Source organism: Nicotiana tabacum, chromosome 4, assembly GCF_000715075.1.
Source record: "Nicotiana tabacum cultivar K326 chromosome 4, ASM71507v2, whole genome shotgun sequence".
Taxonomy (NCBI): domain Eukaryota; kingdom Viridiplantae; phylum Streptophyta; class Magnoliopsida; order Solanales; family Solanaceae; genus Nicotiana; species Nicotiana tabacum.
The window spans coordinates 92,948,129-93,092,307 of NC_134083.1; positions in this window are offsets into that span (position 1 = coordinate 92,948,129).

A 144,179-nucleotide genomic window follows, 5' to 3' on the forward strand; every position below is an offset into this window, starting at 1 on the left:
TTTTGTTATTTGCCTCTTGTGAACGCTTAAGACGTTTCCTTTTGATGAATAAAAGAATCTTTTCCTAAATATCGCAATTTTATTTTACTCCTTTATTTATACCTAGCTTTTCTTTTCAGTAATCAAACCGATAAAAAACTGCATTTCGCGATTATGACATGTAACGAAACTACTGAGCGCAACGATCCAATTACGATAAATATGACAAGAGTATGATGCCAGACAATCTCTCGCAGGAGATCGAAAAGCTGGAGAGTCAGAAGAAGCCTAACCTTGAAGAAACAGAAGTAGTCAATCTTGGAAGTAAAGAAGACAAGAAAGAAACCAGAATCATCATTCACCTAGAAGCCAAGCAGAAGGAAAAAATGATTAAGCTCGTATGACAATACGTCGACGTGTTCGCATGGTCCGATGATGACATACCAGGATTAAGAACCGACATTGTCTCACATCGACTACCCACTGACCTTGCCAGACTGCTGGTCAAGTAGAAGTCGAGGAAGTTCAAACCTGATTTAAGTCTAAGGATAAAGGAATATGTGACCAAACAAATAGAGGCAAATGTAGTAAGGGTCACCAACTATCCAAGATGGTTGGCAAACATCGTTCCAGTTCCCCAAAAGTATTGAAAGATCAGAATAAGTGTGGATTACCGGGATCTCAACAAAGCTAGTCTAAATGACAATTTCCCTTTGCCAAATATGCACATTCTCATTGACATCTGTGCGAAGCATGAACTGCAGTCATTTTTGGAATGTTTTGCTAGATACCATCAAATCTTAATGCAGGAGGAAAACGCAGAGAAGACATCTTTCACCACTCCTTGGGAGTATACTATTATAGGGTTATACCGTTCGGTCTCAAGAATGCCAACGCCACCTACATAAGGGCCATGACGACCATATTTCATGACATGATTCATAAAAAAGATCGAAGTGTATGTGGATAATGTCATCATAAAATGTCGAAAGAGTTCGAAGCAATTGGATGACTTGAGGAAATTGTTTGAACGCCTACGAAGGTACAGTTTGAAGTTGAATCTGGCAAAGTGCGTGTTCAGAGTCCTAGCTGGAAAACTATTGGGTTTCATTATAAGCGGGAAGGGGATAGAGTTGGACCTATCAAAAATCAAGGACATCCAGGAATTGCCACCACCAAAGAGCAAGAAAGATGTCATGAGTTTCTTGTGATGATTGAATTACATCAGTCGCTTCATAGCCCAGTCCATGGCAATCTGTGAACCCATTTTTAAGCTGCTAAAGAAGGATGCTTACATGAAATGGACGGAGGAGTGCCAAAAAGCCTTCGATAGAATCATAGAGTATCTTTCAAACCCGCCAGTGCTGGTTCCTCCTGAACTAGGAAAACCATTATTGATCTATTTGTTAGTCTTGGACAATGCCTTCGGCTACGTATTGGGGCAACACGACGAAACTTGGAGAAATGAGCAGGCCATCTACTACTTAAGCAATAAGTTCACATCATGCGAGGCCAAGTATACTTTGATAGAATGCACTTGCTGTTCTCTGACTTGGATTGTTCAGAAGCTAAGGCATTACATGTTGGCATACACAACGTATCTGATATCTCGGCTCGACTCGCTCAAATACATTTTTTAGAAGCCAATGCCTACCAAAAAGCTTGCTAAATGGCAAATTCTCCTCAGTGAATTTGACATTGTGTACATAACTTAGAAGGCTATCAAGGGACAAGATTTAGCCGACCACCTCTCTGAGAATCCAGTGGATGGGGATTACGAACCGCTTACCACATATTTCCTCGATGAAGAAGTACTATTTGCCAAGGAAGATGTTGCAGAATTATACCCTGGATGGATAATGTTTTTCGATGGAGCAACAAATTTCAAAGGAGTCAGGATTGGGGCAGTCCTGATTTCGGAATCTGGACAACACTATCCAGCATTGACAAAGATATGATTTTCTTGTACCAATAATATGGCTGAATACGAGGCATGCAGCCTTGGAATCAGAATGGTAATCGACATGAATATCAAAGAACTTTTGGTCATAGGAGATTTCGATTTGCTGATACACCAAGTCCAAGGAGAATGGTCCACTAAGAATGTCAAGATATTGTCGTACCTGCACTGCATGAAGGGGCTATGCAAGAAGTTCACAAAGATTGAGTTCAAGCACGTCCCAAAAATTCAGAACGAGTTTGCTGACACCCTTGAGACCTTATCATCTATGATTCAACATCCGGACAAGAACTACATCGACCCCACAGAGATAGAAATCAAGGATCAACATGCCTAATGCTTGCATGTGAATGAAGAACCAGATGGTAAACCTTAGTATCACGACATCAAGAAGTTCCTTGCTACCCAAGAGTACCTAGAAAATGCTACTAACAGTCAAAAGTGAGTACTCAAGAGGTTGGCAAACAACTTATTCATCAACGGGGAAGTCTTGTATAGGAGGACCCTAGACTTAGGTTTGCTGAGATATGTAGATGCCGCTGAAGCAACCAGATTGTTAGAAGAAATACATGTAGGGACGTGCAGACCCTACATGAACGGATTCACGTTAGCCAAGAAGATTTTGAGAGCTAGATACTTTTGGATGACTAGTGAAAGAGACAACATTCGCTATGTGCAAAAGTGTCACCAGTGCCAGATTCATGGAGATTTCATTCGGGTTCCACCAAATGAGTTAAATGTAATGGGTTCACCCTGGTGTTTTGCCACTTGGGGCAGGGATGTGATAGGACCCATAGAGCTTGCAGCATCAAATGAACATCATTTCATTTTGGTAGCCATCAACTATTTCACCAAATGGGTCGAGGAATCTACTTACAAGGCCGTCAAAAAGAAGGTAGTGGAAGATTTTTTCCGGAACAACATCATTTGCAAATTTGGGATGCCGGAGTCCATCATCATTGACAATGTGGCTAACGTCAATATCCACCTCATGAGAGAAATCTGCGAGAAGTTCAGAATCATCTACCGCAATTGCACATCTTACATATCACAAATGAATGGGACGGTCGTGGAAGCCAACAAAAATATCAAGAGGATTTTGCGAAACATAGTGGACAATGACAGAAAATGGCTCAAGAAGTTACCTTTCACTTTAATAGGTTATCGGTCTATCATGAGAACATCTACTGGGGAAACACCATACAAGCTGGTATATGGCACTGAAGCAGTGATACCCACAAAAGTCGCAATACTGTCCTTAAGAGTCATTCAAGAAGCAAAATTGGACGATGTAGAGTGGATACAAGTCAGTCAAGAACAACTCATGCTCATTGACGAGAAAAGAATGGACGTTGTGTGTCAGGGATAGCTATACCAGAATAGGATGGCTAGTGCATTTCACTAAAGAGTGAAGCCTCACCAATTCACACCGGGACAGTTGGTTCTAAAGAAAATCTTTCCTCATCAAGAAGAAGCTAAAGGGAAGTTTGCACCAAACTGGCAAGGTCCTTACGTGGTCCATAAAGCACTGTCTGGTGGAGCTCTAATCTTAGCAGAAATGGATGGAAGAGTTAGCATGAAGCCAATCAACTCAGATGCAATCAAGAGATATTATGACTGAAGACATATAGGGTTAGCATTTTTGATGTAACAGAACTACGTTCAACCTGACTTCCCACGGAGGGATACGTAGGCAACCTAAGAAGGGTTCAGTTCCTCTCCCTCTTTCTCTTTATATATATATATATATATATAATAAATAGTTCCATCTACCGAACTTTGTGGTGCAATCATGTCAAAGGATGGGGCAAAATCAATATCACGGTCGACACAAACCAACCCCCCCCTCCCACTAAGAAGTTTTCTTTGTGTGCAGGGTCAACAGGGAGTGAAGAATCGTTGGGACCACACTAGGACAAATGACAGAACCGCCACTTACCTAAAGTTATCTCTCCCCCTTTTTTTAACTAAAATTTTCAAGCACAGTTAAAGCTAACTCTTGAATTCTCTGCAGATGCCTTGAAATCTGACAGTTGATACAGAAATTTGTAAATAGCAAACCGCTTGCTCTATATATATATATATATATAACGTAATCTGTTCCATCTACCGAACTTTGTGGTGCAATCATGTCAAAGGCTGGGGCAAAATCAATATCACGGTCGACACAAACAAACCCCCCTCCCCCCCACTAAGAAGTTTTCTTTGTGTGCAGGGTCAACAGGGAGTGAAGAATCGTTGGGACCACACTAGGACAAATGACGGAACCGCTACTTACCTAAGATTATCTCTCGCCCTTTTCTTAATTAAAATTTTCAAGCACAGTTAAAGCTAACTCTTGAATTCTCCGCAGATGCCTTGAAATCAGACAGCTGATACAGAAATTTGTAGATAGCAAACCGCTTGCTCACTCAATCGGAGCACCCCATACAAATCGAATGTTGGCTTCGCCAATCAAAGTCCTTTATATAGCAAACCGCCTGCTAAATCAATCAGAGCACCCTGTACAAATCGAACGTTGGCTTTGCCAATCGAAGTCCTGTATGTAGCAAACCGCCATCTCAATCAATTGGAGCTCCTTGTACAAATCAAATGTCAGCTTCGCAAACTGGAGACTTGTACATAGAAAACTGCAAACTTCGCCAACAAAAAGCAATCCGCAGCACCGCTCCATCAACCACGGACGCCGGAATAGGTAATCACAAACCTCGTCAACAACATTCTGCCAATTGATGGTTGCAACCTAGCTTCGCAGTCAAGAGTATCTCTTTTGCATGCTTATATTTCATTTCTCTATTACTTTGAATGTTTTAATATTTTGTTTGTGCAACGTTAGGCATGATTACAATTTTAATCAATCACCCCCGAGCGGAGAATACTTTACATTTCAGTTCAAAACTCTCCCAACAAGTGGAGACGCACTTTACAAATCAAGCTCTCCCAACAAGTGGAGACATTTCTCAGTGCAAAGCTCTCCCAACAAGCGGATACACACTTTAACAATCAAGCTCTCCCAACTAACAGAGACAATTTTAAAATGCTCCGACATCTGCGAAACGGTACACAATTCGACTAACAAATTGAGTCAGGATCAAGTATCCCATAATCCCAATCCCATATAACGGCTCGCTAGCAGCTAGGAATTATCATTCATGAATCATTTGCATCGCATCTTAATATATTCTACATTACAATATATTGGTATGCGTATATTTCATTTGTTTTGTAGGAACAAACACTGTAGTGTGGAACCTTTTTTTAGCAGCATATCAAACTACAACATTGTGAGTACAACTAACCCAGTAACGGGCCGAAAATCCCAGCTCAAGATGACCAGCGAGCTCAAAATTTTGAATCATTCAAATCAGGCCTCAAAATTCAAGCTATCATGAGTGAACAATCTTCCGTCTCACTGTATAGGCTTGATCCTCATTAAGCCCGAGGTATGTAAGTAATTCAAAGCCAGAATTTGGCCCAAATCTAACACCGAATCGATATTCAAAACTCAAAAATTCACTTTAGGGAAGTTTAGACAACCCCCCCCCCCAATTTGTTTCTATTGAAATCATCAATCAAATTCCAAAAGGAAAGATGTAGTCACGAAATATATTCAAAATCGAGTAGAAAAAACTTACCCCAATCCATATGGTGAAAATCATATCCGAAATTACCCTAATCTGAGCTCCATACCTAAAAATATGATAAAATGACCAAAACCTTCGAAATAGAGTACTTTATAATCACTGAACAACAATACCCAACGCGATCGCGAGACATCCTTTGCTATCGTGAAGAACAGATGCTACTGCCACCAAAATACTCTATGCATTCACCATACTAGCCAAGTGAACATGATGACCATAGATGCTGAAGCTCCACGAACACGATAAAGAATTCTCCAGCTCCCAGCTCCTGCTATTCCCTATGCGTCCACGGTGCCCCATGCGCGAACGCGAATTATAACCAATCCAAACCTCCGTGATCGCGTATCATCTATCGCATTCGTGGTGAACAAACCACCAGAGGATCAAATCACACTTTGCGATCACAAAGAACACCAAAGACATCAGCTAACAGCAGAAACCAACAATGCAACCAACTCCGAAAAGGTTTGAAACCACCCTGAAACTCACCCGAGCCCCTCGGGACCCCGTCCGAATACACCAACAAGTTTCAAAATACAACACGAACCTACTCGAGGCCTCAAATCACACATAACAACATCAAAATAATGAATCACATCTCAAATCAAACTTAATGAATTTTTGACATTTCAACTTCCAAAACGCATGCCGAAACATATCAAATCAACTCGGAATGACCTAAAATTTTGCATACAAATTTCAAATGACATAACAAACCCATTGCAATTATCGAAACCACAATCTGAACCCGATATCATCAAAATAGTACCGAAACCTCCTAGAAACATCCAAATACAAATCTGGGTATATACATAAGTCCAAGAATCACTATCTAGACCTAACAGAACCATCAGAATTCTGATCCGAGGTTAAATACACAAAAGTCAAACTTCATCAACTCTTCCAACTTAAAGTTTCTTAGTTTAGAATCATTCTTCCAAATCAATCTCGAATAACCTGAAAAATAAAACTGACGATTCACACAAGTCATAATACATCATATGAAGTTACTTTAGACTTCAAACAGCTGAACGGAATGCAAATGCTCAAAACGACTGGTTGGGTAGTTATAAAATAACAGGAATAATGGGTTATGATTTTACCTAATAGATGGTTCTGTGTAATTGGACTCAAACCGCCAGAGCAAAGATGAGAGTTTCGAACGGTGCCAAACGACCCTCAAACATGCCTTTTCTAGTTGGAAGACATCTGAGCCATGGATTCCTATGAATTGGACGTCAAATCCAATATCATACTAACTAGAATAGAATGTTTTGAGGTCGTCTCTAGGTAGTACAGGGATCTAGTGAGTTTTTGTGGTGGTTAACAGTGGCAAGAATGGTGAAACAACGGCCAAAGTTGGTTGAGATAAGTGTTCTTGGGGTGAAATTAGAGGGTGAGTATAGATCTCCTAGAGATCTACCCATTTATGTGAGATTCGTAGGGTGGGGACAGTTGGGACTTGTCGATTTTCATGAGCGAGATCTAGGGTTTTGTTTGGTTAGGTTTAGATCTAGAAACACTAGCGATGATTTAAGGGATTCTGGTTAGGAAATCGGAAAGTAGAGACTGAGAAGAGAATGTGGTGAATTTTTGGGTTGATTGGGGGTGGTTTGGTGGTGGCTGGCTGATAGTGGCGATTTCCAGTTGGCGGAGGACGATGGTAGTGGGTAGAGAGAAGAGAGATGAAACAAATAGAGAAGAGAGGGAGAAAAGAGAGCAGAATAAGGAGAAATAGGGGCAAAAATCAGAGATTTGGGGCTTTAAATATTTGGGGTGGGGATTATAGAGGGCGTTAGATTAAGAAATATATGATGGTTGGGATTGATTCTTAGTTTCATTAATCACAATGACGTAGTTTCAGCATGAATCTATGTCGTTTAGGACTTCTCCTTGTAGCCACTCAATTAAACAAGGTATTTATACTCTAAGCCACCTAATCATTTCAATTTTAGCCTATTTTTGCCAAATTAAAAGAGAAATAGACTAAAATCTCTCAAACCTCTAATAACCTCATCTAAAATGCACACAACTAAGGTTTTGTTATTTATAATGCAAAATTTAGGCATTTACAATAATTATCGAGCCTAGCTCGATGAGGTAGTGATGAGGCTATGACAAGACACTTACCATGAAAACCTGTACAATTAATAAGCAACAAAAATGGAAATAGATATAACAATGATAATAGCAGAAATTAAGGAAAAAATAGCAAAAGAACCTAATATCGCAAGTAATAACTAAATCTCTTGAAATACTCAACCAAAACCTTTTTCAGCAGCTCAACAACAAGGAAGAGCAATATCCGTGTATCACATAACTACAACTCTCATAGAGGACTAAATTACAACAAAACCAGAATATATATCATATACGTTGTGGCGCAAAACCCGATCCAATACACATAATATTGTTGTGGAGGTAACCCAATCCCATGGACGTACAATTATTGCAGCGACAACCCGATCCAACATATCGATTCACACAGAATTATCCAACAACACATCCAAATATAGCAAAATCCATATTAACTATCAAGGAGAATGAAATAGCATAATTCACTAAGGAAAGGTTGGACACGAACAAGAAGAAATGGAAAATTCCAAGTTTTAAAGCTAATCTTGCCCATGTAATGCAATAAGGATCCAAATAAGGTTATTAATGCGCAAACAATCAAATATCCACACAATATAATACCGCATAGAAGGATGAAGTATTGAATGAGTAAAAGCATCTGACAAGTAAGGTAACACATAAAGTCATGTAGCATGTAAAGGCATATAGCAGGTAAAAGTGTGTAGCAAGTAAAAGCATGTAGCAGGTAGAAGCATAAATCAAGTAAAAATATTTAACGAGCAAAAGCATGAAATAAGCAAAGGCATTTAGCAAATAATATGATGAAATAAGTAAAGATATGAAAAAACTAGTCCTCCCGCATACTTTTAGCCCATGACAACACATATGCACTCGTCACCTGGCATATACACGGTCTTGAACACTTAGAATAAATAGTAATTAGACCAATCACACATAGTTCTCTCAAATGAAGGTTAACCACTATACTTACCTCTTTTCTAAATCATATCAACACTCCAATACAGCTTTGCCTTTAGCACAAGCCTCCAAATAACTCAAATCTAGTCAAATAATGTTCAAATAAGTAAAAATAAGATTTAGAAACTATCCTAATGTAAAAAAGGTTTGAAGTTTATCACATTTAAAAAGGTCAACTAAAAGTCAACCCGGACCCACATGGTCAAAATTTGAAATTAAGACTAATTCCCATTTATCCATTCTCCCTCGAGCCCAAATATGTTATTTGCATCAAGATTGGACCACTAATCATGGTCCAAATCCCCAAAATTAGCCCTCATAATTTTTTTCCCAAAAGCACAATTTCTAATCTTTAAAATAATTAGCTTTAGGGATATAAATCTATGGATATTCATGGAAATAAATTAAAACTGGGTAAAAATAACTAACCAATAAAGTTGGAATGAAAATTATCTCAAAGACCTTCCCAATCTATGATTCTGGTCTCACAAAGGGTGAAAAATGGCTAAGTTTCGAGTTTCAGCCCTTTAAATACCTCGGCATCAGGTGCTATTCGCGTTCGCGAAGCACCTGTCACGTTAGCAAAGAACATTGTCCAACTGGCCATCACGTTCGTGAAGGCCTCCACATATTGAAGGCATTGGCACCTAATCCTATGCGTTCGCGATCCACCGGTCTCATTCGCGATGAAGAATCATTCCCCAGCCTCCGAGATCTCATGCCTATGCATTCGCGTGAGGGCTTCCATGTTCTCGGAGTCCAATTCCCCAGACCCTCATGTTATTGAATTTTCCCTCATGTTTGCATAGTGTAAATCACCCCCGTCCCAATTTTACCTTTTACTTTGACTCTCAACTCAATGCATCACAGACTGACGAGTCTAAGATAAGTTAGAAGAACTAATATAACTTGGCTTACTTTTTACTGAATGTCATACTTAACTGAGAGTTCTCCCGGTCCCACGAACACGAGAAGAGCTACTTGTTCGCGATGCACAATGCACCAACATCACATTAGCTGCTTCAATTTGTGCAAAAGTGTCTAGAAACTACCCCGAAACTCAGTTGAGCCTCCCCCGAGCCCCACTCAAAACATTCACACAAGTATATAAACTTTATACGAACTCATTCGTAAGTTTAAATCACCAAAATAACATCAAGAATCACACATCAAAACTCAAAGATTTTAAAGTTCATAACTTTAATTTTCAATCTTTTCACAACAAGCACCGAAATAGTTTTGGGTCACCAAGGCCCCAACCAAACATGCGTGCAACTTCAAAATTATCATATGAACTTACAGAAATTGTCAAAGTGCCTATATGAGGTTATGTAAGGCCCTGTATAAGTCCACCAAGGATTTATGGTTTTATAGCACCAAAGTTGAGCCAATATGTTCGGAAGGTTAAAGGATAAGCTCGTCGCGGTATAGATTTGTGGACTGCACAATGCATCGCAACATGTGTAAGGAGAATTGGAATGAGAGGGCAATTCTACGATTAGCTATGTGGAGCACAAATCAACTCCGTGAAGAACCATTACAGATTGGGTCAGTAGCAAACCAATATTTGAGGTTCATTTTGGGGTGAGTTATACGGACCGTATAACTATTTTGCGGATCGCATATCCATCATGAAATTGGTCAAGCCATCTGGGGAGTTTTTGAAGGAGATTTCGCGGTCCAATGTGTATGTTGCAGATCCACCGCAAACCTATCTAATTCTATTCAAACTTGGAGGACCATTTCACGGGTCTATTTCGCGAACCACAGAAGCATTCAAGGTCTATTCCATGATCACAGATCTGCATCGCAGGTATATTTTTGGGAAATTTCTAATCCAATTCTATATTAAAAAAATGCCTAAGGGGTCATTTTAGAAGGGAAGAATTTGATCTTTTGAGAGAGGAGATCATTCTAGAGAGAGAGGGAGAAGCTCCAACCTTTTCTACTCTTCAATTTCTTGCTATTATTGGAGTTCCAAAGAAGAAATCTTATAAGAGCTTCTATGTAATGTTTAATAATTAAATTATTGGTATAATTTTAGTATAAGACGTTATGGGATAGTGATTGGAAGCCATAAGGTCTCAATCTTAAAATTTGATGTATGTGAAGAATAAGAAAAATATTATTGATGGGTTGGGAGTAAATTGTTGGGCATACATGTACTAATGGAGGTTATCGGTTGCCTAAGGGTGATTTTGGGATGGATTATTGGTATGGATGTTGGTTGTTGGGTGAAAAAATTCCTTGCAAGAGGTTGTAATTGGAATGTGTATATTAAATGTTTGATAAAATGCGAAAAGACCTAAAGTATGAACACTCTTGCTAATGTTGGTTTAATTGAGCTTTTGTAATGTAGATTGAAGTAATTCAAGTTGTGCAACATAGTTGGGATCCTACAAAAATTTAAAATTAAGGTATATTTGGTTAAACGCTTTTGATAGAATTCGATTCCATGAAGTCCTCGTACTTTCCTAATATGGTTTGTTCTAATTCCTACTACTTTGCTTTGAATTGCCTCAAAGGAATGACTTATCAAATTCTTATGAGCTCAATTCATGATCTGAAGTGCAATCACTATGCTCTCCATTTGGAAATATTTTTAAGTATTTCAGGTTGTTATGTACTCGTGTATTTGTAAATATGATTTTCTAATGTTAGAAATACCTTTGATGTTTTATGATAAGCCATAGAAAGTGAATAATGTGAAAGTATGAAAAATGAAATGAGGCCATTTTACCAAAATATGAATGATGATGTATGTACCAAGGGATAAATGAAAAGAAAATATTTTAATAAAAGCTTAAACAAAATATTTTTGGTACGATTGTTATGTCACCAAGAAGACATAGGTCATAAGGGCCTATACCCGAAACTAGACATGTTGGTGGAGGAGTCGATTGGGGACAAGTCCTCTTTCACACCATGATTAGATTATGCCCCTTTATTGGGATGATTTTATTGTATTGCTAGCACAGACACATCAATCCACACAGCAGTGTGGTGAGATATTTTAGACGATCGGGTCAAGATCGGACGCCATGCTATGCACATGGTGGTTATATGTTCCTATGTCGGTAACTAATGATATCCCAACCAAAAATATTAATGTTTATTTGAAGATTTTACTTATGTTTTAACTTAGCATGTTTTAGAATGATATTTATTTTCTCACTACTCTCATGTTTATATCTCTTTATCTTGACATTCCATTTCATGTGAGGATACTTAGCTTTGCATACTAGTTCTATTTTATATGTACTAACGTCCCTTTTACTGGGGATGCTGCATCTTTAAGTGATGCAAGTGGCCCCCCTTCAGCAGATTTTGGTGAGCCCTACTCTATAGAGGCTCTTATGTTGTATTGGTCTTCGTATATTATTTTTGACGTATAGCTGGGGCCTTGTCATTGGCCCTTCCTTATATTTCTCATGTCAGCTCCTTAAGGCCCCGTAAAAATTCACCAAGGATTTAAAAGTTTTATAGTGCCAAATTTACGGTTATTTATGCGAACCACGTATCGATTTCGCTAAACGCAAGATCATCGCGGATTGGGGCAGGAACAACTTGGAATTGAGTGTCATTTTGTGGTGAGATACGCGGACCGCATAGCTTTTTTGTGGACCGCAGATCCACCACGGAATTGGTCGGTCCACCTGGGGTACTTGTGGAAGAGACATTGCGGTCCATTGTACAGATCACAGAACCTTTTCGTGGACCGCTAATCCACCGCACGCCTGTCTAGATCCATCTCAAATTTGGACGACCATTTTGCTGTCTATTTCGTGGACCGCAGAGGCATTCCTCGGTCCATTCCATGATCACAAATCGGCTTCATAGGGGTACTTTTTGGAACGTTTTACCGGACTCTATTTTTAATAAAAGGCCTTAGGATCAATTCTGGAGGATAGTTTTGGCTATTTTGATAGAGAGAACACCCTAGAGTGAGAGAGAGAGTGAGAGAGAGAGAGAGAGAAAGGGACTCTAACACTCATTCACTATAACTTCTTGCTAAAATCATGGGGATTCAAGAGGAAAGTCTCACAAGGTCTTCAACGAACGAGGTAAGATTCCGTCCCTAAGCTCTCATGCAAAGTTTTATAAAGAGTTTATAAGTAGAATTTTTATTTTGGGTATTATGGTATGGTGATTGAAAGCCATAAGCCCTCAATCTTAGAATTGGGTGTATTTGAGGTGTAAGAAATGAGAATGTCGGGTTGGGGGTAAATTGTTGGGCTTGCATGTACCAATGGAGGTTGTTGGCTGCCTTAGGATGGTGGTACATGAATTGTTGGAATGAGAGTTGGTTTAGGGATGAATAAATCCCATTGTATGAAGTTGTGGACAAATATGCACGCCAAGTGTTTGATAAAATACATAAATTATGAGAATTCTTCTAATGGTTTAATTGAACCATACTAATGTAGATTGAAGTATTAAGAGTAGTAGATCCTCGTAGGGGTCCTAAGGAAAGCTCGATTGAGGTATGTTTGGCTAAACTCCCTTCGTAGAATCAGATTCCATAAACTCCTTATGAACTCCAAGTATGGTTGTCTAACTTCCAATTCCTATTGTGTTAAATTGCATCAAATGGATGATTTATCAAATTCCTATATACTCAAGTCTTTTTTTGAATTACTATCCATATGCTCTTCCTTGAATACCATTTCAGATGTGATTGATGTATCAAATGCTTATGATTTTCATTCATGTTTCAACTGCAAATCTCTTTGCTCCGCTATATGTTTAAAGCTCTTATGCACTCATGCGTTTGTAGCTATGATTCCCAATGTCTTAAATACCTTTATTATTTTATGATGACTCATGGCAAGTAAAGAAAGAAAAATCATGGAGATGAATGTGGTCATTTGCCAAAATGAGAATGATGATGTATTGTATGTCCCAAGGGACCATGAAAGAAAATGTCTTCATGAAGTACTTTATGTGAAATGTTTTTGGGAGTATCGTTTTGTCATCGAGAAAGGGTGGATTGTAAAGGCCGAAGCCCGAAACTACACGTGCCGGTATAAGAGATGATTAGGTAAGCCTATCACATAACGAGATCAAACATAATATAACAACTTTAAAATTATATAAAAGCTGCAAAATGCCATAACATAACCGTTTAGTGAATATTACAGTCATAAATTCCAAAATCTGGTAATACCGAGTCATAAGCTCTATAAGGAATACATGATAAATCTCAAATTAGCCTCTTATTTCCTGCAGGAAGTGGCGTATACTTGGTATGGATTATGGGAAGAGTCCTGCGAAGAAGGTGGCCCTCCGACAAAGTGGAATGAGTTAGAATATACTTTTATTGATTATTTCTTGCCTGTCGAGATTAGGGAAGCACTTGTTGTTGAATTCGAGAATTTGAAGTAAGATAATATGAGTGTGTGGGAATTCTACCTGATGTTTCTGAACCTTTTAAGGTATGCTCTCTACATGTTGCCCATTGTGGAGGCTAGAGTGTGCCGATTTCTGTAAGGCCCTAGTCCTTAGGTTATTAGTGAGGTCGCTACTACTGCCCTGAATTCTGATATGACTTATGGAAGATGGTGTCATTTTCTCAAGCCACGAAAACTTGAAAGTGGAAAAGCACGATGGAGCAAAAAAACAACAAGAAGGCCTGATCTGCAGGTAATTTTAGTGTCTCCTACAGTGGTGGTGGTGGACAGGAATATTTCAAGAAAGGGTCATCTTGATCGTCACAGTCATTTGTTTAGTCTTTAGCTAGTGCACCACCATTCGGGCCGAGCCAGTAGTAATGGGGCCGTGTCAGGACGAACAAGGGCAACAACGGATCTTATCAACATGTTCAGTCAGGCAGGAACTTTCAGCCACAATAGAGGCCTATATGTTCTAAGTGTGGGAGGAAGCATCCGAAAATTTGCCACTTGGGCTCAGGTGTATTCTACAGATGCGGTCTTAGGGGCCATATTAAGACAGACTGCCCTTCATCCCATCCGAATGCTACAGATGGTATGATACAACTGGCCAGTTCAGCGACTGCTACTTTTGCAGCACCTCCTCTAGGTCGGGGAACTACGACACATGCAGGGTGTGGTGTAGCTATAGGTCGTGAAAAAAGTTTAGGATGATCTGGTAGATTCTAAGTTATGATGGGTTGCCTGAGTTCAGAGGCTTCTCCAGATGTTGTTAGTGGTATATTTACTGTTCAATCTCATGATGTATATGCTTTTATAGATCCCGTTTCTATATTATCATAAGTCACTCCTTATGTTACAATGAAATTCGAGATAGAGACGGAATAGCTTTGTGAGCCATTCTCCATATCTACTAAAGTTGGTGAATCTATTGTGGCCGCACGAGTTAATCGAAATTGTATTGTCTCATTGCAAGGTCGAGACACCATAGCTGACCTCATCGAATTGGTGATGGTGGATTTTGACATGATAATGGGGATGTAATGGCTTTAATCATATTTTTTCAAGCTTGATTGCTGAACCAAAACTGTTAGATTCGAGTTTTCCATTGAGCCAGCCATTTAGTGGAAGGGGGATAATGTTGTGCCAAAGGGTAGGTTTATTTCTTACCTTAAGGAAACAAAGATGATCAACAAGTGATATGTCTACCACTTTGTCCGAGTCACGGACATTGATGCCGAGACACCGTCACTTTAGTTTGTGCCGATTGTGAATGAAATTTTGAAGATCTTTCCTAATGAGCTTCCTGTAGTTCCACCAGATAGAGATATTGACTTCGGGATCAATGTTTTGCTGGGTACACAGCCTATATCAATTCCACCCTATAGAATGGCTCCGACAGAATTGATGAAATCGAAAGAGCAATTGAATGACTTTCTAGAGAAAGGTTTCATCTGACTGAGTGTGTCACCTTGGGCACACCGGTTCTCTTTGTAAGGAATAAAGATGGGTCATTGAGGATGTGCCTTGACTATCGGCAGCCCAGCAAGGTCACAAGCAAGAATATTTATCCGTTGCTAAGGATAGATGACCTATTTGATTAGTTATATGGTGCTAAGTACTTCTCCAAGATTGACCTAGGGTCGGGTTTTTATCAATTGAAGATAAGGGATAAGGATATTTCTAAAACACCTTTTAGGACCTGGTATGGGCACTTTGATTTCTTGGTAATGTCTTTCGGGCAGACAAATGCTCCAACAATTTTATGGATCTTATGAATCGAGTCATCAAGATGTTCATTGACTTGTTTGTAATAGTGTTCATTGACGATATCCTTGTGTATTTATAAAGTCAAGAGGACCATGCCGATCATCTCAGGGTAGTTTTGCAAACTCTAGATCAACATAAGATGTATGTCAAGTTTTCAAAATGTGAATTTTGGCTGAGTCTATCACATTCTTGGGTCATGTGATCTCTAGCGAGGGAATCAAGGTTGACCCTCAGAAGGTAGCAACTATAAAGGATTGGCGTAGACCTATGGCTCCGATAGATATTCACTGTTTCCTGGGATTGGTTAGATATTACAGGAGATTCGTGGAGGGGTTCTCTTCTCTTCCTCTCCGTTGACCAAAATAACACAAAAGGAAGCTTAATTCTAATGGTTAGATGCTTGTCAAAGAAGCTTTCAAGATTTGAAGTCACCACTACACCGATGTTGAACTTAATGGAAGGTACAAATAGGTTAGCCATATATTGTGATACTTCGAGGGTTGGACTTAGGTGTGTATTAATGCAACATAACAAGGTGGTTGCGTATTGTTCAAGGCAGCTCAAGAACCATGTGAAGAATTATCCAACAGATGACTAGAGCTTGCTGCAGTGGTGTTCGCATTGAAAAATTGGCGATATTTGTATGGGGTCCATGTGGACATATTCGCGGATCATTAGAGTCTTCAATACATCTTCCAACACAAGGGGTTGAAGCAAAGGAGATAGATTGAGTTACTTAAAGACTAAGACATTGACATTCTTTATAATCCGTGGAAGGCGAATATTGTGGTGGATGCTCTTAGCCGAAAATCTATGGGTAGTTTGGCTCACATGGAGGAACACCAAAGGCCGATGGCCAAGGAATTTCACTGGTTTTCTAATTTTGGAGTTTAGCTCACAGACTCATGTGAGGGTATGGTAATTGTGCAAAATAGGGCTGACTCGTCGCTGGTAGTGAAAGTTAAGGCAAACTAGTATAACTATATGTTCTTTTTCTATTGGTATGTGTGATGGTATGCTAAGGCACCAAGGGCGATTGTGTGTCCCAAATATAGATAGTCTTCAAGTGTTCCGTACACTCGGGATCTACGAAAATGTACGATGATCTAAAGAAAATCTAATGGTAGAATGACATGAAAAGGGATATAGCTGACATTGTGTCTAAATGCCTTAATTGCCAGCAATTGAAGGCCGAGCACCAGAGACCGAGTGGCTTGGCACAAAATATAGAGATTCCAATATGAAAGCGGGAGATGATCAACGTGGTCTTTGTGGTAGGTCTACCTCATACACCTCGTAAGTTTGACAATTTGGGTGATTGTGGATCGACTCATGAAGTCGGCACACTTCTTGTTTGTTAAGGACACGGACACAGCAGAACACTACGCTTAATTTTATATCAAGGAGATAGTTCGATTGCATAGTGCTCCAGTTTCAATCATCTCAGACCGGGGGGCGCAATTCGCCACTAACTTTTGGCAAAGATTTCAACAAGGTTTCGGTACTCAGGTGAATCTTAGTATAGCTTTTTATCCATAGATTGACGGTCAAGCCGAGCGAACTATACATATACTTGATAATATGTTGCATGCATGTGTTCTTGAATTCAAGGGTTATTGGGATGGTCATTTGCCGCTCGTAGAATTACCTATAATAATAGTTGTCATGCCAGCATCCAAATTGCGCCATTCGAAGCTCTATATGGTAGGAGATATAGATCTCCCATTTGTTGGTTTGAAGTTGGAGAAGTAGAATTGATAGGGTGAGCGTGCATCAAGCTATGGAGAAGGTCAAGATCATTAAGGGGCAGCTGAGAACCGCTAAGAGTCGCTAGAAGTCCTAAGTGGATATGCAACATGGAGATTTAGAGTTCAAAGAGGATGATTGGGTATTCTTGAATGTTTTCCCCATGAAAGGTATAATGTGATTTGGGAGGAAAGGAAATCTATGCCTAAGGTACATCGGACCTTACAAAATTTTGTGGAAGGTAGTCCAAGTGGTATATAGGCTCGAGTTACCTCAAGAGTTGTCCTTAGCGCACCCGACATTTCACGTGTTTATTGAAGAAAGTGATTGGGGGATCTATCGCTCATTGTCCCTGTGGAGACTATTGAAGTTAATGAGGGCTTCGCCAATGAAGAGGTTCCAGTTGCCATCTTTGATATGCAAGTTCGTAAGTTGAGGAATTAGGAGATGCCTCCATCAATGTGCTTCAATGAAACTAACAAGTTAAAGAAGCCATCTGGGAAACAGAGGAAGAAATATCCCCATTAATTTGTAGAACCACTTGTCATGGTTAAAATAATGTTAGAAGTTCACTTTCCTAAGAACTATGTTCTAGACCTGTATAGCGTATGTTAAGATACCCTTTTTGGCAATGCAATGCACATAATGTTATGATTGGTGTTGCTTCCATATTTGTGATACCTCGTTGAGTTATGAATGTGTTGTTAGGATTAGTTTCTATGGCTCTCTAATAGATGGATAGGTATAAATACAGAGGAAACTCTTCTGAAATTTCTAGAAATTTGGGGAGTTAGCCAAATTCCGAACCATTGGTCTGCGAATGAGGAGCTATGTCATGTCCGTTGTACATGGTGGGCTCTTACTTTCATTCAAGGATGAATGATCCTAATCGAGGGATAATGTAAGATCCCATAAAAGTCCACCAAGGATTTAAGGTTTTATAGTGCCAAAGTCGAGCCAATATGTTCGAAAGATTGAAGGATAACCTCGCCACTGTACAGATTTGTGGAGTGCACAATGCGTCGCAGAGTGGAAGGAGAATTGCATGAGTGAGTAATTCTATGATCAGTTATTCTGACCGCAAATAAGCTTCACGGATATCAGAACAATGGGGATTGGGTCAGTAGCAAACAAATTTTTGAGGGTCATTTTGTGGTGGGTTATGAGGACCACATAACTGTATCACGGACCGTATATCCATCACGGAATTGGTCAGGCCATCTGGGGAATTTTTGTAGGAGATTTTATGGTCCAATGTACGGACTACATAACTATTATGAGGAGTGCAGATCTGCCGCAAACCTACCCAGTTCAAATTCAAACTTTGGGGACCATTTCACGGACCGTAGAAACATTCCACGGTCTATTCCGCGATCGCAGATCTGCCTCAGAAGGGTATTTTTAGGAAATTCCTAATCCGATTCTATCTATATCTATATTATTATAAAAACACGAATGTTTCACATTAAATGTTGAACGACAAAAATATCCTCAAAATATTGATAGACTATTACGCCCTTACAAGACTAAATCCATTTGAAGAAATAATCCATATTGGATAGAATTGTAACTTTAACTTCACCAAATATTTCGACCACTGTATCCGACTAAACTTCTGCCTACTTGAATTTTTGTCAATCCACCATGAATTTGAAATCGTTCCCAATTCAAGTTGGCACCTGTTTCCAACTCTAATTTCTTCGCTTCTCCTTTTTTGTCTATTAATGTTTATACAAACTATTAACTTTTATTTTATTTAATATAATATCAAGACACGCGATTTTCTTTTCATTTGTTTTGAATTAATGGTAGGTAATAGTGTAAATACATTATTTGATTCTTATAAAAATTCCTTCCTATTTATTTATATATGTACAGTAATTGTGTGGTAACATTTTGTATACTTTATTCTGTTCTACATAATTGGGTTAAAATTGTAGCATTTTAATGTATTTACTTATCTATATTATTATAAAAGTACGGAGAAATAATACTTGATCGTTATCCTTAAAATTTGATTGACTTTGATATATTCAAAAGATAAATTATCTTTTCACAAAATAGTTTCATGTTGGATAAAATTATAATAGTTAAAATTTTACCTAACACGAATTTAATTACATGGACTTCTAATCTTAGTCGAATTCCAAGAATTTAGCTATTTGGGATATCATGTCCTACCTATAATTTCCAATTCAAAAATCATACCAACTCTACAAAGACGAAAGTAGATTTAACAGCTCTTACCTCTATTCGTATGAGTAGAAGTCTTATTTAGTGTCATAGTTAAACAAAATCAAAGTACTCCTATTATTTATGGGGTTAGCACGGAAAAGGTTGGCTGCTACATGATTCATAGGTCTAGACGAGCAGAATGATAAATAAAAAATCACGTTCCTGGATAAATTATTGTGCTCGAGTCTCTTCAAGCAAGATAATCTAAGCTAGACATAGACATGAATACAAACGGATTTGTTGGGTACTTAAAAGCAAAGAAGAATTTCAAAAAAAAAATAAAAAAATAAAAGAGGACCTAGATTTGAGGAAGAAACCAAAATAGGTGCCATGCCAAGGACAAGGAGTTATTTAAATAAATACCTTTGATAATATTTTTACTTTCAAGTACTTCTTTCTCTATTGGATGAATATTGGGTTATTTTTTTTAAAATTTAAATTACTCATTTTATTTTTTCGATTGACTGTATCTAACTTCAAAGTTACATGACTATTTGACTTATATATATATATATATATATATATATATATATATATGTATATGCAGACATAAACATGCCTGACTACAGATTGTATGTTGCTTTGTGTAAGTTTTACATGCAGAGTTCTAAAAGAGATAATTATTTTGTTAAAAGACAACATATAGTCATATTAAAATGACAAAAGTATTGCTTTTTAATTTGTCTATGAAGTGTAAGTTCTGTGTTTAATTTTTTTTCTTTTGAATCAATGCAAAAATACTGATTGGTCTTTATACATGGAGTATTGTTTATTTTTTACTTTTCGCTGCTAATGTCTTTGAGTTTTGTTGATAATGTGATGTTATCTATTACGATTGAGTTTATCTTAATTTTATTGTATTTAAATTGGGAAAACTCTAGAGGTTATAATACGTATATGTAATAACCCAATTCTTATTGTTATTGTATATATATATATATATATATATATATATATATATATATATATATATATATATATATGTATATGCAGACATAAACATGCCTGACTACAGATTGTATGTTGCTTTGTGTAAGTTTTACATGCAGAGTTCTAAAAGAGATAATTATTTTGTTAAAAGACAACATATAGTCATATTAAAATGACAAAAGTATTGCTTTTTAATTTGTCTATGAAGTGTAAGTTCTGTGTTTAATTTTTTTTCTTTTGAATCAATGCAAAAATACTGATTGGTCTTTATACATGGAGTATTGTTTATTTTTTACTTTTCGCTGCTAATGTCTTTGAGTTTTGTTGATAATGTGATGTTATCTATTACGATTGAGTTTATCTTAATTTTATTGTATTTAAATTGGGAAAACTCTAGAGGTTATAATACGTATATGTAATAACCCAATTTTTATTGTAAAAATTGAGGTGGATTGTTTAAATGAATTAAGACCATATCTTCAAAAGTTGCTTCTTTTGGTTCAAAAGAATTGTTTAAAATTGAAAAAAATAGATAGAAAATAATTTTTTTTAAAAAAATAAAGAATGGATTGAAGATTATTCAAACTTATTAAAAAAGACACTATCTTAAAATAAACTTATTTCTTGTATATATTTTTTCTTAAGTTTAATTTTTTGCTCTTCTATGTAAATAATTGATTAAACATTTACGTGCGAAACACGTACATAGAGACTAGTTTTAATAAAAAGGCTTAAGAGGTCATTTTAGAAGGGAATCTTATCTTTTAAGAGAAGGGATCATTCTAGAGAAAGATGAAGAAGCTCCAACCTTTGCTACTCTTCAACTTCTAGCTATTCTTGGAGATTCAAGGAAGGAAGTATACAATATCTTCTACTAACCAGGTAAGTTTTTATCCCCAAGCACTCATGCAATATTTACTAACGTGGTTATTGGTAGAATTTTAGTATTAGATCTTATGGGATAGTGATTGGAAACTATAAGCTCTCAATCTTGAAATTTGATGTTTGTAAAGAAGAAGAGAAGTGTGACTAATGGGCTGGGAGTAAATTATTAGGAATGCATGTACTAATGGAGGTTATTGGCTGCCTAAGGGTGACTGTGGGAAGGATTATTAGTATGGAAGTTTGTTGTGGATGAAGAAGTTCCTTGTAGGAGGTTGTAGGTAAATGTGGGTATTAAACGTTTGACAAAATGCCTAAAAGAGCTAAAGTTTTAAGGCTCTTGCTAATGTTGGTTCAATTGAATTTTTGTAATGTAGATTGAAGTAATTCAAGTAGTGGAACATAGGAATCCTAAGGAAAGCTCGAATTAAGTATGTTTTGCTAAACCCCTTCCATAGAATTAGATTCCATGAACTCCTCATATATTCCTAATATGGTTTGTTCTAGTTCATTCTCCTTTGCTTTGAATTACCTAAAACGAATGACTTATCAAATGCTTATGAGTTCAATTCATATTTTCAATTGCAATCACTATGCTCTTCGCTTGAAAATATTTTAAGTGTTTCAAGATGTTACGTACTCATGTATTTGTAACCATGATTTTCAATGTTAGAAAAACCTTTGATGTTTTATTATAAGCCATGACAAGTGAATGAAGTGAAAGTATGAATAATGAAATGTGGCCAGTTTAGCAAAATATCAATGATAATGTATGTCCCAAGGAACAAATGGAAAGAAAATGTGTTTATGAAAATCTCTAAATAAAATATTTTTGGGAGTATTGTTATGTCACCGAGAAGGTGTAGGTTGTAAAAGTATATACCCGAAACTACACATGTCCGTATAGGAGTTGATTGGAAACAAGTCCCCTTTCGCACCATGATGAGATTATGCCCCTTTATTGAGGTGATTGTATTGTATTTCTAGCACAGACACATTGATCCACATAGCATTGTGGTGAGATGGCTTAGCCGAGTCGAGATCGGACGCTATGTCGCGCACATGGTGGTTATATGTTCCTATGTTGGTAATGAATGATCTCCCAACCAAAAATATTAATGTTTATTTGAAGATTTTACTTATGTTTTAACTTGTCATTTTTTAAAATACTTTTTATTTTATCACTACTTTCGTGTTTATCTCTTTTTATTAATATTTTCTACTTAAATTATTCATGGGCAAGGCTAGATAGTAGGGACCAAGTAGGCTTGCTTGAGTGGGTTAGCTCAGTTGGGCGCCGGTCCCGCTCTCCAAGATCAGGGCGTGACAGGTCATTTACCAACAATGTTGACCATAGTCAACTTTAACAATTTTCAAGTTTAATAATCAAGCTTTCTTTGAAAAATCATATTTAAACATTTCGAAAAAATGGACCACGCAAACAAGTCATAAATCATCGAATAACGCTATGTAAAGTCTCAAATCATGAAATGGGAAGCTAGAACTCAAAATAACCTATTGGGATGTTACATTCTCCACCTCCAAAAGAAACATTAGTCCTTAAACGGACATAGAAATGTACATGGACTGGTAAAAATAATGCTTGAGCACTTGCTTCATTAAATACATGAAGGATGTTGGAGCATTAGGCAACCTAAGTAACATCACCAAGAACTCATAATGACCATATCAATTCCTAAAAGTTGTGTTAAGGACATCTGATGCCCTAATCTTAACCTGATGGTAGCTAGATCTCAAATCAATCTTGGAGAATATCTTAGCACCCTGAAGCTGATCAAACCAATTATATATCCTAGGGAATGGATACTTGTTTTGATAGTAACCTTGTGAACCTACCGATAGTCAATGCACATCCTTATCGATCCATCCTCCTTCTTTACAAACAACACCGGTGCACCCCAAGGAGAACCACTCAGTCTAATGGATCCTTTATCAAGCAAGTCCTACAATTACTCTTTCAATTCCTTCAACTCAGCTGGAGCCATATGGTATGGTGGAATAGAAAAAGGCTGGGTGCCCGGAACCAAATCAATGCAAAAGTCAATATCCCTTTCGGGTGGCATGCCTGGTACATTTTCACGAAACACCTCTTGTATCTCTTTCACAACCGACACTGAATCCATAAAAGGAACCTCCATACAAGAATCTCAAATGTAAGCCAGGTATGCTAAGCATCCCTTCTCAACCATATGCCGAGCCTTCAAAAATTAAATCACCCTACTCGTGGAGTGGCCAAGGGTCCCTCTCGACTCCAGTCTAGGCAACCCCGGTATAGCTAAGGTCATAGTCTTGGCGTGATAATCCAATATAGCATGATACGGTAATAACTAATCCATACCAAATATAACCTCAGAATCCACCGTATCCAATAATAAAAGGTCAACTACAGTATCAAAACTATTAATTGTAATAACACTAGATTAGTATACTCGATCTACTACTATAGAGTCTTTAACGGGAGTGGACACATAAACAGGAACATTAAGAGAATTATGAGCATACTCAAATGTGATGCAAAATATGAAGACACATAAGAATATGTAGAACTAGGATCAAACAATACCGAAGTAAATGTATGATAGACTGAGATAATACCTATAATAATTGCATCAGATGAATTCGACTTAAGCTTACTTGAAAATGCCTAACAATAGAGCTAAGCCCACCCGCCAGTCCTCCACCTCTAGGACAACCTCTCACTGACTGGCCTCTACCTCTAACTAATTGACCCCCACCCCTAGCTGGCTAAGCAGGTGGTGTAGAAATTGGCACTGGAATAATGGCCTTGCTATGATGTTGTGCTCCTCCCTACAACCTTGTACAATGCCTCATGTAATGCCCCATATCCCCACACTCGAAGCAACCCTTCACTGGATGTAGCTAATGGCCTAAGGCTACAACTGTCAATCCGAATCACTGCTATATAAACTCCATATCTTAGGTGTACTGATAGAAGCTAGAGATGCATTGAATCATGGATGCCCTGAGTAAGAACCATAGGTATCGTATCTACCTGAAGTACCATGAGAAACCTGGAGTGCTGACTGAACCGACCTATAGGATAGAATCTACCAAAGGAACCCCTACCTCCAGACAGGGCACCGCTAAAACTTCCAAAATGATGTGGCATATTATTAGAGGTCATCTCTCTCACCTGGCCTCGAATGCGCTTAATCCTCTTGACAAACTCCAGTACCTGAGTGAAAGATCTTTCAATCTCCGCTTCTCTAGACATATGAAGTCTAATATCATAGGTAAGACCCTCTATGAACCTACACACCTTCTCCCTCTCAGTAGAGATCATGATAGCTGCATGACTAGACAAATCAACAAATATAGTCTCATATTGGGTAACTGTCATTCTTCCCTATTGAAGACGCTCAAACTGGCTGCGCAACTCATCTCTTTGAGTAAGTGCAATGAACTTCTCCAAGAACAACTGTGAATATTAAACCCAAGTAAGAGGAGGTGATCATGCTGGCATGTCCACCTTATAAACCTGCCACCACCTCTTGGCTAAACCATGCATCTGAAAGATTGTGAAGTCAACTTTCTTGGACTCAAGTAGTCCCAGGTTGCGTAAAATCTCATGCCAATGGTTCCATAACTCATGGGCATCCATTGAAGGTGCACCGCTGAAGTGGGGACAATACAACTTTGTGAACCTATCCGACCTCTTCAGCTCATCAGTTGACATTGCGAGCGTAACCTCAGACTAAACGACAATAATAGGTTGGACCACCGCAACTGATAGAACTCCTAGGGTCTAATAACCATAGGTCAACTGATCTGGTGTAACACCCCGGAAAATTTTAAAGTACTTAAGTGTAAAGCCCGGTAAAAGTTACAAAGAAAATAATGTTTCATGGTGCCGGACTAGGCTTACTTTTTGGGTTGAACAATGTATCGAAAAGTAAAGGAAACTTTTGGGAGAAAAGCGAGTTTATGCGGTCCATTATGCGAACACATAATCACTCTGCGGGCCGCATAATGACCGCAGAAGTGAGCAGGAGAGGGCAAAATCTAACAGCAGCTATGCGATCGACTATGCGACCGCATAACTGTTATGCGGTGCATTATGCGACCGCATAACAGTTATGCGGATCGCATACACAGATGGATTTTTGATCATTTTGTTAGAAATTATGCGACCGATATGCGGTCTGTATAACCACTATGCGGTTGCATATGCGACCGCAGAACTGTTCCGGAGCTCTATTTTTGGAGTTTTAAAACCCGACCATATTTCGTTAAATACACTCTTTGGGTCATTTTTGAGCTATAATTTGATATTTTAGAGTGAGAGAGAGTGCCCTAGAGTGAGAAGGCGTTCTTCAATAATTGTTCTTCAATTCTTGCCCAAGTTTTGGAAGATTAAGAAGGGAAACTCACTAGGTCTTCATCCTAGAGGTAAGATTCTACACCCTAACCCTCACTTTCAAATTTTATGTAGAAATGGACAATTAGCAAGATAATTTTTGGGCAGGAGGGTTGTTTATTTACATGCATGTGTTATAAAAGGGTGTAGGAAGAGTGTTGAGCTAAAAATAGTAAAGATTGGGTTGTGGGAAGATGGAATTCTCCATAAAAGGACCTTGGAACCTTAATGCACACTTAGTGTTTGATAAAATGTCCAAATGAGCTAGGACCATGATCATCTTCCTAATTTTGATTCAATTTATTATATTTTTACAATAGATTGAAGTTGCTAAGACTTTCGGAATATTTTAGAGTTTAAGGAAGCTCAATTGAGGTATGTTGGCTAAACTTTTCTCTTAGAATTGGATCCTACGATATTCATGTGAATTATGTAAGTCCCGAGTGGATCATTATAAAATTAGCTGTTCCGAGTAAGATTGGGTTGAAAGATATAAGTTCAACAAGTATTCCAAATGCTTTATTTATGTTATGTTATCAATTGAGGATGTGTTAAAAATATGGGTTGTGCATTAGAAATGTTCGACTTCAAGTTAAATTCAAACGAAGGCTATTATGCCAAATTTTGTGAAATATCTCTATGTGCCTTGGACTCTTAATTGCTCACATATTTACTACATGCCTTGATTTGAACTGTTGTTGTTGTTGATGATGTTGATGTTATAAAGTGAAAAGGTGAGCATGAAATACTAAATATGGCCAACGTGCCAAGAATGATCTTATAGTAATGGCCATTAGTGCCAATGAAATGAAAAGATGTGAAAGTAACATGAAATGCGATGATTGATATAAAAAGGTTGATGTCTTGATTAAGACAACCTAGCTGACCGGATCGTGATCGGACACCATGCCGCACATATGGTGGTGATTGTGCTGGAAATTGTAATTGAAATGGTAATTGTGGTTGATGTCCCTAATGGATAGCCTAGCCGATCGGGTCGTGACCAGACTCTGTGTTAAAGACGATGGTATTGATATTGAGAGTAATTGTGGTTGATGTCTCTAATGGGATAGCCTAGCCGATCGGGTCGCGATCGAAATTCGTGCTGAGAGTATGGTGGTATTGGTATGGGGAATAATGGTATTGTGAATAATGGTATATCGATACTAAAAATCTCCCAATGTGAGATATGGAAATTAATTTGAACATTATCTTGATCCTAAATTGAGGTTTGATGTTGATTAAAGCTTCCTTTGATATTATGATAATCTTGTTTGTATTATTTGTCATTCTATTGAAAGGGTGTTTAGTTATACATACTAGTGCTATTCGACAGTACTAACGTCCCTTTTATCGGGGGCGCTGCATCTTTCAATGGATGCATGTGGTTCCACAGCAGGAGATATTGGTCAGTGATAGCAGTGCACCTTCTTCCCAGCTGACTTGGTGAGCCCCACTTCATTTCGGGGTCATAAATCTTTTGTACGTTGTGTATTTTGTTTGAGGTATAGCCGTGGCCTTGTTGCCGGCATTATCATTATACTCTTCTTTATCTATAGAGGCTCTGTAGACATAGCGTGGGTTAGTTATTGGTGCTGGGAAAGACAAACTATGATATGTTGTGGTTGTATTACTTATCCATTTGAGACTTTAAAAATGGTGAAACTTATGGTAAGAAATTGTTAATTGCAGACATGACCACTTTATTGTTTAATTAAGGAAAAAATATATTCTCTTTATTCATGAATGCGTTTGGGTAGAAGGAATCTAATAGGCTTGCTCGGTCGGGTTCACTCGGTTGAGTGTCGGTCGCGCTCCTCGATTTTGGGGAGTGATAGTTGGGGTGTGAGTAACGGGAGTCTCAACTCCTCCCCCGTTCTGAGAAGCAGTTGGTTCCATCGGAAACACATCGGCCTGAGCCATACTCTCCATAAGGCCAACCAAGCGAACTAGGGCATTCTGAAGCACTAGGGTAGCAGTGAACCCCTCTAGGACCTGAGCCGATCCTACTGGCTCGACCTGAGTGGGAATCTCACCATCCGGAACTAGATAAAGCTCGACTCTAAGTGCCCTTACATGTGCTCTAGGCTGAGCTTTGCCTCTGCCCCCGCCCTACCCCTACCTCCTGATAGTGGCTACAATTTGGGGCTTCGATTCCTGCTCGTTTGGGGGTTAAGTGTGTCTCTTCACCATCTGTGAGAGAAATAAGAGAGTAAAGATTCAAACTTTAGGAACAAATAATGTCGCACGATAAAGTGAGAAAAAAAGTAAAATTTTCATAAAAGCTTTATAGCCTCTCAAAGATAAGTACATAAGTTTTTGCACCAATCCACGAGATTCTATCAAGCTTACTGTTGACTCATGAGACCTAGGCAACCTAGTACTCTGATACCAACTTGTCACGATCCAAATTTTCAATCAGTGGTATCATTATGGCGCCTAATACTAATTTCTAGGCAAGCCAACACATAGCGATAAATAAGGAAAAGAGAGTCTAACGATGAATAATAATATGGTAATATAGAATAAAAGTAATTCAGAAACATATATAATATGTCTAATAACCAACGCCGAATATCAACCACCTTAAGATATGGTGTCACAAGTACATGAGCTACTAGAATTTGCCAATTACAATGTCTGAAAGAAATACAATATTGTCTGGTAAAATAAACAGTACAGAAGAGATGGAAAGATGACTCTAAGGCCTGCAAACGGTATGCAGCACCACCTTGGATCGCATATCTAGTATCCGCTAAGCACCTCTTGGGAGTCCACTAGTACCAATATCTAAATATGGACAAAAAGGCAGAAGTGTAATATGAGTACAACTGACCCCATGTACTCAATAAGTATCGAGCCTAACCTGGACAAGGTAGTGACGAAGCTATGACAAGACACTTACCATGAAAACATATACATTTAATAAGCAACAAAAATAGAAATAGAGATAACAGTAATAATAGTAGAAATAAAGGCAGAAATAGTAAAAGTACCCAATATCGCAAGTAACAACCAAATCTTTGAAATACTCAACAAAACCCTTTTTAGCAGCTTAACAACGGGGAAGTCTAAAAACTGATCCCAAGTGAGTGGGGCTGTATCAACTGGCGCACCCTCCTTATATGCCTGCCACCACCGATACACTGCTCATGGCAACTGAAATATAGTAAAAGCGACTCCTCTAACCTCCACAATACCCATGGTGTAGTGAATACGGTGGCACTTCTCTAGAAAGCCAGGTGCATCCTCGGTATCTATGCCACTAAAAGTAGGAGGATCATACTTTTTGAACCTCTCAAGACTCTTCTGCTCCTCCTCAGATGCCTTTGGCCTAACCTCGGTCCGAACTGGAATAATGGGCTGCTCTGGAGTATAGGCTGCAGGAGTTTGAGCTCCTCCCCCAGCTTGAGATGTAGCTGGTGCAAGGGGAATCAATCCCACCTGAGCTAGGGTGCCGAACATGCTCAAACACTATGCTAGGGTCTCTTGAAGTTCAGGGGTAACAACAAGCGCCTCGGGTGCTTGTTCCCCAACCAGAGCTACTAGTGGCTCTTCAGTCGCTATTCAGGCAGGTGCTATGGCTGCAGCACATGCCCCTCCTCGGCTTCTTCTCCAGCCCCCACCTCTCGCAGCTCTAACTGGGGACGCGAGTGTCTGCTCGTCTAATCCAACAGTACGTGTCATCACCATTTGTGAGAGAATTGAAAGACCGAAATCAACAAATTCACATGATAAGGAATCAAAAAAGTGGAATTTTCTAACAGTTCCGTAGCCTTTCGAAGATAAGTACAGACGTCTCCGTAGCAATCCGCAAGACTCCACTAAACTTGCTTATAATTCGTAACACCTATGAACCAAGAGTTCTGATACCAACTTGTCACGATCCCAAATTACCACCTTAGGATGTCGTGATGACACCTAATCTCTATGATTAGGTAAGCCTAACATACAATGAGAGTTAACAGAAATAACAACTTAGATATTAAATTAAACCATTAAGCTATCATAATAAAACTCAAATAGTACAATTGTCACATAACTCCTAAAATATGGTGGAAACAAGTCATAAGCTCTATAGAGAGTGCACTAATAATCTCGAAATGCAATACTATTTTGAACAGGAAATAAACAGTAATATAGCTAAAAAGCATAAGGTGACTTTGAGGCCTGCGAGTGTTGAGCAGGTGTACCTTGAAGTCTCCGAAATAACTGGTCAATCACTAGCGTCCAGCACAAGCAATAAGTACCTGGATCTGCACAAAAATGTGCAGAAGTGTAGCATGAGTACAGTACAACGGTACCAATAAGTATTAAGCCTAACCTCGGTAGAGTAGTGATGGGGTCAGGTCAAGACACCTACTAGGACAAAGAAAACTAAACATAGTATGATATAGTCTAATGGCGGAAACAAGGAAACAAATAATAACAGAGCAGTACAATAATGTAGGCTAACAATGGAATTTAAGGCGATACATGCAACAAGGAGTGAACACATGATAAGAACAACAAGTAATCAATATGGACAAATGCAAGTAAAGCAAATAAAGGAACAACGAAAAATGTTCATCCAACAAGCCTTTTTAACATAGAATGTACAACAAGAATCAAAACCGAGGCACCACACCTCTTATCCACATTTCACAATATACGATCACAATCTTCCTTATATCACCACATGAGCCTTGCATTTATTTTTAAAACATTTTTTTTGAAATAGCTACACGCGCTTTAGCCCCACTTATCTCGTCGCGTGAATTCAAATAATTCTCTTACTAGCAACAAGCACATAAATCCCACCTTATCTCACTGCATGCACATCAACCTCTATCCTTATACGGCCACATGTGCATCAATATCATAACACAATAATCAACTCGCACCACACGTGCCAATATTCCACAACGTTGCCAAAACTAATAATATCAATGTTACCATAACATATAGCCCCTGACTCAACCACAATGTGTACAAGAATCTCCATAACAACAAAATAAATGAGAAATAACTCAACAAGGAAAGATATTTCAATAGTACGCTACTTTAAACTCAATGTGTTATTATATTTCACAATTACTTCAAAAACCCAGAATTTATGTATTTCCCATGGAATGGCAACTTCCAATTTAATGTGCAAAACTTAAGCATAACAATGAAAGAGATAGCATGAAATAGTAACTAAGTCTAATACATGAGAATGACTCAACAATGAAAAGAATGGCATGTAACAACACTACAAATAAGTGCATATGAGACTAACTTTGACAATAGAAACTAGAACATGTAATAATAACTTCAATCATGTAAGAATAAAATTGACAACAAAAGATAGAACAATGAATAATAACTTCAATTAACACATATAAACCGGTCAAAATAACACATATAATCCCAAGCCCATGTACACACTCGTCACCTCGTGTACACGTCTTTCACATTCTTCAATTAGCACAATCAACCCAAATACTAAGGGATAGTTCCCCCACAAAAAAGATAGACAATATGCTTACCTCGACTAGGCCAGCTCAACCTTCAAAAATAGCTTTTCCCTTAAAACTCGCCTCCATACGGCTCAAATCTAACTAAAATTGACTTAATATCATCAAACAATGCAAGAGAAAATAATTACGATAGATAAAGCTATGATATTTACATAATTCACCAAAAGTCAACCCCAGGATCACCTGATCAAAACCCGAGTCTAAGGGTAGATCTTGACTACCCATAACCTCACGAGTCTATATATGTGTTTTCTTTTCAATCCGACTCCAATTTGACTCTCAAATTCCAAAGATTCATTTTTCAAAACTTAGACAAAAATCCCCAAAATTCCTCTTTGATTCTCATAAATTTGATGTTAAATCTCATATATAATCATGAAATATAGTTAAAATTGAATTAAACTACTTACCCAATAATTTTAGGTGATAATCCCCTCCCCAAATCGGCTCCTACCGAGGCTAGGATTCAAAAATGAGAGAAATGAGATGAAATCCCGACTTTCCAACCCTTTGTTCAGTTGAAGATGTCGCAATTGCGATATTTGCGAACACTTGCAATTGCGAAGAAAGCCTTGCAATTGCGGCTCTTGACAGCCTATGGGGAAGTTGCAAATGCGACACTAGGTTAGCAATTGCGAACCCCGTTTCAATTGCAAATGCGACAATGTTGTTGCAAATGCGAGCTTGCCCTGATCCATTCCTTCTTCGCAATTGCTATCCTGGTATCGCAGATGCGACATCCGAGACCCCCTTGCTATGACCGCAATTGCAATGCTAGTGTTCACAATTACAACACCTGAGACACCAACATACTAACAACATGTAATTGGGTCCAAAACGTTTCAAAACACGTCTGAAACTCACCCGAGCCCTTGGGGCTCCAAACTAAACATCCACAAAAGTCAAATTATATCATACAAACTCACTCACATGATCAAAAAACAAAAATAACATATAGAACTATGAATCAGACATCAAAATGCATGAATTTCAAAATAAAACTCAAAAACCTCTAGAATTTCAACTAAGTGTCCAAATCCTATCAAACCAACTCCAAATGGCACCAAATTACTATTCCATATCCCAAAACCAACTTCCGAACTCGATATCCACCTACGATCAAACTTGGAAAAACTTCTAAACCTCAAATTTCCAATTTTTAGTAAAATAAGTCAAATCAATCCAGGGAGCTTCAAATTTGATTCAGGTCATACGACTAAGTACAAAATCACGATACGAACCTATCAGAGCCATCGAAACACCATTCCAGGATCGGTTTTACAAAAGTAAAACTTTGGTCAATATTTTTAACTTAGGCACTAAACTAAGAACCACAGGGTCCAAATTAACCCAAAACCTTTCCGAAACAAAACTAACCAACCCCGCAAGTCATTAAAGCAAAAATACACATATGTGAAACATCAAAAGGGGAAACGGGGCCCAATTACAGAAAATGACCGATCGGGTCATTACATTTGGCCAATTGGTTTGTGAGGCTGGATGTTTCGGAGACTAGCCATGTTCTTGCTTCTGTTGTGGCATAGTCATCATTGTTGGAGTGTATCAAGGCTTGTTAGTTTGACGATCTTCACTTGATGGTGTTATGGGACACGATGCAGTGGGAGGGGAGTGCTTAGGAGGTTAGGATTGGTGATGATGGTGTTATGCAGCTTCAAGGATGGATTTGTGTTTCAAATGTTGATGGGTTGAGAGAGTTGATCCTTGAGGAGGCTAATAGTTCATGTTATTCCATTAACCTAGGTTTCACTAATATATATAGTGTCTTAAAACCACACTACTGGTGGCGAACAATGAAGAAAGCTATTATTGCTTATGTCTCTCGGTGTGTGAATTCTCAACAAGTGAAGTACGAGCATCAGAAATCAGGAGGGTTGGCTCAGAGATTGGAGATACCAGAGTGCAAGTGGGAGCGCATCACTATGGATTTTGTGGTAGGCTTACCACAAACCTTGATGAAATATGACACAATCTAGGTTATTATGCATCGGTTGACTAAGTCCGCACACTTCATTCCAGTGATGACTTATAATTCTTCATAGCGGTTGGCTCAGATTTACATCCGGGAGTTTATCCGCCTGCATGGCATGCCTATATCCATTATTTCTGACCAAGGCACGTAGTTCACATCTCATTTTTGGAAAGCCGTGTAGCGTGAATTATGTATACAAGTCGATTTGAGCACTATGTTTCATTCTCAGATGGACAGACTGTCCGCTCGCATTATTCATATCTTGGAGGACATGTTACATTCTCGTGTTATTGATTTTCGAGGTTCATGGTATAAGTTTTTATCTCTCACAGAGTTCGCCTACAACAATAACTTTCAGTTGAGCATACAGATGGCTCCGTATGAGACATTATATGGGAGGCAATGTCGTTTGTCGATTGGTTGGTTTGAGCTCAGAGAGACTAGATTGTTGGGCACTGATTTGGTCCATGATGCTATGGAGAAGGTTAAGATGATTTTGGAGCGACTTCGCAAAGCTCAGTCCAGGCAGAAGATGTCACGCCCCAACCTCAAGAGGCGCGACCGGCGCTGAGATGATTCTTCTCTGAGTGTCGCCTATGAAGGGCATGATGTGATTTGGAAATAAGGACAAGTTGAGGCCGAGGTTTATTGGCCCATTCGAGATCTTGGTAAGAGTTGGAGAGGTTGCTTACAGGCTTGCATTGCCTCCTAACCTAGCAGGGGTACATCTGATATTTTATGTTTTCATGCTTCGGAAGTACCATGAGGATATGTCACATGTTTTGGACTTTAGCACAATGCAGGTTGATGAGAATTTGGCCTATGAAGAAGAGTCGGTGGCTATTCTAGACCGCTTGGTTCGTAAGTTGAGATCCAAGACTTTTCCTTCTATGAATGTGAAGTGGAGGGGTCAGCTGATTGAGGAGGCTACGTAGGAGTCCAAGTCCGATATGCAGAATAGATACCCTCCTTTTTACTAGTCTAGGTACTTTTCTATGTCCGTTCGAGGACAAACGTTTATTTTATAGGTGGAGAATGTAACCATCTGATAGATCATTTTGAGTACTAGCCATTATTTCTGTATTCCGAGACCTCTCATATCTTCACTAGATATTATATGACTTGCGTTCATGGTCCGTGTTGTTTGTCAGAAAGTTTTTACGTGAAATCTTTAAAAAAATGTGAATTTTGCTTTAAAAATAACTTGAGTTGACCACGGTCAACGTTCTTGGTAAACGATCTCAGATCGGTGTTTTGACGATTTCGGTAGATTTGTATGTTGTTTTTGGACTTGCACGCATGTTTGGTAGGGGTCCGCGTGACCCGAGTGTGTTTTGGCGCATTATGTGAAAGATTGTGAAAAAATGAGTTTTCAAGTTGAAATATTGAGTTTTGAAGATCGATTCTTGTTATTTGATGTTATTTTGATGATTTGAGGTAGCGAGAAAGTTTATATGATGTTATTACACTTGTGTACATGTTCGGTTTTGAGCTCGAGGGGCTCTGGTGAATTTCGGATTGTTTTTGACCATTTTTGAACTTAGAGAACTGCTAGTGTTTCTTTTCGTGCACATTGCTTTGTGATTGCAAAAGGGAAATTTTGGACTGGGGGCTTGTTACTATTCGCGAACACAAGAGGTAGGTCATGAACGCTAAGTATTGGGGGATTACCTTTCGATAACGCGACAGACCCCTCGCGAACGCGAAGCTTTGGGAATAATATGAGGGATGGCAGGGGTCTTCATCACAAATGCGGACGCATGGACGCGAACGTGAAGGCTTGGTTAGGGAATAGCCTTCGGAAACGCGATGGCCATTGAGCCCGAGTGCTTCGCAAACGCATCAGATGCTTCACGAATGCGAAGAACACCTGGCGCCCAGTTAAATGAAATATCAAAGTCGGGATTTTGTCATTCTATACCATTTTTGAAAGATAGAGCTAGAGGAGTTTGAAGAGATTCTCATCCTTACTTCATTGGTTAGCGATTTTTAACTAGTTTTGATGTATTTTCATAAACACCCATTGATTTTTAACCTTTAATCTATGAAGTTTATGGTAGAAATTAGGTGTTTTAGGTAGAATTTAGGGATTTTGTAAAATTGAGATTTAGACCTCAAATTGAGGTCGGATTTCAAAATAAATCACATAACCGGGGCCGAGGGTGAATGGGTAATTGAGTTTTGGCTCGAATCTCGAACTTTGACCAAGCGGGCTCGGGTTGACCTTTGTTGATTTTTTCTAATTTTATTAAAGATTGAATCTTTTCACTCGTGGGTAGTCTAATGCTTATTTTAAATTGTTTGAACTATATATGGCTAGATTTGATTGATCTGGAGGCTTGTTCTAAAGGAAAAGTCATGGTTGATCATTGATTTGGTTGTGGGAAGAGGTAAGTTTCGTAGTTAACCTTGACTTGAGGGAATTAGGACTTGATTGGTCTATTTGCTACTTGATTTATATGTGGAGATGACATACACGCAAGGTGACAAGTGTATATATACGTAGTCATGGGTTAAGTATACGGGTTGGGATGTTTATTTTATTGTCTTCAATTATTTCATGCCTTCATTTAATACATGTTAATATTTGTTAATGTCACGACCCAAACCGATGGGCTGCGATGGGCACCATGTGCCTAACTCACCCGAGTTCTAACGTAATGTATCTTTCTTATCATACTATCATGGGTAAATGGGACAGAAGGGCCGTGATGAGATAACCAGAATAAAACATAAAGGAATACTCGACATAGGATGACACAACATGATATACAAGCTTATACATGTGACATACAGTCATATATGACCGAAATAATCATTTATACACTCAAAACATAGGTCGACAAAGCCATACAATCATCCATATACATGACATATGTCTGCAAGCCTATAAGAGTACATAAACGTCATAAAGGTCGAGACAGGGCCCCGCCATACCAATCAATACATGTCCAAAGCATAGTGACCAAATAGGCAATTCCGGAGCAAGTGGAGTGACCAACACCTTCCGCTAAGCTGATAGCCTATTAGGAGGACTGTCAACCTGTCTATCGGGATCTGTAGGCACGAAATGCAACATCCCCAGGCAAAAGGGATGTCAATACAAATAAAGTACCGAGTATGTAAGGCATGAAAGATATATATATAAAATATGAAAGAAACATGGAGTAAAGAACTCAACCTGTAAGTCTAAATAGCTCTGTGAATCATGAAACATTTATAATGTCATGCATATTCGTATAAATGTCATATCATGCATAGGTATATGCGTACATAACATCATCAAGCCTATGAGGGCATCCCATCATATCATCTCGGCCACTGTGGGCAAAATCATCAACGTATACCAGCTGATCAGGTGGTGGTGCGTATATAACACCATAACCTTTCCCAATACCCCATATACATATAATATACGTGTATATAACGCCATCTGGTCATGGGTCAATGTACATATATAAATGAATGCAATTCATAAGAAGTAAGTCAATAAGATCTCTCGGGATGTCATAAGATCAATTTCTCTGATTGAATCGGAGAAGGCACGACTAGTTAGAAGATTGTGGCACCGCAACATGGGTGAACATCCATCACCAAGTGAGATGGTCGAAATTATTATTAATGAAAGTTGTGTGTTTGCTCGTTTTGTTGTATCATATGGATCATGCCAAAAGGAAAGAAGGGATAGCCTTAACATACCTTAACTCTGTTGAGTCCTTAATATCTTCCAAGCAATTCTTCAAACAACTCAACTCAATCTACCATAGCATAAGGAGATTCAAAATCACTGCTGAGTAACGGTAAAGTCCACAACTTAAACTAGTAGCTTGTTAATATAAATTTGGGTAGCATCTACCCTTTAACAAGGGACTCCTCCAATACCATATACCAACAACAACAACTAGAGTAATACAATAAGAACAACATCAACATTAGGGTACAAAATATTTCATTAACAAGTTATCAACATATCACGACGAACAACAAGCTCGGATTAAATCCCTTTAGCACACTTCAACCCCATTATCATTCATTCTTGAACTTAGTAATATATCCAGTATAATAACCAATACCTTTTAAAGGATTTCCAACCTTGTACTCAATTTCAAAGTTACCCGAAATAGCCTAACACAAGATAATATCAATGTGGACAACTTCCAAGTGCTTTATAGCCATTTCTTTTCTAGTTACCAATTTCCTCAACAAGATTGACATGTGAACCAACATAATAATACTAACAATATCATAGACAACTTATTTTCCATAATTTCCAGCCACTTAAAGTCATAAGAGCAACTTTGAAATCAATCCATCAAGAACAACAACATATCAAACTAATCCAAGTATTATCTTGTAGTTTGTCATCCTCAAAACTTAACCAACATACAAACTAGCTTAAGCGCAATTAGTAGGATGTTATAATCACCTTAGACAATAACAAAAACGTGAAATTTCAGCCAAACACAACCCACAATTCTCCTCAATGATAACACAACCTAAGAGAGGTGTTGTTCTTCACTAGAACTAAATTTTGATGTTGAAATATGGAGCAATCACTTTGGAATCACTTCAAACCCTTATGGTATCTATTCAGGAGGGTTAGGAGGAGTGTAGGGACGAAGTTGGGTCAAACAATGAGATATAAAGGTCGTCCAAATCGTTTTTAAAGTGAAGTAAGTCGACCACCGCCTAAGTGGGTCCCATTGGGAGCTGCTTGCGCGGTCTCACAAAAACGTGAATATCTCTCTATTCCAATATCGTATCTATGAACGATTTAATGCGTTAGAAAGTAGACTCGTAGATATTCAATTTGATATTAGAGCATCCTGTATTTCTAAGTATATTAGGAGAAATGCTCTGCTACATTTGACCTAATCTTCCGCACATTATGAATGTAACTTGTGATGACATTTACCAACTTTTTTTCACAACTCGATTGACTTCAAAACTTAACACACAACTATCATACAAATAAATTAACTCATACCATAACCTCATTATTATTCTAAGAACCCTAGTATCACCCCAAAGTACATGTTATAACATTCCTAACTTGTCGACTTCCGACGAAACTTATTTTCTTCAAGTCGTTTAGCTTCTAAGCCTTCCAACTCTCTTGGTACTTGTTATTCACGATCTTAAATATTTGTAACCTACAAGGTAACATGATTAACTTACTGTATGTTCTTTCAAAAATGATCTCATTTATGAGCTTACATCAATTGTCTTACGACGTACTCTTACATACGAAAACATGGGGTGTAACCGTTAAATTCTTTGATTGCTACTTGCCTTTACTTGTTAAATTCATGCCTGTATCCGTTGCCTTTATTTGCTTATTATTTCCATGTATTCGTGTCTTTATTTATTGACTACATTTACTTGCTTTATGACTTCGTGTGTTGTTAGATAACCACTTTTATCCTTTTTATATCTTTAATTATGTAATTATCTTACTGCGTTTATTTTGAGGTACGCCGTAGTTGATTGTAGATTGTACATTTATTTTATATTATGTGAAATTAGGTTGCACTCTACAACAGATATTGGTATTATTATAAGGGATCGGGTTGCATGCCGCAATAGATATTGGTGAAATATATTTAGGATCAGGTTGCGCGCCGCAACACAAATTGGTATTTCTATTTGAGATCGTGTTGCAAGCCTCAATGGTAATTTTTTGTGTGTGTGTGTGTGTGTGTGTATATATATTTTTGGTTCGGGTTGCGCGTCACAACTGAGAAGCGGTGGTGTGTGTGTGTGTGTATATATATATATATATATATATATATATATATATATATATATATATATATATATATATATATATATATATATATGTATATGTGTGTGTGTGTGTGTGCCGCAACATAGAAGATAGATTGGTTGTTCTTAACTGTTGGTTTCGTATCCATGTTGTATTGAGGAAGTTGAGCTTCATTGTTATTCTGGTTCCAATTTTCATGTTATACTTGTTTTCTTTGTTTTGTTGTTATTTCGTTTATACTCGTACAAATTTATAATGAGTGCCTTGTTATAGCCTCTTAACTACATCGTCCTGGTTAGGCTCGACACTTACGGAGTACATGGGGTCGGTTGTAGTCATACTATACTTTTGCACTTCTTGTGCATAATTTGGTGTTGGTCCCATCAGTAGTTAGTGGAGACTCACTTGGATTATCTTATCATAGAGACTTGAGGTAGAGTTGCACGACGTTCGCAGACCCTCAAGTCCCCTTCTTATTTCTTGCACTATTATTTCATTCAGACAGTTGTACTTTATTTCAGACCTTGGTTGTAGTATTTTGTATTAGTAGCTCATGTACTTGTGACACCTAATTTCGAGAGTTGGCTAGACTGCGTATTGGGATTTATTATATCTATTTTGAATTTCTACAGTCTTTATTTCTCATTTAACTATTTTTAAAATTGTTAAAAACAATAATGTGTAGGTAATGTTGGGTTGTCTAGCAAGTGAAAGTTAGGCGCCATCATGACCCCGCGGTTGGGATTTTGGGTCTTGACAATTGCTTTAGCAGTAGTAATATTTTATATCTTCAGCACACATTCACACTTTATTATTTTCATGTCCTTGTGCAACTTTATTGATAAATTGTGAGAATATGTCTCTTGATCATAAATTGTTATCTTGATTTTTTTATGATTATGGCACATATGAACATGTTGGGCGGATTGATTGGGTGTTGGCACGAGGTCTTTTCATGCAGATATTTTCATTGTGACGATGTTGTGGCACGAGGTTATTGCCGTACGATTGTGATAATATTGTTGATGTTGTGGCACGAGGTCTTTGCAGTGTACAGATATGGATCTTTCGCCCAAAGGGTCGCCCTCTCATGTTTTTCCGTTGATGGGGTACACGCAGATTGTGGTACTTTGATCGATGTGATTGATTATGATTTGTGGAGTATAAGGGTGACATTCTTGGTTGATGGTGTGGATTATAAGAGTGGCATTCTTGATTAATGATGTGTTGGGTATAAGGGTGGAATTCTTGATTGAGGATGAGCGGAGTATAAGGGTGATATTCTTTATCATACAAGTGAATTCTTTATGCTTTGTCATACATTTTGCATGTATTCACGTTGCAATTAACATGCTATCCTATGCCTCTGTTGTATCTTGATGATTTACTTGTCAAGATGGATTTATCTATATTGAATTGCTATCTCATATTTTTGTTGAGTTGACGGTATTGCACGTTGTTATATTCTTGTTGCAAGTTATTACGTATATTGCATGTGTTCTTTGATTAGTGAGTATCACATGATTTGAACCTCGTCATTACTTCACTGAGGTTAGTCTTGATATTTACTAAGTACATGTTGTCCAGTACTCATGCTACAGTTCTGCATATTTTTGTGCATATCTGGGTGTTGGAGGCAGCACACTTTGTGAGTGAGCATATTGCTGATCGAGAGGCTTCGAGGTAGTGCTGCATGACCGTCGCAGACCCTTGGAGTCCCCTTCCCCTATTTCTTATTATTGTATTACTTTCAGATAGTATTGTATGCTTGAAATTTCTTATTTATTCAGTTTAGAGCTCATGACTTTTTATCACCTGGATTGGAGTTGTTATTGTGTATCGCTATTTTAGCTTATGTTGATTACTATTTCCGCTATTATGATAATTCAGGATTATAATATCATGTTTTTATGGTTGAATATTATTTTTGTGATTGGCTTACTTAGTCTAGGAGTATTGGTTCCATCACGACCTTTGGTGGGATTTTTGGTCGTGACCTTTGGTGGGATTTTTGATCAAGTTTAATAGAGTCTTGCGGATCGGTACGAAGATGTCTGTACTTATCTTCGAGAGGCTACCAGACTATTAGGAAAACTTCACTTTCTTTTATTCTTTATTATGTGGATTTGTTTATCCCGAAGTTTGAACCTTTACTCTTCTATACTCTCACAGATAGTGAGGACACATTCTGCTGGATCAACTGAGTAGGTAAAAATGCCCCTGTTAGAGTTGTCATAGACCAAGGTCGAGGTAGAGACCGAGGTGGGGCACGTGTCGTAGCTAGAGCCCCTGCTAGAGTAGCAGTTATGGAGCCATCAGTAGACCTAGTTAAGGAGTAGGAGCCTGATCATATTGAACTGGTGGGACCCACTCGGGCTCCTGAAAGGCCTATTGATATCCTTGGACTTCAAGGGCATGACTTAGGTAGGACTAATTCTTGTTGCACTAGCTATTTTACATGTTCGGGGAGGATCCCAGGCTCCTGCCGCACGCACACTAAAAGAATTGTCTTATGTTTATCAAACTCTAGGTGTTATGCTAGTGCAACCAATAGTTGCAATTCAGACCAAGGTAGGGCCAGTCGTGCCTACTGAGGAGCAGAATGGGATAAAGAGGTTTGAGAGAGTCCTCTCTATTTTAGTGGACAAGCTACTGAGGATGCATATGGTTTTTTAGACCAGTGTCATCGTATTTTGCATACTTTAGGTTTGCTGGAGTCGAACAGGGTCAAGTTTAGTACCTTTCATTTAACTGGGATGACATACAGATGGTGGCAGCTAGCACAACACCACTTACATAATCTAAGTTCTCAGATATCTTATTGGGGGAGTTTATACTGCAGAAACACAGGCAGGAGTTATGCAGTCAGGTTGAGCATTTGCTCCAGGAGGGTATAATTGTGACCTAGTATGCTATAAGGTTTATAGAGTTATCACGCTATACAACTCCTTTGGTTTCTACTAAGAGAGAGAGAGAGTCCATAGATTTATTGAGGAACTGAACTACAACTTTAGATTTAGGATGGCACAAGAGATGGAGACTAAGACTTCCTTTCATCAGGCTTTGGAGATTACTAGGAGTCAAGATCATATCCACAAGCAGGAGAGGGAGGATAGGGAGGCTACGAAGCCCCGTGGTTTTAGAGGATTTAGTGGCTCATACTTTAGGGTCAAAGGTCGACATAGTAGAGGTCATTTTAGCCAACCAGTTCTATCAGCACATCAGGTCCCATGTAGTACTCTAGCTAGACATTGATTTTAGAGCACTTGCATCGGGTAGTCATCTTTCGGTGCACCTCTTGCACGGGGTACTTACAAAAGTTAATCTAATCATCAGGGGAAAACTCAGTTCCAGTAGCCACGTCTGCAGAGAGGTTATTATAAGTGTTGTGATAAAGGCATATTTTGAGAGATTGTCCCTTAATTCAAATGAGTGTATATGAGCAGGGTATCCAGTCTATGATTCCCACTCCAGATGCTACTCCACCTGCACAGCCAGCTGGAGCTGGGGAATATGCGGGTAGAGGTCGTCCTAGATGGGCAGGCTAGGCCCATTCTTATGCTTTTCCTGGTAGGAACGAGGCAATCACATCAGATGCAATCATTAAAGGTATTGTTCTGGTCTGTTATAGAGATGCTTCAATATTATTCGATCTGGTTCTATTTATTCATATGTATCATCCTACTTTGAAACATATTTGAATATGTCTTGTGATTCTTTGGCTACTCCTATTTATGTGTCTACACCCATTGGGGATTCTATTATGGTGCATCATGTCTATCATTCTTGTGTGGTTACTATTGGGGGCTAGTAGACTAGGATTGATATTTTGTTGCTTAATATGGTGGACTTTGATGTGATTTTGGGTATGGATTGGTTGTCTCTGTACCATGCTATTCTTGATTGTCATGCTAAGACTTTGATGTTCGTTTTGCTAGGGTTTCCAAGGTTGGAATGGAGGTATTCCTTAGGGAACATTCCTAGTAGGGTAATTTCTTTATAAAGGCTTAACAGATGGTTGAGAAGGGATGCTTAGCGTACCTAGATTTTGTTAGATATGTCAGTGTTGATACTCCTATGGTTGATTCAGTCCCCATGGTGAGAGAGTTTCCAGATGTATTCCCAACAGAACTACCGGGCATGCTAGCCGATAGGAAAATTAATTTTGGTATTGATTTGGCAGTGGACACTCAACCTATTTCTATTCCACTGTATCATATGGTTCCAATATAGTTGAAGGAGTTAAAGTAACTATTGTAGGAATTTTTGATAAATGTTTCATCAGGGTGAGTGTTTCACCTTGGGATCTGCCGGCATTAATTATGAAGAAGAAAGACGGTTCCATGAGGATGTGCATTGACTAAAGGAAATTGAATAAGGTTACCATCAAGAATAAGTATCCACTACCCCGCATTGATGAGTTGTATGACCATCTTCAGGATGCTAAGGCTTTCCCAAAGATTGTCTTGAGATCAGGGTACCATCAGTTAATGATCAAAGCTTCGAACATTCCTAAGATGACATTTAGGTTCTGTTATGGGAACTATGAGTTCTTGGTGATGTCTTTTTATTTGACTAATTCCCAGCAGCCTTCATGCATTTGATGAACAATGTGTTGTAGCATTCTTTAGATTCCTTCATTATTGTGTTCATTGATGACATCTAGGTTTATTACTGTAGTAGGGAGGAGCACGAGAAACATTTGAGGATTGTACTCCAGGTTCTGAGGGAGAAGAAGTTATATGCCAAGTTCTCTAAGTATGAGTTCTGTTCAGATTTAGTGTCATTCTTGGGCCGCGTGGTGTCTAGTGAGGGGATTAAGGTGGACCCGAACAAAATCGAGGTAGTTCATAGTTGGACCAGACTTTTTAACGATACTGAGATCAGGAGCTTTTTGTGTTTGGTTGGTTACTATAATCTCTTAGTGGGCACTATCTCGTCTATTGCAACTCCATTGACTAAGTTGACTCGGAAGGGTGCTCCATTAAGGTGGTCTAATGAGTGTGAGGAGAGCTTTCAGAAGCTCATAATTACTTTGACTACAACTCTAGTTTTAGTATTGCCTTCATGATCGGGGTCATATACGGTCTATTGTGATGCTTTGCGTATTGGTGTTGGATATGTATTGATGCATGAAGGATAATTGCCTATGCATTGTGCCAGTTGAAGGCCCATGAGAAGAACTATATATCTAGTGCATGATTTAGAGTTAGCAGCTATTGTGCACACACTTAAGAGCTGGAGGCATTATTTATATGGCGTGTCTTGTGAGGTGTATAGAGATCATTAGAGTCTTCGTGATGTGGCTTTCATCGAGGGCGGGAAGGTTCTTCTTAGAGTTTTACTTATGAATGGCGTGATGAGGTTTGGGAAGATGGGAAAGTTAAGCTCGAGGTTTATTGGTCTTTTTGAGGTGCTACAGAGAGTTGGCAAGGTTGCTTATAGACTTTGTTTTCCTCTTAATCTTTCAAGGGTTCATCCGGTGTTCTATGATTCTATGTTTCAGAAGTATCATGAAGATACGTCACATGTTTCAGACATCAGCACAGTGTAATTGGATGAGAATATGTCTTATGAGGAATATAGGCAGGTTCACAAGCTTAGGTCTAAGGAGATCGCTTTAGTGAAGGTGTAGTGGAGAGTCCAACCAGTTGAGGAGGCGACTTGGGATACCGAGCATGATATGTGGAGCGAATATCCCCATCTTTTTGGCACTTCAGGTATGATTCTAAATCCGTCTAAGGATGACCGTTTGTTTAGAAGGGGGAAAATTTAACGATCCGGCCGATCATTTTGTATATTTGAGACCTGTTTTTCCTCTTGATGTTTCCCATATGTATGATTGTTATTTTGGGACTTGCGGGTATGATTGGTTTAGTTCCAATAAGGTTTTAGAGTGAATTGGAACACTTTGCCCCATTGTTGGGAGCTTAAGTTATAAGAGTTCACTAAGGTTTGAATTTTGTGTAAACAACCTCAGATTCATGATTTGATGATTCCAATGGGTTCGTATGGTAATTTTAGAGTTAGGTGTATATTCAAATTTTGAGGTTCCTAGGATGTTTTGGCGCTATCTGCCGAAAGTAGGAAAATTGAAGGATTAGAGAGTTTTTAAGTTTGACCTTGACTTGACTTTGATGCAATAAGGTTTGGATTTTGATTTTTGGATGAGGAATAGGTTTATTTTGTCATTTGGGACTTGTGTGCAAAGTTTGGTTGTAATCCGGATTGGCTAGGCTTGAATCGAATTCTTGGTTTGAAGTTTGAAAGTTCTTGAACTTAAGAGAAGTTCAACTTGTATTTTAGTTGTTGATTTGTTGATGTGATATTATCATATGTATTTGAGGGATTTGGATAGGTTCGGGTAGTATTTATGGAATTGTTGATGTGGTTGAACAGGGACCCAGGTGGGTCGGGTGAGTTTCAGACCACCAAGAGCATTATTTGAAGTTACAAATTTGTTTTGGTGTCAGGTACTTCATCGAAGATCACGGAGATGGCAATGGGATTGCAAAGCGTATTTTTGTGCTGTGGGGAGATTTTTCTTCGCATTCATGATAGAGGGCCATGTTCGCGATTGGTGTGGCAGATTGGCCTTCGTGTTCGTGACTTGGAGGTCACGTTCGCATAATAATAAGGTAGGTTGGGGGTTGGATGGCACATGACCTTCATGATCGCAGGTGGTGGCTCACGTTCGCGTATCTCTGGGGAGACTATGCTTCTATTCGCGAGAGTGAAGACATGTTAATGCAGGGTTATTTCTAGGCTATTATTTTTTTTGCTTCACGAACGCGAGGCACATGCTGCGTCCATGAAGGGTGGTGTTGGGCAGACTATATGAAATTCTAATTTTGAGATTTTACCTCGTTCTGTCATATTTGTAATCCTACACTTGGAGATGGGCGATTTGTGAATGAGACTTTCGTACAAGACTTTGGGGTAAGTGAACTTTACTTATTTTTGGTATTATTTCAAGAATCTACATGGATTATTAACACCTAAAATATAGAATTTTGAGAGAAATTTGGGGATTTTTCCATCAATTTAAGAGAGTAAAAATTAAGTATTTGAATGTCGATTTGGACTTGATTTTGTAATCTAATCACATAGTTCGACTCATGGGTTATAGGTAGTCGGGATCTACCACTTGACTCTGATTTTTACCATGTGAGTCTGAGTTGACTTTTGTTGACTTTTGGGGATTTAATTAAAGATTGAATATTTATTATTTGGAATTGATTCCTATGGTTTTGTTTGACACTATTGAGTTATTTTTGGCTATATTCGAGCTGGTTGGATGTGGTTTCTAAAGAAAAGGCAATTTTAGAGGGTTGATTTGACCGGTTTGAGGTAAGTATCTTTCCTAATATCGTGTGAGAGAATAACTCTTAGGATTGGACCGTAGTTGTCTAATTGTAATGTATGTAAAGCAACGTATATACGAGGTGATGAGCAAATATGCGGGTGTTATGTATGAAAAATGATCGGATTAGACTCTAGGCTTCGACTATGCCTTAATTTGATTGTGTGCTCTCTATGATACATGTGTAATCCTTTGTATGACTACATGAGCTTATCCTTTCATGATAGAGATCATGTTTTAGGATTATTATCTCCTAATTAGCCAATATAGGCATCTATGGAATCATTGCTAAATTGATTTTGCCATAGTCATATCTTATATCTTGAGCACACGTCCGCACATTACAATTTTCATCTCCTTGTGAACCTATTTATGAATTGTGAGAATATGTCTCTTGTTAATAAATTGCTATATTGAATTTGTTATGATTATGGACATGTTGGGCGAATTGATGGGGTGTTTGTACGAGGTCTCTTCAGTGCGAATTTTGTTATTTAGACGATGTTATGGCATGAGGTTATTGCCGTGCTATTGTAATGATATAGTTGATATTGTGGAAGGAAGTCATTTTCGTGCGATTATGATGGTATTGTTATTGTTATGTCATAAAGGTTTTATCTTGTAACTGTCCGACCAGTCATTTTGTGTTCTAGCGCTCCCTTTTTATGATTTGAGACTTCAAATAAGTTCATTGGATATTTTATGACTTGCGTGCACTGTTGGTTATTGTTTCTGAGAGGCCTGGGAGAGTTTTTGATGGAGAATTCACATAGCAGAGGTTAAAAGTCATTGAAGTTAACCAATGATTGACTTTTGTTTAAAGACTCTAGATTGGCCATTTGATGGTCTTCAGATGATGATTTTGGAATTATATGTATGATTGGTTTGGGTTTCAGGCGACCCGAGGTCATTTTGGCGCATTTCATCGAAAGCTAGAAATTTGAGTTTATGAACATTAGAAAATCTTGAGTTTTGGTGAGCGATTCGTGATTGTAGATGTGATTATGATGATTTGAGCTTACAAGCGAGGTTGTTTGATGTTAATATACTTGTGTGAATGATCATATTGGAGCCCGATGGGTTCAGGTGAGATTTGGATATGTTGCAGATTGATTTGGAAGAGCTGTTGAGTTGCTAGTGTAGCTGGGTTGCAGATCTCACATTTGCGGGTGCTAGCTCACATTTGCAAAGTTGGGAGGGGTCTGAGCAGCTTCGCTTTTGCAAAGTTTTGCTTGCTTTTCCCAGATGGTCAGCATCGCAATTGCAAGTAAAGGGTTGCAATTGCGACACTGGGATTTGAGGAGTAGCTTCACATTTATGAAGCATAGTTCGCTTTTGCGATGGGCTAGTTCTTCGCAAATGCAACGATTTGGTCGCATTTGTGATAACTGTGAGGCCCAAACACTACTTGCATTTGCTATAAACTGTTCTCTTTTGCGAACATCTTAATTCCAAACAATAGTTTGCAATTGCGATATCTACAGCTGGATAAAATGTTGATATTTTAGGACATAACTCATTCTACATTATTTTTGAGACTCAAACTCCATAGAGGCGATTTTTGGAGAGCAATATTTTCACAACTCCATAAGTTAGTAACTTTAACTTATTTCATTCAATTTCCATTATTTTTCAATGAATTTTCACAATAAAATCTAAAATTTTATACAGTAAAATTGGGGATTTGGGCAGAAATTAGGGATTCTGTAAAAGTAAGATTTAGACCCCCAAATTAAGGTCGGATCTCGAAATAAATCACATATTTGGACTTGGGGGTGAGTGGATAATCGGGGCTTGGTCTTAATTTCGGATTTCAACTGCATGGGCCTAGGTTATGTCATGACTCAGCCGGTCATTTCGAGTATTTTAGCTCTGTTTTCCCCATTTGATGCTTTTCTTATGTATATTTATGATTTTGTGACTTGTGGGGTTGGTAGGTCCGGTTTCGGGAGAGTTTTGAATAGAATTGTGACACTTAGCCCCTTCGTTGAAGGCTTAAGTTGTAAGAGTTGACCGAAGTTTGATTTATGCGTAGACGACTCCGGAATGGTATTTTGATGGTTCAAATAGCTTCCTATGATTTAAGATTTAGGCGTATGTCCGGATTTGGAGGTTCCTAGGTTATTTTGTCTTGAATTGGCGAAAGTTGTAATTTTGAAGGTTTGTTTGAGGATTGACTTTGCTGATATCGGGTTTAGATTGCAGTTCTAGAAGTTGGAATAGGTACATTGTGTCATTTAGGACTTGTATGCAAAATTTGAGGTCATTACGAGTTGAATTGATATGGTTTAGCATGCTTTTTAGAAGTTGAAAGTTTATTAGTTCACTAGGATTGAGTTGAGATGCGATTCAAAGTTTCAATGTTGTTTTGTGTGATTTGAGGCGTCAAGTAGGTTCGTGTTATATTTTGGGATTGGTTGGTGTGATTGGACGGGGTCCCAGGGTCCCCCGGTGTGCGTCATATGGTTTTTGGATCATTTTTGGACTTACTGCATTGCTGAAAGACATGCTTTATTTATTGAGTACCCCTCTGCTACTATGATTATTTGTTATGTCCTCGTGCACTATTGTTGAAAGTTGTGAGCTTATACTTTGATGAAACTTTGGTACCATTGTTGTGATATTGTGACACTTAGCATTATTGTTTTGTGGTACTTGTGGACCTGTTGAGCAGATTGATTGGGGGTGTCAACACGAGGTTTTTACCGTGCGATTTTGTCTATTATTTTGCGTGTGTGGAAAAATAAGGATAGTGTTATCTCGGGCTGCTGACGTGGCAAAATAGGGGTGGCTATATGCGCATATGGAAAAATAATGGTGTCATATCATTGTTATGTGCACATGCGGCGTAATAAGGGTGGCAGTTTTGGGATGTTATGTGATATTTTCGGGTGTCATCTTGTTGTTGTAATTGTAATGAGACAACGTTGATATTTTGTTTACATAATTATTTGTGAAAGGTTCTGTTTTGCACTTACTTGAGTTAATGGCTGTATTTGATATTTTATCATATGCCTAACCTCTATTTATTTTTTCATGATCGAAGATGGGTTTTACTACACTGAGTTATTATTACAAGTTCTAAAGGGATTGTGATTATAGTTTTGTAGTTATATTTCTATTATCAGTTTTCTTTGATATATTCATTGCATAGGTTATTTGTTTAGTGAGTATCAAACGACTTGAACCTTGTCACTACTTCACCTAGGTTAGTGTTGATACTTACTGGGTACCGATTCTGATGTACTCGTATTATGCTTCTGCATATTTTGTACAGACCTAGGTACTTCGGATCTGACTAATCGGTAGTGAGGCATTCCATACACCAGAGACTTCAAAGTATCTGTGCCTGATCCAACTGCATGCCTTGGAGTCACCCTCCTTGTTTCATTTATACGGTTTATATATATTAGAAAATACTGTATTTAGAGATATTCTCATGTATTAATTTAGGGCTCGTGACTATGTACTACCTATATCTAGGGAGTTTTGTTGAGTATTGTCGTCGTGGCCGGTATTACTCTTATTTTCGCATTTATATAAACTATGTTTTGTTATATCATGTTTTTACTATTTTAAATAGATGTTAAGTGTTAGGCCTACGTAGTATTAGAAACTAGGTGTCATCATGACTTATGTGGAGGAATTTGGGTCGTGAGAACTTGGTATTAGAGCTCTAGGTTGATATGTTCTACGAGTCACGAGCAAGTTTGGTAGCATCTTGCGGATCACAACGGAGACGTCTGCACTTATCTTTGAGAGTCTACAAAACTATTAGAAATTTTCACTTCTTTCATTCCTTATCGTGCGGATGTATTCATTTCGGAGTTTGAGATTTTGTCTTTCTATTATTTCATAGATGATGAGGACACGAGCTTCAAATACTGATGTTGTTGCCCCCAGGGCCGGTGTTGCTAGGAGGTAGGGCAGAGGCAGAGGTTGAGGTGGTGCTCGTACTATAGCTAGAGCACCTGCCAAAGCAGCATCTAAAGTGCCACCAGTAGATCTGACGGGGGAGCAGGCACCTGAGGTGCCTATTGCTACCCCTGAACTTCAGGAGATTTTGGCACATTTCCTGAGCATGTTTGGTACTTTGGCTCAGGCGGATTCCGGTTGCACCAGCTACTTCTCGGGTTGGGGGAGGAGTTCAGATTCCCACTGCCCGTACTACATTGCAGCGAGCTAATGTTTATCAGGCTCAGGGTGTTATGCCACTACAACTCGGTATTGCGATTCAGCCTGAGGTCAGGCCAGTGGCATTAGAGAAGGAGCAGAAGAGACTATAGAGATTTAAGAAGTATTTTCCTCCTACTTTTAGTGGTGCAACTTCTGATGATGCACATGGTTTTCTAGACCAGTTTCACCATATTCTGTGCACTATGGGCATAGTAGAGGTGAGCGGGGTCCACCTCACTACTTTCCAACTGACGGGTCTGGCATATAGATGGTGGAAGGCTTATGAGGAGAGTAGGTCAGCTAATGCAGCACCACTTGCTTGAGCTCAGTTGACTAATCCCTTTTTGAGGGAGTTTGTTCCACATACCCTTAGGGATGTGACGGGCGCAAAACATCACTTTAATTATGCTCGCTAGTCAAAGATAGTATAGTATAATATCGTATCCAAAGAGATTAGAGTTAAACAATATTTTCATAGTTTCTAGCTTGATTTCTATTCAGGAGAGTCATCAATTGGGATATATATGATTAATAACTACAATTAATTAAAATTCTAAATCTATTAACTAATGACAATCGAATCAAAGGTAAGCAAGGAAGTTATGAATTGGAGAAAATAGGGATTGATAGGATAGGTTACCGATAATTATTTTGGATCTAACTCTAGATAATTCACTTCTAATTTTCAAGTGAGTATCTCAGATTCACTCAATTATTAGTTCAAACGTTCAGCAAAAACTTCTCTCTCGATTAAGTTTTAACCTCACAAGATGAACCAATTTAAGCACGTGAAGATATGCAAGAATGCGTAGTGTATTGGTCTTTAGAAGAACCTCTCTCGATTATCCTCCTAACTAAATTTAATCAATGATTCAACTGGTCTCTTTCGATTACTAAGAATAAATAATGAACTCAACCAACAATATAATGCAAAGATATCTCAAGTTATGCTTCTCTCGATTACATGAATTAGTGAATATAGATGCAACAATTAAATCATCCAAAAATGATTCAATACATAAAACCAGAGTTATAACCCACAAACAAATATCAATACACCAAATCCATCAAACCCTAAAGGGAACTACTCCATAGATATGGAGTAATTCATCACAAATATGTTTAAAGTAAAGGAAAACATAAAACGATCCAAGCTCGGGTCTTGAGTATGGATTGAATGATAAAATCCTTGTTCGGTTGCTTCTCCAACTCTTTCTTAACCTTCTTAGGTCTCCAATATGTCCAAAAGTCCCAAAAATAACGTTTTCCACGTATTTATACTAAGTAGGGTCGGACCCAAACGAAATCAACTTCTCCTAGCCGAAATAGGATTGTCACTCTGTATAAATTGCACGGGTGCGCCGCATGGGGCAACGCGCCATACGGGGCATTAGTGGAGAAATCCAAAGAGTTGAAATCTGTCAGGAAGCAGGAAAATGCCCACTCGCGGTGCCCCATATGCCACTCCACGCGCTACGGCAGTGGGGATTTCTCAGAGTACATATATTTTCGTGCGTTTTGACATCCAGTTGTGGTTTTCGACTCCTGAACGCGATCCCGACTTAATCCCTTGGGCTTTTACTCAGACTTCAAAGATCCAAATAGCTCGAATTCATTCCATACATCTACATAGCTCGGAATCACTCCTACAATGCATAAAACATACAATAAATACAAAACACTAGGGATTAAAGCTCGAACACAATAAAAGTGCAGTAAAGTAGAGTACATTAAGCGACTAAAAAACGAGATTATAGCCTATCATCAACACCCCACACTTAAACCATTACTCATCCTCGAGCAATCAAACTACACTTCACATAGACACGACCTTTTTAAATAACTCTCATAACTCATCATACCAAGAATATTTAAAATAGATTAAGCACAATACCATAACATCCTAGCCTTAGGATTTGACTCAAAAGCACCACACATTTTTATAACCCGCTCACCTGCTCTAACACAGAGGTCAACGACATTACCATTCCTTCATGAATCAAGTGCCCTCACACAACAATAGAGAGTAGTTCCACTCACAATGAAAATTAAGAACATTTCGGAACTCAAGATAGAAAGGAATTTGCTCACTCTCAGAAACAATATTCATATGAAACAAAAGATGCACCATAGGCTTTCCCGTAGTATACTACTCTACTAATTGAGCCATTCAGTCAAGGATCAAGTAGGACTTTCACTGGTTGTAATGTAGGCTGCGTGATGGATATGATACATTTAGATATAAGACTGACTACACATCACTAAGCACTTTAATACATACATTTAAATGTTCAAAACCCCACACTTATGTCAAACCAGAACTCTACCTTGACATCAATATACATTAACTCCCTACTTCTTTAAGCACAATTACATCAAGAGTCACCACTTTCAAAAAATATTTTTCACAATCATACACTTATATTTTCTTTTCTTTTTAAATTCAAGTGGCTTTTGTTTTTTCAATACAGTGCACCTTTCTCCATATATCATTAGTTCCACTCAAAAGCCAAACCAACCACCCCACACTTCAACTTTCACAAAGTTCATAACAAATTCAAGTGCTCACGAGAGGTACAAGGTTCAAATAGATGGTCAATTCAAACAAATAGGCAAGGCTTGTAATGTGGTTGCCAAAGAAATATGATTACATGCTCAAAGGGGTTAACTAAGATACATAACAATTACGTGGGTAAAATCTTATAACTGGCTCAACAAAGAAACGCCTAAATCACTTCCAAGACTGAATAAAACTACTATTTCGCTTTGCAAACACACATGGCAAATTTTAGAAATCAAATGCAATGCACAGAATAACACAAAACCTCACACACACATGGCACATAACTCACTTAGGAGCATGCTCATCAAGACACTCTAGTCAAAGTGGTTAAGCAAAGTTAAGATCATACAATTTAAGGTACTTATACAAGAGTAAAAAATTGAGCCTAAGCGTCACAAGGTTTCCTACTCCTATTCTCGAGGCATAATAAAGTTAAGAGACATTGCCTTCATTTTAAATCATAGCACAAGGTTTTCTACTCCTAAAAAAATAAAAACTAACTACACCCGGTTCAAACAAAATATTTGAAAAAGAACCGCGACACAAAAAAAACCAAGGGGTAATTAATACCCTACCTAACAAAAGAAAATCTTTTTGTCTTTTTCTTTCAACTTTAATCCCTCAAGAAACCTGTCGGTGATATCCATCATTGGGAAAAGTTGAAAATTTTAAATATTTTATGTTTTTTCATTTTTTTTATCTCTAACTACTAAAACAAAAACTAAACTAACACATATACATACAACATATAATTATTCCCCACCCCACACTTTAAGTTGTGGCATGTTGCCATGACAAACAATTAAAAAGCATAAGGTAAAAGAAAATTCCCTGAACATCTAGTCGGGATCTGAGTCGAAGTCGGGATCCATTCCCCACCTTCGAACTAATGCGCACATCCATGCAGACAGCTTATTCTCCACCTTCTTGGGGTGCACCCCACACTTATCTTTCTCACTCACCGCATCCTTCTCTTTTGAGCCCTTCACTTTCCACTCAACTCTTGCAGCTGGCTTCTCCTTTTCACCCCCGTTTCTACATTCATCTCGAACGTTACAGTCTCCTCACCTACCCTAGGCATGAGCTTTCTCTCATGTATATCTAATATTGCTCTACCCGTTGTTAAGAATGGTCTTCCAAGGATGAGGGGATCCTCTTTGTTCTCCTCCATATTCACTACTATAAAATCTACAGGAAATAAGAACTTATCTACCCTAACTAAGACATCTTCCACTATCCCCTTGGGTGTCAGAGTCGTTTGGTCTGCTAGTGGTAAAGATATTGGCACTGACCGTATCTCTCCAATTTCCTTCTCTAGTATCCTGTAAATAGTAGAGGCATTAAGTTAATTGAGGCACCACAATCACATAAAGATTTATCAAAATTAATAGAGCCTAAAGAGCAAGGTATAGTAAAACACCCTGGATCTCCACACTTTTGTGGGAGTTTGTTTTGCAATATCGTACCACAATGCTCTGTGAGCTTGACCACTGAGGTCTCTTCTATCTTCCTCTTCTTTGTCAGGATCTCCTTCAAGAATTTGGCATAAGTTGGCATTTGGAAGAGCACTTCTGTGAATGGCAAATTTACATTAACCTATTTCAGCATATCCAAGAATCTCTCAAATTGCTTGTCCATCTTTTCTCTATATAGCTTTTGAGAAAAAGGTAGAGCATGCATATGCTCGCTCTCGTTAGATTCATCCCTTCTCGAAGTTTCCTCCTTTTTTTTTGTCAGCTCCCTTTTTGCCTTTTTTCTTCTTATCAATATCATTCTTCAGCTGCCCCCATTTTCCTTTTCAAGTACCACCTCTTTTTGGATTGGAGTGGTATCTTTCAACAATTGCCCGCTTCTCAAGGTCACAACATTCACTGTTTCCTTGGGATTTCTCTCAGTATCAGCTGGCAGAGTACTCGGGACTCTTTAAAGATAATATTTTTGCAATTTGTCCCACTTGTCTCTCCAAGTTTTGAAAACCAACGCCCAATTCTTTGATAGCTGCCCCGTGAGCGTCCAACCTCTCATTTGTCTTGATAATGAAAGCCTTCATTAAATCTTCTAGACTAGGCTGATTGGACTGTTGAGGCTGAAATTGTTGCCTCTGCTGGTTTTGTAAGACTAGAGCTTCTTGTCCCTGAGGTCTAAGGTTATTTTGTTGTCACACAATAGCAGTACCTCCAGATGAACTCCATGAAATACTGGGGTGCCTTTGACCCATTGTATTATAATTTTCCACAACATTCACTTCCTCAGTTGAGGCTTGACACCCATGAGTAGGTTGTCCTATTCCACATATATCACAAGCTGCATGAGGCTCACTTTGTATTGTATCTAAGGTCATATTCCATATTTCTTTAGCCATAACATCAAGTTGTATCTGCACTGATGTGTTAGCATCAACCTGGTGAACATTTATCGATCTTCTTCTTTCAGCACTCTCAGAAGGCCACTGATTTGCATCTTTAGACAACTCATCAAGAATTGTGACTATCTCCTCTTTAGTTTTTTTCATCAAAGGGCCTCCAACTGCGTTGCTCAATATTCTACGTGAGGCCGGTGTCAATCCACCCCAAAAGTCCTAGAGTTGCATCCAGATTTCAATTCCGCTATGTTGACACTTTCTAACTAGTTCCTTAAACCTCTCCCAAGCTTCAAACACAGTTTCAGTATCTTTCTAGCAGAAGTTATGGATTTCTCTTCTAAACTTGACCGTCTTAGCTGATGAGAAATATTTATCAAGAAATTGTCTGGTCATCTCATCCCATGTTTGAATCGATCCATTAGGTAAGCTTCTAAGCCACTACTTTGCATCATGTGTGAGTGTGAAGGGGAATGCCCTGAAGTAAACTGCATCTTGTGATGCACCATTGTATTGAAATATGTTTATAATCTTCTCTAAGTCCATTAGATAGTTGTTTGGATCTTCGTTCATCTTTCCTCTGAAGACACAACCGTTTTGAAGGGTTTGGAGCAATCCTTGCTTCAACTCAAAAATTATTAGTTGCAATTGGAGGTGGTCGAATACTGGATAATCCTTGATTGTAGAGCGGTCTAGCATAATCACCAAGTGATCTCCCAGGCAAGGGTTAATGTTGATTAAGTCTGAGACCCCTCTCATCTTCATAGATGTTCTGCACATCTCTAATAGTTGCTTTATGAATATCCTGTGCAGCTTGTTCTCTTCGTTGGACTGCTTCTCTTGCAGCCAAATCTACATTATCATCATCGATTCCAGCCATATCTTTGGTTGAGGATTGCCCAACCTTTTATGTTGTCTCGGTGATATTACTTTTCTTATTCAGTTGTCGCAGTTGGTTTTCAATATTTGGCTCATACGATATCACTTCCTTCGCAGAAGTTTTAGTCATGCGCCACTCTGAACCTGTAACCTGCACGCAGTCAAAGAACACCAATCGTAAAAAGAGAAAAATAAAATAAAAATAAAAGAAAAATTCCTGAATTAGCATTACTAACTATTTCAAACACTATTGATTGCCAATCCCCGGCAACGACGCCAAAATTTGGCGGCGCAAAAGACCACTTTAATTATGCTCGCTAGTCAAATATAGTATAATATAATATTGTATACACAGGGATTAGAGTTAAACAATAATTTCGTAGTTTCTAGATTGATTGCTATTCAGGAGAGTCATCAATTGGGATATATATGATTAATAACTACAATTAATTAAAAGTCTAAATCTATTAACTAATGACAATCGAATCAAAGGTAAGCAAGGAAGTTATGAATTGGAGAAAATAGGGATTGATAGGATAGCTGCAAGAGAATTATTTGAAATCTAACTCTAGATAATTCACTTCTAATGTTCAAGTGAGTCTCTCAATTTCACTCAATTATTAGTTCAAACTTTCATCAAAAACTCCTCTCTCGATTAAGTTTTAACCTCACAAGATGAACCAATTTAAGCACGTGAAGATATGCAAGATTGCGTAGTGGATTGATCTTTAGAAGAACCTCTCTCAATTATCCTCATAACTAGGTTTAATCAATGATTCAACTAGCCTCTTTTGATTACTAAGAAGAATTAATGAACTCAACCAACAATATAATGCAAAGATATCACAAGTTATGCCTCTCATGATTACATGAACTAGTGAATATAGATGAAAAATTTAAATCATCCAAAAATACTTCAATACTTAAAACTAGAGTTATAATCCACAAAAAAATATCAATACAGCAAATCCATCAAACCCTAAAGGAAACTACTCCATAGAAATGGAATAATTCACCACATATATATTTAAAGTAAAGGAAAACATAAAACGATCCAAACTCGGGTCTTAAGTGAGGATTGAATGATGAACTCCTTGTGCTTTTGCTTCTCCAACTCTTCCTTAGCCTCCTTAGGTCTCCAATATGTCCAAAAGTCCCCAAAATAACCTTTTTACATGTATTTATACTAAGTAGGGTCGGGCCTAGATAAACCACCTTCTCCTAGCCGAAATAGGATTGTCACTCTGTAAACATTGCACAGACGTGCTTCATGGGGCGACGTGACATGCGGGGCATTAGTGGGGAAATCCAGAGAGTTAAAATCTGTGAGGCAACAAAAATATGCCCACGCGCTGCCCCACGCGCTGCGGCAATGGAGATTTCTTGGAGCACAAAATTTTTCGTGTCGAAAGCAATCCTGGCTTAATCCCTTTTGATTTTACTCAGATTTCAAAGCTCCAAATAGCTCTAATTTATTCCATACATCTACATAGCTTGAAATCACTCCTACAAGGCATAAAACACGTAATAAGTACAAAACACTAGCGATTATAGCTCAAACACAATAAAAGTGCAGTAAATTAGAGTGCACTAAGCGACCAAAACACGAAATTATAGCCTACCATCAGGATGCATTGCGTATCAAGTTTGAGCAGTTGCACCAACGGACTATGTTTGTGCCCAAATGTGCTATGTGGTTTGCAGAGTTATCACATCATGAACTTGCTTTGATTTCCACTGTTAGAGAGAGAGTTTATAGATTTATAGAGGGACTCAACTATGGTCTCCAATTTGGGATGGCACAGGAGTTGGAGAATGATACATCATTCCACCAGGTTGTGGAGATTTCCAGGAGGATAGAACGTATCCATGGTCATGAGAGGGAGGATAGGGAGTCTAATAAGTCTTGTGGTTCTTGAGGATTCGGGGGCTCCAACTCTGGGGGCAAGATCCGTCATGGTAGAGGTTTATCAGTTGACCAGTTCAATATGCACTCCAGGTTACTCGGGGTGCTCTAGCTAGTCAGGGACCTCAGGGTACTCATATGGGACATCCATATTTTAGTGCACCTCCTGCACGAGGTTTCTACAGTGGCTATTCTAGCCGACCAGGTCAGACTTAGTACCAGTAGCCACTTCAGAGAGGATGTTTTGAGTGTGGTGATGCTAGGAATGTTTTGAAAGATTCTCTGAGACGTAGTAGGGGTAGACCTCCACATGGTACTCAGTCTATGGTTTTTGCTCCAATTGCTACTCCACCTGCATAGTCAGTTAGGAGTAGAGGACAAGCGGGTAGAGGTTGTCCTGGAGAGGGAGGCCACGTCTATTGTTATGCTTTCCTTGGTAGGACTGAGGTAGTTGCATCTGGTGCCATCATCATAAGTATTATTCCAGTATGTCGTAGAGATGCATCAATTTTATTTGATTCGAGTTCCACTTATTTGTATGTCTCATCCTATTTTGCATCATATTTGGATATGTCTCGTGATTCTTTAGGGTACTCTTTTTTATGTGTCTACACCTATTGGGGATTCTACTATGATAGACCGTATCTATCGTTCTTGTTTGGTCACTATTGGCGGTTATGATACTAGGGTTGATCTTCTGTTACTAAATATGGTGGATATTGATGTGATTTTGGGCATGAACTGGTTATCACAATCTCATGTTGTTCTTGATTGTCACGCTAAGATTCTGACATTAGCTATGCCGGGGTTGCTGTGGTTGGATTCGAGATGTTCATTGGGTCTATTTCCTAGTAGGGTGGTGTCTTTCCTAAGGGAACAACGGATGGCTGAGAAGGGGTGCTTGGCATACTTAGCCTCTGTGAGGGATGTTGATGTTGATACTCCTACCGTTGAGTCAGTTCCGGTAGTGAGATATTTTTCACATGTATTTTCAACAAACCTACCGGGTATGCCACCCGATAGGGATATTGAATTTGGTATTGACTTGGTGCAGGTCACTCAACCCATCTCTATTCCACCATATCATATGGCACCAGTAGAGTTGAAGGAATTAAAGTAAAAGCTTCAGAAGTTGCTTGATAAAGGGTTCATTAGGCCGACTGTTTCACCTTGGGGTACTCCAGTTGTATTTGTAAAGAAGAAAGCCGGTTCTCTGAGGATGTGTATTGACTAAAAGCAGCTGAACAAGATTACTATTAAGAACAAGTACCAACTACCGCATATTGATGATTCATTTGATTAGCTTCAGGGTGCTATGGTATTCTCGAAGATTGATTTGAGATCAGGGTATCATTAGCTGAATATCCGGGCTTCATATATTCTGAAGACGACTTTCAAAACTCGCTATGGTTACTACGAGTTTTTGGTGATGTCTTTTGGGCTGACTTCCCCAATAGCCTTTATGCACTTGATGAATAGTGTGTTTCAGACGTATCATGATTCCTTTGTCATTGTGTTCATTGATTATTATTAGTGTATTCGCGCAGCCGGGAGTATCATGAGTAGCATTTGAGGATTGTGCTCCAGACTTTGAGGGAGAAGAAGCTTTATTCTAAATTCTCCAAGTGTGAGTTTTGGCTTGACTCGGTGGAATTCTTGGGCCACGTGGTTTTTAGTGAGGGGATTAAGGTGGATTCGAAAAAGATTGAGGCAGTTCAGCATTGGCCCAGACCGTTTTCTGCTACTGAGATCTAGAGTTTCCTTGGGTTGGCTGGGTATTATTGCTGTTTTGTATAGGGGTAGTCATCTATAGCAGCACCTTTGACTAGATTGACCTAGAAGGGTGCTCCATTAAGGTGGTCTGACGAGTGTGAGAAGAGCTTGTAGAAGCTCAAGACTTCTTTGACCACAACTCCAGTTCTGGTTTTGCCTTCAACATCAGGTTCTCACTACATAGACCACGACTCAATAACAATGTATACAAGAATTTAAACAACAACACAAGAATGCGGGGAGTGAATCAACAATGAAATGTGCTTCATATAACAACCACTTCAATTCAAGATATTAAGAGCCTAAGGTTATAATCTGGTCAAATACCACACAAAAGCCTGTAACGCTCGTCACCTTGTGTACACGTCTTTTCACATAGTACAATCAATGCAATTAGACAAAATCCTAAGACGTAGTTCCCCCACACAAAATTAGGCAAGATACTTACCTCAACTAGGTCAATTTAACACTCAAGAATAGTTTTTACTTTAAAATTCACCTCTGCTCAACTCAAATCTAACAAAACATTACTTAATATCATCAAACAATGCAAGAGAAACCAATTTCGATTAACAAAGTTAAGCTTTTTACACAATTTTTCAAAAGTCAACCCCGAGCTCGCTCGATCAAAACTTGAGTCGAAGGATAGATCTCGACTACCCATAATGTCACGCCCCGAACCTGGGGGGCATGACAGAAGTGGTATCAGATCAGTTCTATCCTAGGGAGTCTACAAGTCGTGCCTAGTAGAGTCTTGTTTATAGGTGTGTTGTGCACCACACCTATAAGCAGGAGGCTACAGGGCATTAAAAACTGTCACTCTTTCTTCTTACTCTAGATCGTGTGGTAGAGCTCAGTTGTAAGAACTCAATTTCCTAAACTCTATCTTATTCATAATACGATGATGCCTACATCTAGAAAGACAGTTGGTAAGAGATTGCATGTGGCTATGAAAGAGTTGAGTCAGAGAATTTCGATTTTGCATGATGCTTATGATGAGTAAATGTAAGGTCTTCAGTAGATCATGTGTGTACTAAGACGTGTAAGCCTCTTGATAAGGAGACTTAAGGCAAAGAATATCTATTCACCCTATGGTGAAAGGCAATGAGAGATTCAGAAGATAGATACAAGCTTCAACAAGTAAAGGGAGCAAGATGAGAAAGGTGCGAGGTACCCGGTTAATGAAGATTATCGGTATTTTCAACTCTGGCAGAAAAATATAAGCATTGTGAGTTACCTTCAACAGTAACAGAGGTATGTATAATTGGCCACACCCATATCAGTTATACCCTATAGGGGGCTAACAGGTGTAGTTTAAGAAAAGGGCGGGATATTAGGATCCGGCTGGGGTTAGAGTAACCCAAATAGTGAATGGATTATTTGTGTTAGTTTATATTTCCGAAGGATATTACAAAGGTGCTAATAAATCTCCTTGTAAGGCACCCAGATGGTGCTCTCTAGAATATTACAATTAGATGTGAATACTAGAATGATAAAAAAAATTCAGAAGATAGGCACTGAAAGCCTAGAAGGGATAAATATTACCTTAGTGTGGCTCGTGTCCCTAGTAGAGCGAGAACGTTAAGCAACCTGAAGAGCCACTGGATGGAGAAAAGGGGATCTAAAAGTAAAATAATGTCTTATTCGAGTTTTCAGAATAAAGTTATAGACATAAATGTTAGCGGGAAATAAGAAAAGAGTTATTGAAGCATTATGAGTAAGATATGATATATGGATGACAACGATAGATCAAAAGATGACAGTATTGCAGAGTCTATAGTCAAGTGGAGGAAAAGACGAGAGGTGATAGGCCTTGATACAACAAAAGAGTATGGGCCATAAAGTCATATCCTCATTTTGAGAAATAAGTTTATGACTCCAACGCCACTACCAAAAGGAAAAGTTAGTCCCCAGAGTAATAGAAATCAGTATGTGATGGTGAACAAGATAAACTAAACATGAATTAGGGACTGAATAATTTGATAATGGTCGACATCATGAGAATTTCAGATTTCGTTCCGGCGATAATAGAATGGATAACAGAAGAAGATTTATGAGAAATTCAGAGAATTGTTATTCGACCTAAGCTCAGTGACCTAAAGAGGAAGTGATTTTATAACAACAGTCTCACAACAACGTTGTATGCACTCCATAAGAAAGTGGCACCTACCGTGGCTAACGGACAGGAAGTAAAAATTAGAAGTGATATTCAAGATCATATAAGTTGTATTTAATTCCAATATGTATGGGTACTAAGATAAGTTAAGTATGTATGCAACAAGGGAGCAGAAAGACCAGGAAAAGTAATTGCCTACGTTTAAATAAAGCTGAGAAGGTACGAAAGGATTTATTCGATCAGTGATCCAGAGTTAGTTACATCATGAACGCATTTAAGATTTCCGAATATTATTCATGCAGCATATATACTGACATTCATATAGCCGTAGAAGACTCCGATATAAGTTAAAAGAAAGAATTAAGCCTAGGGTATAAACAAAGGATTGAATTGTTAGAAGATTGTATCATGGATATTCTATAGCGCCCATGGAAGGCTAAAGTAATATTACTGATATTTTCTCTCAATGTACTTTGAATTAGGGGGTGATCCACCCAATATTACTGATATTTTCTCTCAATGTACTTTGAATTAGGGGTGATCCACTCAAAATTTAAGATCTAGGAGTCTAGTTTTCAATGCATTAAATTGTTTGTCAATATGTTTTCGGAGCAAAGAGATATTCACATTTTCGTGAGAGTGCGCAAGCAGCTCCCTTTGGGACACACAAGGTCGGTTGAGAATTATCTTGCTATATAAAGTTGTGTACATCATCTCTAAACCTTGTTTTGACCCAAATTGGACCTAAAAAGTCACCATGGACATCCTAAATACATCCTTAGGGTTTTGAAGCAGTTCCACCATCCGCACTCAAAGTTAAGAAACGAACACATCAACGCGATCCTTACAACATAGGTAAGACTTTGTCGTCCTCCTTTCTCCTTATAACTCGAGTTTTGGGAAGAGATTCGTGTCTAAGGAAGCTTGTCACCTCTGAATTTTATATATACAAGCATAAGTAAGGGTGTGGATCAAAGGGAACAAGGTTTGGAAGCAAGAACACAAGAGGTATGTAGGATTTTCATTTCGTTTTCGGCATTATTTGATTTAGCTATGTTCTACCCTTTCTTCTTGATATTTTAAGGGTCGGTCAATGGAAATATCAGAATGTATTGTATACTTCTATATTATTCAATTCCATATGTGAATTATGGATGAAAATAGTTTAGGCTGGAACTTCAAAACACAACAAAAACAAAAGGGCAAATCGCCAATTCTGCTTATGCCATCCGGACTTCCGTTTGTTCCGTTCCTTTGATGTTTTTATGCATACATATGACCCATGTGATCCTAATTGATTCATTTAATATTATATAAGAATAATTTCCATGTGTTGAGGCTTAGATTATTCCTAAATTATATTTAGACTTTCATGTGACAAATTAGCCACTATGAGTCGACATTACGTTCATAATTTCGTTTTGTCGATCGTTTGAAACTATTATGGATAAATGGATCTACTTTAGTTTGATGTTATAATATTTTCGGGGTATACATTCATGTGTACATTGTGCTTGCTATTGTTTTGGGGGATCATCCAGTTTTAGGGGAAACTCTGTCGAAATTGTTGGAAATTCGAAGAGTTTGACAAATCTTTAGTTCCTTGGTTCTAAATTGATTATAGAGGGATAATAATGAGTTAATTAACCTTAGTATCTCATGTACATACTCAGTTTCTCCCAAAAATGGGGATAGGCTCCTCCGTCAAACTTATGGACGACGAGCGTCAGATTACATTTGTGATTGTGTTTGTGGTTTCCTTCATGATCTCTTGAGTCCATATGATGTTACTACATGGGTTATGCCTCATACATGGTTACATTGATTATGCTGGGGCGAGATAGCCCATAACACCAGTGAGGTCTATTGATTATATGCTGGGGGAGATAGCCCATAATCTAGGCATTGATTATGTGCTAGAGGAGATATCCCATAACACCAGCTTGGCCTGTTGATTATATGTTTACCTACTGGAGGATATAGACTATAATACCAGTCAGGCATACATGTGGCTAGTTCCATTTTTACAGTTACCTATTTTGGGGGGATATAGTCCATAACACCAGACAGGTACCCGTTTAGATAGTTGTTCAGTTTCATCATAGTTTCAGCTTAAACATCAGTTATGTTCTACACCAGTTGCTAGTTTAGAATATTATTTAGCTTTCCACTTATATTTGGATTTCAATCTTACAGTCATACTTTCTTATGCTTCACATATGCTTTCCACCCTACATACTTCATAAATATCGTACTTACTTCCATTTCGGAGGACTGCATTTCATGTCAGACAAGTGCAGATAGATCAACATTTGAGCCACATCAATAGGCCATCCACCAGCTGTTAGAGTCACTTAGTTTACTCCCACAGTTACTTATCTTTTGGTATGTGTACAATCAGCTAGTTTGGGTATGACGGGGCCCTGTTCCGTCCAGTACTTTTTCAGTTCAGCACTCCTAGAGGTCTGTAGATATGCACCTGTGAAGTTAGTATGTTTTTATATGTCTACTTGTGTTAGCCTTGTTAGCTTTCTAGATTGTACAGTTCTTATCAACTATGCTTGTTCTTGTTCAGTTTGTCCGTTTATATTCATGATTAGTAGATTATCAGCAAGTTTAGTGATGATTGGAACTTAGTATCGGTTATCCGTCGTGGCCCTTGGTTGGGTCGTGGCAAACATGGTATCTGAGCAGTTTAGTCCTAGGGTGTCTATAGGTCGTGTCTAGTAGAGTCTTGTTTTTGGGTATGTTGCGTGCCACATTGATAAACATGATGGTACAAGGAATTATAGGATTGTTGTCTTTCTTTCATCTTTAGATCGTGCAATAGAGCTATGTTATAAGAATTCAGCCTTCTGAAGAAACGTTTTATATGTAGCGACGTCGTCGAAGAGACTCACAATTGCCTAGGAGGGTAAAGCCGATGTTGGCTAGGGTACTAGCTGAGTACCCCCTGAGTTAGATTAGCATGAGGAGTTCAGACATGAGGTTCCATCCGGATCTTCACAGACTCTGTGTGTTCGGGGAGAGTTTAAGGGTGCTCCAAGTACCGCACCTCTGGCTCCTCAGCATGATGACATGAGGGAGGCCGTCAGATTGTTGAGTAGTATTGCAGCTACTCTGTCCAAACGGTAGCATACAGGTCCTTAGGGTGATTCATGATATCCTCAAATTAGAGACTCCAGTTTTCATGAGATCTAGTATAACAGATGATCCACAGGACTTTCTAGACAAAGTAGCTAGAGCCCTTAGAGTTATGCATGCAACAGATAGAGAGTCAGTTGAATTGGCAGATATAGATTACAAGATCTAGCAACAGGTTGGTATACTACTTGGGAGATGTTTAGGGGAGAAAATGTTGCTCCAGTTACATGGTAAGAGTTCTTAGAGGCATTCTCCCACCATTACTTTCCTACAGAGACTCGTAGAGCATGATTGGATCAATTCCTAACATTGAGACATGGGGGTATGAGTGTTGTAAAATAGAACCTCCGCTTTAATTCTTTGGCAAGGTTTTCTCCTGCAGTTGTATCAGACATGGAGGATAGGGTACACATATATGTAACGAGACTTTGTTCTTACTTAGTAAATGAGTGTATGACCATATCTATGTAGTCGGGTGTGGACATTGCAGGTATTCAGGCATTCGCCTTAGAACTTGAGGAAAGGAAACAGAAGCAGAAGGCTGACAGAGATAGAAGCTCAAGCAAGAGAGGCATATTTTTTGAGACATCTGGTGCTCGTAGATAGCAGAGTGTTAGGCAACTAGCAGCTAGTATTCCTTCACGATTTCAAGGGCCGAGATCTGATCGACCCCTACAGTCTAGAGCTAGTCAGGGTGGTTCACTTTACCCTAGGTGTTCTGACTGTGCAGACACCATTTGGGCCAATGCCAGATAGGTGTAGATGCATGTTATGTTTGTAGAGAATTAGGCCATTTTATGAGAGAATGCCCATCTAGGGGTGGTAGTGGTGCAACTCAGCTAGCGAGATCTATTGCAGCGTCTTCAGTACCAGCATGCCCGCAAGAGCAAGTTACCCTGACACCAGCGGGCCTTGGTGGAGGCCGAGGTAGAGCTCCTACTATAGGCGATTCCTAGAATCACACCTACACACTGGTTGATCTTCAGGATCAGGAGCCTTCACCAGACGTGGTTACAGGTACTTTATCAGTAAATTCTCATAATGGTATATGTTGATAGATCCTGATTCTATACTATCATATGTTATTCCCTTTGTTGCTACTAATTTTGGGATTGAACCAAAAGTCATTAAACCTTTTGAGGTAGCCACCCCAGTTTGTGATTTATTAGTAGCTAGGCATGTATTTAGACGTTGCACGGTGGCGATTGGTGACGGTATTACTACAACTGACTTGATTGAGTTAGAAATGGTTGACTTTTGATGTTATACTTGCTACAAATTGGTTGTCATCTTGCTATGCTAATGTTGACTGTAGATCTAAGACGGTCCAGTTCAATTTTCCAGAAGGGTCAGCTATAGAATGGAAAGGTGTTTCTGCATCACCAAAAGCTAGATTTATTTCGTACCTTAAGACGAGGAAAATGATCACAAAGGGAATGCCAACTCTTGAATCAGTTCCAGTAGTAAATGAGTTCCCTCACGTAGTTTCAGATGAACTTCCAGGTCTTTCTCCACAGTGGGAAATTGACATTTCCATCGATATAGTGCCAGGTACGCAACCAATATCTATTCATCCTTACAGGATGGCACCAGCAAAATTAAAGGAACTTAAGGAGTAGTCGAAAGATCTATTAGATAAATGTTTCATTAGACCAAGTACTTCTTGTGGAGCACTAGTCTTATTTGTGAAAAAGGAAGATGGACCCAACGTATGTGCATAGATTACATGCAGCTTAACAATGTCACGATCAAGAACAATATCCCCTTCCCAAAATTGATGACTTGTTCGAATAGCTTTAGGGTGACAAGTGCTTCTTGAAGATAGACTTGAGATCAAGCTACCATCGGGTTAGATTCAGAGAGTGTGACATACCTAAGCCAGCCTATGGTTCCAGGTATCGAGTGGTCCAGTTAAGAGAGTAAAGAAGCGTTAGAGGTGACGAGATGCCTCGCTTGAGATTCTAGAATAGCATAAGAAAATCTATGGTGATAGCAAGTTAAAGGAAGGTTGTGAGTAGTATAAATAGACATATGTAGGTCGCAAGCTAAAGTATGGTAGAGCAACAAAGTTTTAGGTAGATAAGAGTAAGGATAAGAAAAAGGTGAGTGAGAAGGTGACGAGAATAGATAAGGCCTCGGGATTAAGACCATCAAAACAATAGAGCATATGGTTTTCTTAAGTTATAGAAAGCTTAGTATATCTTGAATGAACTCAGAGGAGTTTAAGACTAGGAGTGATTAGAAGAGATGGAATGTTGCCCTGTTAATAGAATATGAGTGTGAGTGGGATATACGATATGAGGATGATGTTTAGGAATATAGCCTTTGACTGAAGTAATGATTCAGTGAGAAGGGATTTATGAATTGCACGGGATTAGAATATCTCCCATAAGATGAATCAAGTTGAGATGTTAGAAAACGCGACGTGAGCCCTTGTGAAAATGTATTACGTAAGAAGTTTCAAGTTATCACAAGTGGATTATAGATCAACATTGTGAACCAACAATTGATGGATAAAAGTTTCGAGGCTATGAACCCGAATATAGCAATAGTTGAAAGTTAGACGAAGTACCAAACAAAGAATTTCAGTACACCTATTTATGTATAGAGGAACAACTTGTTATACTTCTATATATGTTCGCAAAGTGAGGCCTAGAGATTGGATACAATCTTGAGGAAAAAGGAGAGAAGAGTCGCATAGGCATGCGTACAAGGATAGAGTCGTACAGACTGCATGATAGAAGGTAGCTATAGTTACGAGATTGGAAGAACTCCTAACACATGTCATGGTGTGAGAAAGGGGCCTAACGGGGGGAATGCCATGCCATTTGGATTTTTTCACATAGAAGTTTCCTAGATTGCAAGGACAATATTAAAGTATAATAGTTGTGGGTTATGATACTGATAAGCACATCAATCAAAATTCGAGGACGAATGTTCCAAAGGGGGAATGATGTTACACCCCATGTTTTCGTACGTAAAAGTATGTCGTAAGTCAATTGATGCACACTTGAAAAAGAGATCAAGTTTGGAATTGCATAAATTAAGTTAATCATTTTACCTTTTAGGTAACAAATATTAAAAATCATGAACTGCAAGTACCAAGAAGGTTGTAAGGTATAGAATCTAAACGAATCGAAGAAAATAAGTTTCGTTGAAAGTGGGCAAGTTGAGAATGTTATAACCCATACTTTTGGGGTAATACTAGGGTGATTAATATGATAAGGAGGTTATTTTATGAGGTATTATAGTCTTATTATAGTCGTGTGTTAAGTTTTAAAGTCAAACGAGTTATAAAACAAAAGTCGACAAAAGTTGGCGCAAGTTACGTTCATAATTGAACTTAAACTTTTGGTCTAATGTTACTGAGATTTTCTTTCAATATACTTTGAATTAGGGAGGGATATGAAAACAAAATTGAAGATCTATGAGTGTAGTTTCCAACACATTAAACTGCGAGCTAATACGATATCAGAGTAGAGAGATATTTGCATTTTTGCGAGACTGCACAAACAGCTCCCTTTGGGACCCACAAGGTCGGTTGAGAATTATCTTACTATATAAAGTTGTGTACTTCGTCTCTAAACCTTATTATGACAAAATTCAGACCTAAAATGTCTCTCTATACATCCTAAATACATCCTTAGGGTTTTGAAGCAGTTCCATCATCCGCAACTCAAAGTCAAGAGTCTTACACATCAATGTGATTATTACAACATAGGTAAGATTTTGCCGCCCTCCTTTCTCCTTATAACTCGAGTTTTGAAGAGTTATTAGGGGATAAGAAATCTTGTAACCTCTGTATTTGAACCATACAAGCATAAGTAAGGGTGTGGATCAAAGGGAACAAGGTTTGGATTCATTTCGTTTTCGGCATGATTTGGTTTAGCTATGTTCTAGCCTTTCTTCTTTATCTTTTAAGGCTTCAAGGGAAATATCAGCATGTATTGTATCACTGTATATTATTCAATTCTATATGTGAATAATGGAATAACATAGTTTAGGTTGGAACTTCAAAACACAACAAAAATAAAAGGGCAAATCGCCAATTTGGCCTATGCCATCCGGACTTTCGTTTGTTCCGTTCCTTTGATGTTTTTATGTATACCCAACCTCAATATGATCCTAATATATTCATTTAAGATCATTTAGACTTACTTTCCATGTGTTGATGCATAGATTATTCCTAAATCATATTTAGACTTTCATGTCACAAATTGGCCACTACGAGCCGACATTACGTTCACAAATCCGTTTTGTCGATCGTTCGAAACTATTGTGGATAACTGGATCTCTTTTATTTTTATGTTATCATCTTGGATGGGTATCCATTCTCTTGTACATTGTGCTTGCTGTTGTTTTTGTGGATCATCCAGTTTTAGGGGAAACTTTGCCGAAATATTTTGAAATTTGAAGGGTTGGACAAATCTTGAGTTCCTTGGTTCTAAATTGATTATAGAGGGATAATAATGAGTTAATTAAACTTATTATCTCATGTACATACTTAATTTATCCCTAAATAAGGATATGCTCCTCCGTCCAACTTATGGATGACGAGCGTCAGATTACGTTTGTGATTCCGTTTATGGTTTCCTTCATGATATTTTGAGTCCATATGTTGTTGCCACATGTGTTATGCCTCATACATGCTTACAATGATTATGATGGGGGGGAGATAACCCATAACACCAGCGAGGCCTATTGATTATATGCTTGGGGGGATAGCCCATAACACCATCCGGGCCTGTTGATTATATATTTACTTGATGGGGGGATGCATAACACTAGTTAGACATGTTATATACGCGTATATAGCTATAGTTTTGATTGCATCACTATACATGAGGCTAGTTGAAATGTACAGTTACTTAATTGGGGGGATGTAGCCCAAAATGCCAGACATGTACCACTTTAAACAGTAGTTCAGTTTCAGCACAATTTTAGCTTAAACATCAGTTCGGTTCCAGATAAGTTGCTAGTTCAGACTCTTATTTAGCTTTCAGCTTATATTCAGATTTCCATCTTGCAGTCATACTTTCGTATGCTTTAGATATTCTTTCCACCCTGCGTACTTTGTACATATCATACTCACGTCCCTTCAGGGGCACTGTGTTTCATGCCACGCAGGTACATATAGATCAGCATTTGAGCCACATCAGTAGGATTTCCACCAGCTGTTGGAGTCACTCCATTTACTGTCGGAGTTACTTATCTTTTGGTATGTGTACAATCAGCTAGTTTGGGTAAGACTGGGCATGTTCTGTCTAGTACTTTTTCAGTTCAGCACTCTTAGAGGCCCGTAGATATGCACTTGTGTTGTTAGTATGTTTTTAAATATCAGCTTGTGTTAGCCTTGTCAACTTTCAATATTGTACAACTTTTATCAGCTATGCTTATGCTTGTTCAGTTTATCCGTTTAGTGATGATTGGCACTTAGTGTTGGTTATCCGTCGCAAACCTAGGCTGGTTCGTGACATCATTGTTACCAAAATTGGTAAGGGCTTAAATTATCTTGAAGAGAAGGTGTTACGCACTCTTCGAGGTCCACAACTATGATTTCTGACAAAATTTAAAACTATATGGGGGATATTAGGTTATTAACTAAATTATCCAATGCGGACATGCGAGTTAATTAACTATTAAGCTAAGTGAATAAAATAGGCGATTGAACAGACGACATAAGCTATTAATTGTTCTAGATGGAATATGGCTCAACTACTAATAATCGACTAGTTTAAAAGATATTTGAAGGAAAGTGATACAAAGATATAAATTGAGATAGAATAAATAATGGTTCATCAACTTTCTAGTATTATTTGATAAAAACCCTTTGGTTACAAAGATGTTTGAACCTTGAACTACTTAAGCATATCCTACATTCCTTTAAACAATGCAAATCACTAAGACCGTATAGATTATCGGGTACACATGAATAATTAATCATAGTGGGGGGTCCTATATCTTTAAGCCTAAAGGATCACTGTAATGTCCTGAGCGGTCGTTTTGAGCATTTACATTCCTTTCAGTTGTTTGAAGTCTTGAGTAACTTCATACGATGTATTATGACTCTCGTGAATTATCAGTTTTGGTTTTCAGGCGATACGAGGTTGATTTGCAAGAATGATTCTCAACTAGGAAGCTTTAAGTTAGAAGAGTTGATCAAGTTTGATTTTGTGTATTTGACCTCGGATAAGAGTTTTGATGGTACTTGGGCGTATGCACGGATTTGCATTTTTGATGTTTCTGGAAGGTTTTGACACTATTTGGCGAAAGTTTGAAATTTTTAAGGTTAGGAGTGTTCATATGTTTGACCGGGAGTTGACCTTTATGATATCGGGTTCAAATTATGGTTCCAGGAATTTGAATATCTTTGTTATGTTATTTGTGACTTGTGTGCAAAATTTGAGGTCATTCTGGGTTGTTTTGATATGGTTCGGCACGAGTTTTGAAAGTTGAAAGTTCTTAAAGTTTGATTTGAGGTGTGATTCATCATTTCAATGATGTGTTGTGTGGTTTGAGGCCTCGAATAGGTCCGTATTATATTTTGGGACTTATTGTATATTCGGACGAGGTCTTGAGTGTCCCGGGGTGTGTTTCGAATTAATTCAGACCATTTCGGGTTAGACTGGTATTACTGAGATTCTTGGTTACCTGGTGTGACCGCACCTGCAGAATATTGGGCGCAGGTGCAGAGCCGAAAATGCGGTCACGAGGGGGTAGAAGCGAAGCAAGGATGGATGAGAGTAGACCGCAGAAGAGAAAAGCTTGGCGTATTTGCGCATCCGCATGAGCGGGACTTTTATCACAAAAGCGGATAACAACTTGGTTGGAAGTTTGTGCAAATAGCATCGCACCTGTGGTTGGCCAGAAGCGGACCAATGTCCGCAGACACGAGAGGTCGGCAGGTTAATGGAGTCCGCAGAAGCGGAATTTGTGTCACATAAGCGACGCCGCAGAAGCGGCTATTTTTTTGCAAATGCGATAAGTGCTGGGCAAAAGTTATAAATCGAGGTTTTGTTCATTTTGACACATTTTGAGTTGGGGAGCTCGGATTTGGGCAATTATGGAGGCGATTTTCACCACATGGTTTGGGGTAAGTATTTTCTACTCGCTTTTGATTATATTTCATGAATTTATCTTCAATTTTGGCATTTGGATTATAACTTTTAAAGAGTAATTGGGATTTTTTGTCTAAACTTTCCTAAAGTGAATGTTTTTAGTTTTGAACATTGATTCGATGTCGAATTTCAGTGAAATTAGTATGGCAGGAGTCGTAATTGAATGGGTTATCAGGTTTTGTGAGTTTTGTCAGGTTTCAACGTGCGGGCTCGGGTTTGACCTTTTGGTTGACTTTGAGTAAATGTGTAAAAATTTGACCTTTATCACTTGGGATTGTTTCCTTAGGCATTATTTGATGTTTTTGAGTTGCCTTTGGCTTGTTTTGAGCTATTCAGAGGTTTATTTGCGCTTGATGGTATTTCTAGAGTGTTGTTTTGTTTGCTCAATATTTTTTTTAACTTGTTCGAGGTAAGTAACATTTTTAAACTTGGAATTGAGGGTAATTATCCCAGGGAACCATGTTATTTATGATGTATTGAAGTGATGCACATGCTAGATGACGAGCGTGTGGGCGTACACCGGGGTAATCATGATTCAATTTGATTTTTAGACTAGTACTAGACTTGTTCTGCTATCATGTCCAGTTATATCCATGTTTTCCCATACTTGTTGATTATTTGAGCAGTGATTCATGTTAGAAATCATGTTTAGGATATGTGCTTAATTTATTGAGACCTAAAGAGGCTATTTCTATTTTTTTGAGTTATCTGATCTAACTGTAATTATATACTTAGTCATGATTCTTCATTTGCATATCATATATCGGTCTCTGTTCATCATTAATTGTTACAGCACATGTTATCATTTTTTGGGCTGAGTGGTACGAGAATTGTGAGCCGTTGAGACTTGAGAGATTGATGACGGAGGTGTGCCTGAGTGCTATGTTGTGAGTGTTATTGTGGACCGGGTTACACGCCGCAGCAGGCCATATTGGCTTTATTACTATTATGTATTATTTTGGATCGGGCTACACACTGCAACAGGCCTTATAGGCTTTTGATTATCGCTTGGGCAAGATCCGCCCGTCCAGAGTCTAACATACCAACAGTGAGCGCAAGCACAATGATATATATATATATATATATACATGCGCTTTGGTGAGGGGCTTATGAGCCAGGCACCCATACAGTGCTAAGTGATTGTGTGTCTGTGATGAAGTGGACATTTGAGATAGACAACTTGAGTAGGTTGAGGGTGAGAGAACCCATGGGACATCACCGTGAAATCATTCATGTGACATGCATACTTGACAAATAGGCATAGAGATGCATTTTTCCTCATTCTAGACGGTACTGTGACATTTATTATTTGACATGTAAGCATAGAGATGTATATTCCCCATGCTAGACGGTATATGAAAATTGATGACTAGGCATATATATTGACATGTAGGGATAAAGACGTACTTTCCTAATGCTAATTGATAAACGAAAATTATTATTTGGTGTTGTGAATTGGAAATACAGTTCTATTGATAAACTCATGTTTAGTTGATTTTCAGTTGTAATATCTGGACCTGACTTTTATACCTAAAAAGCATATCTACTTTTCTGTAACTGTGAACGAGCTGAGAATAATATCATTTGAGTTATTACTTTTACTGCCTCCATTATACTATTATGAGTCAATATTGGCTATTGGCGTTGGACACCAACCTCCTTTTGAGCTCGTCACTACTTTCAACCTAAGGTTAGGTTTGTTACTTATTGAGTATATGGGGTTGGTTGAACTCGTACTGCACTTCTGCACCTTGCGTGCAAATTTTGGAGCTGATGTTGCTGTGTATGGCGGGAGTTGGCATTGAAGATGTACTTGGGTTATGGTTATAGCTGTCTCTTGTTCTTGGTAGCTTTAGATTTATAAATATAATTAATAATATTTTGAACAGATGATGCATTTATTTCATACCAGCTTTGTAAATTCTAACTCTTAGAAGCTCATGAACCGTACTACCAATCCTTGGAATTTTGTATAGAAAGCTTAGTTATTTTATTTATTAATTTATGTTATCCTGTTTGAGTTGTGTTATCTATTATTGGGCTTACCTAGCGGGTTAGGTTAGGTGCCATCACGACTAGCTAGATTTTTTACCGTGACAAGTTAGTATTAGAGCTCTAGGTTCATAGGTTATACGAGTCATGAGCAAATGTCTAGTAGAGTCTTACGAATCGGTATGATAACGTCCATACCTATGTTCAAGAGACTACATGGCATCTAGGGTAAATTTCCCATCTTTCTTTCCTTATAGTGCGGCATTAATTTAGCTTGAAGTATATCTCTTTTAATTCCTTTCACACACTTGTATGTTATGTGAGCGCTTCATATCAGCTGGACATCGACGGCTTGTGATTCAATGGATGAGGTATGAGACATGCTTCCTGTGTTTTGGTGATGGGCCGGTCTGGTGGACTTGAGGCCGGGTTTTGACTGCAGATTGAGCTCAGTGGTTTCAGTTGTGTAAGCATGTGTTTTAGGGCTTATATGTCATGTAGTATCCCTATGAGCGGGATTTATGGTTCGGTGAGTGGTTGGATAACTATACGATGAATATGATGCGACTATGATAGGTGTTCAGATGGCTTGGATTTGACGAGAAGCGTTTGTTTGGGATGTGCAAAGGACTATTGGGTGCTTGATTTCTATCTTTATGTGTTGTACAGTCTCGAGTTATGGGATAAAATAGATTCTTATGTCTTGTTGACGAGTTTAGACTCGGGAGAATTTAGCAATTGCATTGTGGTTGTGGCTATGGTAGGGCATAGTGGAATGCCAGTTTGAGGCTAAGCATGCGGGTTATCTCTTTTGGGGTAGTCTACGAATGTGTGATCCTTATGATGTTCGTGTGGAGAGTTTCTTTCTACCATTGGGTTATATGTACTGCCATTTGAGTTTGCATCGGTTGAGAAAGTTGACTTGACTATCACAAGGATGAATGAGGGCTTAATAGATAATTTGAGATATTTTATGGTGTGTGTTACATGAGCTTATTAAGGATTCAGTTGAATTTTGCATGCGCGATCGTGGCATTTATGAAGTAAAGGTATTTTGGTTTATCGGATATTGTATTCTGTGGATTTTAATCAAGTGGGGGAGCGTGCTATCAATGATCAGATTGCATAGTTATGTGTTGTATTGGTTTCGGTAAGAGGCATGTTTGTGGATCAATAATGACTTGAAGAGGTGGATTTCGAGGATGACTCGAGTAAGGAAATTTCTGGATATAGGATAAATTACACTTATTTGGTATATGGAAACTATGTAATGATTTGAGTCTAGTATTCATGAGTGATGATGCATGCATGGAGTAGGGATTTACTCGATTGCGTTATGATGGGGTTAGTTCTTTGGGTGTTTGTGTGATAATGGAGCACAGATCGTTCTACTCGTTGGTTGGAGCATTTGAGATTAGAATAGGGTTGATGACTCCTACGAATTGTTCTGCTGAGCTCAAGATTCATATGTGGTATTTGAGGAATTTTTTGATTTATATATGGCTAAGATTGATATTGGCATCAGAGGATGTCGGAACTTGCGGTAATTCTGTATTATTTATGATTCTACATTCCAGCGTTTAAGAGGTTAAAGGAACAGCTTTAGTTTCACATGAGGTCTCTTTAGAGTGGGCATCTCGGGTGCGGTATTTTGAGTGTTCAAAAGGGAATATAGTGGCTTATGGGCTTTAGGACTACGTGGTTTCATGCTAGGATCTCTTGTGGTGATCTTTGGGTAAGGATTGTGGTGTTCTGGCAAGGAGAAGTGTTAACCTAAAGGTAATTCGGAAGGAACTCAGAGAAATATAGCAAGTTGGTAGTAGGTTGGATCAGTATGATAATGATATGATCGGTTCTTTTGGTTCTTATGGTGTGGTGAGGCTATACCTATATTTTGTGGCAATACTCTTGGGTTGGCGACCTATGTGACTTTGGTTGAGGTAGAAGAATTCTGTTCAGATGGCTTGGATATGTGCAAATAGTTTTCGAATAGTTCTCGATGATTTCTACCACAACTTGGGGCAGATGTTTTCATCCGGGAGGGATATATATTGCATGTTGTGATTTTCTCGTAGATGGGGTCTAGGGGTAGGTTTATGGCTGAGGGAGTATGTATTATGCCAGTGCTTCAGAGTTGTTAATGAGATTCTTGTGTTTTTCATATTATGGCATGATAGATGCGGTGCGACATGTGGGATTTAGGTTTACATGTATAAGGTTGTGGTTCAGCTTTGAAGGAAATGGTGAATTTTAGACAGCATGGACTGTCTCAGATGTTTACATGAATGCTAGTACTAATTGGTATTACCTGAGAAGGGTGCGCATTTCAGAAGTGCATTGTGTTTTGACTTACGGTTGCTTCATTTGTATTGTGATAATCACCTAGTTGATCGACTGCTAATGTTTAGATTTCGCTATATGGCACGGAAGAATATAAAAGTATTTCTCGTAGAATGATTGGGATAAAGAATATGTCAGTCACTTGAGTGGTCGAGTTGGAATTGGATATGGTGGTTTTGGCATTCTAAGGATTTGGAGACCGGGAGTTCTCAGAAGTAGAGTGTCCCTTGGTTGCGTACTATGAAGGTATGGCCAAAGTTAGACAGCTAATTGTAGGTGTTAAAATTAGGTTATTGTGGACTTTTGGAAGGATTATCTATCAAATTGTGGATGGACGAAGTTGATTTGGGGGACCATTGATAGGCTTAATGAGGATGTGTATTCTACACCGGGTCGGATTTGTTTACTCAGTACATCTATTCTTGGGGGATATGTTATCTGTTAAAGTTGATCTTATTCGTGTCTGTTGGGTTCCATGTATGGCTCTTCTATGCTACGATGGGTTGTGATCAGTTAGGTATTTGCACACATAGTGCGTTCTGTCTGGGTCTTGTGGCAAAATTTGAGCAAGATGTTTCTTGGGGTGTTAAATGGTTGATTGTGCCTTGGTTATGGTCTTTCCGAGTTGTGGTTATGTGAGTTATGTGGTATATCATGTGATTATATTTTGGGTTATGGTTATAGATTAATTCAGCTTGTTCAGACTTATACGGTGTATATATGTGAGAGTCGGGTCTTCTATTGTATTCCGTATGTTAAAAATTGGGTTCTAAGTTTTATGAACTAAGCTTGAGGTAAAGATCGTCAGTTATTTTATGTTGTTAGGCTTATATGGATTGGGGTGACGTAGGATCACCCCCAGATTTGTACATGGTGATTTTACACAGTAATCTGATGGCTTTGGAATAACTTTTGGCACATTCGAGGACGAACGTATGTTTAAGTTGGGGAGAATGTAACATTTTGAGCATTTAATTTCCGTTCAGTTGTTTGAAGTCTCGATTAGCTTCATATGATGTATTATGACTACCGTGAATCTTTGAATTTTTTTTCAAGCGATACGGTGTTGATTTGGAAGAATGATTCTCAACTTTGAAGCTTTAAGTTGGAAGAGTTGACTAAATTTATCTTTTGTGTATTTGACTTCGGATCAGAGTTTTCATGGTTCCGTTAGGTCCGGATAGTGATTTTGGACTTGGGCGTATACCCAGATTTGCATTTTGAAGGTTTCTCGAAGGTTTCGGCACTATTTGGCGAAAGTTAGAAATTTGAAGGCTTGGAGTGTTCATAAGATTGACCGGGAGTTGACCTTGCTGATATAGAGTATACATTTTTATTTTGGGTATTAGAATAGCTTTGTTATGTCATTTGGGAACTGTGCGCAAAATTTTAGATCATTCTGTGTTGATTTGATATGCTTCGGCACGAGTTTTGGAAGTCGAAAGTTTAAAAGTTTATAAAGTTTGCTTTGAGGTGTGATCCGTCATTTTGATGTTGTGATGTATGGCTTGAGACCTCGAATAGGTCCGCGTTAGGTTTTGGGACTTGTTGGTATGTTCGGACGGGGTCCCGAGGGGCCTGGGTGTGTTTCGGATTGATTCGGACCATTTCGGATTAGATTGGCATTGCTGAGATTCTTGGTTACCTAGTGTTACCGCACCTGTGGAATATTGGGCGCAGGTGCAGAGCCGCAAATACGGTAAAGAGGGCACATAAGCGAAGCAACGCTGGATGATAGAAGACCGCAGTAGCGGAAGTTTGGCGCATCTGCGCGTCCGCAAGAACGGGAATCTGATCGTAGAAGCGGATGGCAGTTTGATTGGGAGTTTGCGTAGAAGCAGGCTTTAGTCTCGCACCTGCGTTTGCGCAGAAGTAGACAAGTGTCCGCAAGTGCGAGAGGTCGGCTGGTTAGTGGAGTCCGCAAAAGCAGAATTTGTGTCGCATAAGCGACGCTGCAGAAGCGGCTATTGTTTCGCAAATGCGAAAAATGCAGAGCAGAAGTTATAGATCGAGGTTTTGTTCATTTTAACACATTTTTAGTTGGGGAGCTTGGATTTGGGCGATTTTAGAGGTGATTGTCACTACATGGACTGGGGTAAGTATTTTCTACTCATTTTGGATTATATTTCATGAGTCTATCTTCAATTTTTGAATTTCGAGTATGCATTTTAAAGAGAAATTGGGGTGTTTTGTCCAAACTTTTCTAAATTATTTTTTTAAGTTTTGAACATCGATTCGGAGTCGGATTTGAGTGAAATTAGTATGGTCAGACTCGTAATTGAATGGGTTATCAGATTTTGTGAGTTTTGTCAGGTTCCAAGGTGTGATACCGAGCTTGACCTTTTAGTTGACTTTGAGTATATGTGTAAAGATTCGACCTTTATCATTTGGGATTGTTTCCTTATGCATTATTTGATGTTTTAAGTTGCTTTTGGCTAGTTTCGAGTCGTTCAGAGGTTGATTTGTGCGGGATGGCGTTTGTAGAGTGTTGTTTGGCTTGCTCGATTTTTGTTTTGACTTGTTCGAGTAAGTAACATTTCTAAACTTGGAATTGAGGGTAATTATCCTTGGTAATCATGTTATTTGTGATATGTTGAGGTGACGCACATGCTAGGTGACGGGCATGTCGGCGTATAACAGGGTAATCATGATTCAAGTTGATTTTTAGACTAGTACTCTACTTGTTCTGCTATTATGTCTAGTTATATCTATGTTTTCCCCTACTTGTTGATTATTTGAGCTATGATTCATGATAGAAATCATATTTAGGCTATGTGCTTAATCGATTGAGACCCAAAGAAGTTATTTCTGTTGTTTTGAGTTATCTGATCTAATTGTAATTATATACTCAGTCATGATTCGTTATTTAAATATCATATCTTAGTATTTGTTCATCATTCATTGTTACTTCACGTGTAACCATTGTTTGGGCTGAGTGGTACGAGAATTGTGAGCCTTTGAGACTTGAGAGATTGACGACTGAGGTGGTCTTGAGAGCCGTGTTGTGAGTGCTAAAGTGGATTGGGTTGGTATTGGCTTTATTACTATTGTTCATTATTGTGGACCAGGCTACACGCCGCAGCAGGTCTTATAGGCTTTTGATTAGTGCTTGGGCAGGATCCGCCCCTCCAGAGTCTGACATACTAGCAGTGAGAGCAGACACTATGATATATATACATGTGCTTGGGTGAGAGGCTTATGAGCTAGGGACCCATACAATACTGAGTGATTGTGTGTCTCTGATGAAGTGGACATTTGAGACAGATAACTTGAGTATGTTGAGGGTGAGAGAACACGGGGGACATCACCGTGAAATCATTCATGTGACATACATACTTGACATGTGGGCATAGAAATTCACTTTACCTCAGGCTAGACGGTACTGTGACATTCATTATTTGACATGTAGGCATAGAGATGTATATTCCTCATGCTAGATGGTATATGAAATTGATGACTAGACATGTATATTGACATGTAGGTATAGAGACGTACTTTCCTCATGCTAATTGTTAAAAGGAAATTATTATCTGGTTTTGTGAATTGGAAATACAGTTCTATTGATAAACTCATGTTTAGTTGATTTTCAGTTGTAATATCTGGACTTGAATGTTATACCTTAAAAGCATATATACTTTTCCATAACTGTGAATGAGCTGAGCATAATATCTTTTGAGTTATTACTTTTACTGCCTCCGTTATACTATTATGAGTTGATATTGGCTATTAGTGTTGGACACCGACCTCTTTCCGAGCTCGTCACTCCTTTCAACCTAAGATTAGCAGTGTTACTTATTGAGTACATGAGTCGGTTGTACTCATACTGCACTTCTTCACCTTGCGTGCAGATTTTGGAGCTGATGTTTCTGTGTATGGCATGAGCTGGCATTGAAGATGTACCTATTTTCCAGTTATAACTGTTTCTTGTTCTTGGTAGCTTTATATTTATAAATATTTAGTTATATTTCGAACAAATGATGTATTTATTTCGTACAAGTTTTGTATATTCTAAGTCTTAGAAACTCTTGACTTGTACTACCAATCCTTGGGATTTTGTATAAAAAGCTTAGTTATTTTAATTATTGATTCCTTTTATCCTGTTTGAGTTGTGTTGTCTATCATTTGGCTTACATAGCGGGTTGGGTTAAGTTCCATCATGACTAGCTGGATTTTTAGGTCGTGACGATCACCCCGTGCAACATAAATAATATTTCGCAACCTTAAGTGCAATAGTTACTCATATTATCCAGCGAGCATAGACTATCATCTCTAGCTACCCAATTACTTTCTTTAAGTTGTTTATCTAATGCATACTAATTCAGTTCTAAGTCGTTTCCTATGGGTTCCTACCCGCCCTTTTCCTATAATCCAGGTGGCGTTGGACTGCTATTGGGATGGTTCTAGACACAAAGCTTAAGGTTGCCCAAATTTTACACTAGGCACCAAACAAGTAGAACATATAGGACTTCAAAGAGTGCCACACGCATGTAAGGGGCTCACATTCACCTCCCATGTAGACTCATTATGAAAACATGTATAAATACAAAGATTGTTGCTAATTAAACCTAATTTTAAAGGTGTTACACAAGGATTATGCATGATAAAATTAATATGTTGATGTGTCAGGATGACAAAATAAATTATACCCTATGGGCATAATTTCTCAGTGTGGTGGCATGTTGGACAATTTTTCTTAACTAGTTTGTACAGGTACATTAAATTGTTTATGCATATAACATGATTTCTAGGTGGCCTGTGTGCAATAGCGAATGAAGTAAATTCCCTAGGTAAAGATATTAGTCCTACAGGGATGATCTCTATGTGAAAGTCATAACAAGAATGAAATTCTAAGTCGTGGACAGTTCAGGGCATACAAGAGCAGGATTTTGTTATTAAATCCTATAGGCAGACGTTCTACGTGATTGAAGAATTAGCGAGCACAAGTTATTTCTTACAATTCTATAGGCATGGTTTCTATGTGAATGTAAAATCCGAAGAGCATGATTTCTAGGCGCAGTGGTGAAAATAGACGAACAAATTAAAATGGAGTTAACCCTATAGGCATGTTATCTAGGCGATGGTGTTGGATTATTAGATCTTATAGGCAGGGTATCTATGCCGTGCTCGATCTATACCAATTAGAGTCCTAGAATCATGGTTTCTAAGTGGAATAAATAGAATATGTAAACACGTTTAAAAATGTAAATCCTATAGGTATGATTACTAAAGTAGCACGTACGAATTTAACGGCCTAGAGGCATGTTTTCTACCCTAGAACATAAATAAAACCTAGACCCCATTTCACTAAATCGCCACATGTCTATTTATAAATAATTACACACCAATGAGAAAAGAATATTACAGGCCCAATTAAATAAAAATAGTCTAAACAGGCACGAGCCTAGGTCATCAGGCTCGGATGCAATTCCATCCGCTTCTGTATCTCCCCAAAGATATTCCAAGGCCCAGCAGAATCAAATAGCCCAGTGCTAGTCATAACAAACCAAGCCCACTTAAACATCCTTCACTCGGGAAAATTTCAAAAATAACCAGATTTACAAATGATCATTCAAAAATAATCACACTTACAAAAGTCATCGAAATTTAGCCACTTTTGATGTAAAGATAAATTTGAACGAAAACACTATTCAAAATCCGAAAAATACTCCAGCATAATATACTGGAATTCCAGTATAATATAATGGAACTCCAGTATATTATACTGGAGTTTCAGCAAAGTATACTGAAACTCCAAACTCCAGTATAATATACTGGAGTTCCAGTATACTGCTGGAACTCCAGTATATTATACTGTAGCTAGTAAAGTAGATCGGTCCAGCATAATATGCTGGAAGTTCATACACAGGTGCACCGAACTCCAGTAAATTATGTTGGACCGGTCTCTGTTGCAGCAGAATAGTGGCTATTTTTCAATGACTTGGCAAACACCGACTATTTTTCAATGACCAGTCTGAAAATTGGGTAGCCCGTGCTATTTTAACCCTTAACTCGAGATCCTCCACTCAACCAGGATATCAGAGGCACAATCAAAACCCAAAGCACACTAGCAAAATAACGAGAACTTTACATAACTGTCACAATTTAAAAGAAATATAATAAATTCTTAGCATGAACTCAATATTACAGTTGTGGCAGCAAAATATTTATATTTGTTGCACACAGTTTTATTAAAATAGAAATATTAATTATTAATCTGTAAACATAAGCAATTTGAATGGAAAGTGAGTAATTCTTTGTACAAAAATCATGCCTTTTTTTCTCTTTATCTATTAGCTTTCCTTCTTTTTCTTCATCTTCTTAATTTTATTTTCTGCCAAAGCCAATATATTTTCTAAATTTGTTCCATTCATTTTCTTTTTAATTATCTTTCTCAAATTTTCTCTTCCTTCTTTTTTCCTTTCTTAACATAAAGATCTTACTTCGATGATAATATATGTTAATATATACAAAACGTATATATATAAAAATATACATTGAATTAACACATATAAAATATACAAAAAATATACATAAAAAATATATTTTCGATTAAGATAACACTTAGACATGTAAAACATACATAAAAATATATATCTTAAATTTAATTAAGATGGCATATAAATATACAAAAAAACATATGCATAGAAAAAACCATCTTGAATTAAAATGGCACTTGACATATAAAATATACATTAAAAATACATCTTAACATAAGATGACACTTCACAAATAAATATACAAAAATTATATACATAAAAATATATTTTAAATTAAAGTGATACTTGATATACAAAGTATAAAAGACGTATAAATCAATACATCTTGAATTTAGGTGGCATTCACATATGCATCAGATTTTCAAAAATTGAGTGAAGAAGATGAATGTTGGAAAGGGAGAATGGAGATGGACAAAAAAAGTACTTCTTGTGATTAGTGAGTTAGTTAACTTATTAAATATTGAGCTTAATTTTTATAATATGCTAATAATGAAAAAAGATATTTTTATGAAATAAACAATAAATGATGCTATTTTTTTAAATAATAATTTAAAAAGGATCAAACGTCTTAAAATAAAATCCAAAATAACAGCACTCAGGAATGCAATAATTCAGCAGCCAATGAACAACGATGTGAAATCTCACTAAATCTAAATAAGGTAATTGCGGAATCCCGAAGACATGCTTTCTAAGCTAATGCAAAAATACCATAGAGATAGGTCTAGGTGCTAATGAATATGATCAACACTCTATTGGACTTCACAAAGATCACACATAGAGGAAAACACATAGGCAGGATTACATAGAACATGACATAATGACTCATGTAGAATTCGAAAGAGATTAGTGATCGTGAGAGCAAGAGAGAACATGTATTCCTATGGGTATGTTGGGCTATGTCTACAATACTGTAATAATCTTCAACATAAGAGGTTCACATGCATCAATACTTCAAAGATACAGTATAATCTCGATATCAACAACTATAGGCATGTCACTATGGGGATTTAACAGAAGACAGAAACATGGGTAAGTGAATCAATATTTGAATTAGAGGTCTCTCACACACAACATCCCTTTAATACATCCTACAGATAGGCAGACCAATCCTCAAGAAGAAAACTTCAATTAAACATGACAAGCATGGGCAAGGGACACTTTCAGACATCAGACACTATATCGATCTTCTCAAATTGTGTTATAAATTAATGAACAGATAAAGATGCATTATATTTTAGACTTAATTATACGCAAGAAACCCCCTAAATGGAGTCAAATTAACACCACAATCCCCACAAATTAGAGCATAAAAAAAACATTAAGTATCCTAAGGTCATGTTGCTATTGCAAAAATACAGATAAAGAATCGTTGAAAAGAAGGCATGAATTCTAAGTGTAATTCCTAAGAAAATGTCACGACCCAAAATCCAACTAATCGTGATGGCACCTAACCCAACCCGCTAGGTAGGCCAATTAACAACTATCTAATTTCCAATAATATTAATAAGACAATTATTCAGAAGAAATTTCTGAATCTAATACATTCCCCAAGAACTGGTAGTACAAATCATGAGCTTCTAAGAATAGAGTTTACAAAGAAGAAATGAAATAAATACATAGTCTGTTTGAATAATGCATAAACAGAGTTTTACAGATCTAAAGCTACCACGAACAAGAGGTAGCTACAGTCGGGACACAAGTACATCTTCAATCCAGCTCCCATCGAACACATCAACAACAACAACCAATATCTGCACGCAAGGTACAGAAGTGTATTATGAGTACAACCGACCTCATGTACTCAATAAGTAACAAACCTAACCTTAGGTTGAAAGTAGTGACGAGCTAACAAAAAGGTCAGGTCCAACACCAATATTCCACAACAGTTCATAATAGCACAGTACCACAACAAAAGAAGAATTTCAGAAATAAAAGACTTAGTTCGTTCACAGTTCCAGAAAATTAGGCATTTCTCTTTCAAGTAGCTCAGTGAAAAAAGAAATCCAAATCTTTTACCGAAAAGCCAATATACGAGTAAGTTTTAAAACCTGTGATTTTTCGCAAAACTCCTTTCAACAAATAGTAAGATGTTTTATTTTCAAATAGCATGAGGAAAGTACTTCTCTATGCCTACATGTCAAGATACATGTACAATCATAAATGTCCCCAAAACTGGGTAGCGGAAGGAAATGCACCTCTATGCATGTATCTCAAGTATGCATGTCAAATGCAATGCATCTCGATGATGAGCTCATGTACTCACACTCTCAGAGTACTCAATCTCCCTATCTCGCATTCTCTCCCACTATGCTCAATACACTCAATCACTCAGCGTTGTACAATACTCGTTGCGGCGTGCAGCTCGATCCCTGTTTATAGTTGACTGCGCTCACTGGGGGTGTGCAGACTCCTGGAGGGGCTCCTTTCAGCCCAAGCGCTATATCGCTGCGGCGTGCAACCCAATCTAATAATTAATATATATATATATATATATATATATATATATATATATATATATATATATATATATATATATATGCCTGAAGGCTCGTTACGACGTGCAACCCGATCCATATAAAATATAATCAATATAGTATGATGCGGCGTGCAGCCCGATCCCAAAATGTCACTCTCACTCAGGCTTTCGGCCTCACTCAGTCATCAATCTCTCCAGTCTCACTCACGGGCTCACAATGTCATGAAACTAGCGCGACAATAATGATATGATGTATCAATAAATAATATCTGAGACTGAGATATGGTATGAATGCATGAATATGACTGAGTACGAAATATCAATAAAATCAGTGAGATGACAGTAAGAAACGACCATTTTGGGTCCAAACAATATCGGCATAAAGCCTAAACATGATATCTAGCATGATTGACAACTCAATTACTTTATCACATGGTGAAAACACGGATATCAATAAAATAGGGCCACTATTCAGTGCTATGGAAACAACAGAGTCCCAATTCACATGGTGCACGCCCACACGCCCGTCACCTAGCATGTGCGTCACCTCAATATCGATCACATAACACGTATTTTGGGGTTTCATACCCTCGGCACTAAGATTAAAATAGTTACTAATCTCGAACAAGCCAATACCAATGCCGAGCAAGCCAAACGATGATCTAATGATGCCATCCCGTGCGTTCCGACCTCCGAACGGCCCGAAACTAACCAAAAATAACTCAAGTACATCAAACAATGCTAAAGGAACCAATCCCGATCGAAAAGATCAAATCTTGAATCAAAAATCCCAAAACCGACCAAAAACCCAACCCAGGCCCGCACCTCAAAATCCGACAAAATTTATAAAATCCAACAACCCACGATTACGAATCCAACCATACTAGTTTCACTCAAATCCGACCCCAATTCGATGTTCAAAACTCAAATATTCATATTATGAAACTTTAGGCTAAAATCCCCAATTTTCTCTTTAAAATTCATCAACCAAAAACTAAAATGGAAGATGGATTCATGGAATATAACCAAAACCGAATAGAGAACAATAAAAATGTAAAAATCGCCGAAATGCCCGAAATGGGATTTAATATAATATGCCCAGCTATTACACTTCGCGAACGCGGATAATTCCACGCATTCGCATAGAACAAATACCCACAAGCTGAAATTTCTCTTTCGGGAACGCGGCACCACATAGGCGAACGTGATGAAAAAACTCCTAGAGCTACGCGATCGCATACCACTTTTCGCAATCGCGAAGAAAATATGCCTGACATCCTTAGGCCTTCCTTCCTACTACGCGAACGCATCACTAGGGTCGCGAATGCAATAAACAAATGCCTCAACCTCCGCGAATGCGACTCTGGACTCGCAAACGCGCATCCTACACAGTCATCCAACAACTCTACGCGATCGCATTCTATACTCCACGATCGCAATTAAGAAAACCAGAAGCCAAGAATTCTGCAGAACCAGCAATGTAAATATGAAGGAAAATAGCCCAAAATCAAACTGCAACACGCCCGAGCCCCTCAGGATCATGTCCGAACATATCAACAAGTCCCATAACACAGACCTATCGAGGCCTCAAAACACACATAACAACATCGGAACGACGAATCACACCTCAATTCGAATTCAATAAACTTTGAAACTTCAACTTCCACAACCGATGCCGAAACCTATAAATTATGTCCGATTGACCTCAAATTTTCCACACAAGTCACATTCGACATTACAGACCTGCTCCAACTTCCAGAATCGGAATCCGACCCCGATATCAAAAAATCCACTCCCGGTCAAACTTTTCAAAATTTCAATTTTTGCCATTTCGAGCCAAATTCAACCACGGACCTCTAAATCACAATCCGGACGCACTCCTAAGTATGAAATCACCAAATGGAGCTAACGGAACCATCAAAAATCCAATCCGAGGTCAAATACTAAAAAGTCAAACTTGGTCAACTCTCCCAATTTAAAACTTCAACAATGAACTCCATTCTTCCAATTCGATTCCGAAACACCTGAAAACCAAAACCGACGATTCACACAAGTCAAAATACATCGTACAGATCTACTCACCCCCGTAAACTACCGAGTGAAGTGCAAATGCTCAAAAATGACCGGTTGGGTCATTATATCCTCCCCCACTTAAACATACGTTCGTCCTCGAACGTGTCCAAAGTTGTTCTCAAAGCCATCAAACTGCCGTATAACCTTACCATGCACATACTCGGGGGTGATCTTACGTCACCTTATCCCATATAGGCCCGAAAACACAACACAACTGAAGTTCCCTTACTCAACCTAGCCCATAAACCTTAGAATCCAATCTCCAACATCCACAATTTCTATAAGATCAGAATCTCGCATCTACACATTGTATAAGTCTGAACAAGCTTTATCAAGCCATATCTATAACCCAAGATGTACTCACATGATGTACCACATAACTCAAATACTCATAGCGAAAATTTCAAATCACAGTAGCTGCTCAAAACAACCCAATACTGGTAATAGACCTCATATCAAACAAAGCCTCGCTCTAAAACCTTCATACACTGACGATGATGAAAGAAATATGCAGAATTCATAACAATTTATCAGACCAACAGGTCATGGAGCTCCCGCTCCTTCTACAAGAACTATAGCCAATTTCTATCCCGACTTATGATATTATCCATCCAAACATGTTGTAATCAAATCCGATAGTATCCATCCTAGGTCCAATGACCTCATCTCATCCAACACGACCACTCTAGTGACCTGACACATCAATACAATCTACAGCCATAACCCGTGCAATCCGTGCACCAAATAGCAACATTTCAAATGTACTCAATCATGGAAAAATGACTCAAACGAGAGAACCCTCCCGCAAGATCAACAAGTACCACCACAACGAAATGCTTAAACCCATCACACACCACAGAACCATAACACCAACTCTAACACAAGGGATCATATTTCCACATAACTTTGCTGCAATGAGCGACCCTATCCAAATACCGGTCCATATGAAATACATCAGCCACCATGCTCAAAATCAATAACCACGCGCAATCCGACATCAAGTACTCAAAGTGTATTACCATAACCACGGTAAAGCCAATGACACAATGCCACCCAAAACTCGAAAGGACATAACCAATACACAATCAATCATGTAATACCCAACTACTCATCTCGCTCAAATGCCGATATAAGACCACAACAGAACCATACCATGTGTGCCTAAAATCAACAAATCATAACTCCTCGTAGCATAGAAGAGCAACTCACAGAAAATTACAGAACACGAATAAGCTCAACAATCGAATGGCACATCCCTCAACAATAGCAGTATGGAGCCAACCAATACGGCTCGGTGTAGAATACACACCATAATTGGGCCTACCAATGGACCCCCAAATCGACTCTGGTCACCCACAAATAGATAAATAACCCTCCGAAAATCCACAATGACTGAATCGTAACACATACTATCATCTGGCTAGCTTCGGCCATAACTTCACAGACCATAACCATGAAACAGTCTGCTCCTGAGAACATCCTATCTCCAAATCTATAGAACACACGAATCACCTTTTCTGATTCCATCTCCACCGTCTGAATGCCTAACACATCTCTCATACATGATCATCCCATGAGAAATACTTTTAAAATTCTTCCGTGCCACTTGGCAAAATTTGAATATCAGCAGTCGATCAACCAGGAGAGTGCCACAATACCAATGAAGTATCCATAAATCAAAACACATTGCTCCTTCTGAAATGTACACTCTCATCAAGCCATACAAAATAGTAATATCATTTACTTAGTCATCTGAAACTGTCCATGCTGCCTAAGAATTTTACGGATATTCCCTTCAAAACGGAACTGTGACCTCGCTCAGGAAAATCTCAATTCCACACAACAAACCGCATATACCATGCCCTCATATAAAAAACAAATACGAGAACTTCATAGTCCACTCCGAGTCACAAGCAACTACATGCTCAATTAACCAATGACCTTCCATTTGATTTCATCCAGGAGAAATTCACTATACACCACATGCTCCTCACGCCAGCAGGAAATATACCCCTCGAATCTTGGTAAAGACCATTGAGAACTCTTCAAAACCCATTTGCACATAACCAAGCTATCTGAACCGAATCTCTCTAACTCAGCCCAGCCACGCAGGTTGCCAAAACCCAAGAGCATTGCCACGAAACACCTGCAGAGGCTAGTCACGTCATAAGTACCCAAAGAACTGATCATACCCATTACTGTGCTAACCCAACCTACTACCACGTTGTCCTACTTCTCCAAGTCCCTTCCAAATTGCCTTCAAGTTAATACTTCTCCTTGCTGGAGCACCACGATCCTTAACCAAAATTTCACCACACAAGAGGCCCTAGTATAAAACCACCACGCCCTAAGGCCCATAAGCCGCTGACTTCCCTCTTAAGCACCCCAAAGCACCACAACCGAGGCACGCGCTCTAAAGAGACCATATGTGAACCTAAAATTATATTCTTCACCTTCTTGATACTGAAATGCACAATCCACAATGATATAAAAATGCCACAAGTCTCGACACCATCCAATGCAAATATCAGATCCTAGCCATATACCAATCCAAAATTCTCAATCACTACATTTAATTCTTGAATCCATTAGAACTATTTTCAAGCATCATCCACTCTACCCAAATCTCAATTGAACCGACCAAACGGACCAAATGACCTGTGCCCCATTAGTACACCAACATCCAAGGGAGTAACCCAAACTCCTAAGCAACCGAGCAAATTCTCTATTCCATGTACACCACATCCTTCACGAATAACCACTCAATTATTTTATGATTCCCATATACCCATAGAGTGTAATACGACCTGTATCCAGAAATTTCCTTACCCGAGTCATCCTCAATCTCAATTTCTGCAAGTCATAAATGATTCACCGGTATACCTCAAACCGAATCCAATACAATACATAACCGTGCAATCAACGCGCCAACAACAGACTCCCCAACTTGGCTCAAAGCCATAGATCAAAACACACAATTTACAATGCCCATACTCAATTACTGCCATAATACCGTAGTGAGATTCAACCAAATCCTTCCTGAGCTCCTGTAACGCAAGCCATCTAATACTTCACATCATCTGCAAATCTCGCATTTACCCTTGTAATAGTCAAGACAACTTCCACCAGCGATCCAAACTCAAATTGCAACATATATCATTCATTGGTAAAAGAGAACTCTCTACAAAACATCGTAAGGACCACACAACCTCAAGAACCTCGCAGGAGATACCTACCTGCTCTACCTCAAACCGACATCTTCCACAGTCATAACTATTACGCAATCACTTAATCATCCTGAGTCTTAACTCATTAACAAAACATGAAAATCTACTTCACTCCACAACTCAACAACATGAGAGATCCCTTCATATACCCATAACTAGAGACCATACGCCAAATCAAGACAGAAATCAGATAGCCCATAGTCCTTTCTACATCTCAAGTAAACTCTTCTCACCACATTCGAACAATCTGAACACATCACGCCATCACATCATACTCAGCACATAGCCATTCTACCACTCATCAAACTATAATTTCCACTAATAGGGACACTATACATACATATATATATATATATATATATATATATATATATATATATATATATATATATATATATATATATATATATATATATATATCCAAAAGCACGTGCTCACACAATCAACATCTTTGTGCTCAAGCCACAGTCAAAACCCGCCTCAAGTCATCCAGACTGGCCCATCATCAGCACACCAAAAATCACATCTTGCACCTCAACCATGGAATCACAAGCCGGCGAATGCACAGCTGATACCGAGCGCTCGCATGCGCATACGAATGCATGGAAGGAAATTCAAAGAGTTACGCTTCAAGCTAAAAAGAATGCCGCACGATAAGGAAAGAAAGATGGGAAGTACATCCTAAATGTCTCGTAGCCTCTCGAAGATATGTATGGACGTCATCATACCGATCCGCAAGACTCTACTAGACACTTGCTAATGACTTTTAAAACCTATGAACCTAGAGCTCTAATACCACCTTGTCACGACCCAAAATCCAACTAGTCGTGATGGTACCTAACCCAACCCGCTAGGTAAGCCAATTAACAACTATCCAGTTTCCAATAATATTAATAAGACAATTATTCAAAAGAAATATCTGAATCTAATACATTCCCCAAGAACTGGTAGTACACATCATGAGCTTCTAAGAATAGAGTTTATAAAGCGAAAATGAAATAAATACATAGTCTGTTTGAATAGTACATAAATAGAGTTTTACAGATCTAGAGCTACCACGAACAAGAGGCAGCTACATCCGGGACACAGGTACATCTTCAATCCAGCTCCCATCGAACATAACAATAACAGCAGCTAACATCTGCACGTAAGGTGTAGAAGTGTAGTATGAGTACAACCGACCCCATGTACTCAATAAGTAACAAACCTAACCTTAGGTTGAAAGTAGTGACGAGCTAACAGAAAGGTTAGGTCCAATACCAATATTCCACAACAGTTCATAACAGCACAGTACCATAACAAAAGAAGAATTTCAGAAATAAAAGGCTCAGTTCGTTAACAGTTCAAGAAAATTAGGCATTTCTCTTTCAAGTAGCTCAGTGAAAAAAAATCCAAATCTTTTACCGAAAAGCCAATATACAAGTATGTTTTAAAAACTGTGATTTTTCCCAAAAGTCCTTTCAACACATAGAAAGATGTTTCATTTTCAAATAGCATGAGGAAAGTACTTCTCTATGCCTACATGTCAAGATACAGGTAAAATCATAAATGTCCCAAAAATTAGGTAGTAGAAGGAAATGCACCTCTATGCATGTATCTCAAGTACACTTGTCAAATGCAATGCATCTTGATGATGAGCTCATGTACTCACACTCTCAGAGTACTCAATCTCCCTGTCTCGCATTCTCTCCCACTATGCTCAATACACTCAATGACCATCAGTCACTCAGTACCGAGGAAAATGCCAATCCGGCCCCATGGAGAAGATCCATCTCCATGTATATATATGCTTCGGACAAGATCCATGTCCAAGGAAGATTCATCTCTCAATATAATCAACCGCACTCACTAGGGGTGTGTACAGACTCCGGAGGGGCTCCTACAGCCCAAGCGCTATCATAAAACCAGATCCAGGCATAAATCAATATAACATGCTGCGGCGCGCAGCCCGATCCCATATATGTCACTCATAATCATGCTCTCAGCCTCACTCAGTCATCAATCTCTCCGGTCTCACTCACGGGCTCACAATGTCATGAAAATAACCCGACAACAATGATATGATGTATCAATAATCTATAACTGAGACTGAGATATGATATGAATACATGAATATGACTGAGTACGAAATATCAATGAAATCCGTGAGATGACAGCAAGAAACGACCACTATGGGTCTAAACAATATCAGCATAAAGCCTAAACATGATATCTAGCATTATTGATAGCTCAATTACTTTATTGCATGGTTAAAACACAGATATCAACAAAATAGGGCCACTATTCAGTGCCATAGAAACAACAGAGTCCCAATTCACATGGTGCACGCCCACACGCCTGTCACCTAGCATGTGCGTCACCTCAATACCGATCACATAACATGTATTTCGGGGTTTCATACCCTCAACACTAAGATTAGAAGAGTTACTTACTTCGAACAAGCCAATACTAATGCCGAACAAGCCAAACGATGCTGCAAAGATGCCATCCCGTGTGGTTCGACCTCCGAACGGTCCGAAACTAACCAAAAACAGCTCAAGTATATCAAACAATGCTAAAGGAATCAATCCTGATTGAAAAGATCAAATCTTGAATCAAAAAGCCTAAAACCGACAAAAACCCCAACCCGGGCACGTACCTCGGAACACGATAAAATTTATAAAATCCAACAACCCATTCGATTACGAATCCAACCATACTAGCTTCACTCAAATCCGACCCCAATTTCCTCTTTAAAATTCATCAACCAAAATATAAAATCAAAGATGGATTCATGGAATATAACCAAAACCGAGTAGAGAACACTTACCCCAATTCATATGGTGAAAATTGCTTCAACAATCGCCTCAATTCGAGCTCCATAGATCCAAAAAGGTAAAAATGGCTGAAACCCCCAAAATGAGATTTAATATAATCTGCCCAGCTATTACACTTCGCGAACGCGGATAATTCCACGCGTTCGCATAGAACAAATGCACACCAGCTGAAATTTCTCTTTCACGAAGGCGATGAACAAACTCCTAGAGCTACGCGATCGCATACCACATTTCACGATCGTGATGAACAAACGCGTGACATCCTCAGGCCTTCCTTCCTACTACGCGAATGCATCACCAGACTCGCGAACGCACTGAACAAATGCCTCAACCTCCGCGAACGCCACTCTGGACTCTCGAACGTGATGAACAATCCTACTTAGTCATCCAACAACTCTACGCGATCGCGTTCTATACTCCGTGATCGCAATTAAGGAAACCAGAAGCCCAGAATTCTGCAGAACCAACAATGCAAATATGAAGGAAAATAGCCCGAAATCAACCAGCAACACGCCCGAGCCCCTCGGGATCACGTCCGAACCTACCAATAAGTTCTATAACATAATATTGACCTACTCGAGGCCTCAAACCACACATAACAACATCGGAACGACGAATCACACCTCAATTCAAATTCAATGAACTTTGAAACTTCTATAACCGATGCCGAAACCTATCAAATTACGTTTGATTGACCTCAAATTTTGCAGACAAGTCACATTCGACATTACGGACCTGCTCCAACTTCCGGAATCAGAATCCGACCCCGATATCGAAAAGTCCACTCCTGGTCAAACTTTCCAAAATTTTAACTTTTGCCATTTCGAGCCAAATTCAACCACGGACCTCCAAATCACAATCCGGACGTGCTCCTAAGCCCGATATCACCCAACGGAGCTAACAAAACTATTAAAATTCCAATCCGAGGTCAAATGCTAAAAAGTCAAACTTGGTCAACTCTCCCAATTTAAAGTTTCAACAATGAAATTCATTCTTCCAATTTGATTTCGAAATACCTGAAAACCAAAATCGATGATTCACCCAAGTCAAAATACATCATACGAAGCTACGCATGCCCGTAAACTACCGAGCGAAGTGTAAATGCTCAAAATGACCGGTTGGGTCATTACAGAAAATAATATAGAATTAAAACCTCAAGGATCCAGTGTACTAAATAGTAGCGAAGAGAAGTAAACAAACAAGTAAATCAAAAATCCAGCAGTGACTGGAAGTGCAAGAGCTTGAGCAGCAGAAACCCCAAATTCCCCGGCACTTTTAGAGTTTACAAGAGCCTCGAGGACTCCGAGTAGTGCTTGTGCTGGAGGAGGTTACCAAATAAGATCCGAGTGGCCTTGGATTTCAGGCAGCCAAGAGAAAAATTGAATAGATGATAGATTCTCATATAACCGGAGTACAAAAGAAAGCAAGTGTGAGGGAGCAAGCAGGGACTAAAGTATGTCCTAGGAAAATCGAGGGAGGGGGTTTATATATTGTCCGACTCACACGATCAAAAAAGGAAAAGAATCAATCAAACCACAAAAATAATGAAAAAATCTCATGCAAACCGATTCCAAATCGAATTAGGGTAAAATCGAGCAAACCCTAACTCGGCGGGGGAATCAAGATAGGAAAGAATCTCGTTAAATCAAACCCATGTGACCTTGTCTTGAGTGTATCAAGTCAATAACATAGTAACCATCCAGAATGTGGTTGGGTTTAAGGGTGATTGTGTTGCCAGGATTTGGGCTCAGAGGACTTGTGATGGGCTTTTTCGACCCTCTTTGGTCCGAAATTTGGCCTACTATTGGGCTGATTTTAAATATATAGGAAATTAATTAAATAAGCTATATAAAATATTTAGCAAATATGTAAAAATGCCATTTATGAAATTAAACACTTAAAATTAATGAACTATGATTATAAAAATATAAAAGTATTATTTTGATATAAACAATGTGATAAATATAGTTATCGTGGAATGTATTATTATTGTAAATAATAATATAAAGTATAATAAAATATAGAAAGGGTTATAAAAATACCACAGAATGCGCCAAAATATATTATAAAACATAAGTAAATACTTTGACCAGTAAGTCAGTCATAAAATGATTTTAACAAAATGATAAGTAAATTATTTATCATTTGTAAAAGTTCTAAAATCAATCAAAACAATTATAATATATAATGAGAAGATTGTAATAATTTAGAAATGCCAAAATAGAATGATAAATTGATAATTTAAGCATCTCATGGAGAAATAATGCAAGGGGTTAACCTATAAATAGTACTTTAAAATATTAAAAATGTATTACAACAATATAGCTACCCACAAAGGGTAAATGTTAAACTATGAGGACAAAATTGAGTATCAACAGTATGGGCAGCTATTTTGATCGGAAGTTACTGCTATGAGTGCATGAGTTATGTGGTACATCGTGTGGTTTGATCTTGGAAATATTTTGACGGCTTGATGCAGCTTGTGGAGATCAATACGGTGTATATATACAAGGATAAAATCTTATAGGGAATTCTGGATGTTGGAATTTGGTTCCAGGATCTGTGGGCTAAGGTCGAAGGAAGAATCTTCAGTCGAGCTCATGTTCGTGGACTTATATAAACCGAGGTGGAATGGTATCACTCATAGGTACGAGTATGATGAGTTTATTAAGCTATTCTTACGACTTTGGAACAAATTTTGGCACCTTCGAGGACGAACATAAGTTTAAGTGAGGGAGAATGTAACAACCCGACCAGTCGTTTTGAATTTTAGCGCTCCCTTTTTGCGATTTGAGACTTCTAATAGGTTCATTGGATGTTTTATGACTTGTGTGCATCGTTGGTTATGGTTTTCGAGAGGTTCAAGAGAGTTTTGGAAGGAAAATTCTTATTTCGAAGGTTTTAAGTCATTAGAGTTTACCAATGGTTGACTTGTTTTTGTAAACGACTATGGATTGGTGATTTGATAGTTCTGTTAGTTTCGGATAATAATTTTGAACTTGTACGTACGTTTGGTTTGGGTTTCGGGTGACCCGAAGTCATTTTGGCACTGCTCATCGAAAGTTAGAATTTTGAGTTTATGAACATTTGAAAATCTTGAGTTTTTGTGAGAGATTCTTGATTTTAGATATTATTGTGATGATTTGAGTTTACGAGTGAGGTTGTTTAATGTTAATATACTTGTGTGGATTATCGCATAGGAGTCTGAGGGGCTTGGATGAGTTTCAGATATGTTACAGATTGATTTGGAAGAGTAGTTGAGTTGCTGGTGTAGTTGGGCTGCAGATATCGTATTTGCGGGGATCTGTTCGCAAATGCAAGCCTCATAGTTGAGAGTGATAGCTCGCATTTGCGAAGTTGGGGGGGGGGGAGGTTCTGGACTATTTCGCTTTTGCTAAGTTTTTCTCGTTTTTGTGAGATGGCCAGGCATCACAATTGCAAGTCAAGGATTGCAATTGCGACACTAGGAGTTGAAGAGCAGCTTCGCATTTTCGAAAAACAATTTGCTTTTGCGATGTGTTGGTTCTTTACAAATGAGAAGATTTGGTTGCATTTGCAACAACTGTGAGGCAATTGCGATATCTGCAGCTGGGTAAAAGATTGGAATTTTGGGACTTAGCTCATTTTATACTACCTTTTAGACCTAGACTCCATAGAGGCAATATTTGGAGAGCAATTTCTTCCCACCTTCATAGGTTAGCAACTTTAACTTATTTAATTCAATTTTATTTAAATTTTCTTGAATTTTCACTATCAAATCTAAGATTTCATAGAGTAGAAATTGGGGTATTGGGTAAATTTTAGGCCTTTTGCAAGATTAAGATTTAGACCCCAAATTGAGGTCGGCTCTCAAAATAAATCATATATTTGGACTCGGGGATGAATGGGTAATAGGGAGTTAGTCTTAGTTTCAAATTTCTACCACGTAGGCCCGGGTTGTTTAACTTCCTTAGATGATATCTGACTTGGTTTTGATTGTTCCGAGGAGTATTTCTAAGGAATACAGTATAGGATTGCGGAATTTATTTTGGGATGAGGTAAGTGTCTTGCCTAGATTTTTTGAGAGAATTTTTCCTAATAAATAATATTGTTTGCAATATGCAGGGGTGATGCATATGAAAGGTGACGAGCATATATACATGTGCCAGGGTTATTCATGCTCGGGGTAGATTATATGTTTCTTTATGTCTTGTTGAAATTTGTAATCTTTTTGACTTATGCTTTATTTTCTTTCAAGACTAAATGAGTTTAATTATCCATGATAGAGACCCTATTAAAATATAAAACATCTTTAAGGGATTTAATGAGCTATTTTTGAGATTGTTGACGTACTAAACTTGACCGTAGCAATACTTAAATCATGAATGCACATCTATACCTATTATTTTCATGTTAATTAATTTTCTTTATTCGTAATAAGAGATGATTTTTGGTACACTAAGGCAATGATTGGCACGACAGGTATTTTCGTGCGGTTTGAAATGAGATTGGCATGTTGGTTATTTTCGTCCGAAGAGAATGGGAGTTGGATTTTGTTATGGTTACTCATTCATTAGATACATAAATGCACTCTACCTTAGTTACCATCTATGTTTTCTATCTTGTATGCTGCTCACATGTCTATGTTCCTTATGTAATTTACCTTTATGTCTCTTATTTGGTCTATTACTATCATATCTATATTCCTACCTTATTTTTATTTTGAGAATTTGCATTTAATTCGGTGGTTTGAGGTCATGAGTAGATTCATATGGTGTATTATGACTTCCGTGTATCGTCGGTTTTGGTTTTCGAATGGTTCAGGATAGTTTTGGACGGATGATCCTCAACTAGGAAGCTTTAAATTGAAAGAGTTGACCAAGTTTTGACTTTTGTGTATTTGACCTTGGATCGGGATTTTGATAGTTCTGTTAGGTCCGGATGGTAATTTTTGACTTTGGCGTATGCCTGGATTCGCATTTGGATATTTCTAGAAGGTTTTGGCTCTAATTGGCGTAAGTTGGCAAATTGAAGGTTTGGAAAGTTCATAGGTTTGACCGGGAGTTGACTTCGATGTTATTGGGTTCAAAAAGTCACCCAATTCGGCTAAGCAAGAAAGTGTAAAAGCATGAAGCAAGTAAAGATGTTTTTCAAGTAGCAACATGGATCAAATGAAGGTATTCAATATATATGAAATCACATAGCAAGTAAAAGCATGTAGCAAGTAAAGGCATTTAATAAGTAAAAGCATTTAATAAGTAAAAACATATGATAAGTGAAGACATGTAGTAAGTGAAAGCATGTGGTGAGTGAAGTAGCAAGTCAAGGCATATAACAAGTAAATCACGTGACAATTATAGGCATGTAACATGTATGGCTTAATATTGTGTAAAGGCATGAATTTGAAGAGGACATGTAGTAGAAATATATCAAATAAAAACGTAGGTGTAATAGTAATAGATAAGGTAAAGAAATAGCTACAATGGTAACAGGTGAAAGAGAAAATCATAGAGGTAACTTCAGAGGAACTCAAACGGAAGGTATCACCCAAACAACAATCATTAATAGAAACTATAAGTAAAGGGCATGCATGTGCTTAATGAATGAGTAATCATAACAAGAATCCAACTTCCTTTCTATTCTTCACAGTAATAACCAACAAAACAATCTCATTTCACACCACACGAAAATACTTATCGTGCAAACATCATAACAACCGCATGGAAATATTCATCGTGCCAACATCATATCTACCGCATGGAAATACTCATAGTGCCATCATCATCTCTTAATACAAATAAACAAACTCAAGTGACATGACAAAAACAGGTATAGATATAGATTCCTGATACTACGATTAAGTTAATTGTGCAAACAAATCTCGAACACAGCACATTAAATCCTTTTTAAGATGTCATATGTTCTAACATGATTTCTAACATAGGCAATTGAGTTTACTAGTCATAGAGGTAAATGAAACATAGGTTAAGCGATCATCAAGTCCAATAAAGGCTCAAAGAAGCATATAATCCCCCCTCTCGAGCATGGAAACCCTGGAACATGCATATACGCTCGTCACCTCGTATATATATCACCCTCACATGTAGAAAACAATATCAGTTAGTAGGAAAAATTCTCCAAACAAAGATAGGCAAGACACTTTCCTAATTCCAGAATAATTTCCATAATCCAATACTGTCTTCTATAGAAATATTCCTCAAAAAATTCAAAACCTAGTTAAATATCATCTAATGAAGTCAAATAATGCAAAAGAAAATATCCTTAATCAATAAAGGTTCAATCTTGTCCAAAAATCTCAAATGTCAACTCGGGCCCACGTGGTCAAAATTCGAGATTTGGACCAAATCCCCATTACCCATTCACCCCCGAGCCCGGATATATAATTTGTTTTGAAATCTGACCTCAATTGGGGGTCAAAATCTCAATTTCACGAAATCTATAAATTCTACCCAAAATCCCTAATTTATGCCATGAAAATCCTAGATTTGATGTTAAAAGTTCATAAAAAGTAATTGAAATTGATTGAAAACTAGTAAAAGATGCTTACCAATGAATTTAGGAAGAAAACGTTCTTTGAAAATCGCCTTTAGAGTGTTTAGCGTTGAGAAATAGTGCAAAATAAGCTAAATCCATACTTTCTCCTCTTTTACCCAGCTACTGAAATCGCATTTGCGAAGTCTGATTTGCAAATGCGATATCTGCAAATGCGAGATATAGATCACATTTGCAATCATTGTCACAGTGCATGAGATGTCAAAAATGAGACAAAATGTTCGCATATGCGAAGTGCTTACATATCACAAATGCGGCCCCTCCATCGCATTTGCGATGCCTCTAGCCCAGACTTGAATCACAAAAGCGACAGATATTTCTCAAAAGCGGAAACTAAAGATCGCATTTGCAACCTATTCTTCACATTTGCAAACAACAACACCCCCAACCATTTATTGCATTTGCGATTCCATCTTCGCAAAAGCGAGACTCGCAATTGCAAATAGGTCATCGCAATTGCGAGACCTGAAACCAGACACCAGCTACTACTGGGCACCAGCAGTCCAAAACCATTCCACAATGCATCCGAAACTCACCCGAGCCCCTCGGACTCCAAACCGAACATGCACACAAGTGTAATAACATCATATAAACTCGCTCGCTCACTCAAATCACCAAAATAATATCAAACAACAAGAACTGATTATCAAAATACAAAATTTTCAAGTTTAAACCCAAAATTTCCATTTTTTCACATAATGCACTGAAATGCGCTTGGGTCACCCGTGATCCCAACCAAATATATGTACAAGTCCAAAATAATCAAACAAACCTACCAGAATCGTCAAAACATCAATCCGAGACCGTTTACCAAAAATGCTGACCGTGGTGAACTCTAGTAATTTTTAAATAAAAAAAATCTCATTTTCTTCAAATGTTTACGTAAAAACATTTCGAAAAATAACACGAACCACGCATGGAAATCAATAGCCATCAAATTAAGCTATATGAGGTCTCGAAACAAAGAAATTAAGGCTTGTACTCAAAATGATCGGTCGGGTCGCTACATTTAGTCAAGATACTTATTGAGTACATGTGATCGATTGTACTCATACTACACTTCTGTACTTTGCGTGCGGATCTTGGAGCTGCATATTTGTGGAAGACGAAGCCTGGCATTGAAGGCATTCCTGTGTTCCAGATTCAAGCTACCTCTTATTCATGGTTGTCTAGGACTTAAATTTTGTTTATATATACTTCAAACAGATGTTGTATCATTTTTATACCAGTTTATAAATCTAAGTCTTAGAGGCTCATGTCTTGTACTACCAATACTTGGGTTATTGTATAGAAATTTAGTTAATCCACTTATTGGCTCTTAATTTTATTAAAATTGTGTTGTTTGTTATTTGGCTTGCCTAGTGTGTTGGGTTAGGTGCCATCAAGACTAGGTGGATTTTGGGTCGTGACAAGTTAGTATCAGAGCACTAGGTCCATAGGTTCTACGAGTCATGAGCTAGTATCTAGCAGAGTCTGTTGGATTGGCATGATGACGTCCACATCTTTCTTCGAGAGGCTACAGGGCATCTAGGAAACTTCCCTTCTTTCTTTCCTCACATTGAGGCTTTATTTCAACTTAGTGCCTGTATCTTTGATTTCTTCCTATTCACTCGTATGTGATGTTGCACATTCGGTATCAGATATACGCCGATGATTTGTGATGATATGGATGGACTCGAAGGTGTATGGATGCTTGATTATACTTGCGCTAGGTCGTCTAGTCTTGGAAGGGGATGCAGTGGTAGACCTTTCAGTTGGTCATTTGTCGGATGCATCAGATTCATGTGTCTGGTTGATGAGTACAAACTCGTAGGGATTAATGTTTTTTCTAGTTGTTGTGACCATGGTAAAGTCATGGGGAGGTTTTGATTTGATTCTAGCTGGTGACATTTGAGGTTGTGTGATTCGTATGAGACTTTTATTTAGTGGAATGCATATACTACCACTTCAGAGGGCTTGAGGAAGTTGGTTTAACATTCACCAGGTAGAGTGTGTACTTGGTAGAGTGTTTTTAGTATTTTATGACTAGTGTCACATAGGTTTATGAAGTATTTAACTAATTAACAGTGCGAGACCAGGACGGTTACGGAGGAAGGGTGCTATGGGTTACAAATGATGTATTTTATGGCTTCGTGCCAAATGGGAGAGTCTACTATCACTGAGCGAATTGTGGTCAGGCATTATACTAGTTCTTGGACGAGGATGTGCTTGCGGATTGACTATGATTTGAGGAAGGTTTCATTGGGCATGATGTAGATCAAGGTGAATGACTATCGAGAAGGTTCTAATAAGGTCAAGACTCATATATGTCATTTAAGGATTTTATGGATTTGTGTATGATTAGGACTTGAGATATATATTAGATTATGTCTAGACTTGTCGTACTTCTATATCAGTATTGACTCTACATGGTTGTATTAGAGAGATGCAAGAGACGGCTTCGGGTTTGTAGAAGGTCCCTTCAGCGCGGGCATATCGAGTTGAGTTACTTCTGTGTTTGACAGTATGCGTTACTCGGTTGAGTTAGAGGGAATTCATTTATGATAATTTGATTATGTGTTAATGGGTTTTGAAGGATTCGCGATGGTTATGGCCACGACTTGGGGTTGATGTCTTCTACGAGTATAGAAGGTGTGTTGCGTGTGGTGTTGTCCTTCGGGAATGACTTAAATGGAAGGTTCTTGGTTGAGGTATTACGTAGCAGGTTAAGGCATTTAACAAGTAAATCACGCAACAATTAGAGGCATGAAACATGTGTGGACTAATAACAAGTAAAGAAATGAACTCAAAGAGGACATGTAGCGGAAGTAAATCAACTAAAAGCATGGGTGTAACAGTAATAGACAAGTTAAATACATAGCTATAAAAATAATAGACCAAAAGGAAAAAATTGAGATAACTTAATAAGGAACTCAAATGGAAGGCATCACCCAAACAACAAACATTAATAGAAACCAAAGTAAAGGGCATGTAAGTGCTTAATGAATGAGTAATCATAACAGGAATACAACTTCGTTTCTTTTCTGCAAGGTAATAACCAATAAAACAATCTCATTTCACACCATACGGAAATACTAATCATGCCAACATCATATCAACTGCACGAAAATACTCATTATGCTAACATCATATCAACCGCATGGAAATACTCATCATGCTAACATTATATCAACCGCACGGAAATAACCATTGTGCCAAACATAGCCCGAAGGCCCCAATCATTATCTCTCAATACGAATAAAGAAGCTCAAGTAACATGATAATAACAGGTATATTTATAGATTCCTGATACTACAATCAAGTTAAGTATGCAAACGAATCTCGAACATAGCACGTTAAATCCTTTTTAAGATGTCATATGTTCTTACTTAATTTCTAACGCAGACAACTGGGTATACTAGTCATAGAGCTAAATGAAACATAGGTTAAGGGATCATCAAGTCCAACAAAGGCACAAAAAAGCATATAATTCCCCCTTCCGAGCATAGAAACCCTGGCATATGCATATACGTTTGTCGCCTCGTATATGCATAACCAACATGTAGCACACTATATCTATTAGTAGGAAACATTCCCCCAACAAAGCTAGGCAAGATACTTACCTTTTTTCAGAATAATTTCCACAATCCAATACTGGCTTCCTTAGGAATATTCCTCAAAGCCTTGTCAAATATCATCTAATCAAGTCAAATAATGCTAAAGGAAACATTCATAATCAATAAAGGTTCAATCTTGTCCGAAATCCCAAAAATCAAGAAAAGTCAACCCGGGCCTACGTGGTCAAAATTCGAGATTCGGAGTAAATCTCGATTACCCATTCACCCCGAGCTCGGATATATAATTTATTTCAAAATCCGACCTCAAATTGGGGTGTAAATCTCAATTTCACAAAATCCCTAAATTTTACCCAAAACCCCTAATTTCTACCATGAACTTCCTAGGTTTGATGTTAAAAGTTCATGGAGCCGAATTCCATGGACTTCTACCTTTAGAGTGTTTGTGGTTGAGAAATAGTGCAGAGCTAAATCCCTGACTTTCCCCTCTTTTACCCAGTTGCAGCCATCACGTTTGCAAAGTCTGATTCGCAAATGTGAGACACATATCGCATTTGCAATCACTGTCACAGTGCATGAGATAATGTTCGCACATATGAACTACTTACATATCACAAATGCGGGCCCTCCATTGCATTTTTGATGCCTTTAGCCCATACCTAAATCGCAAAAGTGATAGATATGTCCCAAAAGTGAAAACTCAAGATCGCATATTTGATCTATTCTTCGCATTTGCGAAGAACACCATCCCCAACCAATTATCACATTTTCCAGTCCAACTTCACAAATGCGGTACTAGCAATTGCGAATAGGTCATCGCAATTGCGAGACCTGCAATCAGACACCAGCTAATGTTGGGCACCAGTAGTCCAAAACCATTCCATAATGCATCCGAAACTCACCCGAGCCCCTCGGTCTCCAAACCGAACATGCACACAAGTGTAATAACATCATATAAACTCGCTTGCTGACTCAAATTACCATAATAACATCAAACAATGAGAATTGATTATCAAAACTCAAGATTTTCAAGTTTAAAACCAAATTTTCCAAGTTTTTACATAATGCGCCAAAATGTAGTCGGGTCAACCAGGACCCTCACAAAATATATGTACAAGTACAAACTCATCATACGAACCTACTTGAATCATCAAAAGACCGATTCGAGGTCTTTTACCAAAAATCTCATTTTCTTCAATCTTTTATGTAAAACGTTTTCGAAAAATAACACGAACCACGCATGCAAATCAATAACCATCAAATGAAGCTATGGGAGGTCTTGAAACACTGAAATTGAGGCTAGTACTCAAAATGATTGGGCGGGTCGTTAAAGTTAGTCGAGATACTAACTTAGTACATTGGGTCAGTTGTACTCATACGACACTTCTGCACCTTGCGTGCAGATCTTGGAGCTGCATATTTATGGAAGATAAAGTCTAGCATTAAAGACGTTACGGTGTTCCAAATTCAAGCTACCTCTTATTCATGTTAGTCTAGGACTTAAATTTTGTTTATGTATACTTCAAACAGATGTTGTATCATTTTCATACCAGATTTGTAAATCTAAGTCTTAGAGGCTCATGTCTTGTTCTACCAATCCTTGGGTTATTGTACAGAAATTCAGTTATTTCACTTCTTGGCTCTTATTAATTTTACTAGAATTGAGTTGAATGTTATTTGGCTTACCTAGCAGGTTAGGTTAGGTGCCAACACGACTAGATAGATTTGGGGTCGTGACAAGTTGGTATCAAAGTACTACGTTCATAGGCCCTACGAGTCATGAGCAACTTTCTAGTAGAGTCTTATGAATCAGTAAGATGACATCCATACCTAACTTCGAGAGGCTACAGGGCATATAGGATACTTTACTTCTTTCTTTCCTCATCGTGCGGCTTTGTTTTAGTTTGGCACTTGTATCTTTGATTTCTTCCTATTTACTCGTACGTGAAGTTGCGCATTCGGTATCAGCTAAGCGCTGACGGTTTTTGATGACATGGATGGACTAGGAGGGCTATGGATGATTGATTATAATTGTGCTATGTCGTCTAGTCTTGGAAGGGGATGTGATGGTACACCTTTCAGTTATTCATTAGTGGGATACAACATATTCACGTGTCTGGTTGATGAGTACAAACTCGTAAGGATTAATTGTTTTCCTAGTTGTTGTGACCATGGTAGTGTCATGGGGAGGTCTTGATTTTAGGCTAACCGGTGGTATTTGAGGTTGTATGATTCGTATGAGGCTTCTATTTAGTGGAATTCTTATACTACCACTTCAGAGGGCTTGAGGAAGTTGGTTTGACATTCACCAGGGCGAGTGTGTACTTGACAGAGTCTTTGGAATGTTTTATCACTAGAGTCACATGGGTTTACGAAGTATTCGGCTGATTAATAGTGTGAAACCGGGGCAGGTACAAAGGAATATTGTTATGGGTTACATATGATGTATTTTATGGCTTCGTGCCAAGTGGGGGAGTCTGCTATCGATGATCGAATTACGTGATCAGGCATTATATTAGTTCTTGGACGAGGAAGTGCTTGCGGATTGGCTATGATTTGAGGAAGGTTTCATTGGGGATGATATAGAGAAAGGTGAATGACTATCGAGAAGGTTTTGATGAGTTCAAGACTCATATGTAGTATTTAAGGATTTTTTTGATTTGTGTATGGTTAAGACTTGAGATATATATTAGACGGTGTCTAGACTTGTAGTACTTCTATATCATTATTGACTCTACTTGGTTGTATTAGAGAGATGGAAGAGACGACTTTGAGTTCGTAGAAGGTCCCTTCAGCGCGGGCATGTCGAGTTGACTTACTTCTGGATTTGACAGTATGAGTAGCTCGGTTGAGTTATAGGGAATTCAGTTCTGATAATTTAATTATGTGTTAATGGGTTTTGAAGGATTCACGATGGTTATGGCCACAGCTAGGGGTTGGTGTCTTATACGGGTATAGAAGGTGTGTTGCATGTGGTGATGTCCTCCCAAAATGAGTTAAATGGACTGTTCTTGGTTGACAAGGTGATCATCCCGTTGGTGATTCTGAGTTGATTATAAGTTTTCGTATTTTTTGAGAGTTAGCATGGTAGTGGCGGTGCGTTGGGATTGAAAGTTGCGAGTACAAGGTTGCAGTTTAGTTTAGAAGGGAATCTTATGAGTTCTTGATGGTACGAATGATTTTAGATGTTTAAGAGAATGCTGGCACTATTTGATGTCACCTGAGAAGAGTGCGCATTTTACAAGGCACATTGTGCTTTGACTTGCGGGTTCTTGACTAGTATTATGGTGATCGTCTGGCTTTGGACTTGTGAGGTTTTGTTTTTGCTACGTGGCACAAAATATTTATGTGAGTATCTTCCGTGAGTTGATTGTACACGAGTGATGTGTTGTCCATTTGAGTAGTGGAGTTGGGATCAGATATGGAGATTCCATTATTCTTGATATTTAAAGACTGGATGTAGCAGGCAGACTATTTCTTTGTTAAGATTTGGATAGCTGATGGTATGTATTTTGGATAGGTTGCTATGGACTTTTGGAGGGTTATATACCTGTTTGGAAATGATCGAAAATTGTTTGGGGGATATTTGTTGGCCTAATGAGAATGTGTGTTCTATATTGAATTGGGTTTGCTTACTTTTATGCAATTGTTGTCGTAGGTATATCATCAGGCAGAATAGATGTTATTCGTGCCCTGGTCTATGTTATATGTTCTCTCTTATGCTATGACAGGTTGTGAGGCTACATGATTATTCGCACGCATGTTGTAATCCCGTTTGGGCCTTATGGCGATATGGGTGAGATGACCATCGTGATGTTGATTTGCTTATTACACCTTAGTTGTGCTTGGCTTTTGTTTATATTGCATTATGCCCATTCACCTTTCTACAGTTATATTTGTGCACTCTATCGTGCTTGATATTGATGCACATGTGATTAGTGAGCCCGAGCATTATGGTCCATAGGTATCCTTATACGTATTGATATATTTGGGATCGGGTTGCGGGCCGCAATGCAGTTATATGGGATACCCTATCTTGTGTTTATTTTGTGTTTTATTTTTCCTTTCGTGGGATGAGTTAATGAAATCATGCTTTTGTTGTTATATCAGTTGTACTTGTTGGATAGTCCTCGTACCTTGCTTTATTCCCATTTTTAGATATATCTCAGTTATTCTTTGTTTGGTGTACGGACCGCGTTGTGTGATTATCCATGTAATTTTTGGTGTGATTTATCGGTTGGGCTGCCCGTTTTGGGTGAGGCGAGGTTCTAGACCTGGAAGAATAATACCATATTTTCACTCAGAATTTGGAAATGGTCCTTGTTGGATCATTATTTTCATGGGTAGTTACGAGTTTCTGCATGTTTCTTTTATCATTAGCAGCGTTATGATGGTCCGAAATGAGGTTTCATTTGTTATGAAGTATATCACCGGTACCAGGTTTGGTGATGAATAGCTATTGTGGTCAGAAATTATTTTTGTGAGGACATGAGTTATGTGGCACATCGTGTGATTTGACCATGTCATTGTATTGACAGCGTGGCACAACTTGTTGGGGTGGATACGGTGTATATGTACAAGAATCGGGTCTTATGATGGATACCGAATATTGGAGACTGGGTTTTAAGGTTGTGGACTAAGGCTAAAGTAAGGATCTTCAGTTAGGTTGTGTTTTCAGGCTTATATGGATCGGGTTGATTTGGGATCACCCATAAGTACGTGTATGGTGAGTTTATACAGTGATTTGATGGCTTTGGAACAACTTTTGGCACATTCGAGGACGAACGTATGTTTAAGTGGGGAGAATGTAATGACCCGATCGGTCTTTTTGAGAATGTGCACTCAATTCGGTGGTTTGAGTTCATGAGTAGCTTCATATGGTGTATTATGACTTGCGTGTATCATTGTTTTTGGTTTTTCAAATGGTTCGAGATTGATTTGGAAGGATGATGCTCAACTAGGAAGCTTTAAGTTCAAAGAGTTGACCAAGTTTGACTTTGATGTATTTGACATCGAATAGGGATTTTGATGGTTCCATTAGGTTCAGATGGTCATTTTAGACTTGGGCGTATGCCTGGATTTGCATTTGGATATTTCTAGAAGGCTTTGGCTCTAATTGGCGAAAGGTTGCAAATTGAAGGTTTGAAAAGTTTATAGGTTTGACCGGGAATTGATTTTGATGTTATTGGGTCCAAATTGTGGTTTCGAAAGTTGGAACATGTTCGTTGTGTCATTTGGAACTTATGTGAAAATTTTGATATGATTTCGAGTTGCTTAGACGTATTCGGCACAAATTTGGAATTTAAACATTTGAAATAGTTCATTAAGTTTGAATTAAGGTGTGATTCATCATTTTGATGTTGTTATGTGTGATTTGAGGCCTCAAGTAGGTTCGTATTATGTTTTGGGACTTGTTGGTATGTTTGGATGGGGTCTCGAGGGGTTCGGGTGATTTTACGGGTGGTTTCATATCATTTCAAATGGTTTTTGTGTTTCTTGTTTCTGATGCTTCAGGTAGTCTTCGCAATCGCGTAGGTGTGGTCGCGATAGCGGTGTGTAAGATGGAGCTAGCTTTTTTTTCCTCCATGCGTTCGCGAGTGCAGAGTCGCATTCGCAGCACTTTGTGTGGTTGGTCCATCGCGTTCGCAGTAGGGGTCCGCGATCGCAGTGCAGTGTGGAGCCCAGGAAGTTCATCTTCGCGTTCGCATGAGACAGGTCACGTTCTTGAAGGTCAATCATCTGTGTTCATTGCGTTCGTGGAGGAGTTGTCTCGAATGCGAAGTCTATTTTCTGTCAGTGCTATTTTCTTCTACGCGATCGCGAGGGCTATGCCGCGATCACGATGCATATAACTAGGTAGTGCTTGCAATTACTCTATATCGAAGGTTTTGGTTATTTTATCACATTTTGAGTTATAGAGCTCGAATTTGGGTGAATTTGCAGAGGATTTTCACCACATATATTAGGGTAAGTATTTCTTACTCAATTTTGATTATTTTACATGATTCCATCTTCGATTTTGATATTTAATTTGTTGAATCTAAAACGGAAATTTTGGGTTTTTGTAAAAACTTTTCGAAAGTGAATAATTAGGTTTCGAACATCGATTCGGAGTTGAAATTGGATGAAATTAGTATGGTTGGACTCGTATTCGAATGAATTGTGGGTATTTATGAATTTTGTCGGATTCTGGGGTGAGGGCATGGGTTGACTTTTTGGTTGACTTTGATTATTTGATTAAATATTCGACCTTTATCGTTTGGGTTTGCTTCCTATGGCATTATATTTTGATTTTTTGCTTTTGGCTAGTTTTGAGCTGTTCGGAGGTCAATTTGTGCGGTATGGCGCTTCTAGTGTATCGTTTTTTCTTGTTTAAGGTAAGTGTCTTTCCTAGCTTTGTTGAGGGAATTTTTCCTACTAAATGTTATTGTTTGCGACAAGTGGGGTGATGCAGATAGGAGGTGACGAGCGTATATGCATGTATCAGGATTTCCATGCTTGGGAGGGGGAATTATATGGTTCTTCGTGCCTTTGTTGAACTTGATGATCCTCTAACCTATGCTTCATTTAATATGATGACTAATGAACTAAATTAACTGTATTAGAAATCATGCTGGAATATATGACATCTTAAAAGGATTTTATGTGTTGTTTTGAGATTCGTTGCATACTTAACTTGATCAGGGTATCATGATCTTATATCTATACTTGTTATTGTGATGTTACTTGAGCTTCTTCATTCGTAATAAGAGATGATGATTGGGCGTTAGGGCTACATTTGGCACGATGGGTATTTTGGTGCGGTGGATATGATGTTAGCATGATGAGTATGTCCATGCTGTTTGAAATGAGATTGGTTTATTGGTTATTATCATACAAAAAGAATGGAAGTTGGATTCCTGATATGATTACTCATTCGTTTAGTACTTACATGCCCTTTACTTTAGTTTCTACTAATGTTTGTTGTTTTGTATGTTACCTTTCATTTGAGTTCCTTACGTAGTTACCTCTATGTTTTTCCCTTTGGCTTGTTACTGTTATAGTTATGTATTTACCTTGTCTATTACTGTTACACCTATGCTTTTACTTGATTTACTTTTGTTACATGTCCTCTTCGAATTCATGCATTTACTTGTTATTTGCCCATACTTGTTACATGCCTCTAATTATCACGTGATTTACTTGATAGATGCCTTAACCTGCTATATATTTTCACTCACCACATGCTTTCACTTACTACATGTCTTCACTTACCATATGCTTTTACTTACCATGCACCTTTACTTATTAAATGCGTTTACTTGCTCCATGCTTTTACTTGCTACATGATTACATATATATATATATTGAATGCCTTCATTTGATCCCTGTTCTTAGTTGACAAATATCTTTACTCGCTTCATGCTTTACACATTCTTGCTTAGCCGGATTAGGTGACTTTTTGATTAGTTGTGTGTTTATACTTTATGGAAGTTTTGGTTTTAAAATTTGGGAGATTAGCTCTGGAGTGCTATGTTTCTCACCTTACTTTGTTTGAATGTGTATTTCTAGTTGAATTCCGCGTGTTAGTTTCCTTGGTATTACATTGTGATTTTCCCATGCTTGTTGTTGTTGAAAATTTTCATATAAATCTATATAGATATATGTGATCGGGTCGCACGCCGCAACGGAGAATATATTATTTTGTGAGATCGGGTTGCACGCCGCAACGGATATTGATATTATTGTGTGGGGTCAGGTTGTATGCCGTAGCGGATATTGATATTACTGTTTTTGATCGGGTTGCACGCCGCAATAGTATTTGTATATATATATTTGTGGATCGAGTTGTGCGCCGCAATGGAGAAGACATATTTTGGTTATTCTTGTCTATTATTTTCTGTTATAATATTGTATTGTGAGACTGAGACGTGACAATAATCTTGAGCCTGTGTTATTTGCATTTTCGTTCCATTTACTACGTGATTATTTGTATCTCTTTGTCACGACCCCAAATCCACTAGTCGTGATGGTACCTAACCCAAATATTTATTAATTATCCTTTCAAAATATTTTGGGATGATTTAATAATCCAAATTTATTATTTTTACCCACGTGTGTGTTTTATAACATTTTACTTCATTTCATATAATTATATTTGTATATTTGAACTATTTACGCATTGTTTTGCAATTATAGCCTATACTTTACAATTAATTGCATTTATTAGTTTATTCAGGGTCAAAATAATTGTTATATTTTTATAATATTCAGCTATTATTTTAAAATATTAAGTTTCATAAATAGAATTTTTATATTTATTTAGCTATTTTATTTAATTATTTTTTCCTTAATTACTTGTATTTAAAATCTTGCCCAAGACATGCCAAATTTCGGACCCAATCCACTAGCCCACACCCTAAACGCCAGCCCAATGACCCCTAGCCCAATACCAATGACCCAGTACCCCATACCCGTCCACTAACCCGATTCGCCTCTCATTATATCCTGGCCGTTGATCTCCCAAGATCAACGGCCCACAAGCCATCTCCCATCTTCTAATTAACCTCACCCCAAACACTAGCCTCATTTTACCCGGTCAGCCGCCACTATACTCTTTCAAACCTTCCCATATCCTCACAAACCATAACCGCCTCCCCAATTCTTCTTCGAATCCAACTCATCCATGGATTCTTACCATGATTTACTTGTCTTTCACAGATTATACCACTATTACCTGTGTAAATATGGTGTTAGTTAGTACTTGCCCGTTTTTGGCAAGTACTAGTCTCTGAATCAAAGGAAATCGGCTTCACTTTCTAAGATTTGGACGATATTTCGTCTGTATACGTTCATAGCAAGGCTATGAGGGTCTGATTCACCGATATCGCTGGCCAATTTCTGATCCTTATCAAACTAGGGTTTACCTGGTTTCTTCTTCTAATCTGATTCTAAATTGATTTTTTCATGTTCTTCTTTCCTTGTTTATGTTTGATTGATTGTATTTCCTTATTTGTGTGTTGATTTTTATTAGTATATAAATGCCTTTTCCCCGCTGCCCCTAGAAGATGAAACTACTATTATTGCTACTGCTTTCTCAAACTCACTTACTCTAAACTAATCTAAGATTATACTCTTGGCCGGCTGAAAGCCAAGGTCACCGGAATCCAACTATTAGACCTCTCTAAATGTGAGCACTGCTCAGGGTTCATCTGAGACACTTGGGTACTCTGACGCACTGAGAATCTTGGGATTTCTGTTGTTCTCTCCTTGTTACTGATAAGCAAGCTGCTGGCACTAATTTTCTACATTATTAGCTCGTTAATTCTTCAAACTTGTGAGTAATAAGGTTCTTTTAATTCCATTCTCTTTTGCTTGTGTTCATGACATTTAAGCCTTTGTGAATCAATATGCTATTGTTGCCTCTGTTCGTATGCATATTTGCCTTAGCATTATCCTGTACCCTGTGTTTTTCTAGTATCTAAAACTTCTTGAATTCTGAGTTTCGACGCAGGCATGTTATATGTGTGCAATTTGAATGATTTTTGATTACCTTCCGCCTGCTCTGCTATTCTGATCACCTATTGCTCTTCATGGACCCTTTCACATGCCTTATCTTTGATTCTTGTATTCTTAATGGGATTATATCCTGTCCAAAACTTGCTTGAATAAATTACTTTCTGATGAATCCTTCAGGTATGTTCTACTGTTTCCCAGCATTATGTTTATATGAGCCTTATGTGCCAGCACAGTGTTTTAGATAAACATGTTGCTCTCTAATGTAGTGTTCGGTTAATCCTGCATTCTTTAGTATTGCCTAGGTTTCTAGTTAAATCACAATACACTTAGTTTCTATTATTATGCATAGTCGACTGGCTTAAGTTCTGAAGTCTGTCTATTCTATTTGACCTTAAGATTGACATATCTTACCCTGTTAACCTAAGCAACATGCCTCCCTAACTCTTCTAATGTTGCGCATGTTATACTCTTTCACTTGTGTGAACCTATGCTGTTAGTTTTTCATGTCAAACTCACCATGTGGAAACTAAGTTCTACTAGTTCTCCTACTTTCATGCTCAAGCCCTTGTTTGACAAATCTTGTCACCCTAGCTTCTAAAATGCAAGTGCCAATATGCTTTATGTGAATTCTACTAAATATCATGTAATCATGTCCCTATGAGGTATTGCTTCAGGGTTGTTTAATTGATTGATATGTGTGGTTCGTTAACTTATATAGTTAAGTGGTTAATCTGTAATTGTTGGGTTTGGTATGAGTTCATGTGTGGCCCCGGGCTGTGCAAATGGACACACTCTCCTGTTTGAGATGCATTTGGATCTAGGTCTGCTACTCGTGTGAAAGTGACCATGTTGAAGGCCCAGGCAGTACTGGGTTATTTTCATTTGGGCCTGCAGTTGTTCAGTGTGTAACATTTATACTTATATTCATTATTTTGGGCATGTAATAATTTGTAAGCATAACAGTTGGGGAATTAGTGGAATGGGGGAATGTGTGTACTTTAATTTTCATGTGAACGGGTAGAGAGCATGACTATAAGATCTACATGCTTTAGTTTCTACTTTGTTCTACATGCTTTATTTCTATACACCAATTGAAATCATACCTATAAGAACTCAAACACTTCTCCTACTTAACTTGTCTAATACCCGTACATCATCAGAAGCATGTTTGTAAGAGTTAAAGTGCCCTATTTGTTCACATGTCTACTTCTATACGCTATTAGATAGCATGCTTATAGGAATCAAATATCAACAATTATTTGCTCAACTAATCGACTGTGTGATTATTAGATACCATGCCTATATGGCCTTAATTGATTAACTAATCGACGGTTTCTGTAGTTCTTATTATACTACATGCCTAAATAGCATGCCCATAGGAATAAGTATGATAAAAATAGCATTCAAATACCAACTATTAGAAAGCCTGCCTATAAGGACACTGTTATTAGCTTAGAAAGCATGTCAATAGGATCAAGCATGGGTAATTCTGAGTTGTCAAATGGTTTCGCTGCCCCAATGCACAAATCACTTAGAGATCATGTCTATAGGTTTTATAATACTTGTAATCTGTAAATTCGATAGTCTGAAATAGCAGCACTGCCTGTAGGACATTTTGAACCGGGATCACATAGAAGCCATGTCGATAGGACTTAATGACTCTATTATGCCTTGATTCTGAAACTGCCTACTGCCTAATATGAAATCTGCCTGCGTGCCTTTGTTGCTATGTGTGGAGGCTAACTTAAGCCACTCATTGCTATCATGTACAGTCCTACTTGTTTTGAATGTGCGACTTGTTTTATCATTTTGAGCACCCTAAGTAAAGTCTAGAACCACCCTAATAGTAGGTCCAAAGCATCCTGGAACATAGGCATGGGACGGGTAATGCACACATAGGACACTATTTATAATTGAATTAGAGCGTTTTAGATAAACAACTTTAACATAGTAATTGGGTAGCAGGAGATGATAGTTTGTGCCCCCTGAATAATATGAGCAACCACTACCCTAAGGGAGTTGCGAAGTATTATTTATATTGCACGGGGTGATCCTTTAGTCTAAAAAACTTAGGAGCCCCTTGCCTTTATATGCTTGCTGTTCACACTTAGTCATCAAATATTGACCAACGCAGTTGTATCCCCGTAACCTCTAAGACTTGTACTGATTCTTTATATGTTTTTATTCTTATTTTGTTTTCTTTACACTTTTTTTATATATAACCTTCAACTTCCGCATCGTTTTTTTCACTTATATGATCACTTAGCTTAATTATAATTCAATAATTCACATAGCGTAAACTTCGGTTGAGACCCACCGTTGTGGACCTCGAAGAGTGCCAAACACATTCTCTTCGAGGTAATTTGAGCCCTTACCCGATCTTTGGTGACATAGACTAGTTCTAATCAGAGTTACTCGTAAATTGGTTCCCTAACGCACCTTAAATATCGTTAGGTGGCGACTCTCCTCTTTCAATACCCATTTAAAAGAGTTGTCACACGTCGAAATCTACTTTCGCGAGAAAACAGGGCGCGATAGCATGGCTACTCTGTTGGGGATTTACACGTAGGTTCTTACCATAACGAAGTTAACTTGTGTGGATTATTTGAGGGCATGTACTTCCCTTCCCTTATTTCGTTCATTTGTTTGAATGGCTATGACATGCATATACCTTCCCTTATTTTCCTTTATTTGTCTAAATTGCTATGACATGAACATCCCCTCCCTATTTTCCTTTATTGCTATGACATGAATGGCCTCCCTCTGTTTCCTTCATCTTATCCAAGGCTGCTATATCATGTCTCTCCCATCCCCCTTTCCTTATTTGCTTCATTACGTTCTCGCACATTTTCATGAGTTAAACTGACTTCTCTCTTTTGTTTTTTTTTTCTTTTCCTCCTCATGTTCATATTTACCATATTATTTACTTTCTTTTTTATGCACTTTCATCATGCAAATATTTAACAACGTGTTACTATTTTTGCATAAAGCATGATTTCAACATCATACTCCACTCGTGCTTATTATCAACATAGAAGCGCTTGATGAGTGTCTGCGCTTTCCTAAAAATATACTTTTAAACCGAAAAGGCTTATTTGCGGTAGACTAGTCGATCAGCGGTGTAGTCGACGGTCCCGTGTCTTTCCCTCTCAAGTTGTCCACTTGAGAGTACTAGTCTAGACTCTCTAGAAAACCATACTCCAATTTGAAATGTACATGGATCATGATAAACCTAGTACAGATTGAGACATCATTTACATAACAACCCGCGTAGATAAACCTTGTCCAAAGTTCAATGGAATTTCCATAATCCCAAAGGACACCATCATATTATGTGCATTACTTGGAGAAAACGTGTCAACATGCTGATCATTATTGCGTAAATAGATGAATCTGGAGGGGGGGAAGGGATAACTTTTATTTGTTTGCAGAAAATGAAGCACGAAATTCCCAGGTCCGGTATGGTCCAGAATATCCTGCCTTTGCTAATAGACTGGTGGAAATACCTTGCACCCTATGATAGAAATCATGTGCGGAGAGTACTTGGTGACCTGCCATATTTGCTGAACATTCGACCAAATAGGGAACTGGTCGAGGCTACTACCATGTCCTGGGACGAGAAAAGAGCTGTTTTTTGATTTGGCAATATAAAAATGGCTCCTCTCCTGGAAGAAATAAGGGGTTTTGCCAAGTTACCATGGGATAGTCCAGCACTATTGGTTCCAGAGAATCACACTCCATATAGTTTTCTAAAGATGTTGGGTTTTAAGAAGAATGATGAGATGGTCTGTCTGAAGAAATTATACATCCCTTTTGAATTTCTCTATGAGTGTTATGGGCATAGAAAATCATATCGCCTTCATCATTAGGAGCTAGCCATTACCTATTTGGGATGGGTGCACCGCGATGCTTATGTTTTCATAGTCTATTTCTTGGGTTTGTTGGTCTTTCCAATGCAAGGGGCAAGAATTCATACTTGCTTAGCCATGGTCGACAGTAACTTAATGGAGGGTATCGAGGGGTTGAAGTACACTATCATCCCGATGATCTTAGATAAGATGTACCGTGCTCTGGATCGGTGCAAGCATGGGTCTAGATACTTTAAGGGTTGTAATCTATTACTACAAGTTTGGCTTCTGGAACACATTCAGAGGAGTGAATATCGCCAAGATCTTCTACGAAGGCCCTGAATGACTGCGTAGCCAGTCATCATCCGAAGAAAATGACATTCATTCCAGATAGGTTTAAAAAGCCTGGAAATACTATAGGCTGGGTACGTTTCTTCAGCAATCTGACAGACGAGCAAGTGCATTAGATGTTTAAATGGTTTCCTAGTAGTGATGTCATTATCAGATCCAAAAGAACTACTCACTTAGTACTGATCGGGCTGTGAAGCATCTACCCTTACGCTCATATAAGGGTAATGAGGCAAGTTGGAAGGAATCTAGTCATACCTCGGGTTTCCAACATGGTTCAGTATAATGCAGATTTCAAAAGGGATGTCATCCCATTCAAGTTCGAAGCGCAACATATGTGGAACAAAAATATCAGCGTGGAAGGAGAGACTATTGAACCAGTCAGGTATCACGCCGGTCATATGTACTACTATCTCTCATGGTTGGAGGACGACATACCTGGGGACATCAAACCGGGAGTGAATATGAAAGATAGGATCATAGATGAGATGGATGAAGCACAACTGAAGTATAAGAGGCTACGCAAAAGGGTGTTCGAGTCTGAAGCTAAGCATCTGGAACAACATAAAGTGAACATGGAGGCGATAAGGGAAAGAAAGGAGATTGCCAATAAGTCGATAGAAAGGTTAGAATATCTAGATCAAGGATCGATAAAGCTGGAAGGGAAGATGAGAAGAAGGCTTTGGGATTGTCAAGGCATGGACGATGATGAAGGAGGGAACCTGGCAAAGCCTTACTTGCTACTGGACATGCGCGATCCAGGGAATACGATTGATGGCGTCAAGAGAGCCAAGCATAGAAAAGGTCCTTCAGGGACCAAGTAGATTAGGAGATAATGTCCTTTACTACTTTTTAGATTAGATTAGATTTCAATGTAATAAGGCTTAATGTCATTAGTGACTTTATTATTATTGTCGATTTAGTGAAAGATTGATTTGGCTAATTTTCGAACTAATGGAATAAGGCAAACGTTGGCATGAATTTTCTCCAAGATTATGTGTCTCTTAGGCATACCTCGGGCACAATGAGGTCCCCAAAATTAGGACGTGAATTATTGCATGACCTTATGTGATACATGCTTAAATATTGCAAACACTCTTTTGCTTCGTCTTACTTACTTGGTTACCTTTTGCTTTTTCTTTCTTTTGATTATTCTCATTTCCAAAGGTTGGTTCATGCATTCTGGCATCATTAGCATAACACACCAGATCGAGAGGTCCTCCTCCACCTAGTGACCCAAAATGTAGAGGCAAAGGAAAAGGGAAGATGGATTATCTAAGTGGTATTCGAAAAGACAATGCTACCATGGTAGAGAATGATGAAACCTCATACGGAAGAAGTACGCCAGGACAAAACGAGCTGGTCTTACATTTGGAGCAGAAAATCCTGGAGTTGCAGGGTGAGCTTGAGCAGGTCCGAAATCTGGCAAACCTTTCCCTTACTCTAATTGTCCCTGACATCAACCAAAAACACAACCACTCAGAACCAAACACCACCACAAAACATACAAAACCAAAATCCACCACCCATAGCTCTGAATCCTCCTGTGCTGCACTAGTATCATAATTCCGCACCTCCCTAAATTATTAACCCACCAACAGTGCAAACCCCTCAAAAACATTATCCTCACCCAACCCAATATCTGAAAACCACCACTTATCATACTCCTCAAAACATACCACAACTTACCCTTGATCCCCCTCAAACTTCAATCAATGATCACCCATATACCCAAGTTCCAGGAACTCATCAAGGCAACATGATATATGTGGAAACCTTACCCCATACCCCACAACAAACCCTATACATACTTGAGCCGACAGAGAAGGACCTGCTCATTCTAAACATGGCAGAAGAACTCAAGAAACTTATAGGGAGAGTCTAGAGTATTGAAAGTTGGAAGGATGTTGAAGGTTTAAACTACGAAGATTTGTGTATCCAGCTAGATGTAGAACTACCAGAGGGTTACAAACCTCCCAAGTTTGAGATGTTTGATGGAACTGGTGATCCAAAAGTACATCTGAGAACCTACTGCGACAAGCTTGTAGGAGTGGGTAAGAATGAACAAATCCATATGAAACTGTTCATGCAAAGTCTTACAAGAGACGCCTTATCTTGGTATATCAGTCAGAATCCGAAGAAATGAGCGAATTGGGTGAGCATGGCATCGGATTTCATGGACAGATTCAGCTTCAATACAGAGCATGCGCCAGGTGTTTTCTATATTCAAAACCTCAAGAAGAAGCCGACAGAAACCTTCCGTGAGTATGCTACTCATTGGAGATCATAGGCCGCCAAGGTGAGGCCGCCACTTGAAGAAGAACAAATAAACAAGTTATTTGTTAGAGCTCAAGATCCACAGTCTTACAAAAGGTTGATAGTTATCGAGAATAATAAGTTCTCATACATCATCAAGTTAGAATAAAGGATAGAAGAAGGAATCAAGAGTGGGATGGTGACCAATTTTGAGGCGTTACAAGCCACAAGTAAAGCCTTGCAATCAGGATTTATTTCGAATAAGAAAGAAGTGGGTGCCGAGATGGTAGCCTAGGGCCCTAAGTCTCCCCTTACATATCAAACACCTTCACCCACATATCAACCCTCACCTTCCACAACCTACCATACCTATAACACCAAACTCGCATATTACCATTCACCTCCACCTGCCCGCCAAAACTATCCAAATCCATGACCAAACTTTGACTGCAGAGCTCCCAGACAATACACCCCAATCACTGAACCCATAGCCCAACTATATGAGAGACTAAAGGTCGCTAGCTACGTCACCCCTATTCCTGTTGTTGCTGTTGAGAACCCTTCCCAGTGGGTTAATCCCAACAAAACTTGTGTCTATCAATCAGGCATGAAGGGGCATACCATTGAAGAATGCTGCATGTTGAAGCACAAGATTCAGACACTAATCGACACCAAGGTTATACAGGCAAAGGAAGCCGCACCAAATATTCGTAATAACCCTCTCCTGGATCATATGGGTGAGGGAGTGAATGAGATAGAAACTGATGAGGAATGGGATCAGGAGGGATCCATTGGACTTATTCGAGAAGGGGATGCTCCTAAAACATCTACTGTCACCCTCTCACCAATTGTGGTGAAAACCCATGCACCGTTTGAGGTCGAGGTAGATACGCCTTTCACTATGATGGTAGCTCCCACACCATCTTATAAGTCTGATGACATCCCAGGGGAATATGTCGCGGAGGCAAGAAGAAAAAGAAAAGCCAAGATGGAAGAGACAGGTGTTACACAAGGTATAACTAGAACTGGCAGAGTTTATATGCCTCAGAATCTTGGAGGAACAACCAAATAAGTTGTATCTAATTCACCTGTTGTTGAGACGAGCAATGACGATCTTTGGAGGAAGGTACATGCGAGAGAATACTCTGTTGTTGATCACCTGAATAAGACTCCCGCCCGGATATCCATTTTGTCACTGTTGCAAAATTAAGACGCACACAAGAATGCCTGGATGAAAGTGTTAAGCGAAGCTTATGTGCCCGCCAGTATCACTAGCGGGGAGATGGCTAACATGGTCGGACAGGTACTGGAGAGTCACAAAATTACTTTCCATGAAGATGCGTTACTTCCAGAAGGCTTGATCCACAACAAAACATTGCACATCACTGTGCAATTTGAAGACAAGTTCATTTCTAGGGTCCTGATAGATGGAGGTTCGAGCCTGAACATATGACCACTAACCACTCTGAAAAGATTAGGTAAAGGTGTGCATGAGATACGGATGGGAAGCATGAATGTGAAAGCATTCAAGGAATCTCATAGAGCCACTATCGGAGAAATCAACCTTGATCTACAGATACGCCTGACCTGGTTTGATGTCGAATTCCAAGTGCTAGACATATCCGCCACCTACAACTTGTTATTGGGACGACCATGGATACACGCAACTGGGGCAGTCGCTTCTACCCTGCACCAGGTTGTGAAGTTTGAGTGGAATCATCAGGAGGTGATCATTCAAGGAGATGGAAGCAATCCTATTTACACCAACTAGACCGTTTCAGTCATCGAAAACATGAGGAAATTGGGAGGAGAAACATACCACCGCATTGAGGGGGTAAATGCAATTGAGAAGGATCGATGGTGGAGCAATAAGATAGAAAGCATGTTGATGTGGTTGGGATATGAACCAGGCAAGGGTCTTGGCCAAAAACTTCAATGGATCACAGAACATATACGACCACCGTATCATGGCACAATCTTTGGGCTAGGGTATGAATATACAGTGCAAGAATACCAGTATTGGACACCGCGGTGGCACACCGATTACTATTCGCTGGAATAACTCATACCACCGATGTACCAAACATTCTGCCAGACTGACATGATTTGGGGATCAGAGGAAGATAAGATTTTGGCCGGTATGAGGAAGCTGTTTTTGAACGAGGAAGATATGGACTGCAATGCAATTTTAGAGGAGGAAGAGGAGGTGACCTTCCTATTCAGACAGTGGGAGAATGAGCTATTCTCAAGAACTAGACTGCTGCACCATCACGGGATCGTCGAGTACCTGGGTAGCCTTGGCAGAATTAGCATGATTTATTTTTAAATTGTTTTTGTGCATTTAAGACATTTTCAGTGTTTTGTTTTGAAATAATTACTCGAGCCATCGAGTCGTTCTTGTTGACAATTTTATGTTTTGTTAATGCATTATTGCTTTTCGTTTATTTATTATTATCTTTCTACATTCTTTTCAACATAATTATTACATATCCTGATGAACCTACGATTGTGACATGTAATAAGACAACGCAACATTGGGAAAGTTATTCGAAAGATTTGGAAGATGACATATTACTTGACGAAATTGTCAAAGAAGTAGAGAATTTTGAAAAGGAACCAAAGTCCAACTTGGAAGAAACTGAGGCAGTTAACTTAGGGGATTCTGAAACAGTCAAAGAAACTTGCATAAACATTTATCTAGGAAGAGTATGTCAGGTTATTAAAAGAATATGAGGATGTTTTTGCATTGTCCTATGATGACATGACTAGGTTAAACACATCCATAGTAGCTCACAAGCTACCTACCAACCCCATGTGTCTGTCGGTAAAACAGAAGCTCAAAAAATTTAATGCATATATGAGTCTGAAGATAAAGTAAGAGGTTACTAAACAAATCAAAGCCAAAGTCCTTCGGTTGGTTGAGTACCCAACCTGGCTAGCCAACATTGTGCCGGTACCGAAGAAATACGGGAAAGTCAAAGTGTGTGTTGACTATCGAGATCTGAACAGAGCAAGTCCTAAGTATGATTTCCCCTTACCCGACATACACATACTAATCGACAACTGCGCCAAGCATGAACTCCAGTCCTTTGTGGATTGCTTCGCATGATACCACAAGATGTAAATGGACGAAGAAGACGCTGAAAAGACAACCTTTATCACGCCATGGGGGAAATATTGTTACAAAATGATGCCATTTGGTTTGAAAAATGCTGGAGCTACATAAATGAGGACCATGACGACTCTATTTCATGACATGATACACAAGGAAATAGAGGTGTACGTAGATGATGTTATCATCAAATCAAAAAGGAGTTCGGATCACATAGCCGACCTGAAGAAGTTTTTCAGCCGACTTCGAAAATACAATTTGAAGTTGAACCCTGCAAAATGCGCCTTCGGAGTCCCTGCTGGGAAGTTGCTGGGTTTCATCGTCAGTCATTGTGGTATTAAGCTAGAACTATAATGATGTGATGAGTTTCCTGGGACTCCTCAATTATATCAGTCGTTTTATAGCACAATCAATAGTTATATGTGATCCGATCTTCAAGATGCTAAGGAAAGATGCCACGACAAACTGGAATTAAGAATGTCAGAAAGCTTTCATTAAAATCAAGGAGTACCTGTCTAAACTGCCCGTGTTGGTCCCACCGAAGCCAGGAAGACCTTTGCTACTGTATATGTTTGTGCTGGATGGAGCCTTTGGTTGAGTTCTGGGCCAACATGATGAAACCGTGTGGAAGGAGCAGGCAATATACTATCTGAGTAAGAAGTTCACACATTATGAGGCCCGGTACACTTTGCTAGAGCGCACCTGTTATGCTTTGACATGGATAGCCTAGAAATTAAGATATTATTTCTGTGCGCACACTACATATCTCATGTCAAGGTTTGATCCACTAAAATACATTTTTCTGAAACCCATGCCTACAGGTAAATTAGCAAAGTGGCAAATATTGCTAAGTGAGTTTGACATAATTTATGTGACTCAGAAGGCGGTCAAGGGGTTCATTTGGCAGAGAACCCCGTAGATGGAGAATATGAACCATTGAAGATGTATTTTCCCGATGAAGAAGTGTCGTTTGTGGGTGAGGATATTACCGAAACATATGATAGTTAGAGGATGTTTTTCGATGGAACAGATAACTTTGAGGGAGTGGGAATTGAAGTTGTTTTAGTATTAGAAACTGGCCAACATTATCCGGTATCCGCAAAACTCAGGTTCCCATGCGCCAACAATATGGCAGAATATGAGGCCTGCATCTTGGTACTCAGATTGGCCATCAACATGAATGTTCAGGAGTTTCTGGTAATCGGAGATTCTAATCTATTGATACACCAGGTACTAGGAGAATGGGCCACCAAGAACACTATAATATTGTCATACTTGCATTGTATACAAGAGTTGATCAAGAGGTTCACAAAGATAGAATTAACATGTTCCAAGGATCTAGAATGAGTTCGCAGATGCATTGGCTACCTTGTCTTCTATGATACAACATCCAAACAAGAATTTCATCGATCCTATCCCGATAGAGATTCGTCAACAACCAGCTTATTGTGCTCATGTTGAAGAAGTGTTTGACAGAAATCCATGGTTCCATGATATCAAAGAATACTTGGAGAAAGGGGAAAACAAAGAGAATGATACACACACTCAGAAGCTCACACTTCGAAGATTGACCAACCACTTCTTTCAAAGTAGAGGAATTCTGTATAGAAGAACTCCTGATTTGGGATTGCTGTGATGAGTCAATGCCAAGGAGGCATCTAGATTGCTCGAAGAAATACACGTCTGAACTTGTGGACCTCACATGCACGGGTTCATTCTGGCCAATAAGATATTAAGGGTTGGGTATTTCTGGATGGATGTGGAAATAGACTGCATCAAATATGTTCAAAAGTGTCACCAATGCAAGGTACATGCTGATATGATACGAGTGCCGCCCACCAAACTCAATGCAACGAGTTTACCCTAGCCTTTTTCTGCTTGGGGCATGGATGTCATCAAACCAATTGAACCTGATGCATCAAACAGACACAAGCTCATTTTGGTGGCTATAGATTACTTCACAAAATGGGTTGAAGCCGCTTCCTATAAGGCTGTGACTAAGAAGGTCGTAGCGAACTTCATCCGGGATCGTATTATTTGTCGATTTAGGGTACCTGAGTCAATCATTACTGATAATGCCGCCAATCTCAACAGTGATTTGATGATATCCATGTGTGAAACATTTAATATCAAGCACCAAAATTATACAACATATAGACTGCAGGTGAATAAAGCCGTAGAAGTCGCCAACAAGAACATCAAGAAGATATTGACGAAAATGGTGGACAACTACAAGAAATGGCATGAGAATCTACCATTTGCCTTGCTCGGGTACCGCACCACCGTTTGTACGTCAATTGGGGCAACCCCTTATTTACTGGTCTATGGTACTGAAGTTGTTATACCCGCCGAGGTGGAAATTTCTTCCTCAGAATCATACAACAGGCCAAGCTCGGCGACACAGAATGGATATGATACCAGTATGAACAGTTGGCTCTCATTGATGGTAAGAGGATGAACGCAGTATATCACGGCCAACTCTACCATAATTGAATGGCAAGGGCTTTCAACCAAAAAGTCAGATCAAGGCAATTTATAGTGGAGCAATTGGTGTTAAAACGGATCTTCCGACATCAGGATGAAGCAAAAGGGAAGTTCTTACCCAACCGGCACGACCCTTACATGGTTAATCGAGTACTCACAGGAGGAGCGCTTATACTTGTAGAGATGTGTGGAGGAATATAGCCAAGACCTATCAATTCAGACGCAGTCAAGAGATATTACGTTAAAGATTGACCTGATTCCCGCTTAATATGGGATACGTAAGCAGCCCTGTGGGTTCGATCACATCATAATAAAATCTTTATTCCCCCCCCCAGGTCAGAAACTGGGGCAAGATTTCGAGTTTATCAAATCTCATTATGTGAAGGATCACCAAGTATTGTATCACAAGAAGTATGCATTTAAATTGGGGGAGAATTTTGAGGAGGGTCCTCAAAATTCCCAGTTAAGGAGGTTGCAATGTCTCAAAAGTATGTCACAGTTACCGATTCGACAAAATTATTTGCTTTTATGCATCATCACATATTCCGAACAACTGTATTTTGATATAAATGATTTGTGACAAATGTATATTTTCAAAATTTTCATTTTTTTGTAATAACCAGATGTTACATAGGGTGACTCTAACAAGGTAGCAAGACAAGGGGCAAAGGCGAAATGAAGAATCAAAGGCATGAACCAACCTTTCCCCAAAACAAAACTCACGATTTTTCTTTGGATGCAGGCATAACGGACATGACAAGCATGCCCATAAATACATAACAAGAATTCTATCTTTACTAACAGAAATCACCAAGCGCAAATGTGCCAAGCTAAGAATCACTTTCTTTCTCATATTTAATCTTCGTCTTAGGGCTATGCACTGCCCTCATTCTTTGCATGAGGCTAAGAACTGCCTCCATCATTGCATAAGGCTAAGCACTGTCTATCCTTGCATGAGACTAAGGACTGTCTCCATTCTTTCCACGAGACTAAGAACTGCCTCCATTATTGGATAAGGCTAAGCACTACCTTTCCTTGCATGAGACTAAGCACTATCTCCATTCTTTGCATGAGGCTAAGCATTGCCTCCATCATTGCATAAGGCTAAGCACTGCCTTTCCTTGCATGAGACTAAGCACTATCTCTATTATGTGCATTAGGCTAAGCACTGCCTCCATGATTGCATAGGGCTAAGAACTGCCTTTCCTTTGCATGAGACTAAGCAACTGTCTACATTCTTTGCATAAGGCTAAGCACTGCCTCCATCATTGCATAAGGCTAAGCACTGCCTTTCCTTGCATGAGACTAAGCACTGTCTCCATTCTTTGCATGAGGCTAAGCACTGTCTCTATCATTGCATGAGGCTAAGCACTGCCTTTCCTTGCATGAGCTTAAATATTATCTCCATTCTTTGCATGAGGCTAAACACTTCCTCCATTATTGCATAAGGTTAAGCACTGCCTTTCCTTTGAATGAGACTAAGCAACTGTCTTCGCTCTTTGCATGAAGCTAAGCACTGCCTCTATCATTGCATGAGGCTAAGCACTGCCTTCCTTTGCATGAGAATAAGCACTGTCTCCATTACATAGCATAAGGTTAATAATTTCCTCCATCATTGCATAAGGCTAAACGCTGCCTTCCTTTGAATAGGGATAAGAACTGCCCTTATCACATACAAGGCTAAGTGCTGCCTTGTCTCGTTCTCGCATACAAATAAGCACCAGCTGTTCCTGCTATCAAACGATCGATATCTCTGCATCTTTGCATTTCATGGGCTGAAATGTTGCCACATTGTCCGAAGGTGTCATTGTCTAAAAGTATCATCCTCATAGCCCGAAGACATCATACCATGGCCTGAGGATCTCTCGAAATTGTATATCATTATTCAAAGGCGTCATAGTCCAAACGCACCATCCTCATGGCCCGAGGACACCATTTCATGGCCTGTGAATCCCTTATCATACGCTTCATGGCCCAGGACGACATGGTCTAAGGACATCATCCTCGTCGTCCAAAGACAACTCTCATGGTTTGAAAGGAATTTGCATCATGTTTAAATTTCCACAATAACCCCATATATTTTCGTGTGCATCGTGTTTTAAGTTTTGCAGGTAACTTGGGAGGTAACCGTTCTACAAACGGGAACAACCATCGCTCCAGATTCCGTTCACAATGTTCACATCCTTCGACCATCTCAGACGTAACTAATGATCGGCAATTGAGTACTCTTTGTTTCGTAACCGCCCAAACAATTATCTAGAATATCCGTAACATTCAAATTCGCATTCATAGCTCCCCCTGAAATTATCTATTACTCACGATGCAATCATATCCAAGAGATCCTTTTTCGAAACACATAACCACTCTTATAGCAACTCTATCGGTTTTGTTCACCGTTGGATCCAGAACTACACACGACCTGATTCCCGTAACACAAGGTATATGTAGGCAACTCAAGAACCAGGGTTCGGCCCCCATGTTTTTTCAAACATACATCATTTTGGCTCATTTCGGACAAAATTGGACATCATTTTCTTTACTTGATAACTCTTTCATCATTCCCGGGTAAAGAGGGGCGTCTGTTAATACCCAATTTTGCCCTCTTATTTTATTAAATATTTCATATACTTTCAAAATATTATTTTTGCATTATTATCCAATTTACAAGGGTCATATAAGTATTTTTATAATTTTTAAAGCTTTAAAATTAATTTTTCATGCATTTAAATTATTTAAATATTTATAATTATCCCTTCAAATTATTTTGAGATGATTTAATCATCAAAATTTATTATTTTTACCCACGCGTGTGTTTTATAACATTTTACTTCATTTCATATAATTACGTTTTGTATTTTTGAATTATTTACGCATTGTTTGCCATAATAGCCTATGCATTACAATTAATTGCATTTATCATTTTATTAAGGGTCAAAATAATTTTTATATTTTATAATCTTCAACTATTATTTTAAAATATTAAGTTGCATAAATAGTATTTTTTATATTTATTTAACTATTTTATTAAATTATTTTTTCCTTAATTTCTTGTATTTAAAATATGGCCCAAAACATGCCAAATTTCGGACTCAATCCACCAGCCCACACCCTAAACTCCAGCCCAATGGCTCCTAGCCCAATACTAGCGACCCACTACCCCATACTCATCCACTAACCCGATCCGCCTCTCATTAAATCATGGTCGTTGATCTCCTAAGATCAACGGCCCACAAGCCATCTCCCCTCTTCTAATTAACCTCACCCCAAAATTTAGCCACATTTTAAAAATATAAAAATAATAGTTTATAAAAATATTAAGTTGCATAAATAGTATTTGTTATAAAAATAATAGTTTATCTCGTTTCTTCTCCTAATCTGATTCTAAATTGATTTTTTGCATGTTTTTCTTTCCTTGTTTATGATCAATTGATTGTATTTTCTTATTTATGTGTTGATTTTTATTACTATATAAACCCCCTTTCCCCGTTTCCCCTAGAAGACGAAACTACTATTATTGCTACTGCTTTCTCAAACTCACTCACTCTAAACTATTCTAAGATTATACTTTTGGTCGGCTGCAAGCGAAGGTCACCGGAATCCGACTATTAGACCTCTCTCAATGTGAGCACTGTCCGGGGTTCATCTGAGACCCTTGGGAACTCTAATGCAATCAGAATCGTGGAGTTTCAGCCGTTCTCTCCTTGCTACTTATAAGCAAGCTGCTGGCACTAATTTTCTACCTTATTAGCTCGTTAATTCTTCAAACTGGTGAGTAATGAGGCTCCTGTAATTCCATTCTCTTTTGCTTGTGTTAAAGTCATTTAGGCAATCAATATGCTATTGTTGCCTCTGTTCGTATTCATGTTTGCCTTAGCATTATCCTGTACCCTGTGCTTTTCTAGTATCTAAACCTGCTTCAATTATGAGTTTCGACGCATGCCAGTTATATGTGTGCAATTTGAATGATTTCTAATTACCTTAATGATCACCTATTGCTCTTCATGTACCCTTTCACATGCCTTGTCTTGGATCCTTGTATTCTTAAGGGGATTATATCCTGCCCAGAACTTGCTTGAATGAATTACTTTCTGATGAATCCTTCATGTATGTTCTACTGTTTCCCAGCATTATGTTTATATGAGCCTTATGTGCCAGCTACTGTCTCAGTGTTTTAGCCAAATATGTTGCTCTCTAATGTAGTGTTTGTTCAATCCTGCTTTCTTTAGTATTTCCTAGGTTTCTAGCTAAATCCCACTACACTTAGTTTCTATTATTATGCATAGTCGACTGGCTTAAGTTCTGAAGTCTGTCTATTCTATTTGACCTTAAGATAGACATATCTTCCTACAATGATGTATTTGGACTTAAGAATCTTTGTGTTATACTCATCATGATTAGGATTCTTATTGACTATTATAGACTTTGCTTACTTGCTTGTTTACTATGTGTAATTGCCATTCTCTAACTATGACTCATTCAGACCTTCATGCCTTAGATTCCTAGTTTTAAAATCCCTTTTAGGCTAAATCTGCCTCATGGTTTACTCTAAACTTGTTGTTCTGGAAAACTTACCATGTATGTGTGCTTACCCTATTAAACTAGGTGACATGCCTCCCAACTTTTCTAATGTTGCGCATGTTATACTCTTTCACTTGTTGTGAACCTATATTGTTAATTTTTCATGTCAAACTCACCATGTGGAAACTAAGTTCTATTGGTTCTCCTATGTTGTTGTTCAATTTGTAATATTTATACTTATTTTCATTATTTTGGGCATGTAATAATTTGTAAATAAAACAGTTGAGGAATTAGGGGAATGAGGGAAAGGATATGCTTTATTTTCATATGAACGGGTAGATAGGATGCTTATAGGGTCTACATGCTTTGTTTGCTACTTTGTTCTACATACTTTATTTCTATACACCAATAGAAATCATGCGTATAGGAACTCAAATACTTCGCCTACTTAACTTGTCTAATACCCGTACATCATCAGAAGCATGTTTGTAAGAGTTTAAGTATCCTACTTGTTCACATGTCTACTTCTATGTGCTATTAGATAGCATACTTATAGGAATCAAATGTCAACAAATATTCACTCCACGTGTGTGATTGCAGTATGACTATTAGATACCATGCCTATATGGCCTTAATTGATTAACTATTCGATTGTTTCTATTGTTCTTATTACACGGCCCGCTTAGATAGCTTGTCTATAGGAATAAGCTTGACAAAAATGGCGTTCAAATACCAACTATTAGAGAACCTGCCTATAAGGACAGTGTTATTCGCTTAGAAAATATGCCAATAGGATCAAACATGGGTAATTCTGAATTTTCAAATGGTTTGACTTCCCATTGTGCAAATCACTTAGAGATCATGTCTATAGGTTTTATAATGCCTGTAATCTATAAATTTGATAGTCTGAAACAACAACACTACCTGTAGGACATTTTAATCTGGGATCACATAGAAGCCATGTCTATAGGACTTAACAACTCGAATATGCCTGGATTCTGAAATTGCCTACTGCCTAATATGAAATCTGCCTGCGTGCCTTTATTGCTATGTGTGGAGGCTAACATGAGCCACTTATTGCTATCATATGATGTCCTACTTGTTTTGAATGTATGACTAGTTTTATCATTTTGAGCACCCTAAGTAAAGTCTAGAACCATCCAAATAGTAAGTCCAAAGCCTCCTGGACCATAGGCATGGGACGGGTAATGCACACATAGGACACAGTTTATAATTGAATTAGAGAGCTTTAGATAAATAACTTTAACATAGTAATTGGATAGCAGGAGATGATAGTCTATGCCCACTGAATAATATGAGCAACCCCTACCCTAAGGGAGTTGCGAAGTATTATTTATGTTGCACGGGGTGATCCTTTACGCTAAAAAACTTAGGACCCCTTCCCTTTATATGCTTGTTGTTCACACTTAGTCATCAAATATAGACCAATGCAGTTGTGTCCTCGTAACCTCTAAGACTTGTACCGATTATTTATATAGTTTAATTCCTATATTGTTTTCTTTACACTTGTTTATATAGAACCTTCAACTTCCATATTTTTTTTCACTTATATTATCACTTAGCTTAATTATAATTCAATAATTCACATAGCGTAAACTTCGGTCAGGACCCACTGAAGGGGATCTTGAAGAGTGCCTAACGCCTTCTCTTAGAGGTAATTTGAGCCCTTACCCGATCTTCGGTGACATAGACTAGTTCTAATCGGAGTTACTCGCAAATAGGTGCCCTAATGCACTTTACAAATTATTAGGTGGCGACTTTCCTCTTTCAATACCCATTTAAAAGAGTTGTCACACGTCGAAACCCGCTTTTTCGAGAAAATGGGGCATGATAATGTTATTTGTATTTTCGTTCCATTTACTATATGATTATTTGTATCTCTTTCTCGTATTGCTCTTTCTGCTTATCATGTGCACATGTAAAATATTGAGTGAGTATCGTTTTACTTAAACCTCATCACTACTTCACCGAATTTAGTCAAGATACTTACTGAGAAGATGGGGTCAGTTGTACTCATACAACACTTCTGCACCTTGCGTTCAGGCCTTGGAGTTGCGTAGCTGTGGAAGACGAAGCCTGGCATTGAAGACGTTTTGGTATTCCAGATTCAAGCTACCTCTTGTTCATGGTAGTCAAGGACTTAAGTCTTGTTTATGTATACTCTAAACAGATGTTGCATCATTTTCATACCATCTTTATAAATCTAAGTCTTAAAGACTCATGTCTTGTACTACCAATCCTTGGATTATTGTACAAAAATTAAGTTATTTCACTTATTGGCTCTTATTAATTTTATTAGAATTGTGTTGACTGTTATTTGGCTTACCTAACGGGTTGGATTAGGTGTCATCACTATTAGATGGATTTGGGGCGGTGACTCCTTTACTTGCTACATTCCTTCACTTAATAGATGTCTTTACTTGCTACATGTCATTGCTTGTTACATAATTTCACTTATTAAATGCCTACTTGATACCTGCTTTTACTTGCTACATGCCTTTTTCTCGTTATATGTCATACCCTTCTATGATATGTCGGATTGGGAGACTATTATAGTTGTTGTGTTTTTATGGTTTGTGGAAGCCTTGTCAATATAAAAATGGGAGACTAGCTCTTGGATACTAGGTTGCTCATCGTACTTTTTTTGAGTTTGTCCTAGTTGAATTTTTCGTGTTTGTTTCTTGGTGTTATGTTGTGAATTTTTTCGTGCTTGGTGATTGTTGAATAATTTCATATAAACTAATATATTTGGATCGGGTTGCACGCTGCAACAGTATTTATAATTATATATGGATCAAGTTGTATTCCACAACATTATTTATATTTATATATGGATCAGGTTGCACGCTGCAACAATATTAATACTTATATATGGATCGGGTTGCATGCCGTAACGATATTTATATTTATATTAGGATCGGGTTGCACGCCACAACGATATTTATACTGATACTAGGATCGGGTTGTGTGGCACAACAGTGTAATAAATATTTGGTTATGATCCTGGTATGTATTATATGATTGTTGTTTTCCTTTGTGTGAACGGTTCATAGAGTTATGTCTTTGATAGACATATCTGTTAACTTGAGCCTTAGTTCTCCGGCTAAAGCTCGTACTATTATTTGTCATATCACTTGCCTTGTTGTCGTGCGTATCACTTGCACAAGTAAAATCGTAAGTGAGTATATTTTGACTTAAAACATCATAACTACTTCACCAAGCTTAGTCAAGATACTTACTGAGTACATGAGATCAGTTGTACTCATACTACGCTTCTGCACCTTGCGTACAAATCTTGGAGGTGAGTAGTTGTGGAAGATGAAGTCTTGCATTGAAGACGTACCAGCGTTCCAGATTCAAGCTACCTCTTTTTTTATAATAGTTTAGGACTTTAATTATGTTTATGTAAATTTCAAATAGATATTGTATTTAACTTCATATCAGTTCTGTAAATCTAAAATTATAGTAACTCATGACCTGTACTACCAATCCTAGGGGTAGTTGTATTAAATTCATTGCTATTCTATTTATTATCGCAGTTGGTTTCTCAGTATTATAGTGACTTGTGTTGTTTGGCTTTCCTAGCATGTTGGGGATATGTGTCATCACGACTAGGTGGGATTTTGGGTTGTGACAGATCCATCCCCCTAGGGTCTCCATCTCACATTTTTCTCTTGGTGAAGTACATGCGGATTGTGGCACTTTGATCGATGTGGTTGATTTTGATAAGAAGTATAAGGGTGGCCTTCTTGCTTGATGATGTTTGGAGTATACAGATGTCATTCTTGTTTGATGATGTATGGAGTATAAGGGTGTCATTCGTGATTGAGGATGAGTGGAGTATAGGGGTGGCATTCTTGATCATGCAAGTGAATTCTTTATGTTTTAACATGCATTTTACATGTTTTCACGTTGCAATTAACATGATATCCTTTGCCTCTGTTGTTACTTTACGATTTGTCAAGATGGATTACCTATGTTGAATTGATATCTCATGTTCTTGTTGAGTAGACGGTTTTGTACCTTGTTATATTCGTGTTGAAAGTTATTTTGTATATTGCATAGGTTCTTTGATTGGTGAGTATCATATGACTTGAACCCCGTTACTATTTAACTGAGGATAGTCATGATACTTATTGAGTACATGTTGTCTCGTACTCATACTATATATACTTCTGCATAGTTTTATGCAGATCGAGGTATTAGAGGTAGCGGACTTCGTGAGTGAGCATATTGCTAATCGAGAGGATTCGTGGTAATGCTGCATAATTGTCACAGACCCTTGGAGTCCCCTTCCCCTATATTTAATAATGTTGTATTACTTTCAGATAGTATTGTACGCTTGCGATTTCTTATGTAGTCGGTTTAGAACTCATGACTCTGTACTACTTGGTTTTGGGAGTTGATTTGTGTATCGTCGTTTTTGTTTATGTTGATTACTATATTCCCTATTTATGATTATTCAGGCTTATTCTACCATGATTTCATGACTGAATGTTATTAGTGTGATTGTTTATCTTGTCTCGGAGGTTAGGTGCCATTACGATCTTAGGTGGGATTTTGGGTCGTGATAGATTATTATATACGACCCTAAAAAAAAAAATCCTCAATTCAAAATAAGAAAATAATGATAGAAAACTAATTATACCTTTGAGAAGTTTGCCGACTTCTATTATCTTCTTTCTGCAAGAGTATCACAGTTTAAACAAAAATAACCTGAAAATATTCGGTATCCCCATTAGGCCTCGACTAATCTGATTTGCGCCTTGTGAGATCTACTGAAGGGAAGGTGCTTTTGGCCAAAAGATTTTTTTCATTCCCACAGTTCGAACTCTGAGACTCTAGTTAAAGGTGGACGAATCTTATCCAGAGTCCTAATGATTCCTAATATAAAAAAGTAAAAAGACAGGTTCGAAAATAAAATATTTGTAACGTCTCCTAATGTTCTCAAAACATGAAAACTTAAAAAATAATAAAAAGGTAAAAAAAATCAAAACTTTAAAAGGATTCAAATACACTGCGGACAATGACCTCTAATGTGAGATACCCTTCATTACTTTGTTCAATTCTCTTCAAACTAAACATCTTAAGATTGATTATACACATAATTAAAAAGAAATTAAAATTGTTATTAGCATAGTATTTTACTAGATGATATTTAAGAGACAAACTCATCATGCGAAACAGGTAAAAATAGAGAAAAATTAGTCGAAAATAGAAATACTGTAAAATCAATCGAAAAGTATTCATACCAAACAAAATTTTAATTCCCGGTAAAAGGTATTTATTAAGAAATTTTCAGTTTCAAACAAGAAAAAACGATTACGTATATTAGGTTAAGGAGACTCTCTTATCCATAATCTAAAAGGCATATAGATTAACCGGTGCTATCGGCTAATGGTCACAAACTTTGCAACATTCTAAAATTGTTTCCAGCCAAATCTCTCGTGTTCCTGAATAATATTATGAGACAAAAAAGAATTCAACTCCAATTATTCCTCGGTAGCTACTGGTCGAGAACAAATCAGCACAATAATTAAAGTAACAAAATATGAGAAGATGGTTAACTATGCAAAAAGATAAGTACACATGCAGAGAAAGAGAAAACAAAAGCATGCAATAAGATAAGTACACATGCAGAGAAAGAGAAAACAAAAGCAAACTTAGATGATATTTTATCATAAGTAAGAAGGATTATAATAGATGACATCTCTAGGTTGCAAGTCGGTGGAATCCTTTGCAATTTGACGTCTTAATAGCATATTTTGCAGTTTGCACACTTTAGAGTGATATTTGATTAATATCCCAATTAGAACTGAAGCAACCTTATTGGAGTTTATGGTATGTTTACTACGAATTTGACTCATGTTACAATTAGTTTGAATATACAATTGCACCCCTTTAACTTGCTTCATTAGATAAATATTTAATTATTTAAGGGCATAAAAATCGATCAATATTTTAAAGATATTTTTATCGTTCAATATTTAGCGTGGAACATTCGTACTTTTATAATAAATATAAATTTAATTATTTTACAGAATCTTATAGCCATAAATTGAATAATAAAGGCTGGCAGTAAAATATTTGTACGCAGTAGTAGATTTCCTAAAATAACGCTCAATCCAATCCCCCTAATTTCTCGCTTAGGTTTCCTATTTTAGTACTAATATCTTGGGATTTTAAATTCATATTCCTCCTCTAGTCTCCTGACATTAGCGAATATGGATGAATTTCGTAACTTTAGAACAAATTAAACCCTTCATTTATTCTCGTCCATATATGATATTTGTTTCTAAAAAAAACACCGAAAGAATATGATCTTCCAGAAACTGTAAAAAATATCATCGAAGGAAATAACACTAAAATATATACACTTAATCTTAAGGGTATACTGTATTTTGGTGTTTGTTAATTAAGTGTGTTAACATAATTATATATACCGTATACACGGTAAAATAAAATTATATCATTGATTTGTATTTGTTTAATTATTTACTTGTGTATATCTAATTATATTGGTACATTATTGATATATCATAACGGAGACGGTACTTAAAAGTGAGGCTTATTTTTTGTGAAGGTGGAGGAGCGGTGCTTTATTTTTTCAATGGTGGTTACTGGTAAAGTGAGGAGGAACAAGATGAAGGCACAATATCAAGTTTGCTGTTCGTCGATAATATTTTTTTGATTGGAAGAGAGGAAGGAAAATGAAGAAATGGAGAGGAAGCTTTGGAAATATTTTAGGTTATTTTATTATGGAAGAAAGGGAGTAAAAATAGTACGGGCTAGCCAGTTTTCGGACTGGTAATTCAAAAATAACCACCGTTTGCAAAGTTATTGAAAAATAGCCACTATTCTGCGGCAACACGGACCGATCCAGCATAATATACTGGAGGTTGGTGCACTTGTGTATGAACTTTCAGCATATTATGCTGGAACTCCAACACGCGGAAAGTTCCAGCATAATATACTGGAGATTGGAGCACCTGTGTATGAACTTCCAGCATATTATGCTAGATCGGTATAATATACTGGAATTATACTGGAGTTCCAGTATAATATGTTGGAGTTCCAGTATATTATACTGGAACTCCAACATAATATATTGGAGTTCCAGTATAATCTCCAGTATATTATGCTGGAATATTTTCCTGATTTTGAACAGTATTTTCGTTCAGATTTATCTTTACATTAAAAGTGGCTAAATTTTGATTAATTTTGATACTGTGGCTATTTTTCAATTACCACTTGTAAATCTGGTTATTTTTGAATTTCTCCCGTAAAGGGAAAGTATAAAGAATAAGGTAGGAATCCGTTAGAAAGGATTAATTTGGGGAAGTTTCCTTAATTTGAGGGTTTGTTTATTTTCTAATGTTGCACAAATAATCTCTCGAATATGTTATAATTGTTAAAAAAATCTATTATTAATAAATTAAATAAAAACTGATGTCATTAATGAGAATATCATTAAATAAAGAATCAATAGTGAAACAAAATTAGGTAAAGTGCTCTTTAAACATGCTTTACTGTGGCAAAATCTTAAGTTAAAAATTTATTTTTCTTAAGTATGGTTTGTTGGCTAGTTTTTACTATGGGCTTGAGATCGGGCTGATGTTTAACGGATATGTTTGGTTTAATGGTTGAGGCTTAAGGCCTAACATAAGGGATAAATTTGTTTAAAAGTTTGAATAATTGTTATTTTCTTGAGAGAACTACATAAATATAACAACCAGGTAGGTCGTTTTGAGTTCTAGCTTCCCATTTTATGATTTGAGACTATACATAGCGTTATTTGAGGATTTATGACTTGCGTACGTGGTCCGTTTTGTTTTCCCGAAAGTTTAAATGTGATTTTTCAAAGAAATTTTGATTTTTGAACTTGAAAATGGTTAGAGTTGATTACGATCAACGTTGCTGGTAAATGATCTTGAGTCGGTATTTTGATGATCCCGGTAGGTTTTTATGATGATTTTAGACTTGTACGCATATTTCATTGGGGTAGTGGGTAGCCCGAGGCCGTTTCGGCACTTGTTGTGAAAAGTTAATAATTTGAAGTTATGAACTTTGAATCTTTGAGTTTTGATATGTGATTCTTGATATTATTTTGATATTTTGAGCTTACAAGCGAGTTCATATGAAGTTTATATACTTGTGTGAATATTTGGGAGATATTCATTCTAACTTTATTGGTTAGTAAATTTTACCTATTTTTAATTTTTTCCATAAATATTCATAGAATTTTATCCCTAAAACTAGTATTTTAAAGAGTAGAAATTATGAGGGATAATTTTGGGGATTTGGATCTCTATTTAAGGTCCAGTCTTGATACAAATCACATATTTGGACTTGGGGGAGAATGGAAAAACGAAAAGTGGTCTTATTTTCGGACTACCATGTGGGTCGGGGTTAACTTTTGTTGACTTTTCCAAATGTGATAAAGATTGAACCTTTTTGATATTATGATAGTTTCTAAAGCTTGTTTTGACTTATTTGAACATTATTTGACTAGATTCGAGTTATTTGGAGGCTTGCGCTAAAAACAAAGTTGTATTTGATTGTTGATTTGGTTTCAAAAAGAGGTAAGCATCGTGGTTAACCGTGATTTGAGGGAATTAGGTATGATTGGTCTAGTTGCTATATTCTATGGGTTGAGGACTGGATATATGCAAGGTGACGAGTGAATATATGTTGTCATAGGCTAAAAGCATGCGGGTGGGACTAGTTTATTCATTTCATTACTTATTTCATGCTATTATTTGCTAAATGCCTTTGTGTATTTCATGCTTTTACTCATTAAAAATATTTTAGTTGATATATGTTTTACCTGTTACATGCTCTTACTTGCTACATGCTTTTACTTGCTATATGCCTTTATATACTATATGACTTTATTTTTTACTTGTCTTACTTGCCGCATGCCTTTACTCATTTCATACTTCATCCTTCTATGCGATATTGGATTGTGTGGTTATTTGATCATTTACGTGTTAAGAACCTTGTTTGGATCCTTATTGCGTTACATGGGTAAGATTACCTCTAAAACTTGGAATTTCCATTTCTTCTTGTTCTTATTCAACTTTTTCCTTAGTGAATTATGCTACTTTATTCTCCTCCATGTTTAATATGGATTTTGATATATTAGGATGTATTGTTGGATAATTCTGTATGAATTGATATGTTAGATCGGGTTTCCGCTGCAACAATGTTATGATAAGGATCAGGTTGCTCGCCGCCATAATAGTATGACCATGGGATTAGGTTGCCGTCGCAATAAGATTTTGTGTATGGGGTCGGGTTGTGCGTCACAACGTATATGATATATATTCTGGCATTGTTGTGATTTAGTCATCTATGTGAGTTGTAGTTCTGTGGTTCACGAATATTATTTTTTGAGAGAGTTTGTTCCTCGGACCCTTCGACATGCATAGCCCATAGAGTTTGAGAAGTTGTGTCAGGGGACTATTTTAATGTCAGAGTATGCCATCAGATTCAGTAAGTTGTTCCGACATGCACCTGCCTTGGTTTTTATAGTCAAAGAGCGAGTCCTCAGATTCATTGAGGGTCTCAGTTATGGTCTTAGGTTCAGTATGGCTCGGGAGTTGGAGAAAGATACTCCATTTCAGCAGGTGGTAGAGATTGCACGGAGGCTGGAGGGTATGCGGGGCCGAGAGAGAGAGAGAGAGAGGGCAGGGAGGCCAAGAGGCCTCGAGGTACCGGAGGATTTAGTGGTGGACACGCCGTAGTTTAAGCCCTTCATGGTAGAGGATATGTGAGACACTCAGTTCATTCAGCACTTCCAACTAGCAGTACTCCGGCTATTTCGAGGTCTCAACTTGCCCATTTCGCGTAGCCACTTTCCAGTGCACCTCCGTCACGGGGTGCCTTTAGCGGTCAGTCCAGTTGACCAAGCTATAGTTAGTTTTAGAAGCCACACCCGCTGAGAGAGTTTTTCGAGCGTGGTGATAGCGGATATATGGTGAGGGACTGCCCGAGACACTGGAGGGGTGCACCTCCATAGACTACACATGCTCCACGGATTCCACAGGGTCCATAGGGTTCACATGCCATAGTTGTTGCTCCAGTTGCCACCCCACGTGCACCACCATCTAGGGGCAGAGGTCAGGTGGGTAGAGGTCACCCTAGAGGGAGGGCTAGGCTCGTTTCTATGCTTTTCCCGGTAGGACGAAGGCGGTTGCATCGGATGCTATCATCACATATATGGTTCCGGTCTGTCAAAGGGATGCATTGGTCTTATTTGATCCAGGTTCCACTTATTCATATGTGTCATCTTACTTTGCTCCGTATTTGGATATATCTCGTGATTCCTTTAGTACTCTTGTATATGTGTCCACGTTTATGGGAGATTCTATTATTGTGGACCGTATTTATCGGTCGTATTTAGTAGTTATTGGTGGTTATGAGACCAGAGTTAATCTATTTCTACTCAGTATGGTTGATTTTTACATTATCTTGGGCACAGATTGGTTGTCTCCCTATCACGATGTTCTGGACTATCATGCCAAGACTGTGACACTGGCTATGCCAGGTTTGCCGCGGTTAGAGTGGAGGGGTACATTGGATTATATTTCTAGCATGGTTGTGTCCTTTCTTAAGGCACGACGGATGGTTGAGAAGGGGTGTGAAACATGTGTAGCCTTTGTGAGGGATGTCAGTGTTGATACTCCTACCGTTGAGTCAGCTCTGATGGTGAGAGATTTCCCATATGTGTTTCCATCATACCTACCGGGCATGCCTTCTGATAGAGATATCGATTTTGGTATTGACCTGGTGCCCGACACTCAACCCATTTCTATTCCACTATATTGTATGGCACAAATAGAGTTGAAGGAGTTAAGAGAACAACTTCAGGAGTTGCTTGATAAGGGTTTCATCCGACCAAGTGTCTCGCCTTGGGTGCTCCAGTTTTCTTTGTGAAGAAGAAGAATGGTACTATAAGGATATGTATTGATTATAGGCAGCTAAACAAATTTATAATCAAGAACAGGTACCCACTACCGTGCAATGATGACTTCTTTGATCAGCTTCAGGGTGCTAGAATGTTCTCAAAGATTGATTTGAGGTCAGGGTATCATCAGCTGAAGATTTAGGATTCAGATATATCGAAGACTACTTTCAAGACTCGGTATGGTCACTATGAATTTCTAGTGATGTCATTTGGGCTGACCAATGCCCCAGCAGCATTTATGCACTTGATGAACAATGTATTCCAGCCATACCTTGATTCTTTCGTCATCGTATTCATTGATGACATCTTGATGTATTCACGCAGTCAGGAGGATCATGAGCATCACTTGAGGATCGTGCTCCAAACCATGAAGGAGAAGAAGTTATATGCAAAATTCTCCAAGTGTGAGTTTTGGATTGATTCGGTGGCGTTTTTGAGTCATATGGTGTCTAGTGCGGGGATCAAGCAAGATCCGAAGAAGATTGAGGCGGTTCAGAGTTGTCCTAGACCGTCTTCATCTATTGAGATTCAGAGTTTCCTTGGTTTGGTTGTATATTACTTCCGCTTCGTAGAGGGTTTCTCATCCATTGTTGCGCCTTTGACTAGATTGACCCAGAAAGGTGCTCCTTCTAGATGGACTGAGGGGTGTGAGGAGAGCTTTCAGAAGCTCAAGACTTCTTTGACTACATCCCCAATGTTGGTGTTGCCTACAGGTTCGGTGTCTTACACCTTGTATTGTGATACGTCATGTATTGAGCTTGGCGCAGTGTTGATGCAGGATGGTAGGGTGATTGCCTACATATCTTGGTAGTTGAATGTTCATGAGAATAATTACCCTATGCATGACTTAGAGTTGGTGGTCATTGTTCACGCATTGAAGATTTGGAGGCACTATCTGTACGATATTCCATGTGTGGTTTATACCAACCATCGGAGTCTCCAGCACCTGTTCAAGCAGAAGGACCTTAATTTGCGGTAGCAGAGATAGTTAGAGTTGCTGAAAGACTATGATATCACCATGATATATCATCTCGGGAAGGCCAATGTGGTGGCGAATGCATTGAGTAGGAAGGCAGAGAGTATGGGCAGTTTGGCATATTTACCGGCAGCAGAGAGCCCACTAGTCATGGACGTGTCACGCCCCGAACCTAGGCCCGGACATAACACGGCACCCGGTGCCTGACTATATGTGACCGAGTGAACCAACTGGCTGGCTGAATCAACATGTGATATCATAACATATTGAATGCGGAAGATAAACTAACACATGCTGATATACTGAAAATCTGAATAATATAAATCAAGTGCGGAAAAACACTAATATAAGTCTGAAACATATCTGTAGCCAAGATTCCTTAACATGAAAAGCCTGCGACTATCACTAACTATTACTCTAGTCTATGAAGCCTCTAATGAAGTACTGAAAATACTGACTATCTGTAAATAGTGAAAAACTGCAAAGTAATGATAATGCCCCGAAAGAATTGGGGCTCACCAAATAGCTGGTACAAGAATCCTAGCGCTCTGAATTGTTAACATGTACATCATCACCTACATTATGAGATACAGGCCCGGCAAAAGGGACGTCGGTACATTTGAATTGCACTAGTATGTAAAAAAACTGAAAGAAAGAACTATAAAATGATAAAACTGAAACTGAGCTGATAACTAAGAACTAAGAACTGATAACTGAAATGGTAACTACTGAAACTGAAACTGAAATTATAATTGATAACTGATAACTCAACTGAACAAACGAAGTACGGATATGAATACTCCCTGTTATGAATGATGAACCACATGTTTATCTGAATATTAAACTGTGACCTCAAGCCCTATATATATATATATATATATATATATATGTGTGTGTGTGTGTGTGTGTGTGTGTGTGTATGTGTGTGTGTATGTGCGCAAGCTGCAGCCTCGGGCCCAAATATACATATATATAACTGCGGCCTCAGGCCCAAAGATGCATAAAGCATAAACTGCAGCCTCATGCCTAAATACAGGTGTTTAACATACAAGAATTTAAAATCAGAAACTGAGAATCATACTGCAATACATGATACTGAAACATTGAACCATACTGAGTTACATGATACTGGAATACTGAATAGAACTAGAGTGAGACATGTATTCATGAACTGATGTTTCAACTATTTATGACATGCTGAGTAATCTAGACTAAGATTCTTGGGCATCAAACACAAGTATATATTGATTTCGCAGTGAGCCCACAACGTTCAGAATGAAAGTCATGAACGAGTTACAAAACTAGAGAATAGAAGTTCTGCAACTATTCAAGGGACAATGCTTAACTATATTTCTAAGGCAATTAGTAACGTCATAAAAGAAACGTAATATCGGGAGAATTATCAACATTCCCAAACATAGAGAGTTAGCCTCACATACCTTGACCCTGGTCCTTTTAAGCGTATCAAAATGTTTGTCGCCTCTTTCAACGATAATCTATGTCAATATATATCAAGAAGAACCAATATTAGCACTAATTCTCAAATTTTAGTTACTTAGATGTTTTATCAAACACCTTATGGGCATAAAGCCTCATAGCCCTTAGTAATTGGTCTTTTCTTCACCAAGCTCTTATTCTACTACTTCTAGGTGATTTTACAATCTCAAATAGATGTAACTAACACCATTTCTCATCACCAAAATATTTACAACAATCATTAGTCAACAATCCAAAACCCTAGCATAGTTCATATGGTTCTCTTTATCAAAGCCATTTTCTATTCTCCCAAGAACTCGTGAATTCATAGCTATAAATGATTAGGGAGTAGAAACATTGCTTTTCTGAAGTTCAATCCTCTTAAATTTAAGTTCTAGGGTTTCTTTTCTCAAACCATGGTGTCTCAATCGAATATCTAATGATTTGAAGGATCTACCCATATTAATAAGGTGTTGGAGAATGGAAATTAACTTAGAATCAT